General features: G+C 43.7%; 5 protein-coding genes across 40 annotated transcripts in view; 4 read left to right on the top strand and 1 right to left on the bottom strand.

The window, feature by feature from the left end:
• Window positions 1-17,000, top strand: part of LOC147999217 (disks large homolog 5-like) — an 18,285-nt gene extending 1,285 nt beyond the window's left edge. For 2 of the 24 annotated variants that reach the window (XM_087596196.1, XM_087596197.1), the window contains exons 3-9: window positions 375-444; window positions 5,153-5,251; window positions 11,788-11,926; window positions 12,958-13,117; window positions 14,326-14,469; window positions 15,102-15,264; window positions 15,979-17,000. In XM_087596196.1, coding sequence (XP_087452322.1) covers window positions 5,171-5,251; window positions 11,788-11,926; window positions 12,958-13,117; window positions 14,326-14,469; window positions 15,102-15,264; window positions 15,979-16,008 — 717 coding nt within the window. In that variant the 5' untranslated portion in view covers window positions 375-444; window positions 5,153-5,170 and the 3' untranslated portion in view covers window positions 16,009-17,000. Of the gene's footprint in view, window positions 1-374; window positions 445-5,152; window positions 5,252-9,627; window positions 10,207-11,787; window positions 11,927-12,957; window positions 13,118-14,325; window positions 14,470-15,101; window positions 15,265-15,978 lie in introns of those variants that run through there. The other 22 variants (XM_087596211.1, XM_087596216.1, XM_087596199.1 and 19 more) reach the window with 21 other exon arrangements.
• A 7,657-nt stretch (window positions 17,001-24,657) lies between these two features.
• Window positions 24,658-124,940, bottom strand: LOC147999213 (disks large homolog 5-like). Of its 4 annotated transcripts, none has more exons than XM_087596317.1 (6): window positions 124,784-124,940; window positions 123,594-123,753; window positions 82,887-83,030; window positions 25,864-26,030; window positions 25,047-25,152; window positions 24,658-24,928 (listed from the first exon to the last, which is right to left on the bottom strand). In XM_087596317.1, exons 1-5 carry the CDS (start codon window positions 124,908-124,910, stop codon window positions 25,088-25,090), a joined length of 663 nt encoding a protein of 220 aa, XP_087452443.1. In that variant the 5' UTR covers window positions 124,911-124,940; the 3' UTR covers window positions 24,658-24,928; window positions 25,047-25,087. The 4 variants fall into 4 exon arrangements, with proteins under 4 accessions (XP_087452443.1, XP_087452445.1, XP_087452444.1 ...); XM_087596319.1 differs by lacking the exons at window positions 82,887-83,030; window positions 123,594-123,753; window positions 124,784-124,940 and adding exons at window positions 26,664-26,807; window positions 27,273-27,432; window positions 27,661-27,759; XM_087596318.1 differs by lacking the exons at window positions 24,658-24,928; window positions 25,047-25,152; window positions 25,864-26,030; window positions 123,594-123,753; window positions 124,784-124,940 and adding exons at window positions 80,858-81,139; window positions 81,263-81,368; window positions 82,087-82,253; window positions 83,499-83,658; window positions 84,692-84,848.
• On the top strand, window positions 36,241-52,149 carry LOC147999216 (disks large homolog 5-like). The gene is made up of 7 exons (XM_087596426.1): window positions 36,241-36,431; window positions 37,658-37,724; window positions 47,402-47,507; window positions 48,574-48,733; window positions 49,995-50,138; window positions 50,769-50,931; window positions 51,648-52,149. Exons 3-7 carry the CDS (start codon window positions 47,426-47,428, stop codon window positions 51,675-51,677), a joined length of 579 nt encoding a protein of 192 aa, XP_087452552.1. The 5' UTR covers window positions 36,241-36,431; window positions 37,658-37,724; window positions 47,402-47,425; the 3' UTR covers window positions 51,678-52,149.
• On the top strand, window positions 58,850-63,153 carry LOC147999215 (disks large homolog 5-like). The gene is made up of 5 exons (XM_087596450.1): window positions 58,850-58,980; window positions 60,024-60,183; window positions 61,378-61,521; window positions 62,154-62,316; window positions 62,661-63,153. The coding sequence occupies exons 1-5, from the start codon at window positions 58,899-58,901 to the stop codon at window positions 62,688-62,690; spliced, it is 579 nt and encodes a 192-aa protein (XP_087452576.1). The 5' UTR covers window positions 58,850-58,898; the 3' UTR covers window positions 62,691-63,153.
• LOC147999214 (disks large homolog 5-like) lies at window positions 92,384-112,725 on the top strand. Of its 10 annotated transcripts, none has more exons than XM_087596391.1 (8): window positions 92,454-92,670; window positions 93,174-93,241; window positions 93,896-93,962; window positions 108,083-108,144; window positions 109,205-109,364; window positions 110,567-110,710; window positions 111,343-111,505; window positions 112,220-112,719. In XM_087596391.1, the coding sequence occupies exons 5-8, from the start codon at window positions 109,354-109,356 to the stop codon at window positions 112,247-112,249; spliced, it is 348 nt and encodes a 115-aa protein (XP_087452517.1). In that variant the 5' UTR covers window positions 92,454-92,670; window positions 93,174-93,241; window positions 93,896-93,962; window positions 108,083-108,144; window positions 109,205-109,353; the 3' UTR covers window positions 112,250-112,719. The 10 variants fall into 10 exon arrangements, with proteins under 10 accessions (XP_087452516.1, XP_087452517.1, XP_087452515.1 ...); XM_087596394.1 differs by lacking the exon at window positions 93,174-93,241 and adding an exon at window positions 99,141-99,298 and having other exon boundaries at window positions 92,512-92,670; window positions 112,220-112,717; XM_087596396.1 differs by lacking the exon at window positions 93,174-93,241 and adding an exon at window positions 99,141-99,298 and having other exon boundaries at window positions 92,512-92,670; window positions 93,878-93,962; window positions 112,220-112,711.
• Window positions 124,941-143,477: the final 18,537 nt, after the last annotated feature.

The following is a 143,477-nucleotide window of genomic DNA, read 5'->3' as shown; positions in this document are numbered from 1 at the left end:
TTGAATATCCTACAGGCACTTTCGCTCAGGATGAGTTGCCTTTAGAATGGATATAAATTAAATAAAACTTTAACCAAACATTAACAAATTATGAGGAACAAATTTTTTTAATTATTCAGCAAGGCATACAAAGACCTGTTACACTGTGGGGATATGATTGTGCTGCTATTGTTTTCCCATTAAGGAAAGATAAAGTGGAATATTTAATGCAGATGTCTGAGGTTTTTCAATTAGCCATGATTTCTTACACTGGAAATATTGAATTTCATCCTCCCCATAGTAAATTGTGGGATTGCTTTAAAAAACCAAAAAAAATTTGATAAATACACTAATTTCTGTTGATCCATTACCATCAGCCTTTACTGTGTTTACAGATGGTTCTAACACCAAGATGGCTTATTGGACCAAAGATTAATTTTGGGGACAAGAATCTTTTTTTGGTCAGTACAACAAAATGAATTATTAGCGGTAATTAATGTATTCCAGGATTTTACTCATGATGTAAAAATATTATAGCTGAGTCCGCTTATGTTGTAGGAGTAGTACAGAATATTGCGACTGCTGTTGTTTCTACATCTAAGCCTATATTAAATGTTATTCTCACATATTAAAGGACTATTGTTATTATGAAACTCTAGAATATTCATTACACATACTAGATCACATTCAAAATTTCCAGAATCTTTAACACTTGGCAATCATATGGTAGATCAATTAGTGGCATTTGCTACCCCAGAAGAACACAGTCATAATCATGCCAATACAGGATATTTACATATTAAATATAAGCTTCCCTATTCTTAAGCCAAACAAATTATTGCTAATTGTCCTATGTGTTAGTCTTCACGTATAAAATGTGTTCCATCTCAAATTAATCCCAGAAGGATGCAACTTAATACATCGTGTCAGATCGATATAACCCATATTTCTGAGTTTGGTCGCCTTTCACATATACATGTAAGCATAGATAATTTTTCAAAATTTGTGTGGGCTACACCATTGCCAGGAGTACGCACTGCTCATGTTATACAGCATCTATTGGAAACTTTTGCTGTTATGGGACTGCCTTCTAAAATTAAAATTGATAATGGACCAACATATATTTCTTATCAATATAAACAATTTTGTCAATGATATCATATTGTACATATTACTGGTACAGAACACAATAAACAAGGACAAGCTTTTGTTGAAAGAATTCACCATACCCTGAAATGACAAATTATAAAATTAAAAAGGGGGAAAAGAGATGGCCTTATGCAACCTGAATGGAGTTTGCAGACCAGTCCCAGGGCTATATTGGCACAAGCATTATACGTTATTAATTTTCTTAATTTACCACAAGGTGAAGTTATATCAAAAGCCGATAGACACTTTGTTGAACTTCCCCCAAGAAGGCATGGAACAGACAGTATGGATAAAAATTGCCCGGGATGCTGAATGGCAGGAAGGGACATCATTGTATATAGGGGAGAGGGTTTTTGTCTCATTACAGGATGCGAGACTATTCTGGTTACCCGGGAGATGGATCCAAGCACAGAATAATAAGAACTGCTCCCTACCCTCAAAGGAATCCAGTTAAACCAGCTACATTTTCTCCTGATGGATGTTCTCAGGAGATGAGGAGGTGTCCTCCATTACTGAGGCCCTGGCTTCTCTTAGTGTCCACAAACAACAATGGATAAGGATCCGTGCAGTGACAACCCTATTACCTATGTGGGGTCAGGTGAAGCGATTAAGCACTGAAAGTTATAATTTTGTCTCCTTCAGGAAAGTCCTTTACTGCTGAGCACTTATTCTTAGCAATGTGTGTTTTACTCATGGTTTCTTCTGCTGCGAACAATGCCAGTTATCGGGCTTATATTGCTTATCCTGATGAAATCCTACTACTTGACTGTTAGTAAATATATGGATAATGACACAGAACATGATTGGAAGTTAATTCAAGCCTATTTAGAGGGTAATGAAAGTGCTTCAAAAGTAATTAATGCCTTGAAATATGATGTTTGAATGTCTTCTGGTAAACAGCTGGAAGATACTACCCCTATGGAAATAGCGAAATTATTGGCTGATCAATTGACAGGATTAGATCCCAAGGCTTGGCTTCAAAGGATTTTCCATAGCATGGGAGGAACTAGTTTTGCCATAATCTTATGTACATTATGTATTATGTTGCTTTATTTTTACATGACTAAACCCCTACAAGGACCTTTAGCTATGTTATGTAAAGTGTTACTTTAAAACAAAAGAAAAAAGAAGGAATTGTTAAGACATAGAGATGCAGCTCCCAGGCAGGGTCAAGAAAGGCCTGGTGACAGATTCAAGTAGGGGCTGGAATGCCGCCCTGGAGAAGAAAATGTTTTTCTCACTTGGCCTTAAATTATGTTCTGCTGTGTCCCGTTTCTGTGGAAGTCGTTCTAACGCTCTCTTGGTAATGGTGAGTATATTTTGATTATAATAAGAGAGGTTATTTGTTATATGAATATTTTTAGAAGAAGCTTTTGTTTATTCGTCTTTCTTTGTTTAATCTTCCCTCATTGTTCCTCGTATCCTGGGAATAATAATCTTATGGTATCTTGACACAATGAAAATTGTAGTGATGCATATTCTTAGCTTAATAAGGATTAATAAAGCTTGCAACTGCATGCAGTTTCTTATGCCTTTGCTCTGCACCCCCTGTGTCCTGGGGGTATGTGACCATACCCAGGGCCCCAACTCACTACACATTGACAATGGGTCACCCCACAAAATAGAGAAGCATCTACCTTAGTCAAAAATGGACATTTTATTGAATGCACACACTAACACTGATTGATCACATCCATAGCTAAGATACTAGGGGCAGGTCCGTGGCCCAGAATACATTCCTCTAAACCTATAAAGCAAAGAAAGAAAGAAAGAAAGAAAGAAAGAAAGAAAGAAAGAAAGAAAGAAAGAAAGAGAGAGAGAGAAAGAAAGAAAGAAGGAAAGAAAGAAAGAAAGAAAGGAAGGAAGGAAGGAAGGAAGGAAGGAAGGAAGAAGAAAAAACACAAAAAACTTAAGCTTCTCATAGGAACTTCGCAGGAAGTGTTGTCTGGCGGTCAGTTCTGATTAGGCCATTTTAGATGAAACAGTGCACAGTGACCCTTAATGTGATGGGCCCTATATAAAGCTTTTTGCAATATTGGAATTTTAACAAACCTCATCCAGAACATACAGCAGAGGCAAGGATGTGATCACCATGTCCTTGCTCTCTATCAGGTTATTTTTATGTGTCCTTGATTGTCAGGCATAGAACAGCAACAATCTGAAATAGCTGGTAGACATGGAACAAAGTGGCTAAAACTATAGTTGTGGGTTGCACACCTCAACTGTCAAAGGCTAATGCTGTCCTAGAGACCTCGGAGGCCCCTCTTGTAAGACTGTCTATTGGAAATGGAAGCACTGACTTCAAAGTGAACCGGGCCAGCCAGGGAGAGGGCAACATGGGATACGTGAGACCCTGTCTAAAACCAGCACAGAAACCAACCCTTCATTCAAAGCATCATCTATTAATTCTTTCTTATTTACCACTTTCTCCCTACCAGCCTTTCAGTCTGGAATGGTAGAAAAGGACTGGGAATGTTCCTTCTATTCTAAGGACCTTGATCTCTCTTTCCTTAGGTCCACATTAAGAACACATGCAAATGGGTATCACCATCTGAACAACTTAGTATCATCTACTCAGTATATCTAGCCTAATACTGTGCTGTGACAATCTCAAGCTTCCCTGAGTTTCGCTGACCTAGCAAGAAGTATGAAGTACTGAGGCCACACCCCAGTGATCCTTTCAAGGGGTTAGAAGAAAGCCGTGAGAGATACTCCACTTCTTTGTCCTTAGATTAAATCACATTGACACAATGTGGGTGGACTATTTAACCAGACATGTTTCTCCCAACCCCACCTTTCTGAGTTCAGACCATGGCAGAATTCATGCCCCACCACCCTAGATATTGAGTTTAGTGATATGTAATTATTATTTAAACCTATGTATTAAATTTTGTCATTTTGTTAATTTTTGTGGTTTTCACAGTCTTCTTTGATTAACTTTCCTAGTTTTATTAATTTATCCCCTGTGTTCTCTGGTATTTTGTCCTTCCCTTCAAACTAAAGTAATCCTTTTAGGATCCTCTACAGAGCTGTCTTACTGGTTATACATATTTTGTTAAATTTATTTTAGTGTACATTAGTCAGCACAGTAGCTGGGCAGCTGCCTGCCCTCCATGGTATCAGATCTACTTTCCAAACAATAACGCTCAACTCTTACTGGCTGTGTAGCATCTTGGCTGCTCTTTGTTCCACTTGGACAGCCCTCAGGACCAGGCTCTCCTCTCCCTTAACCATGGCTGCTGTCCTCTTCCTCTCTCCTCTCCATCACACACGTTCTTCCTTTATTCTATGGCAGCTTCTTCTTCCTTCTTCCCTCCTCATGATCCTCTCTAGCAAAGCCCTCAAAGCTCACCTCCCCCATCTCTCTGCTGTTGGCTGTTGGCTTCTTTATAATCACAGTTAACTGGGAACAGGGTCAATTATTTGGGGTTAACCAGTCTTGAGTTCTCCAAATTAGCATTAAAATACAAGCAGCATTAGGCCAATCCACCACAGGGATTTTTGTTTGTTTGTTTGGTTGGTTTGGTTTAATTTTCATTTACCTTTTTACTTATTTTATTTTTGGCTATTTTTTATTAATTGGTTATTTTATTTATTTACATTTCAACTGTTGTCCTGCTTTCCAGCCTCCCCTCATCAAACCTTACATCCCGTTTCTGCTCAGCTTTGCCTATGTGACAGTGCTCCTGCACCCACACATATCCATCCCCACCTCACACCTCTAGGATCTGCCTTTGGTGGGGCAACAGGACTCACCTAGAACCATAGAGCATCCTTGCATACACTTTGGCTGGCAGTTTGGCCCCTGGGAGCTCGGGGATTAGGGAAAGAGGATCTGGTCAGATATTAAAGCCAATGATTGCTGCATTCTCTTCTTTTTCTGGTTATAGGTGAAATTATGTTTGTGTGCTTCTCTTTTTTTAAATTATTGAGAGAAGATTAATTTCTTGGTTTTTCTTGGGTATAGTTTAGTTCATTGTCTTGAAGTTTTCCTCCTATTAGCCTCTGTTGTGCTTTCTTACAGAAAAGAATTCTGAAATCCATGACCTTCAGGAATTGTGATATTCATGGAAATTCAATTCCTTTGCAGATGCTCCAGTTGTTGTGGCCAATTGCTAGAAAGGTCAGCTTAAGCTTGCAGGACCCCCACCATCCCTCCCCCTGCCTCAACAGAAAGCTCAAAAGACACTGCCCAGAACTTACTCCACATTCCCCAGAACCACTTTCTTTGTCCATCATTTCTTTGAGACGAAAGGTCAGACACCTTCACCCTAGTCTCTCCACAATCGACATCCCCCCTCCCAAAACACTTCTAAGACTGGAAAACATGTCTTAGGATGTATCTGCCAGACTCGTAGTGAGAGAAACTAGGGCACTGGTTGTCACTACAACATTGGTGACATAGCAGAGGACGCCAAGAACTCTCTAGGAGACAATAGAATGTCCAAGAAGGGACAGCTGATGTCATGGGGAACAGACTTTGCCTTCCTGCTAATGTTCTCCCTGTACTGAGCATAAGCAGAGGTGCCCTTTCCAGGAGACTTTCCCGGGGCAGAGCCACTGAGCATCTCCTGCTTCCAAAGCCAAATTTTCCTCAAGGCTTGATTATAAAAACCTTAGTAATTCCTATGCATCTAAATGAATGTTTCCTTCCAAATCCTGCCCAAAAATGTCTCATCCTAACTCAAATTATCCTCCTTCACCAATATTAGCCATTAAAAATTCCTGAGAAATAATACCAGTTTGAATATGCAGTCAAAATGTTCTCCTGTCTTATTATGTACAGGTGCTTGAAATCACATCAAGAAATAGCCTGCATGGAAGGTTGCAACATGGGTGTGTGTTAGGGGAACACCCATGAAGCCTTGTGCTTAGCATTCAATGGTTGCCACAAAATTCCTTAGGAGGAAGACTTGAAATCATTATGGTGCTAGAAACAGTGTGGAGGCCAGTTGGCAGAGGAAAGTGAAACATTAGAGCCACCAGTGAAGGCTCCTGTTGGGCCCTACCTTGGTGTTTCCCTCCCCCCTCGCTGAGCCTTTCAGCCTGCTCTAGCAAGAAATTGTTTACACCTTTGACAGCTGCTCTTAGCACCTGATTTGGGCTGGGATTTTCCATGGCACCCTTTCTCCCCACTGAGCTTTCCTGCTTCTTGTTTTTAAGAAGCTGTTTATGCCCCTGAGTGGGCTGGAACTTTCACCACACAGACTTGTCCTATTATCCTGGTTGGGGATTTTCACCTGCCTTGTTGTTTTTCCACAGCTTTTGCCTCTGGTATATAAGGAGATCTCAGTAAAGCCTTGGTGGCACTGGCTAAAAAGGGGTGACCCGTGTACGTGTTTTCTTTCAACCCCACAAACCTACACCCGATATTCACACACTGTTGGCGCAGGCACTGACAATAGGTATCACAATAGAAACTAGTAACTAGATTTAACCAAACTATCCCATTAATGCTGTATTTCCTGGTATTTTTTTTTTTTTTTTGCTCTCCTAGAGCCTGGAAGAGGCTTGGGGTTTTCTAATCCTACTCATAATTTATTATCCTTCCCAACACTATGTGCTTTGTTCTGTTAATGCTAACAGCGCCATCCAATACCTAGGATATTTTCTACTGACATGTGTGACGTGAGACAAAACAATCCATGTCATCCCTCACCTGAATAAACTTCCTTTGAGGACAGTGTAGTTGGAGGGTCCTTCTTTCCTCTCCAAGATCAAGAAACATTTCCAGTCTTCAGACAAGTGTGTCAGCCATTGTCCAGTGACTGTCTTGAGATGTCCACATTGTCAGCTGAGTGTCGTCATCCAGCCTGCCCTGTAATTGTTGTAGACGATTAATAGGGTTCCAGCCCTAGGATTTAATTCAGTGCTACAGTACTTGCCGAATACACTCAAAGCCCTAGCTGCCACCCTAGTCCTGTGTGCTCAAGAGAAAGAAAATAAAGAACCACATTGTCTATCAAGTTTCTCCTCCAATAGAAGGAGAATCTGCATCGGTCTTTTAAGTAACTCTAAGCCCCAGCTTCCCCACAGCTCCCTCCATCGATTGCACTATTGGTGCATTTTCAGTAATGCTCACTTTATTTTTGGTGTGCAAAGAATATGCACCATGTCAGTAAAGTGTGTGTGTGTGTGTGTGTGTGTGAGTGTGTGTTCATCCATGAACTCACTATAAATTATTATTAAATGACCCAGAAGACCGTGTAGAAACCTGTCGATATGCATGCAGAATTATGTTACTATCATTCTATGGCACCTTACAGGGAACACTGAAATAGTGGGCTGCTTTAATAGAGCCTAAAACCAGGCTATGCATGGTTTTCAGTGAGATTGTGATGTGCAACACCACAACAGAGATCCGCAGAAGCTTCATTTATTCCATGCTGCTGTTACCAAGAGGAGGCAAAGCCTCATCCCATAGAGAGTCTGGTAGGATCTGATGAAGGGCAATAAACTCAGGGTTGAAATCAAGCCTTTAGAAACAAAGAGAAAAATACAAAGTCAAGGAACGCAAGAGCTGTCTTTTTCTTTTCTTCCTCTTTTTTTTTTTTGAGAAGATCCACAAGAGAGACAACCACTTCCTCAAACTAACAATGCACAAGAGAGACAATACATGAATTAAAAATCAGAAATGAAATGAGGGACATAACAATAGACACCGAGCAAATTCCAAAATCATTAGTTATTACTCCCGTGGACTTTACGCCAGAAAACTGGAATATTTATTCGATATTGTTGATTTTGTAGACAGATAACAATTACCAAAGTTAAATCCAGATCTGGGAAGGTATCTGAAAAATACCCCTAAGAAAATAGATACACTCATTAAAGGTTGCATACATTATATATTATATTGCTTTCTTTTTGCATGATTAAACCCCTTCAAGGACATTTAGCTATGTTATAGAAAGTGTTACTTTTAAAACAAAAGGACAAAGAGAGAAATTGTGGAGTCACTGAGAGACACTTCCCAGACAGGATCAAGGAAAGACGGCTGAGAGATGCAAGCAGGTGGCTGGAATGCTGCCCTTGAGAAGAAAATGTTTTTCTCACTTTACCTTACACTATGCTGTACTGTGTCCCTTTTTTGTGGAAGCGGCTCTCATGCTCTCTGGGTTATGACAAGTATATTGTGATGCTAGGAAGAGGGGTGATTTGCTATACAGATATATTAGGGAGAAGCCTTTGCTCAGTCTCACATCTTTGCCTAGTCTTGCCTTAGTCGTTCCTGGTATCATGGGAATAACGATCTTATTATATCTTGCCAAAAGGGAAAGTGAGGTAATCCATATTCATGCCTATATAAGGGTTAATAAACTTGCAGCTGCATGCAGTTGCATCTGCCTTTGCTCTGCATCCCCTGTGTCCTGGTTATTTGTGACCATACCTGGGCCCCCAACACACTAGATGTTGACAAGCATCACCCTTCTCAGTGTCAGGTTTATTTTCTTTCTTTTTTGAAATCTATGATGTGGAGGCGTATTACAGCAACAATAGAAATAGCAGGCGGGCATGTATGAAAATTGCTGTGTTTAAGCTAGGTGTGGGGACAAGTCCTCAAAAGGAGCTGTTAAGATGGGAAACAAATAATGCATTTGTTGCTGGAATTGAGATGCCTCAGCTGTGTTGCTCTGCCTGCTCAGTGTCCATTCACCCTCACTCTGTTTCTACAGAGGAACTCAAGGTTTGCCCCAGCCGCCTGTGAGCTGTGATATGGGCAGAGAAAGGCCAGGACACAGTGGTGATTTCCCACTCCTCAGTTATGCTGAATTTTCCACTACTGTACTTGTAGTACAGTGTGGTCAGTTATTATTGATATTTGTCATTTCTTACAGAGGGCAATTATGATTGACTACACCCAATTCTATAAAAAACAAAACTCAGGAAACCTGGCGCTTGGCAGCAATGAATCAAGAAATATCTAGGATGGGGGGCATGAATTCTGCCAAGCAATGACCTCAGATAGGTGGGGTTGTGAGGAAGATGTATGGTTGAATAGCACACTAGATTCACGTTGTATCATCTTGATTTAATCTAAGGACACTGAAGTGCAGTATCTCTGATGGCTTTCTTCTAACCCCTTGAAAGGTTCACTGGGGTTTGACCTCAGTTCTTCATTCTTCTTGCTGGGGCAGCAACACTGAGGGAAGCTTGAGATTGCCATAGGCACAGTATTAGGCTAGAAATGCTGAGTAGGTGATACTAAGTTGTTCAGATGGTGATACCCATTTCATTTGTTCTTAACGTGGACCTAAGGAAAGACAGATCAAGGTCCTTAGAATACAAAGATCATTTCCTGTTCTTTTCTACCTTTCCTTAATGAAAGACTGGTTGGCAGAGAATGGTAAAAATTCAAGAATTGGTAGATGATGCTTTGAATGAAGGGTGGGTTTCTGTGCTGGTTTTAGACAGGGTCTCAATTACCCCATCTTGTTCTCTACGTTGCTCGTCAGGTTCACTTTGAGCTCAAATAAAGCTGCTTCCACTTTCCAACAGGTAGTCTTACAAAGGGGCCTCCAAGGACTGTGAGGACAGCATTAGCCAATGAGAATTGAGGTGTGTAACCCACAACTATAGCTTTATCTGAAAGACCCTCAGACAGAGGAGACTCTCACACCAGTCCTTAGGACAATCACCACCCCATGAACACACAGGACTCAGTCTTGATGTAAAAACAAGAGGTTTACTTTGGGACACCAATGCACTGGGGCTCGACACGGTCCTCACGCTGGAGGGATGTGAGGAACCTCGAACTACAGAAATGTACAGCTTAAACAGTCATTTACATTCACACAGTTTCATTAGCTCAGCTATTTCGGTGTCAAGGATAACTAGGCAGATGTTTCTCGGCCTGGAATTCCTGGGATAAGGCCATAACCACATCAATGCAGCTATTTCAGTACCAAGGACGTCTGACTTGATATATGTTTTCTTATCCTGGGGTTCCCAGGACAAGGACCAAGGATATATGTCTTGGCAGGTGTTTCTCTTCGGGAGTTCCCAGGACAAGGCTATAGCTATGTCAGCCTATAGCACAGCTGCATTCAGTACCAAGGACATCTCACTTCTATAGTGGTCAGTCAGCTTCCCAGAGATGTTTCCTGTCTTCTAATTGCCCTGCAGTAAATATGTTCTATACCCTCTGTTCTTATGGTCAGGCAGCTTCCTAGAGAGTGGGTGGGAATGTGCTTTCTGTACTTTCTGGTCTAATGTCTAATGTCAAGGGGCTAAGCGAGGGCCAGCTTAAAAGATTCTCATTCTTAAGAAATGGCTGTACTGATATATAAATGGGGATCTTTCATATCCACTTTCTTCCAAGTCTACCAGCCATCTCAGATTGTTGCTGTAATATGCCTGTCAATCAAGGACACAGAAAAATAACTTGATACACAGCAAGGACATGGCAATCATATCCTGTGTTGTTATGTATGTTCTGGATGAGGTTTGTTAAAATGACAATATTGCACAAAGCTTTATATAGGACCCATCAAATTAAGGGTCACAATGCACCGTCATAGCTAAAATGGCCTGGTCAGAAGTGACCACTGGATCTCTCTTCTGTAACTTCACATGAGAGGCTCGTGCTTTTTGTGTTTTTTATTTTTCTGTTTTTTTTCTTATTTATTTATTTATTTATTGCTTTATATGTTGTCAGGAAGATAGTTCAAGTCATGGATCTGCCCCCAAAATCTGAGCTTTGCTACTAATACTGTAAACAGTATTAGTGTATGCATTCAATAAAATAACTTGGTTTTTTTTTTTTAGTACAATAGATGCTTTTGTGTTTTGTGGGGTGATCCATGAAACAGGAGTGAAGATGCTTGTTTCTTGCTCTGTACACTGAGTTATGTCTCTAGGCTTGTCCTACTCCATTGGCTGCACCCCCTTACACACACACATCTGCTGACTATTTTATTTTTTCAGATGACCTTACACGTTATAGCTTAGAGAGGCCTGTAAGCAATCCTGCTTTGGTAACTTAAGTGCAAAGAGGAGAGCCCCACACTCAGCCTGAGGGTGCATTCACTGGTAGATCCAATATTTCAGTTTCCTCTGCTAACAGATCACCACATTGTTGCCAGGACAATAATGAATGCAATTCTTTCTCCTAAGGAATCTGGTGGCAACTGTCAAATGTTAAGCACAAAGCTTCAGGTTGTACCTATAACACACACCCACATCGAAACCTATCCTACAGGCTATTTCTGGGTGTGATTTCATGCACCTGCACATGATGAGACAGGAGACCTCTTTGGCTACTTATAGGAACTGGTGTGATTTCTCAGTAATCTTTAATGGGTAATATTGCTGACTGAGGAGAATTTGAGGTAGGATGAAACATTTCTGTGCAGGGATTGGGGAGGAAGCACTCATTTAGATACATAGCAATGACTTAGGTTTTTCCAATCAAGCCTAGAGTCAAATTTGGCTTTGGAAGCATGTGGTGCTCAGTGGCTATGCCACAGGGAAGTCTCCTGAAAAGGGCACATCAGCTTTTGCTCAGTACAGGGAGAACATTAGCAGGGAGGCAAAGTCTGTTCTCCGTGACATCAGCCGTCCCTTCGTGGACATTCTATTGTCTCCTAGAGAGACCTTGGAATCCCTGTGATGTCACCAGTATCGTTGTGACAACCAATTCCCTACTTTTTCTCTTAGTGTCCAAAGGATATATCCACAGACATGTTTGCCCGTCTTTGTAGGCGCTTTGGGAGAGTTGATGTTGATAGAGAAGAGTCTAGAGTGAAGCAAACGAAACCTAAAGGTAATGATGGACACAGGACATGGGGAATGTGGAGTAAGTTCTGGGCAGTGTATGTTGAGCTTCCTGTCAGGGGTGAGTGTGGGGGCCTTCCGCTGGCCTTTTTAGTAATGGGCCACAACCACTGGAACATCTCCACAGATATTGAATTCCATGATTATCACAATTCCTGAAAGTCAAGGTTTTCACATCATTAGTTTCTCCATAACCACATGGAGGATATGGCAGTGCCTATGCTATTATTGGGTGAACTTCTAGTCTTTACTTTTACACTGCATTCGGTATGTTAAATTGATATAATAACACCATAAGTAGTCGTGGAGGGTATAACTTTTCTGAATTAAACAGGGCATCAATGTACTTCACTTTCATTGCTTCTTTAAATTCAGTGACTATCTGACAGTAGTAAGAGGGAGAGAACTGTGCTCCTGGCATGACCTTATATTCTTAGAACTCCTTTGACTACCTCTGGCTGACGGGGCCAATCTTACCTTCATATATTAGAGGTTCTGTGTGGCAGATATTTTTCTACAGTAGCCAAACTATATGGAGCAGGTAGAGAAAGAGCCTGTAACCTATTGGCACTTCTGGGGCATTTGTCATTTCAGTAGGGGGAATTAATAAGTCTGTTGACCATGTCCTCCCCCTACATGACTTTTTAATGCAAAGTTATTGGACTAGAGTAACAGTGTAGGATATGTGAGTATCCCTGATCGATCAAGTCATTGTGGATGCTGAATTGATGATCTGACTTCTGAAACCAGAGGGGTGAGGGTCCTGAAACCAGGTTGTAGCCTGCGTACCTGATAATAATCCTGGAGAAGGCATCTCTCTGGTACTTGTAAGCCTGTGTGGGCGGGCATAGGGAACACCTGGCTGCTTATATCTCTTGGTCTCTATATAGTAGTGGGGGAACTGTGATCCACTTAGGATGCCTCTTACGCAGACCAAACTCCTTGCAGTGACACTGGCTTCCAACCATGTTCTCCTGTTTGGACCTCACTGTGGTCTGTGTATGCTCTATGCATTCGCCCCATGCGGGTTCACTTTTGTTCTTCTACCTACAGAGGCCTGCAGACAGATGTCATCCCCTGAAAATATCCTAAACAAGGTGCAGGCCAACGAGGAAGAGGAGAGGCTGAATAGAGAACTGGAGCTAACTACCAAGGAGAGAAATGAGCTGACAGAACGCCTCCTTTATGTGACAGGTGGATCCATGAGCACGAGGTATGCATTGCTCCAAACAAACGACCTTGTTCTAAACCTCATCTCCCATAGAGAGGAGATTCAGAACCTGACCCTTAGTGAGGAGTGAGTTTGGAAATGGACTCTCTGATTCCGCCTGTTGATAATCTGAACTTGTGATCTGAGTGAAGAATTCAGGGATAAAGTCACTGGAGCATGAGTTCCCAGTGTACAATTGGAAAGCCCTTGACAGGTGGCAGCTTTGCAAGGTTCTAGGTGCTGTGAGTTTGTGGACAGTGTTTGTACTTGCTAGGAAGGTGACTGAACGCTATCATCTCATGGCAGCACCCTTAGGTAACAGGTCCCACATTGTTGATCTCCATGCTTAACTAGAAGGCCTGAGGCTCAGGCCTGTTCCTTCTTGTCTGTGTGCCTTAAACACTGAGACAGTAATGGTGCATACATGTCTACTGATTCTCATTGTGCTCTTTCCATATTTGTCTCTCTTTCTCATTCTCTGAGTCTGTTTACTTTTCTTTTCTTGTGGGTGTGTCCCAGTTTGTGTGTCTGTGTGTGCACAGGTCTGCATGCATATGCACAACTTTTATATGTTTCTATGTCCCTGCACACTTGGAATTTAGGGGTCTGTTTTTTGACCTCAGGATATACCTGTATAATAGTTTCATGGAGGTGTAAGTGCTTTATTTTGGAAGCCCCACTTTCAACAGTACAGTTCTTTGCCTGTGTGGTCACATTTGTCTATACATTTGTATGCCTTGGGCAGATTATAAGTTTGTGGCAATATCTGGTCTCATCTCCAGAATTATGTGTACTGTCTGCCTCTAGAATATTAGTTATTCGGCTTGTAGCATTCCACTTGTCAAAACAGGAAAATTGAAATCAGAGGATTCTGGATGTGTTTGTGTGTGTGTGTGTGTTTGTGTGTGTGTGTATGGGTTTGTGTGTGTGTGTGGTTGGGTAAGCTCTGTGGCCTAGGCTCTTGACAGCATAACAGGTTTGAATGCAGATCCAGACCTCCTGATTGAAAAAAGTGAGCCAGGGAACCCTTTATCTGGGTGCTTAGCTTCTGTTGTCCTGGGCACACAATTCCAAGTTTCTGAAGCTGAAGAAGATCCAAATATGTAGAATTCAGAAAGTGTCCTTCCAGGGCTGGGGTAGTACAGGACACAGCCTGAGTTCATATAATCCTAAACCTCAATGTTCATTGGGTTCTATCTTCCTGGGGCCAGCCCCTACTTCAGGCCAAATCCATTTTATGAAAACTTGAAGATAAAGGAGAAAGAGGTCATGTCATTACTGCACAACTTAGACACAAAGAACATTGAACATCGTGAGAAATTTCAGGAGCTCAAGAAGGAGATTAGCTTCTATCGGTAAGTACTGGTCAGAAGGGCCCATCACTTGTGGAATGGCCATGTCTGCCTCTCTTTGTTCTGGACCGGAAAGTCTGCAGCTCTGGGCCCATCTCTTCTGCTGTTTAAATATCACTGTGCCGTGGGTCTTTTGGACTCAGTTTCAGTTCCATAAGAGACTGTGACTTCTCAGCCCAGTGTCTATGCATCTTTAGAAGGCTCTGGATAGAACTACACTGATTCAGGCATCAGAGTGTTATTAGGCCAACCTGCGGCTCTGGGGTCATACCAGGTTTAACAAAGCTCAATGTGTGGACCACATGGTTAGCATGACCTCCCTTGGTTCTACTGTCCTCTTGTGGTTGTTTACTGCCTACTAATTGATGCTGTCCCAATGCATTGGGCTCTCATGGGTAGTTGTAGATCCCTTGTTCTTTTGGACAGACATGGACTCTTATTGGTGCTTGGGTCACAGAAACAATTTATTCTTCCCTGGATTGGCCGTTTGCTGTTTGTGCAGCAGCCTTACATGTATGGAGATGTATTCTTTGAAGTCTTTATGGGTATCTGTGTCCTGGTGGAGTTTGTGGGATTTGGCAGTTGGAATGGGAGGAAGAGGCTTCAGGATCTTACTATGCAAAGTGTATTTCCAGCAACCTGCACAGCCGGCTCCTGATGGACCAGGCATGTATGAAGAAGAAGTTGGTCACATTGAAGCAGGAGAGCAAGGAGGTACAGCGATATTTGTTTGAGTTGAACCCGAAGGATGAAGACGAACAGGAGAAGGCCAGCAACCTCCAGACCCAGCAAAATGTGGTAGGAACAAGCAGCTGAGTCAGATTAACAATGTCTGATACCATTTGCCTATTGGATGCATCTTTGCTTCCCCTATCATCTTTCTAATCTCCCCACACCCAATCAGTCACCCTCCTCATGTGATAGAGTTATTCATTGCTCTGTTTATGCACAAGTATTCTGGGAAGTTAACCACTCTTCAGAAACTGAATTATGGGCAAGTACACTTCTCTGCCCTTTTTGAAACTGCAGTCCAGAAATGGTGACAAAGGAATAACATATCACATGACTGCATCTCCCTATCACAGATTGGATGCTATGAAGAGTTTTGAATGAGTTTTTGGTCGTGTGACAAAGGTCATACAGGGGTCATGTGATGGTTGGAAGCACCTTGTAGGGATAAGAACCAAGTGCAAATGGCAAATGAGTCCTGGTCATTGGCTTTGATCTGGGTATCATGTGGCCTTCTCCTTTCTTTCTGCACCCCAATGAGGTCTCTCCCCATTTCCCCATTCTTGGTTTGCACTGGTAGAGTCTGAGGAGCAGCTTGTTCTCCCACGGTACTGTGAGGGTTGCTGGTGATGTTCCCAGCCTGCAGAGATATCAGCAATGATTTCAGTGAAAAGATCAGTGCTGTCTGTCCAATGCAGCTGAGGGAACAGAAGGCAGCAACTTGACAGCTGGTATGCATGTCCCCACCAAATCAGTGTCTTAATAGCTGCCTTCTCCTCCCAGGTCTCAGAAACTGCAGGAGACATGGCATAGGACGGATCCCAGGAAGACAGCCCCCTGAGGAATGAGTTTCTCTCTCAGGAGTTCCCTGTGACGACAATCCTCCCAGTCAAAGACTTTTTGGGGGAATATTCTTCTTCTCAGATAATTTCCTCAATGTATAGAGACCCTAAATTTATGTATCCGTATGCCAGCCTGTCTCATTGAGGTATTTCTCCTTTCTCATACCGACAACACCATTTGAGAGACAACTGAGGGGACTGCCTTGACATCTCACGTCCTAGAGGAGAAACAGCACTACAACTGTGTTTCTAAATGTTCATTAAGAAAATGCTGTTAAGAAATGTTTTTGGTTATGATTTTCATTGAAGTTTTCTTTTTGTTATTTCATAGTTATATATTCTTGTTACTGTTTTTCATTTTTTATACCATTTTAGTTGTTCATTTTATGCCTGTTTTTTGTAAATTGTATTCCTTATGAATAAAAATTGATTTGTAACTCTTGACACTTAACACCATCTTATTCAAGGGTCCTTTCCCCTCCTGTAGACTTAGAACTGACAGCTGGATATGGATCTTTGCATGATCTAGTGAATTCAAAGCCACCAAGGGGTACACAGGGTGATAGTGTCTTTTGTGTGGATAATGTGACTTATTTTATGGACACACACTTTATGATGTAATCACTGCCATACTGTATCCATGCTGTCATGTGTTCTGCTCATCCTAGTCTATATCAGTCTACAACACCCATTCCTTATTGACTGTGTGCACCAGATATTGAGTAACACACACTCATGCATGTAGAGCTGCAGAAAAAATGACAACTTTCACAAAGGAATATAGAATAATCCTAATCGAGAACCATGTGCCTCAGTTTTTCTTACAATACAGCATTATTATTAAACCACAAAGATAATGACCATCAACTCATTTTGGGAAATAGGTTTTTATAGGTGCTGTTTCACTTGATCATTCATATGCTGTGTTTTTTATTGTTGCTGATTATATTTATTTTTATCATTTAACTCAATGGATCTTTTTTTTTCAAATGTATGTCTGGGCCACTCCTGAGTGCATTTCCCTCATGATCCAAAAGAGGGAATAGCATTCCCCATTGTAGATGATTGTTAGGGACCATGTGGTTCTTCTGAGAGAGCAGCAGATGCTCTAACCTGGGAGTCATCACCACAGCTCCTGTAGGTAGCTTTTGTCCTTCCAGGGCATGTGCTGTACTAGGTGGACACGATCACCTCCCATTTAGGAGAGAGATCTCAGGAGATGTGTATGTACAGGTGGTTGAGCAGTGCCTGCTCAATGTGGTAGGCTGCTAGGCAACCAACTGAACCCCAGCCCTGCTCCACCTGCATTCTTCGAGGCAGAGTTTCTATAGCCCAGGATGGTCTAGAATGCATCATCTGCCTATGTCTTTTTTCCACTAATGCTAGGATGAGGAGCATATGTCCTCCACACCCTTCTTTCCAAACAATGAACATGCTCATGGTCTGGTTATCACATGGCCATGAGGGAGGTAAATAACACTCAGCCAAAACAGAGGCGCATTCCACAGTCACACAGACAGCCTGGACAGATCTGACACGATCAGCACCAGGTTTGACTGCCACTACTTGAAGCAAGGTCCTCCAGTGTTAGGACAACCATTCAAACAGCAAAGAATGAACCTGTTCCCAGCATCCGAGGAGTAGGAGACCCAGGAACCCATGTGTCAATGTGGCCATTTGGAAAATGGAAGTGGGGAGGCAGGGAAGCAGCCAGAACTGGACACAGTTGCAGGGACCCAGGCAAAGAGGGAATATTGGGGCAGAGTCCATGAGATGTCAGTAGGCAACAGGCCAGCTGGGACTAGTGTGGGTACAGGGCTTCTAGTGTGGGTATGAGAGGAGCAAAAGTAGCAATGGTCAGATTCTGATGCAGCATAAAGATGGGAAGGAGCTTAGACCGTCTCAGTGTCGTATAGGGACATTATAGACACTGATGGGCAGTATGGGGATTGCAGGGTCCCTTATAGTGGTCTCTGCAGGTGTCAGGGCTCTGTCAGACCTATGACTATCAGGCAGGCTCTGAGTGCAAGTGAGAGTCACGGGACAGGCCCTGTGTACAGCCTGGTTTGGGGACATTTCCAGGTGCCCCATGGACTGCAAAATAAAGGCAAAGGACACAGGGAAGCCAGCAGTTCCCATGCACAGGACATAAATACTTGTAGACCTTTCTAGAATTTCCATAGACCATCTATCACTAGTCCTCACTATAGAAGGCACCAGCATTCTGCCCTCTACTTCAATTGGTGAGACAGCTAGTCTAACTCCAGCAGTAAGGCCTCAGGGAAGACAGTAAGAACTCACAGGTGACCTCTTTTACTATTGAAACAGGCTCTTCCTATGGAGCCCAGAGTGACTGTAGGGTCCTAATTCTCCTGCCTCACAGTGACTGTAAATTCAAATCTACCTTCAAGAGCAATTGATTAATAGCACAGGGGGGAAGATCAGATTAAGGCTATCTAAAGGCCCCAGGGTGGTAGGATTACCAGGGTCCTAGTAATTTTCTCCAGCCTTAATTACAACCTGAGTCAGTCCTGCTGTATGGGATATCACCTGCTGCCCAGTGATATCACAACTTGGAATTCTTTGTCAAATATAAGCTGTTATGGGAATGAAGTAGCCACACAATAAACACTGGTCTGGATACTCCTAGGTCAAGAATCCCCTGTTGGAAATGCCTTGGACCGCACCATTTTACATTCTGGATCCTTCTGGCTTTTTAGCAGATTTATAAATACAAAAAAGAAAAATGGGCATAGTAATTTAAGCCTATGATCCCAGTCATGGGAAACTGAGTCAGGGTGATGGAAGACTGTAAGTTCCAGAGCAACCTGTGTTTCAAGAAAAAAAAAAGGCATGGTGAAGATTCCACTCAAGTAGAAACCAAAAGGCTTTCACATGGGGCCTGCATTCCACTGGTCAGCACTCCCATCGTCACAGCCACAGGGAGACACTGGGGAATTTTTCCCACTGTCTCTCTTTGGGATGCAGTCCACCCCATGATTCTATGTGAGGAATGCCCCAAAGGTTGCATCATGTGAGGGACCTAGATAGTTCCAGGATTGGGAGAATTCAGGAGTTTATTATTAGGGATGATCTACAGCTTTGGCAAAGCTTTTCCCTCCACATGGCAGCCCCAGGTTTGGCCCCAACAGTAAAAATAAAATCCCCCCAAAATAATGCCAACAAAATATCACGAAGCCTAAATGTCTGACCAGTCTCCTCAAAAGTGCACAGGAACCTGACTCCACATTTAGGACCCACTATGGCCTCTGTGACCTGTGAGAAGGGATCTAATATGGGAATTAGTACAGTATGACTTATCCTTATGGATATCTTTGGTGACAAGCACCACCTGACCCCTGAAAACCCATCTACCTGGGAGGCTCAGCACTCATGTCACCAAAAAAGCCCAGATCCTAGGGCCAGCATGGGCAGTAGGTGAAGAAAGTTTGTCCCTCGTGAACATCAGTTGCTGCTCCTGGCCTGACTCTATCCTCAGGAGACAATGTTGCCCCAGAAAGTGTGGGTGTCAATGGCTATTCCCAGGCCAAGGCTGGGATACTGCTGGTCATCCCCGCAGTGACACCTCACCCCTGCATTGTGTGGTCATCCCCGCAGTGACACCTCACCCCTGCAGTGTGTGGTCATCCCCGCAGTGACACCTCACCCCTGCAGTGTGTGGTCATCCCTGCAGTGACACCTCACCCCTGCAGTGTGTGGTCATCCCCGCAGTGACACCTCTCCCCTGCATTGTGTGGTCATCCCCGCAGTGACACCTCACCCCTGCACTGTGTGGTCATCCTCGCAGTGACACCTCACCCCTGCAGTGTGTGGTCATCCCTGCAGTGACATCTCACCCCTGCAGTGTGTGGTCATCCCCACAGTGACATCTCACCCCTGCAGTGTGTGGTCATCCCTGCAGTGATACCTCACCCCTGCAGTGTGTGGTCATCCCCGCAGTGACACCTCACTCCTGCACTGTGTGGTCATCCCTGCAGTGACTCCTCACCCCTGCAGTGTGTGGTCATCCCTGCAGTGACTCCTCACCCCTGCACTGTGTGGTCATCCCTGCAGTGATGCCTCACCCCTGCAGTGCAGACCTTTGGGCCTGTGGCCTTCAGGATCCGGATTATCTGTTAAACTCAGTTCATAATCAGAATGTTTTGTGTTCAGCCTCTGCCTGGACTGTACTCCAAGAAGAGTTCAAGGTTTTCTGTGGCAACATCTAGCGATCAAGCCTGAGCAAAAGGATTCTCACATCACCCTGCAGGCAGATTCCCATAGTCATTTCTAGTCCATTTAAGCTGCTGCTGAAGATGCCTTGAAGGCATAGCCACAGCGACCCTGTGTGTTCAGAGGTGATGTTTTCCTTCAGGAACCTGATGCTGAGTTTTCTAACCCAGCAGGCGGTCCCTGCATCAGGCTGGAGTCTTGAGTTTCTGTGTTGTCCTGATACCACCTGCTGTGTTCTCCTGGGGCAGAATGGATCTCAGAAGGTCTGGGCCAGTCTCACTGGTTGAGGATTCTTGCAAGGCCTCATCTCCAATTCCTGAGGGAAGGTGTAGGTTAGGAGAATGCCTGGATTTGAAATTCAATGTTTTCAGATTTCAGGATTGGATGAGGGGTACTCAGCATGTGCATGTGTCCATGTCTCTGTATGCATGCACATGCAGGCCAGGGATGGACACCAGCAAACTTCCTCAGTCACCCTACCCCTCTCACACAAAGGAGCTCTCACACAGAAGCTGTGGCTCACAGATGAGGTTGCTCAGGCTTAGAGTCCCAGAGATTCTTCTGCTGTGCTTCAAAACTTTGAGAGAGAGAGAGAGAGAGAGAGAGAGAGAGAGAGAGAGAGAGAGATTGATTCTACCAGCTTGTACAACCATGCATGCACATATGGATGCCAGAGGGAAATATCCGGTGTCTTCCTTTTCGAACAGGGTCCTAATCAACTATCAGGTCTCTATATCTTAATATCTAGCAGGGGTCCCAGCGTGAGCATAGCCAGGGCATACACATGCTTGGCTGTCAGTCAGGCAAGAGGCAGAGATCTTGTTCTATTTTTCATGGTTAATGCTCTTAGCACCCTTGAGGGCCTGGCGGAAAGCTGCCTGGAGACTGCTGGATCTGATGCTGGCCTAGACAGCCAGGGCTATTGATGATGGATGTCCAAAGTGGCCCTCATTCTTGGCAAACTTCTCTCTTCTAGTCTAAATGTGCTTGGGTGTTTAATGCAAGGACTGGGTTGTAGTTTTCCTGTTCTATCCAGCTGCCCCCTTGTTTTCTTCAGCGGGTCACCTGCCCTAGTGAGGAAAGAGAAGTGTGTGAGCCACAGCACCACCCTCCCATGCTTCTGCTTGCTGATCTGTGGTATCTGTTGATGAAGAACCGTTCCTGTGGCAGTCCTGTTGATGTTTGTGAGTTTTGAGGATTTACGCCAGTGTAGTAATGTGCATAGTCACCCTGGGAAACCCCACAGGAAGTTGGTCCCCAGGTTTCAGCACACAGAAGCACAGGCCAGAAGAGATGCCCAGGTATTGAAGGAGGTCCAGTAGATGTGCTGTTAGTTTCCTGTGTCTGATGCATGATTGTCCCTTGCTTAATAAAATGTATACACAAAACTCTTTAAGTGTCCCACTGACCTCTGAGAAAGAACATCAGTGGGAAGATGGCTTTGAACTCTTAACTCCCTGTTCCTTTCCTCATAACAGGTTTCTGTAGCAACCAAAGGAGAGAAGCCACCTGAGGGAAGGAAGTCCAAGAAGTGCCTAGGAGCAGAAGTAGGGTCTGGCTGTAGAGGGGACAAGTGGCTGGGTATAGGGACTCTAGGATCAGAAAAGAGGCTGTCTGGCATCTCCCACAGCAACGAAGACAGTCACGAATAGTCATGCTCAAAGGCCAGTCTGATCCAGACTGTCCCTCATTTCCCAGGCGATTATAGATGGTGTCAGGTAGCAGTTGAAAACTGGCCATCAGGGCATGATTCAAGTGTTTATTAAGGTATCATGGGATCAAGAGTATATGAGGGAATAGCCATATGTACACAGAACGACTTGCAGATCCAGAGAGCAGGGAGGGAATAGTCAGGAGCTCCTGCTTGCTGCTGCCTTAGGGGTTCTACAGAAATCCCAGTGGCACTTGGGAAGTGGAGGCAATATCAATTAGGGATTGTGGCCACATGGGGAGATTGAGACCAGCCATGTGCTGTGGCATCAGAACACTGACCAGCGATGACAAAATGAAACTTAAAACACTGGTTGCTCAGCTTTGATACTGCTGACTGCTGACGTGGCCAGGGGCCATCCTGTTCACCAAAGGCTCAGCCAACAGTTGTCTCTCCACTCAATAAAAGTCAAAGAGTGGCCCAGCTCCAAAACCAAATGTGTGCCCACATTGCAATGGCTCCGGTACTGTTTCACCTCAGCTGCGGAGATCTCAGGATCCATGAGTGTCCAGCACGAACACACCCAAAAGAGACAGTCTTAGGGGTCTTAGGCAGCACTGAGGGTGGTGAGCCTCTGCCTCACGGCTCAAAGGCCCTGACCTTGGCATTGTTTGGGCACAAGAGAGCAAAGTGCTGGGGACAGACAACCTGCAGTCTACCATGCTGGAAGGGCATGACTAACACTGATTGATCACATCCATGTGACTACTGAAGCTTTTCCTGCTCTCTGTAGTGGTGACCTTACAGAAACCATGCACACCCGGTTTAGACTGTATTAAAGTAGCCACCATTTCAGGGTTCCCTGCAAGGTGCCATGGGACAGTAGTAGCATGAGTCTGCATGTATCTCGACAGTTTTCACTAGGGACTACACACACACACACACACACACACACACACACACAAACACACACATACACACACAATTACTGACATGGTGCACATTCTTTGCACACAGAAGAAAGTGAGTAGTAGTGAAAACACACCAATCATGGAATTGATGGAGGGAGCTGTGGGGAAGCTGGGGTTTAGAGTTACTTAAAGGCCCTATGCAGGCTCTCCTTTTGTTGGATGAGAAACTTCAACTGCAATGTGGTTCTTTATTTTCTTTCTCTAAAGCACAGAGGGCTAGGGTGGATCTCAGGGCTTTGAGCATGTTCGGCAAGTGCAGTCACACTGAATTAAATCCTAGGGCTGGAACCCTATTAATCTTCTACAGAATTATAGAGCAGCCTGGATGAAGACTCTCAGCTGAAAATGTGGACAACTCAAGACAGGTACTGGACAATGGCTGTCAGACTTGACTGAAGACTGGAAATGTTTTGCTATCTCACAGGAAAAGAAGGCCCCTCCCACTACACTGTACTCTAAGGACATTTTATTCAGGATAGGATGACATGAACTATTGTCTCATGTCACAGATGTCAGCACAAAGTATCCAAGGTATTGTATGCCAATGGTAGCATCAACAGAACAAAGCACACAGTGTCATGAAGACATAAATTATGAGTTTGTGTAGCAAGACCCAGGCCTCTTCCAGGTTCTTAGATAGTAACTGAGAACCTCAAATACGGTAGTGATGTGATAGTGTGGTGTAAATCTAGTTACAACTAGTTTTGACACAGATGACACTTTTTGTGTCATGGTCAGCTTATAGTGAATGACTAGACCTAAGCATGAGAATAACCAAATACTACATTGCGTCTCTAGCTGCTGAGCTTCTAAAAGCCCTGGGGTGACAGCAAGCTTTTGTGGACATACTGGATTATTCCTTCTGTACTTTAACTCTCTGAGTCACCTCCACTCTCAGCAAGTTAGATGAATTCCACAAATTGGAAATCAGTCACCTGGAAAAAATACATTCTCAATACGATCCCAGATTGGCCATGGAAAAAGGGTAGCTTGAACTGTCCCACCTCGGTTGGGCTTGCACAGGCCTGCTCTCCAAAAGAAACCTGTGTTCACAGCTGCAGGCTACATTCACTATGGATGCTCTTGAGGTTCCTTCCTAAACTGCTTAGATTACAATAATTTTCTTGCTAACAATCAAAAAACTGATTATGCCAAGCTGGCCTACAAGAAGCTAGTTTCTATTCTGTATTTTATCAGATGTGCAGAATACATATGGTCATCATTGATAACAGGTGAATGATCTGCTCTAATATGGACACTAAGTGATGCTGGAGGATGATCCTGACCCACAATGAGCATTGGGGACACCAGAGCCCTGTAGGGATGCCTGGCAACCTAACACGTTGAGCACGCACAGCTCAGTAAGTTCCCTGTGAACACACATCTCCTGAGATCTCTCTATTTAATCATAGGTGATCCTGTCCACCTAATACAGCACCTCATGTGGAATAACAAAAGCCACCTGCAGGAGATGTGGTGATGACTCACAGGGTAGAGCACCTGCTGCTCTCTCAGAAGAACCACATGGACCCTAACAATTGGGTAAAGTGTGTCAGTGATTACATCATAAAGTGTGTGTCCGAGGAACAGCCACATTCTCCACACAAAAGACACTGTCACACTGAGTACCCCTTGGTGACTTTGAATTCACTTATTAGCCCAGGATCCATGGAACATGCAGAGATCCATGTGTAGCTGTCAGTTCTAAGTCCACAGGAGGGGACAGAACCCTTGAGTAAGAATGATGGTCTTAAGAGTCAAGAGATAGAATTCAATTTTTATTCATAACAAATACATTTTTACAACAAAACAGGATTAAAATGAATAAAAATATTTAAAAATATTTGAAAGTAAAAATAGTAACAAGAACATATAAATATGAAACAACAAAAAGAAAACTTCAATTAAAATCATAACAAAAATATTTCTAAAAGCATATTCTTAAGGAACATTTAGAAGCACAGATGTATTGCTGTTTCTCCTCTAGCACACATAATGAAAGGCGGTCCCCCAAGTTGTCTCTCAAGTGCTGTTTTCTGAGAAGAAAGTAAGACTTCAATCAGTCTGGCTGGCTTAGTGGTATATAAATTTAGGGTCTCTAAGAAATGACAAATTAACTCAGAGGATGAATACTCATCCAAAAAATGTTGTTACCATTCAGGATGTTGGTCATCAGGGACTCCTGAGAAAGCAACTTATTCTTCAGGAAGCTCTCTTACTGCTGTGTGTCCAATTCCAGCTCTCTTGCACTTTCTGAGACCTGGGAGAGGAAGGCAGTTTTTCAGACACTGATTTGGTGGGGAAATGCAAGCCAGCTGTCAGAATACTGCCTTCTACCACCTCAGTTCTATTGGACAGTCGACATGGACATTTTAAGTGATATCATTGTTGCTAACTCTGTGGGCAGGGCAAAATCTCCAGAGAGCCTCACAGTAATGTGGGCTGACAATATGGGACCCAGACATATACCAGTGCAAAACAAGAACAGGGCAATGGCAAGAGACCTCATCAGGTTGCAGGAAGAAAGGAGATGTCCATATGTCACCAAGGATAAAGCCAATGACAAGTACTAATTTGACATTTGCACTTGGTTCTTATCCCAAAGGTGCTTCCTACACAAGAGATCACATGACCACAGAGTGTCATTTGTCAAAGAACCAAGAACTTGTTCAAAACTCTACATAGGATCCAATGTATCACATGGATATGCAATAATATGATATGTTATTCATCTGTCACCATTTCTAGACTGCAGCTTCAAAAAGAGCAGCAAAATATGCTTGCACAATAATTCAGTTTCTGAAAAGTGGTTAACTTCCCAGAATACTTGTGCATAGGCAGAGCAATGAACAATTCCATTACATGAGGTGGTTGGCTGGTTGTGAGTGTAAATTAGAAAGGTGGTAAGAGAAGCAAAGATGTATCAATGTGGCAAATTTTATCAGATATTGTTAAGCTAACAGGTCCCTACCTGATAATGCTGGTTCTGGCCGTTGATGGTCTTTATCTTTCTTGTTAAAGTCAACCAAATATTTCTGGTTCAGTGCACAATCAAGATGTACCTCCTTGCTCTCCTGCTTCAGTGGGACCAACTTCTTCCTACATGTGTTCTCCATCAGGAGCTGGCTGAGCAGGTTTCTGGAAATACAGTCTGCATAGTAAGATTATGCTGGCCCTTTCTCCCATTCCTACTCCCAAGTCCCACTAACTCTACCAGGTCCCAGATACCCATGAAGACTTAATAAAATGCATCTTGATACATATAAGGCTGCTGCACAAAACATAAAGAGTTAATTCGGGGAAGAATAAATTGTTTGCTTGGCCTGATACCAATTAGTGTCCACACCTCTGAGAAAGAACATGGATCCACAACTATCCATGAAAGCCCAATGCATGGGGGCAACATGAATTAGTACTGGGCCAACACCCTCAAAAGAGGTCAGTAGAACCAAGAGAAGGTCATGCTAACCATGTGGTCCACGCACTGAGTGTTGTAAAACCTGGTGTGACACCATAGGTCCAGGTCAGCCTAATAAACTTCTGCTGACTTCAATCAGTGCTGTTCTCTCTAGAGCCTTTTGAAGATGCCTAGAAAATCCTGGGATGAGGAACAGTCTTTTATGGAACTGAAAACTGAGTCCTAATGACCCTGGAACACTGATGGGTAAATAGCACAAGAGATAGAACCAGAGCTGAAGACCGTCCAATCCAGAACAAAGAAAGTCAGAAATGGCCATTCCACAAGTGATAGCCTTTCTGACCAGGACTTACCTAGAGAAGGTAATCTCCTTCTTCAGCTTATGGTTGTTCTCATGGACCTCAGTGTTCTCCATCTCTAAGTTGTGCAGAATTGACATGACAGCCTCCTCCATTCTCTCCAGGTCTTCATAATATGGATTTGGCCTGAAGTGTGGCCTGGCCCCAAATGATAGAATACAATGAACATCGGCATTTAGGAATATATGAACTCAGGGTGAGTCCTAAATTACCCCAGGCTGCTGCCTGGATCTTCCAGCACTCAGTCACCTGCCTAGCAAGTACAGAGACTCACCATAAACTCACTGCAATTACAATCTTGCAAAGCCACCAGCTGTCAAGGGCTTTGCAAATGCACACTGGGAACTCACTCTCCCTGACTTTATCCCTGAATTCTTCATTCAGACCACAAGTTCTGCTTTTAAATAAATGGAAGCAGATGAGTCCATTTTCAATCTCACTCCTCAGGAAGGGTCAGGTTCTGAATCTCCACTATATGGGAGGTGAGGTTTAGCACAGGGTGGTTAGGGAGGCACAGCTTTCTAGAACCCAAAACCTTAATAGGATAAGAAGGTGACCTTGCAGACCCAGGAATGAAACAAGAGCATTTGGAGCGATTCATACCTGTTCTTCATGGATCTCTCTGTCAGAAACCTCAGGCAATCTCTCAGGTCATTTCTCTCTTCGGTAATGAGCTGCAGCTCTTTAATCAGCCTCTCCTTTTCCTTCTTGGCCTGATTCTCGCTTAGGGCAGTTTCAGGGGATGATGTTTCTCTCCCAGCGTCTGTAGGTAGAAGAACACAAGTGAACCTGCATGGGGAGAATGCATAGAGTGTTCATAGACCTCAGTGAGGCCTAAACAGGAGAATAAGCCAGGAACCCAGTGTCACTGCTAGGCGATTGGTCTATGCTTAAGAGGCCTCCTCAGTGGATCTCAGTTCTCCCACTACTCTATAGATACCAAGAGACATAAGCAGCCAGGTGTTCCCTATGCCGGACATCACGTGCTTACATGTACCACGGAGATGGCTTCTCCAGGATTATCATCAGCTGAACAGGGTACAGCTTGGTTTCAGGACCCTCACTCCTTTGGCTTCAGAACTCAGATGATAAATTCACCATCCAGAAAACTTGAGTGATTGGAGACACTCAGATGCCCTACCCTGATACTCTAAGCCAACAACTTTGGATTTAAAACGCATTTCCGGGGAGGATATGTTCAACAGACTTATCAGTGTCCCTATGTGAAATACCAAATGCCCCAGAAGTGCGAATAGGTTACAGCTGATTCTTGGTCTACACATTCCAAATAGTTTTGGTATTTTAGAAACATGTTTGTAACACACACTCTAATATATAAAGCTAACGATGACCCTGCCAGTTAGAAGAAATCAGAGAAGGTCTAAGAACATAAGGTTATTTCCTTGGAGCACAATCTCTCCCTGTTACTACTGTCAGATACCCACTGTATTTAAAGAAGCAATGATAGTGAAATACATTGCTGCCCTGTCTAAACTCAGAAAAGGTGGACCCTCCATGGCTACTGATGGTGTTATTATATCAATGTAACAGAACAAATGAACTGAAAAGTAAAGACCAGAAGTCCACAGTATAATAGCATTGGCCTTACCATATCCTCCCAGTGGGGATGGGGAAACTAAAGTTCTGAAATCCTGACTTTCAGGAATTGTGATATTCATGGAAATTCAATTCCTTTTCAGATGCTCCAGTTGTGGCCCATTGCTAGAAAGGTCAGCGTAAGCCTGCAGCCACCCTGGCAGGAAGCTCAAAATACACTGCCCAGAACTTACTCCACATTCCCCAGAAGTGCTGTCTCATTACTTTGAGACGAAAGGCCAGACTCCTTCACTCTAGTCTCTCCAGAATCGACGTTCCCCCTCCCAAAACGCTTGCGAAGACAGGAAAACATGTCTTAGCTTGTAACCGCCAGACTCCGACTGAGAGAAACTAGGGCACTGGTTGTCACTACAACACTGGTGACATCACAGAGGATGCCAGAACTCTCTAGGAGACAATAGAATGTCCAAGAAGGGACAGCAGATGTCATGGGGAGCAGACTTTGCCTCCCTGGTAATGTTGTCCCTGTACTGAGCATAAGCTGAGGTGGCCTTTCCAGGAGACTTTCCTGGGGCAGAACCACTGAGCATCTCCTGCTTCCAAAGCCAAATTTTCCTCAAGGCTTGATTATAAAAAACCTTAGTAATTCCTATGCATCTAAATGAATGTTTCCTTTCAAACCTTTCCCAAAAAATGTCTCATCCTAACTCAAATTGTCCACATTCACCAATGTAAGCCATTAAACCTTCCTGAGATTTCACACCAGTTTGAATATGCAGTCAAAAGTCCTCTTGTCTCATTATGTACAGGTGCTTTATATCACATCAAGAAATAGTCTGCATGGTAGGTTACAACATGGGTGTGTATTAGGGGAACACTCATGAAGTCATGTGCTTAGCAATCAACAATTGCCAGAAAATTCCTTAGGAGAAAGAGTTGAAGTCTTTAAGGTGCTAGGAAAAGTGTGGAGACCAGTTGGCAGAGGAAAATGCAATATTGGAGACACCAGTGAAGGGAACCTCATGCTGCTTGTGGGGTTCTGCTCTCTGCACCAATGTCGCTAAAGGAGCACTGATCACAGGCCTGAGTAAGATGTACCATGAGCTTCTATCAGAAAAATAAAATAAACAAGAGATATAGAGGGTGCACAGAGATGTCTAAAATGAGGCTATAAACATCATTAAGTGGATAGAGCAAGGTCCCAGCACCTGTACACTGGGAAATGGCCACCACACCAAACACAAAAGTAGTAACACATTTATCATAGAAAAACACATTTATAATAGTAAAAAATGAATACTTTATAGAATGCACCCACTAACACTGATTGATCACATCCGTAGTTCAAATTTTGGGGGCAAATTCATGGCCTTAACTACCTTTGTCTCAACTTATATAGCAAAAAATAAGAAAGAACGAGAAAAGACAAAGTCAAAACTAAAAGCTCAAGCTTCTCATATGAGGATTGCAGGAAGTGTTATATGGGAGTCAGTTCTGATTAGGCCATTTTAGATAGAACAGTGCATAGTGACCCTTAATGTGATGGGCCCTATATAAAGCTTTTTGCAATATTGGAATTTTAACAAACCTCATCCAGTATGTACGGAAGAGGCAAAGATGTGATCACCATGTCCTTACTCTGTATCAGGTTATTTTTCTGCATCCTTGATTGTCAGGCATAGAACAGCAACAATCTGAAATAGCTGGTAGACATGGAAAAACATGGCTAAAACTATAGTTGTGGGTTACACACCTCAACTGTGAAAGGCTAATGCTGTGTGCACAGTCCTTGGAGGCCACTCTTTTAAGCCTAATTATTACAAACTGAAAGGAGGTTTATCTGAGCTCAAGGTGATCCTGGCCAGCCAGGTAGAGGGCAACATGTGATACTTGAGACCCTGTTTTAAACCAGCACAGAAATCCACACTTCATTCAAAGCATCATCTACGAATTCTCGATTATTTACCATTCTCTCCCTACCAGTCGTTCTGTTTGGAATGGTAGAAAACAACTGGAACTGATCTTTCTATTTTAAGGACCTTGATCTCTCTTTTTTTAGGTCCACATTAAGAGTGCATACAAATGGACATCACCATCTGAACATCTTAGTATTATCTACTCTGTATATATAGCATAATACTGTGCCTATGACAGTCTTAAGCTTCCTTGAGTGTAGTTGCCCCATCAAGAAGTGTGAAGTTCTGAGTTCAAACCCCAGTGATGCTTTAAAGGGACTAGAAGAAAGCCATCAGAGATACTCCACTTCTTTGTCCTTAGATTAAATCAAGTTGACACAATGTGAACCTGGTGGGCTATTTAACCATGCATCTTTCTCCCAACCCCTCTTTTCTGAGTTCAGTCCATGGCAGAATTCATTCCCCACCACCATAGATATTTCTTTGTATATTTCTACAAGAGCCAGGTTTCTTTTTTTTTAATAGAATTAGTTGTAGGCAATCAACTGCTGCCCTATGTGAGAAATGATTAGTATCTATTGCAACTTACCACACTGTATTTGTGTATACAAGTACATTATTGGAAATCCAGCATTACTGAGGGATTGGAAACCAGTGCTGTGGCCTTGCCTTTCTGTGCCTCTTCCTGGCTCACAGGCAGCTGGGGGCAGACCTTGAGTTCCTCTTCAGGGACAGAGTGATGTTGAATGGGCACTGAGCAGGCAGAGAAACACAGCTGAGGCAGCTCCTTACAGTTATTAAACACATCATCTCCTTCCGATCTTAAGGGCTACTGCTGAGGTCTTGCCCCCATACCTACCTTAATAGCATTGAATTTGTTACACAGCAGCCAGCTCTTTCCTATTGCTCTGTAATACGCCTCCACATCATGGATGCCAAGAAAAACACTAACAAAGAACAAAAAACTCTGACGTTGAACTGTGTGGTGCTGGTCACATACCCTGTTATGTTCTGTATGTTATGAGGTTTGTTAATCTTAACAAGTTCCCCAAGTGTATTCTTCACATAGGACCCAATAGATTCAAGGAAAATAGGAACAATTATGTGTAAAATGGCCTGAGTCAGGGCCCAAAGACCGAAGCATTTCCAACACTTGTGCACCAGCCCATGTGGATTTTGCAATGAGCGGGGCCTAGCAATGTCCAGTACACAGTTGTGAGCTGTTGCTCTGGTTGAACTGTATTGGTGTGTGCATTAATAAACTACACCTATTTAAATGAATTCAGTGTCCTGTGGTTTGAATCCAGACCCCTTGACACCAGGTCTTCCCTTCTGCAGCACTCGGGAAAAAGGCTAAGTTTAGGAAAGGTGACGTCTTGTCATAAGTTATGTGACAAGAGGGATGGTGAATGATCCCTTGTGATAAGAATCAAGGTTTCCTCTGTGGTATTTAGGTATATACTGGCCCTGTGCAACAGCTTCAAGAACCCATTTCTGATTTTCCTTGGGATTCCCGTGATGATGCACTCAGACAGGATTGGAAACAACCAAAACGGTGGTCAGACTTGATTTATAAAATGTAGGTAACATTGCAAACTTATGTTGTAGGATATTTGATCATATTGTCATCCCCAATATTGTGTTATTTACTTAGAAAAATACCTTCTGGCTGTGTAGTTCAGTACTAGCACCAATATTTAACCCTAGAGCTATTTTTGTTTGTTTGTTTGTTTTTTGTTTTTGTTTTTGGATGAACAAGTACTTTCCTATTTTGTGGCCCAGCCCTAGCTCTTACTTCTTTGCACAGTCATAGAGAGACCTCAAACATATACTCAGACAAAGCCAGGGGAGTGTATAAAAGGGCCTAAGGCAATACCACATAATGACATTGAAAGTGTGCTCTCTTCTTCATGCACGCCTCCAGCTCTCCTGACATCTACATGAATTATAACTCCTAATGCAGTGTAAATGATGTCTGCGCTATTGCTGAAGGAATCATGAGAATAACAACTGTAAACATTCCACCATGGATAGAATTTGTGGAAAGAGGCAACTGGCAGCCAATGAGAGGGCTCTACAGTTAAAGGGGCTTGCTGTCAAGTCTGATGAGCTTGACTCAATCCCCAGGACCCACGTGGTAAAAAGGAGAGAACCAAGGGACAAGCTGTCCTCTGGCTTCCACTCATGTGCTTACATGTGTGTGAGTATATATGTATATGTCTGTATGTACGTGTGGATATGAATGTGTGTATGCATGTATGTGTATACGTGTATATGTATATGTGTGTATATGTCTGTCTATATGTGTGTATAGGTGTATTTGTATGTGTGTATGTGTATTGTATGTGTGTGTATGTGTGTATGTATATGTGTATGTGTGTATGCATGTATGTGTGTATGTGTGTATGTGTGTGTATGTATGTGTGTATGCATGTAGGTGTGTATATATCTGTGCATGAGCATGAATGTGTATAGTCATGTATATGCATGTGTTTTCAGGTACGTGTATTCGTGTTTATGTACGAATGTATGTGTGTATGTGTATGTATGGACACACAAACACACACAATGTTAAAACATAAAAAGCTCCTTGGAGTATTCACCGTGCCTGGATAAGTGGTGACCATGTGGGGGAAACACATGTCCATGTAAGCACACCTGTTCACGTGCGCTGAGCAATGCCCAGCCTGGTCTTGAGCTCACTACCTGCCCAACGATGAGTTTCTGCCCACCTGGTCTTCTCAGAGCCAGGCGACGATTGTTCCTGCCATTCCAGTTCTGTTCCAGTTTCTCATGCCACAAACATTCTAGCTTGAATCGCACCTACTGACGCAGGAACCTAACAGCCTCCAACCCAGTGAAGTAAGTAAACTTCTTCCTGACATCCTCAGGCTTGGTGTCCCCCATGAGTCACAGGGAGGAAGGATGGCATGCACCAAGGAGAAGGGCCATGGGCAAGGAAGACAGGATCATAAGTCAGTCATCCCTGACACCAGCAAAGTGTGTGCTTCAGAGCTGGCTCTGCTCACTCTTGTCCCAGTGGCAGGACTTAAGAGTGGTGCATACCTGTCACCCAGCACTCAGAGACGTCTGAGGCATGAGAACCAGGAGTTCATGGCCATCGTAACTAATGGTGAGATCAAAGCCAGCCTGGGCAGCATGAGACTCAGTCTCAAAGCAGGCAAGGAGGAACTTGCTATATTTGAGCAAGGAAGCTGCCATCCTCCTGGGTTCTAAACATTCACTGCAATACAGAAAGATGCTAGGGCTAGTGTGGCAGAAAGTAGGAGACAGAGAAGCCAGGTTAACCCTCACTAATCTTCTCATGCTGTGTGAGCTATGAGTAGATGGTGCCCTATACACTGTGGACAGGATGGTCTCTCAGACAGTTCAGAAAGCCATGGAGGACTCCAGCAATTCTCCACTTGGGTGTCACTTGAGTCTTATATGTGTGTGTTTACAAGCCAAAACATAATATCCATAGGTGACTGTGTGAACTCAACATGGTCCAGCCATGTGCTGGAATATTATTCAGCCTTACATAGGATTCAGATTCTGATCCTTGAACAGGAATGAGAATGGTAGCCATTCTCCTAAGTCAGACCTCCAGGCAGTGCAAAGACAAACTAACACTGTATGACACCACTGAGGGCTGCAGTGTCACCAGTTATATAAAGACAGAAAGCAGGAAGGTTTACAGAGCCCCAGGGGTGACATGGAGGGGGGAGGTTGGAGGGTAGGTGTGTAAGTGGGACTGAGCCTCAGAGGAATCAGACATGGCTGCAGAATATGCATGTGGCTGCCTCCCATACCTGTGGGTGCTGCCTCCTCAGAAAGGCAAATACAGCAAAAGAAAGGACCAGAGGGGACAGGCTCTGACCTCCTGTAGACACACACAAATGACGTGACAGAATGTGCACACTGCTGCCTTGCTGCAGGAGCAGTTGAGCTTCCAGAAGGGTTGAAAGAGGCTGGAAGGGCTGAGCATGGCACTGAGTTCAAGGACATAGCTTTAGGTCCTGGGGAACCTACGGTGCCCAGGCCCCATCCTGCTGATACTGTGGGACACAGCTGACATTCAGGGTGATGGCTGGGCTGGGCTGGGGAATAGGTGTCCACTCTCACCTGCTCCAGCTTGAAGGTGTGCTGGATGAAGTAGGACTGCAACTACTTGTTGGATTCATTGATGCAAATCTGCTGGAAGCTATTCTGTTCAAAGTCCTCAAATCTGAAAATGGCCAAGACACCAATGGGCAAGCACTGGGAGACAAGGTGTGGTTATAGCCGGGGTCTCCTGGAAAGACTAGCCCTCCTGAGAGGAGTTGCAGCAGAGGGGGTGTGTTTTCCTGACCTGTTTGGTACCCAGTGTTTTTTACCAAGGGTTCCTTTGTTACTTCTTGATGGAACCAGGCCTGCACATATGCAGGAAGCATTGGGGTGGAACCTAGGGCTTGGTGCCCACATGCTGGCATCGCTGAGGGTGAAGCCTAGCCTACCACACTTCCAGACACCGAGTGCAGATGCCTGGGTTCCTATAGAATGGCGGTTCTTACCCTTCCTAACACTGTGACTCTTTATTTCAGTTCCTCATGTCGTTGTCGTCCGAACATAAACTTATTGGAGAGCTACTTCATGAGTGTAACTTTGTTACTGTGAGGAACTGTAATGTAAATGTCTGGTGTGCAGGAGCTCTGATGTAGAACCCACAGATTGAGAGCAGCTGCTGTAGAGGATGAGAGTCCCCTGCCAGCCCTGGTGTTTGCAGAGATCCCCTGGGTTCCTAGTCTCCATGGCTTTCCCAAGGACAGGGTTTATTCTTGGCCGTCTCAGGGCCTGGGACCTCACAGAAACAGCCTCTCCCATATCCTTACTGTTGAGAGTGTGGTTGGTCCTCAGCACAGTCCAGTCAAACAAGGCGCGGTATAGACACTTGGCCAGGGGTCTCCTGCAGTTATGGCCTCTGGACAGAGGGGTTTCTTACCTGGGGTGGGGCAACCGTGCCAGGTACAGGCAGTGATGCTCAGAGTCAAGACCTAGTTTTGTCTTATTTTCATAGACAAAGTTGCCCAGGCTGGCCTCGAACTTGCCGTGTAGCCAAGGATAATTAAACAACTGATCCTACTGCCTCTACCCCCCATGGCCTGGCATTGCAGATGAGTGTCACCAGAGCTGGCTTGTCACAGCTGCTATACGGCTCTAAGTCAGGGGCCTCATGTGCAGGAGTTTTATGACTGTGCCATCCCAACCCCGCAACCAGGGTTTTCACCTTTCTCCTGCTGAAGTCTGCTTAATCCTACCCTGGCCCCAGGACACAGCAGCTGTGGGAGACTCAAAGTCTGGGGCTTCAGCACAGCATGGGTACACAGCATGGCATGCAGCCTACACGGCTGTGAAAAAGCCAAGGAAGTGCTTCTCAGCTCACCCCCTGTAGGAGTGTCTAGCCCATCCTTCTCTCCATGGACGCAGACATCTGCTTCCAACTGCCCGACATGTCCCTCTGGTTTTGACTTTCCTGGATGCCATGTCAATGCCACCACACAGAGTGCTGCCTCTACTGGGGACACTCACACAACCTCTCTGGGGGACATCTGAGCCAAGCAGGGATTGGGTGCACTGCAGAGAGGTCAAGTCATGTCGTGAAGTACGTTGTCCCACAAAGGCTCACTGTTCAGGGAGTTGACTGGAAAAGTAAGCTTATGCCCCTGGGCAGGGTCCCCATAGGGAGTGTCCTACACCCTGCCATCAGGTCTATTCCTGGTGCCATGCAAATTCAATTTGCAAGACCCAATGCTCTGGAAATGTGAAGAGCTAACGGAAATGTACCAGGAAGTGCACACCATAGCAAAGGGAGAGGATGGCACAGAGACCTATGCTATGGGTTAAAGGGCACGGAAAGGCCACCTTGAGCACAGGGGTCAGTCACCTCTTTCACAAACAAGGCAAAGGTCAATGCTCTCAGCTCTGGGAGCCTAAAGGGCTCTGTGGCTCCTAAGCCCTGCAGCTGCAGCCAGAAGCAGCACTGAACAGGATGTAAATGCTGAGTATGGCGATGTCAATAAAACTTTATTTACAAAACCAAATTGGTGGTAGTGGTGGTAGTGGTGGTGGTGGTGGTGGTGGTGGTGGTGGTGGTGGTGGTGGTGGTGGTGTCGGCGGACTGGTTCATTTCAAAGCATGCTGGAGTGGCATGGCCACTGAGCATCGGGAAACACAGAAAGGAATGCGACCGGACGCAGGGCTCCCAACACCCTAGACGTCGACCTATGGCACTGGAACAGGGTCCCTGAAGGTAAGTCTGGACAGTCAGATAAGGTAAGTACAATTTATTACAAGGAAATGGGACAAGATAAATCTTCTCTTCATCTCGCTATGCTTAAGCATCTTTAAGAGTGCAGGGAATTCATGTCTATCAGTCTGGTTTAGAAAAGTGTTTAGAGACAGCAAGAGTACACTCCATGGTTCCCTTACGAGGGTTCCAGGGATTCTGATATCTGGGTCAAAGTGAAAGTTAAGGAGAAAAAGGCTGTCAGGCAGGGCAAAAAGATTCCAATTTCTGGTCTCTTTGGGCTGTAATTTTTACTGTGTTCAAGGCCATGAATGCAGACAGGGTAATAACGAATACAGAACAAGAAGCTAGAGCTTCATTAAGACAAAACGAAAGTAAAAGTTTTGCCCTCTGCACCACTGCCTGAAGCAGGTTTTTCTAAGTCTTTTCCGAGGATGGCATGTTGACCATTAGATTCACAAGATGATAATGACGAATTCACCTGCTTTTTCTTTTCCTATAATTAGGCCAGCATTGATTCAAGGTGTGGCCCAACCGACTTATTATAAAGGATGATACTGGTTGGTTGAAAAAGGTAGTAGCTTTCTATGAACCATATATTAAGTTTTTATGTATATTAAAATTAACATTGGAAAGAACAATGGTAGGAGAGGTAGCTGGAGGACAACTGCTGCAAATGCTTGCTTTTGAAAATGCTAATTAAGAGTACAGGAGAGCATTATTACCTATAAAGGAGGCTGGGGATATTAATGCTTATATGAAGGCATGCAAGGGTATCTTTTCTGAAAATGGAAAGATGCATATTTGGCACGTATTGATCCAGATAGAGTTATTAAATTATATGTTTAAATACTCTTGAATATCCTACAGGCACTTTCGCTCAGGATGAGTTGCCTTTAGAATGGGTTTATATTAAATAAAACTTTAACCAAACATTAACAATTAATGAGGAACAAATTTCTTTAATTATTCAGCAAGGCATACAAAGACCTGTTACTCTGTGGGGATATGATTGTGCTGCTATTGTTTTCCCATTAAGCAAAGATAAAGGGGAATATTTAATGCAGATGTCTGAGGTTTTTCAATTAGCCATGATTTCTTACACTGGAAATGTTGAATTTCATCCTCTCCATAGTAAATTGTGGGATTGCTTTAAAAAACAAAAAAAAATTTGATAAATACACTAATTTCTGTTGATCCATTACCATCAGCCCTTACTGTGTTTACAGATGGCTCTAACACCAAGATGGCTTATTGGACCAAAGATTAATTTTGGGGACAAGAATCTTCTTTTGGGTCAGTACAACAAAATGAATTATTAGCGGTAATTAATGTATTCCAGGATTTTACTCATGATGTAAAAATATTATAGCTGAGTCCGCTTATGTTGTAGGAGTAGTACAGAATATTGCGACTGCTGTTGTTTCTACATCTAAGCCTATATTAAATGTTATTCTCACATATTAAAGGACTATTGTTATTATGAAACTCTAGAATATTCATTACACATACTAGATCACATTCAAAATTTCCAGAATCTTTAACACTTGGCAATCATATGGTAGATCAATTAGTGGCATTTGCTACCCCAGAAGAACACAGTCATAATCATGCCAATACAGGATATTTACATATTAAATATAAGATCCCCTATTCTCAAGCCAAACAAATTATTGCTAATTGCCTATGTGTCAGTCTTCACGTATAAAATGTATTCCATCTCAAATTAATCCCAGAAGGATGCAACTTAATACATCGTGTCAGATCGATATAACCCATATTTCTGAGTTTGGTCGCCTTTCACATATAGATGTAAGCATAGATAATTTTTCAAAATTTGTGTGGGCTACACCATTGCCAGGAGTACGCACTGCTCATGTTATACAGCATCTATTGGAAACTTTTGCTGTTATGGGACTGCCTTCTAAAATTAAAATTGATAATGGACAACATATATTTCTTATCAATATAAACAATTTTGTCAACGATATCATATTGTACATATTACTGGTACAGAACACAATACACAAGGACAAGCTTTTGTTGAAAGAATTCACCATACCCTGAAATGACAAATTATAAAATTAAAAAGGGGGAAAAGAGATGGCCTTATGCAACCTGAATGGAGTTTGCAGACCAGTCCCAGGGCTATATTGGCACAAGCATTATACGTTATTAATTTTCTTAATTTACCACAAGGTGAAGTTATATCAAGAGCCAATAGACACTTTGTTGAACTTCCCCCAAGAAGGCATGGAAAAGACAGTATGGATAAAAATTGCGTGGGATGCTGAATGGCAGGAAAGGACATCATTGTATATAGGGGAGAGGGTTTTGTCTCATTACAGGATGGGAGACTATTCTGGTTACCCGGGAGATGGATCCAAGCACAGAATAATAAGAACTGCTCCCTACCCTCAAAGGAATCCAGTTAAACCAGCTACATTTTCTCCTGATGGATGTTCTCAGGAGATGAGGAGGTGTCCTCCATTACTGAGGCCCTGGCTTCTCTTAGTGTCCACAAACAACAATGGATAAGGATCCGTGTAGTGACAACCCTATTACCTATGTGGGGTCAGGTGAAGCGATTAAGCACTGAAAGGAATAATTTTGTCTCCTTCAGGAAAGTCCTTTACGGCTGAGCACTTATTCTTAGCAATGTGTGTTTTACTCATGGTTTCTTCTGCTGCGGACAATGCCAGTTATCGGGCTTATATTGCTTATCATGATGAAATCCTACTACTTTTCTGTTAGTAAATATATGGATAATGACACAGAACATGATTGGAAGTTAATTCAAGCCTATTTAGAGGGTAATGAAAGTGCTTCAAAAGTAATTAATGCCTTGAAATATGATGTTCGAATGTCTTTTGGTAAACAGCTAGAAGATATGGAATAGCGAAATTATTGGCTGATCAATTGACAGGATTAGATCCCAAGGCTTGGCTTCAAAGGATTTTCCATAGCATGGGAGGAGCTAGTTTTGCCATAATCTTATGTACATTATGTATTATGTTGCTTTATTTTTACATGACTAAACCCCTACAAGGACCTTTAGCTATGTTATGTAAAGTGTTACTTTAAAACAAAAGAAAAAAGAAGGAATTGTTAAGACATAGAGATGCAGCTCCCAGGCAGGGTCAAGAAAGGCCTGGTGCCAGATTCAAGTAGGGGCTGGAATGCCGCCCTGGAGAAGAAAATGTTTTTCTCACTTGGCCTTAAATTATGTTCTGCTGTGTCCCGTTTTGTGGAAGTGGTTCTAACGCTCTCTTGGTAATGGTGAGTATATTTTGATTATAATAAGAGAGGTTATTTGTTATATGAATATTTTTAGAAGGAGCTTTCGTTTATTCGTCTTTCTTTGTTTAATCTTCCCTCATTGTTCCTGGTATCCTGGGAATAATGATCTTATGGTATCTTGACACAATGAAAATTGTAGTAATGCATATTCTTAGCTTAATAAGGATTAATAAAGCTTACAACTGCGTGCAGTTTCTTTTGCCTTTGCTCTGCACCCCCTGTGTCCTGGGGGTATGCGACCATACCCAGGGCCCCAACTCACTACACATTGACAATGGGTCACCGCACAAAACACAGAAGCATCTACCTTAGTCAAAAATGGACATTTTATTGAATGCACACACTAACACTGATTGATCACATCCATAGCTAAGATACTAGGGGCAGATCCGTGGCCCCAAATACATTCCTCTAAACCTATAAAGAAAGAAAGAAGGAAAGAAAGAAAGAAAGAAAGAAAGGAAGGAAGAAAGAAAGAAAGAAAGAAAGAAGGAAAGGAAAAAAGAAAGAAAGGAAGGAAGGAAGGAAGGAAGAAGAAAAAACACAAAAAACTTAAGCTTCTCATAGGAACTTCGCAGGAAGTGTTGTCTGGCGGTCAGTTCTGATTAGGCCATTTTAGATGAAACAGTGCATAGTGACCCTTAATGTGATGGGCCCTATATAAAGCTTTTTGCAATATTGGAATTTTAACAAACCTCATCCAGAACATACAGCAGAGGCAAGGATGTGATCACCATGTCCTTGCTCTCTATCAGGTTATTTTTATGTGTCCTTGATTGTCAGGCATAGAACAGCAACAATCTGAAATAGCTGGTAGACATGGAACAAAGTGGCTAAAACTATAGTTGTGGGTTACACACCTCAACTGTCAAAGGCTAATGCTGTCCTCAGGACCTCGGAGGCCCCTCTTGTAAGACTATCTATTGGAAAGTGGAAGCAGGTTTATCTGAGTTCAAAGTGAACCGGGCCAGCCAGGAAGAGGGCAACATGGGATACTTGAGACCCTGTCTAAAACCAGCACAAAAACCAACCCTTCATTCAAAGCATCATCTATTAATTCTTTATTATTAACCACTTTCTCCCTACCAGCCTTTCAGTCTGGAATGGTAGAAAAGGACTGGGAATGTTCCTTCTATTCTAAGGACCTTGATCTCTCCTTCCTTATGTCCACATTAAGAACACATGCAAATGGATATCACCATCTGAACAACTTAGTATCATCTACTCAGTATATCTAGCCTAAGACTGTGCTGTGACAATCTCAAGCTTCCTTGAGTTTCGCTGAACTAGCAAGAAGTATGAAGTACTGAGGCCACACCCCAGTAATCCTTTCAAGGGGTTAGAAGAAAGCCATGAGAGATGCTCCACTTCTTCGTCCTTAGATTAAATCACATTGACACAATGTGGGTGGACTATTTAACCAGACATGTTTCTCCCAACCCCACCTTTCTGAGTTCAGACCATGGCAGAATTCATGCCCCACCACCCTAGATATTGAGTTTTGTGATATGTAATTATTATTTAAACCTATGTATTAAATTTTGTCATTTTGTTAATTTTTGTGGTTTTCCCAGTCTTCTTTGATTAACTTTCCTAGTTTTATTAATTTATCCCCTGTGTTCTCTGGTATTTTGTCCTTCCCTTCAAACTAAAGTATTCCTTTTAGGATCCTCTACAGAGCTGTCTTACTGGTTACTCATATTTTGTTAAATTTATTTTTAGTATGCATTCGTCAGCACAGTAGCTGGGCAGCTGCCTGCCCTCCATGGTATCAGATCTACTTTCCAAACAATAACGCTCAACTCTTACAGGCTGTGTAGCATCTTGACTGTTTTTGTTCCACTTGGACAGCCCTCAGGACCAGGCTCTCCTCTCCCTTAACCATGGCTGCTGTCCTCTTCCTCTCTCCTCTCCATCACACACGTTCTTCCTTTATTCTCTGGCAGCTTCTTCTTCCTTCTTCCCTCCTCATGATCCTCTCTAGCAAAGCCCTCAAAGCTCCCCTCCCCCATCTCTCTGCTGTGCAGCTGTTGGCTGTTGGCTTCTTTATAATCACAGTTAACTGGGAACAGGGTCAGTTATTTGGGGTAAACCAGTCCTGAGTTCCACAAATTAGCATTAAAATAAAAGCAGAATTAGGCCAATCCACTACAGGGATTTTTGTTTGTTTGTTTGGTTGGTTTGGTTTAATTTTCATTTACCTTTTTACTTGTTATTTTATTTTTGGCTATTTTTTATTAATCGGTTATTTTATTTATTTACATTTCAACTGTTGTCCTGCTTTCTAGACTCCCCTCATCAAACCTTACATTCCATTTCTGCTCAGCTTTGCCTATGTGACAGTGCTCCTGCACCCACACATATCCATCCCCACCTCACACCTCTAGGATCTGCCTTTGGTGGGGCTACAGGCCTCACCTTGAACCATAGAGCATCCTTGCATACAGTTTGGCTGGCAGTTTGGCCCCTGGGAGCTTGGGGATTAGGGAAAGAAGATCTGTTCAGATATTAAAGCCAATGATTGCTGCATTCTCTTCTTTTTCTGGTTATAGGTGAAATTATGTTTGTGTGCTTCTCTTTTTTTAAATTATTGAGAGAAGATTAATTTCTTGGTTTTTCTTGGGTATAGTTTAGTTCATTGTCTTGGAGTTTTCCTCCTATTAGCCTCTGTTGTGCTTTCTTACAGAAAAGAATTCTTTAAATTTGGTTTTGTCATGAAATATCCTGGTTCCTCCTTTTATGGTGATTGATGATTATGCTGGATATAGGAGCCTGTGCCTGTATTACATCTGCCCAAGATTTTCTGACTTTTAGAATCTCTGTTGAGAAGTCTGGTGTAATTCAGATACGTCTCAATTTATTTGTTACTAGATATTTATACCTTACCCCTTTTAATGTTCTTTCTTGAACTGTGCATTTAGCGTTTTAATTATTATGTGAATGGAGGAATTTTTCTGGTACAAGTAGTTTGATGTTCTGTAGGCTTGTTGTACCTTTATTGCCTTTTCTTTCTTTACCTTATGAAAGTTTGCTGCTATGATTTGTTGAAGGTGTTTACTGGATCTATGAACTAGAAATCTTAATTCTCTTCTCTATCTATTATCCTTAGGTTTCAACATTTAATTGTGTCCTGAAATTCATGGATGTTTTGGATTCAATAAACCATACATGTTTATCTGAGATGGGTGTTTTGTGCTTTGTGGGATGACCTCCTTGACCCCAGGCTGCATGAAGAATCTCAGCTGACAATGGGGACATAAATCATGAGTTTGTGTAGCAAGACCCAGGCCTCTTCCAGGTTCTTAGATATTAACTGAGAACCTCAAATACAGTAGTAATGTGATAGTGTGGTGTGAATCTAGTTACTCTTCTCTATTTTGATATAGATGACTCTTTTTGTGTCATGGTCAGCTTATAATGACTAGAAGACCTAAGCTTGAGAATAACCAAAGACTACATTGCTTCTCTAGCAGCTGAGCTTTTAAAAGCCCTGGTGTGACAGCAACTTTTGGTGGACATTCTGGATTATTCCTTCTGTACTTTAACTCTCTGTGTCACTTCCACCATCAGTAAGTTAGTTCAATTCCATAAATTGAAAATCCATCACCTGGAAGAAATACTCTTTTTTTTTAAAGATTTATTTATTTATTTATCATATACAAGTACACCGTGACTGTCTTCAGACACACCAGAAGAGGGCATCAGATCTCATTAGAGATGGTTGTGAGCCACCATGTGGTTGCTGGGATTTGAACTCAGGACCTCTGGAAGAGCTGTCAGTGCTCTTAACCACTAAGCCATCTCTTTAGCCCAAGAAATACTTTCTGAATATGATCTGAGATTGGCCATGGAAAAGGGTAGCTTGAACTGTCCCACCTAGGTTCTGGACCTGCACAGGCCTGCTCTCCAAAAGAAACCTGTGTTCACAGCTGTTGGCTGGCTAAGAAAGATTTCACGAGACGTGATACACAGCCCTCGGACTTCTGCTTCAGTCATCTGCACAATTTTTCCCGGACGATATCCTCATACCTCCAGCAGGCGGGTGATGAAGCTGTCCACTCTCAGCTCCCCTTCAGCCATCTTGTGGGCACCAGACTCTCCTCCCTGCAGCAGGAACAAGGGCTTCTCCATGGTGGCTGCAGCAGCAGTGGTGGTTTGGCATTCTCACCTAGGAGGCCCTATGCCTTTCTACCCCAGTTCCAACTCACCTCAGGCCCGGGCCTTCCCCCCATCCACTTCCCACGGAGCAGGGAGAGCAGCACCCACTAGAAATAAAAGGGAAGCCCTTGGTCCTGCCAAGACTGAACCCCCAGTGAAGGGATTGTTGGGGGGAGGGTGGTAATGGTGGGAGGATGGGGAGGGGAACACCCGTAGAGAAGGGGAGGGGGAGGTGTTAGGGGGATGTTTGCCTGGAAACCCAGAAAGGTAATAACAATTGAAATGTAAATAAGATATACCCAATTTAATAAAGATGGAGAAAAAAATAGAAAGAAAAGGCACACATTTAAAACAGAAGAATATGGACCCTAATTTTAAACCACAGCTCTGTCAATTTACTATACCTTAAGGAAGCTCAGAAAAGCAGGCCAAACAATTAATATTTTCTCGGTTTAAGTAAATAATAATGTCCGTTTCTTGCTATTGTGGAGGGAATTAAATAGATAATATGTAATCATGGAAGTTTTGAAGTACCATCCATTTTTCTGTTCATTAAATCAATCTTACTCATTTCATTGATGAAATATGTATGTTTTCCGTTTCACAGTTATATGTATAATAAAACCAGTATAAAAACCTTCAGAATATTCAGTTATTATAGATAATTGTCATTTCTTACAGAGGGCAACTATGATTGACTACACCCAATTCTATAAAAAACAAAACTCAGGAAACCTGGCCCTTGGCAGCAATGAATCAAGAAATATCTCGGATGGTGGGGCATGAATTCTGCCAAGCAATGACCTCAGATAGGTGGGGTTGTGAGGAAGATGTGTGGTGGAATAGCCCAATAGATTCACGTTGTATCATCTTGATTTAATCGAAGGACAAAGAAGTGCAGTATCTCTGGTGGCTTTCTTCTAACCCCTTAAAAGGTTCACTGGGGTTTGACCTCAGTTCTTCATTCTTCTTGCTGGGGCAGCAACACTCAGGGAAGCTTGAGATTGCCATAGGCACAGTATTAGGCTAGAAATGCTGAGTAGGTGATACTAAGTTATTCAGATGGTGATACCCATTTCATTTGTTCTTAACGTGGACCTAAGGAAAGACAGATCGAGGTCCTTAGAATACAAAGATCATTTCCAGTTCTTTTCTACCTTTCCTGAATGAAAGACTGGTTGGCAGAGAATGGTAAAAATTCAAGAATTGGTAGATGATGCTTTGAATGGAGGGTGGGTTTCTGTGCTGGTTTTAGACAGGTTCTCAATTACCCCATCTTGTTCTCTACGTTGCTCGTCAGGTTCACTTTGAGCTCAAATAAAGCTGCTTCCACTTTCCAACAGGTAGTCTTACAAAGGGGCCTCCAAGGACTGTGAGGACAGCATTAGCCAATGAGAGCTGAGGTGTGTAACCCACAACTATAGCTTTATCTGAAAGACCCTCAGACAGAGGAGACTCTCGCTCCAGTCCTGAGGACAATCACCGTCCCATGAACACACAGGACTCAGTCTTGATGTAAAAACAAGAGGTTTACTTTGGGATACCAATGCACTGGGGCTGGACACGGTCCTCACGCAGGAGGGATGTAAGGAGCCTCAAACAACAGAAATATACAGCTTAAAATGTCAGTTAAGATTACACAGTTTCCTTAGCTCAGCTATTTCGTGCCAAGGATAACTAGGCAGATGTTTCTCGTCCTGGAATTCCTGGGATAAGGCCGTAACCACATCAATGCAGCTATTTCAGTATGAAGGACGTCTGACTTGATATATGTTTTCTTATCCTGGGGTTCCCAGGACAAGGACCAAGGATATCTGTCTTGGCAGGTGTTTCTCTTCTGGAGTTCCCAGGACAAGGCTATAGCTATGTCAGCCTATAGCACAGCTGCATTCAGTACCAAGGATATCTCACTTCTATAGTGGTCAGTCAGCTTCCCAGAGATGTTTCCTGTCTTCTAATTGCCCTGCAGTAAATATGTTCTGTACCCTCTGTTCTTATGGTCCGGCAGCTTCCTAGAGAGTGGGTGGGAATGTGCTTTCTGTACTTTCTGGTCTATTGTCTAATGTGTAGGGGCTAAGCGAGGGCCAGCTTAAAAGATTCTCATTCGTAAGAAATGGCTGTACTGATATCAAACGGGGATCTTTCATATCCACTTTCTTCCAAGTCTACCAGCCATCTCAGATTGTTGCTGTAATATGCCTGACAATCAAGGACATAGAAAAATAACTTTATACACAGCAAGGACATGGCAATCATATCCTGTGTTGTTATGTATGTTCTGGATGAGGTTGGTTAAAATGACAATATTGCACAAAGCTTTATATAGGACCCATCAAATTAAGGTTCACTATGCACTGTCATAGCTAAAATGGCCTGGTCAGAAGTGACCACTGGATCACTCTTCTGTAACTTCACATGAAAGGCTTGTGCTTTTTTTGTTTTTTTATTTTTCTGTTTTTTCTTATTTATTTATTTATTTATTTATTTATTTATTTATTTATTGTTTTATATGTTGTCAGGAAGATAGTTCAAGTCATGGATCTGCCCCCAAAATCTGAGCTTTGCTACCAATACTGTAAACAGTATTAGTGTATGCATTCAATAAAATAACTTGTTTTTTTTTTTAGTAGGATAGATGCGTTTGTGTTTTGTGGGGTGATCCATGAAACAGGAGTGAAGATGCTTGTTTCTTACTCTGTCCACTGAGTTATGTCTCTAGGCTTGTCCAACTCCTTTGGCTGTACCCCCCCCACACACACATTGCTGACTATTTTATTTTTCAGATGAAATCAGACGTTATAGCTTAGAGAGGCCTGTAAGCAATCCTGCTTTTGTAACTTAGGTGCAGAGAGGAGAGCCCCACACTCAGCCTGAGGGTGCATTCACTGGTGGATCCAATATTTCAGTTTCCTCTGCTAACAGATCACCACATTGTTGCCAGGACCATAATGAATGCAATTCTTTCTCCTAAGGAATCCGGTGGCAACTGTTAAATGTTAAGCACAAAGCTTCAGGTTGTACCTATAACACACACCCACATCGCAACCTATCCTACAGGCTATTTCTGGGTGTGATTTCATGCACCTGCACATGATGAGACAGGAGACCTCTTTGGCTACTTATAGGAACTGGTGTGATTTCTCAGTAATCTTTAATGGGTAATATTGCTGACTGAGGAGAATTTGAGGTAGGATGAAACATTTCTGTGCAGGGATTGGGGAGGAAGCACTCATTTAGATATATAGCAATGACTTAGGTTTTTCCAATCAAGCCTAGAGCCAAATTTGGCTTTGGAAGCATGTGGTGCTCAGTGGCTATGCCACAGGGAAGTCTCCTGAAAAGGGCACATCAGTCTTTGCTCAGTACAGGGAGAACATTAGCAGGGAGGCAAAGTCTGTTCTCCGTGACATCAGCCGGCCCTTCGTGGACATTCTATTGTCTCCTAGAGAGACCTTGGAATCCCTGTGATGTCACCAGTATCGTTGTGACAACCAATTCCCTACTTTTTCTCTTAGTGTCCAAAGGATATATCCACAGGCATGTTTGCCCGTCTTCTCAGGCGCTTTGGGAGAGTTGATGTTGATAGAGAAGAGTCTAGAGTGAAGCAAACGAAACCTAAAGGTAATGATGGACACAGGACATGGGGAATGTGGAGTAAGTTCTGGGCAGTGTATGTTGATCTTCCTCTCAGGGGTGAGTGTGGGGGCCTTCAGCTGGCCTTTATAGCAATGGGCCACAACCACTGGAACATCTCCACAGATATTGAATTCCATGATTATCACAATTCCTGAAAGTCAAGGTTTTCACATTAATAGTTTCTCCAAAACCACATGGAGGATATGGCAATGCCTATGCTATTATTGGGTGAACTTCTAGTCTTTACTTTTACAGTACATTCGGTATGTTAAATTGATATAATAACACCATAAGTAGTCATGGAGGGTATAACTTTTCTGAATTAAACAGGGCATCAATGTACTTCACTTTCATTGCTTCTTTAAATTCAGTGACTATCTGACAGTAGTAAGAGGGAGAGAACTGTGCTCCTGGCATGACCTTATATTCTTAGAACTCCTTTGACTACCTCTGGCTGACGGGGCCAATCTTACCTTCATATATTAGAGGTTCTGTGTGGCAGATATTTTTCTACAGTAGCCAAACTATATGGAGCAGGTAGAGAAAGAGCCTGTAACCTATTGGCACTTCTGGGGCATTTGTCATTTCAGTAGGGGGAATTAATAAATCTGTTGACCATGTCCTCCCCCTACATGACTTTTTAATGCAAAGTTATTGGACTAGAGTAACAGTGTAGGATATCTGAGTATCCCTGATCAATCAATTCATTGTGGATGCTGAATTGATGATCTGACTTCTGAAACCAGAGGGGTGAGGGTCCTGAAACCAGGTTGTTGCCTGCGTACCTGATAATAATCCTGGAGAAGGCATCTCTCTGGTACTTGTAAGCCTGTGTGGGCGGGCATAGGGAACACCTGGCTGCTTACATCTCTTGGTCTCTATATAGTAGTGGGGGAACTGTGATCCACTTAGGATGCCTCTTACACATAGACCAAACTCCTTGCAGTGACACTGGCTTCCAAGCATGTTCTCCTGTTTGGACCTCACTGTGGTCTGTGTATGCTCTATGCATTCACCCCATGCAGGTTCACTTGTGTTCTTCTACCTACAGCGGCCTGCAGACAGACGTCATCCCCTGAAAATGTCCTAAACAAGGTGCAGGCCAACGAGGAAGAGGAGAGGCTGAATAGAGAACTGGAGCTAACTACCAAGGAGAGAAATGAGCTGACAGATCGCCTCCTTTATGTGACAGGTGGATCCATGAGCAAGAGGTATGCATTGCTCCAAACAAACGACCTTGTTCTAAACCTCATCTCCCATAGAGAGGAGATTCAGAACCTGACCCTTACTGAGGAGTGAGATTGAAAATGGACTCTCTGATTCTGCCTGTTGAAAATCTGAACTTGCAATCTGAGTGAAGATTTCAGGGATAAAGTCACTGGAGCATGAGTTCCCAGTGTACAATTGGAAAGCCCTTGACAGGTGGTAGTTTTGCAAGGTTCTGGGTGCTGTGAGTTTGTGGAGAGTGTTTGTGCTTGCTAGGAATGTGACTGAACGCTATCATCTCCTGGCAGCAGCCTTAGGTGACAGGTCCCACAGTGTTCATATCAATGCTTAAGTAGAAGGCCTGAGGCTCTGGCCTGCTCCTTCTTGTCTCTGTGCCTTACACTCTGAGACAGTAATGGTGCATGCATTTCTACTGATTCTCATTGTGCTCTTTCCATATTTGTCTCTCTTTCTCATACTCTGAGTCTGTTTACTTTTCTTTTCTTTTTCTTTCTTTTTTTTTTTTTGGTTCTTTTTTTCGGAGCTGGAGACCTTACTTTTCTTTTCTTGTGGGTGTGCCCTAGCTTGTGTGTCTGTGTGTGCACAGCTCTGCATGCATATGCACAACCTTTATATGTTTCTCTATCCCTCCACCTTTGGAATTTAGGGGTCTGTTTTTTGACCTCAGGATTTACCTTTATAATAGTTTCATGGAGGTGTAAGTGCTTTATTTTGGAAGCCCCACTTTCAACAGCACAGTTCTTTGCCTGTGTAGTCACATTTGTCTATACATTTGTATGCCTTGGGCAGATTATAAGTTTGTGGCAATATCTGGTCTCATCTCCAGAATTATGTGTACTGTCTGCCTCTAGAATATTAGTTATTCGGCTTGTAGCATTCCACTTGTCAAAACAGGAAAAATGAAATCAGAGGTTTCTGGATGTGTGTGTGTGTGTGTGTGTGTGTGTGTGTGTGTGTGTGTGTGTGTGGTTGGGTAAGCTCTGTGGCCTAGGCTCTTGACAGCATAACAGGTTTGAATGCAGATCCAGCCCTCCTGATTGAAAAAAGTGAGCCAGGGAACCCTTTATCTGGGTGCTTAGCTTCTGTTGTCCTGGGCACACAATTCCAAGTTTCTGAAGCTGAAGAAGATCCAAATATGTAGAATTCAGAAAGTGTCCTTCCAGGGCTGGGGTAGTACAAGACATAGCCTGAGTTCATATAATCCTAAACCTCGATGTTCATTGGGTTCTATCTTCCTGGGGCCAGCCCCTACTTCAGGCCAAATCCATTTTATGAAAACTTGAAGATAAAGGAGAAACAGGTCATGTCATTACTGCACAACTTAGACACAAAGAACATTGAACATCGTGAGAAATTTCAGGAGCTCAAGAAGGAGATTAACTTCTATCGGTAAGTACTGGTCAAAAGGGCCCATCACTTGTGGAATATCCATTGCTGCCTCTCTTTGTTCTGGACTGGAGAGCCTGCAGCTCTGGGTCCATGTCTTCTGCTGTTTAAATATCACTGTGCCGTGGGTCTTTTGGACTCAGTTTCAGTTCCATAAGAGACTGTGACTTCTCACCACAGTGTCTATGCATCTTTAGAAGGCTCTGGATAGAACTATACTGATTCAGGCATCAGAGTGTTATTAGGCCGACCTGGGCCTCTGGGGTCATACCAGGTTTAACAAAGCTCAATGTGGGGACCACATGGTTAGCATGACCTCCCTTGGTTCTACTGTCCTCTTGTGGTTGTTTACTGCCTACTAATTGATGTTGCCCAGATGCATTGGGCTTTCATGGATAGTTGTAGATTCCTTGTTCTTTTGGAGAGACATGGACTGTTAGGTGCTTGGGTCACAGAAACAATTTATTCTTCCCTGGATTGGCCGTTTCCTGTTTGTGGAGCAGCCTTACATGTATGGAGATGTATTCTATGAAGTCTTTATGGGTATCTGGGTCCTGGTGGAGTTTGTGGGATTTGGCAGTTGGAATGGGAGGAAGAGGCTTCAGGATCTTACTATGCAGAGTGTGTTTCCAGCAACCTGCACAGCCGGCTCCTGATGGACCAGGCATGTATGAAGAAGAAGTTGGTCACATTGAAGCAGGAGAGCAAGGAGTTAGAGCGATATTTGTTTGAGTGGAACCCGAATGCTGAAGACGAACAGGAGAAGACCAGCAACCTCCAGACCCAGCAAAATTTGGTAGGAACAAGCAGCTGAGTCAGATTAACAATGTCTGATACCATTTGCCTATTGGATACATCTTTGCTTCCCCTATCATCTTTCTAATCTCCCCACACCCAATCAGTCACCCACCTCATGTGATAGAGTTATTCATTGCTCTGTCTATGCACAAGTATTCTGGGATGTTAACCACTTTTCAGAAACTGAATTATGGGCAAGTACACTTCTCTGCCCTTTTTGAAACTGCAGTCCAGAAATGGTGACAGAGGAATAACATATCACATGACTGCATCTCCCTGTCATAGATTGGATGCTATGAAGAGTTTTGAACGAGTTCTTGGTCGTGTGACAAAGGTCATACAGGGGTCATGTGATGGTTGGAAGCACCTTGTAGGGATAAGAACCAAGTGCAAATGGCAAATGAGTCCTGGTCATTGGCTTTGATCTCAGTATCATGTGGCCTTCTACTTTCTTCCTGCAACCCAGTTAGGTCTCTTCTCCTTTCCCCGTTCTTGGTTTTCACTGGTAGAAGTTTGAGGAGCAGCTTGTTCTCCCACAGTACTGTGAGAGTTGTTGGTGACTTTCCCCAGGCTGCAGAGATATCAGCAATGATTTCAGTGAAAAGATCAGTGCTGTCTGTCCAATGCAGCTGAAGGGACAGAAGGCAGCAACTTGACAGCTGGTATGCGTGTCCCCACCAAATCAGTGTCTTAATAGCTGCCTTCTCCTCCCAGGTCTCAGGAACTGCAGGAGACATGGAATAGGACAGATCCCAAGAAGACAGCCCCCTGAAGAGTGAGTTTCTCTGTCAGGAGTTCCCTGCTGACGACAATCCTCTACAGTCAAAGACTTTTTTGGGGAGAATAGTCTTCTTCTCAGTTAATTTCCTCATTGTATAGAGACCCTAAATTTATGTATCCGTATGCCAGCCTGTCTCATTGAGGTCTTTCTCCTCTCTCATACCGACGACACCATTTGAGAGACATCTGAGGGGACTGCCTTGACATCTCCCTAGAGGAGAAACAGCACTACAACTGTGTTTCTAAATGTTCATTAAGAAAATGCTGTTAAGAAATATTTTTGGTTATGATTTTCATTGAAGTTTTCTTTTTGTTATTTCATAGTTATATATTCTTGTTACTGTTTTTCATTTTTTATACCATTTTAGTTGTTCATTTTATGCCTGTTTTTTGTAAATTGTATTCCTTATGAATAAAAATTGATTTGTAACTCTTGACTCTTAAGACCATCTTATTCAAGGGTCCTTTCCCCTCTTGTAGACTTAGAACTGACAGCTGGATATGGATCTTTGCATGGTCCAGGCAGCATGAGTAAATAGGGAATTTAAAGCCACCAAGCTGTACACAGGGTGATAGTGTCTTTTGTGTGGATAATGTGACTTTTTTTATGGACACACACTTTATGATGTAATCACTGACATACTGTATCCATGCTGTCATGTGTTCTGCTCATCCTAATCTATATCAGTCTACAACACCCATTCCTTATTGACTGTTTGCCCAGATATTGAGTAACACACACTCATACCTGTAGAGCTGCAGAAAAAATGACAACTTTCACAAAGGAATATAGAATAATCCTAATCGAGAACCATGTGCCTCGGTTTTTCTTACAATACAGCATTAGTATTAAACCACAAAGATAATGACCATCAACGTCATTTTGGGAAATAGGTTTTTATAGGTGCTGTTTCATTTGATCATTCATATGCTGTGTTTTTTATTGTTGCTGATTATATTTATTTTTATCATGTAACTCAATGGATCTTTTTTTTTCAAATGTATGTCTGGGCCACTCCTGAGTGCATTTCCCTCATGATCCAAAAGAGGGAATAGCATTCCCCATTGTAGATGATTGTTAGGGTCCATGTGGTTCTTCTGAGAGAGCAGCAGATGCTCTAACCTGTGAGCCATCACCACAGCTCCTGTAGGTAGCTTTTGTCCTTCCAGGGCATGTGCTGTACTAGGTGGACGCCATCATCTCCCATTAAGGAGAGAGATCTCAGGAGATTTGTATGTACAGGTGGTTGAGGGGTGCCTGCTCAATGTGGTAGCCTGCTAGGCATCCACACCGGGCTCTGGTGCCTCCACTGCTCATTGTGCATTCAGCATCATCCTCCAGCATCACTCAGTTTCAATTCCAAACAGAGCTTTCACTTACTATCGATGATCATATAGATTATGCACATCTGATAAAATACAGAAGAGACTAGCCTCCTTCTACAGGCCAACTTGGCATAATGAATTCTTTTGATAGAAAGCAAGATAATTATCTTAATCTATGCAGTTTAGGGAGGTCCTCAAGAGCATCCATAGTGAATGCAGACTGCAGCTGTGACCACATGTTTCTTTTGCAGAGCAGGTCTGTGCAAGCCCAGAACTTAGGTGGGATAGTTCATGTTTCACCTTTTACATGGAAATCTGTGATCGTATTGAGAAAGTATATTTTCCACGTGACTCATTTACAATTTATGGAATTAAACTGACTTACTGAGAGTGGAGGTGACTCAGAGAGATAAAGTGCAGAAGACTTATCCAGTATGTCTGCAAACAGATGCTGTCTCATTAGGGCTTTTCAATGCTCAGCAGCTGGAGAAGCAAGGGAGAGGCATTGGTGACTGTCAAGCTTAGGTCCTCTAGTCATTATAAGCTGAGCATGACACAAAAAGGGTCATAGGTATCACACTAGAACCTAGTAACTAGATTTAACCAACCTATCACATTAATGCTGTGTTTGGTGGGATTTTTTGCCCTCTTAGGACCTGGAAGAGGCTTGGGGTTTTCTAATCCTACTCATAATTTATTAATCTTCCCAACACTATGGGCTTTGTTCTGTTAATGCTAACAGCGCCATCCAATACCTAGGATATTTTCTACTGACATGTGTGACGTGAGACAAAACAGTCCCTGTCATCCCTCACCTGAATAAACTTCCTTAGAGTTCAGTGTAGTTGGAGGGTCCTTCTTTCCTCTCCAAGATCGAGAAACATTTCCAGTCTTCAGACAAGTGTGTCAGCCATTGTCCAGTGACTGTCCTGAGATGTCCACATTGTCAGCTGAGTGTCGTCATCCAGCCTGCCCTGTAATTGTTGTAGATGATTAATGGGGTTCCAGCCCTAGGATTTCATTCAGTGCTACAGTACTTGCCAAACACACTCAAAGCCCTAGCTGCCACCCTAGTCCTGTGTGCTCTAGAGAAAGAAAATAAAGAACCACATTGTCTCTCAAGTTTCTCCTCCAATAGAAGGAGAATCTGCATCGGTCTTTTAAGTAACTCTAAGCCCCAACTTCCCCACTGCTCCCTGCATCGATTCCATTATTGGTGCATTTTCAGTAACGCTCACTTTATTTTTGGTGTGCAAAGAATTTGCACCATGTAAGTAAAGTGTGTGTGTGTGTGTTTGTGTGTGTGTGTTTTCATCCATGAACTCACTATAAATTATTATCAAATGACCCAGAAGACCGTGGAGAAACCTGTCGATGTGCATGCAGAATTATGTTACTACCGTTCCATGGCACCTTGCAGGGAACACTGAAATAGTGGGCCGCTTTAATAGAGCCTAAAACCAGGCTATGCATGGTTTTCGGTGAGATTGTGATGTGCAACACCACAACAGAGATCAGCAGAAGCTTCATTTATTCCATGCTGCTGTTACCAAGAGGAGGCAAAACCTCATCCCATAGAGAGTCTGGTGGGATCTGATGAAGGGCAATAAACTCAGGGTTGAAAACAAGCCTTTAGAAACAAAGAGAAAAATGCAAAGTCAAGGAAAGCAAGAGCTGTCTTTTTCTTTTCTTCCTCTTTTTTTTTTTTTGAGAAGATCCACAAGAGAGACAACCCCTTCCTCAAACTAACAATGCAGAAGAGAGACAATACATGAATTAAAAATCAGAAATGAAATGAGGGACATAAGAATAGAAACCGAGCAAATTCCAAAATCATTAGTTCTTACTCCCGAGGACTTTACGCCAGAACACTGGAATATTTATTCGATATTGTTGATTTTGTAGACAGATAACAATTACCAAAGTTAAATCCAGATCTGGGAAGGTATCTGAAAAATACCCCTAAGAAAATAGATACACTCATTAAAGGTTGCATACATTATATATTATATTGCTTTCTTTTTGCATGATTAAACCCCTTCAAGGACATTTAGCTATGTTATAGAAAGTGTTACATTTAAAACAAAAGGACAAAGAGAGAAATTGAGGAGTCACTGAGAGACACTTCCCAGACAGGATCAAGGAAAGACGGCTGAGAGATGCAAGCAGGGGCTGGAACGCTGCCCTTGAGAAGAAAATGTTTTTCTCACTTTACCTTACACTATGCTGTACTGTGTCTGTTTTTTGTGGAAGCGGCTCTCATGCTCTCTGGGTTATGACAAGTATATTGTGATGCTAGGAAGAGGGGTGATTTGCTATACAGATATTTTAAGGAGAAGCCTTTGCTTAGTCTCACTTCTTTGCCTAGTCTTGCCTCAGTCGTTCCTGGTATCATGGGAATAACGATCTTATTATATCTTGCCAAAAGGGAAAGTTAGGTAATCCATATTCATGCCTATATAAGGGTTAATAAACTTGCAGCTGCATGCAGTTGCATCTGCCTTTGCTCTGCATCCTCTGTGTCCTGGTTATTTGTGACCGTACCTGGGCCCCCAATGCACTAGATGTTGACAAGCTTCACCCTTCTCAGTGTCAGGTTTATTTTCTTTCTTTTTTGAAATCTATGATGTGGAGGCGTATTACAGCAACAATATGAAATAGCAGGCGGGCATGTATGAAAATTGCTGTGTTTAAGCTAGGTGTGGGGACAAGTCCTCAAAAGGAGCTGTTAAGATGGGAAACACATAATGCATTTGTTGCTGGAATTGAGTTGCCTCAGCTGTGTTGCTCTGCCTGCTCAGTGTCCATTCAACGTCACTCTGTTTCTACAGAGGAACTCAAGGTTTGCCCCAGCCGCCTGTGAGCTGTGATATGGGCAGAGAAAGGCCAGGACACAGGGGTGATTTCCCACTCCTCAGTTATGCTGAATTTTCCACTACTGTACTTGTATACACAAGTACAGTGTGGTCAGTTATTATAGATATTTGTCATTTCTTACAGAGGGCAACTATGATTGACTACACCCAATTCTATAAAAAACAAAACTCAGGAAACCTGGCCCTTGGCAGCAATGAATCAAGAAATATCTAGGATGGTGGGGCATGAATTCTGCCAAGCAATGAACTCAGATAGGTGGGGTTGTGAGGAAGATGTGTGGTTGAATAGCCCAATAGATTCACGTTGTATCATCTTGATTTAATCTAAGGACAAAGAAGTGCAGTATCTCTGATGGCTTTCTTCTAACCCCTTGAAAGGTTCACTGGGGTTTGACCTCAGTTCTTCATTCTTCTTGCTAGGGCAGCAACACTCAGGGAAGCTTGAGACTGCCATAGGCACAGTATTAGGCTAGAAATGCTGAGTAGGTAATATTAAGTTATTCAGATGGTGATACCCATTTCATTTGTTCTTAACGTGGACCTAAGGAAAGACAGATCGAGGTCCTTAGAATACAAAGATCATTTCCAGTTCTTTTCTACCTTTCCTGAATGAAAGACTGGTTGGCAGAGAATGGTAAAAATTCAAGAATTGGTAGATGATGCTTTGAATGGAGGGTGGGTTTCAGTGCTGGTTTTAGACAGGGTCTCAATTACCCCATCTTGTTCTCTACGTTGCTCGTCAGGTTCACTTTGAGCTCAAATAAAGCTGCTTCCACTTTCCAACAGGTAGTCTTACAAAGGGGCCTCCAAGGACTGTGAGGACAGCATTAGCCAATGAGAGCTGAGGTGTGTAACCCACAACTATAGCTTTATCTGAAAGACCCTCAGAGAGAGGAGACTCTCGCTCCAGTCCTGAGGACAATCACCACCCCATGAACACACAGGACTCAGTCTTGATGTAAAAACAAGAGGTTTACTTTGGGACACCAATGCACTGGGGCTCGACACGGTCCTCACGCAGGAGGGATGTGAGGAGGCTCAAACAACAGAAATATACAGCTTAAATAGTCAGTTAAGATTACACAATTTCATTACCTCAGGTATTTCGGTGCCAAGGTTAACTAGGCAGATGTTTCTCATCCTGGAATTCCTGGGATAAGGTCTTAACCACATCAATGCAGGTATTTCAGTATGAAGGACGTCTGACTTGATATATGTTTTCTTATCCTGGGGTTCCCAGGACAAGGACCAAGGATATCTGTCTTGGCAGGTGTTTCTCTTCTGGAGTTCCCAGGACAAGGCTATAGCTATGTCAGCCTATAGCACAGCTGCATTCAGTACCAAGGACATCTCACTTCTATAGTGGTCAGTCAGCTTCCCAGAGATGTTTCCTGTCTTGTAATTGCCCTGCAGTAAATATGTTCTATACCCTCTGTTCTTATGGTCAGGCAGCTTCCTAGGGAGTGGGTGGGAATGTGCTTTCTGTACTTTCTGTTCTATTGTCTAATGTGTAGGGGCTAAGCGAGGGCCAGCTTAAAAGATTCTCATTCGTAAGAAATGGCTGTACTGATATCAAACGGGGATCTTTCATATCCACTTTCTTCCAAGTCTACCAGCCATCTCAGATTGTTGCTGTAATATGCCTGACAATCAAGGACACAGAAAAATAACTTGATACACAGCAAGGACATGGCAATCATATCCTGTGTCGTTATGTATGTTCTGGATGAGGTTTGTTAAAATGACAATATTGCACAAAGCTGTATATAGGACCCATCAAATTAAGGGTCACTATGCACTGTCATAGCTAAAATGGCCTGGTCAGAAGTGACCACTGGATCACTCTTCTGTAACTTCACATGAGAGGCTTGTGCTTTTTGTGTTTTTTATTTTTCTGTTTTTTTCTTATTTATTTATTTATTTATTTATTTATTTATTTATTTATTGTTTTATATGTTGTCAGGAAGATAGTTCAAGTCATGGATCTGCCCCCAAAATCTGAGCTTTGCTACTAATACTGTAAACAGTATTAGTGTATGCATTCAATAAAATAACTGTATTTTTTTTTTTTAGTAGGATAGATGCGTTTGAGTTTTGTGGGGTAATCCATGAAACAGGAGTAAAGATGCTTGTTTCTTACTCTGTCCACTGAGTTATGTCTCTAGGCTTGTCCTACTCCTTTGGCTGCATCCCCCCCCCCACATCTGCTGACTATTTTATTTTTCAGATGAAATCACACGTTATAGCTTAGAGAGGACTGTAAGCAATTCTACTTTGGTAACTTAAGTGCAAAGAGGAGAGCCCCACACTCAGCCTGAGGGTGCATTCACTGGTGGATCCAATATTTCAGTTTCCTCTGCTAACAGATCACCACATTGTTGCCAGGACCATAATGAATGCAATTCTATCTCCTAAGGAATCTGGTGGCAACTGTCAAATGTTAAGCACAAAGCTTCAGGTTGTACCTATAACACACACCCACATTGCAACCTACCCTACAGGCTATTTCTGGGTGTGATTTCATGCACCTGCACATGATGAGACAGGAGACCTCTTTGGCTACTTATAGGAACTGGTGTGATTTCTCAGTAATCTTTAATGGGTAATATTGCTGACTGAGGAGAATTTGAGGTAGGATGAAACATTTCTGTGCAGGGATTGGGGAGGAAGCACTCATTTAGATACATAGCAATGACTTAGGTTTTTCCAATCAAGCCTAGAGCCAAATTTGGCTTTGGAAGCATGTGGTGCTCAGTGGCTATGCCACAAGGAAGTCCCCTGAAAAGGGTCCATCAGCTTTTGCTCAGTACAGGGAGAACATTAGCAAGGAGGCAAAGTCTGTTCTCCGTGACATCAGCCGTCCCTTCGTGGACATTCTATTGTCTCCTAGAGAGACCTTGGAATCCCTGTGATGTCACCAGTACCGTTGTGACAACCAATTCCCTACTTTTTCTCTTAGTGTCCAAAGGATATATCCACAGACATGTTTGCCCGTCTTTGTAGGCGCTTTGGGAGAGTTGATGTTGATAGAGAAGAGTCTAGAGTGAAGCAAACGAAACCTAAAGGTAATGATGGACACAGGACATGGGGAATGTGGAGTAAGTTCTGGGCAGTGTATGTTGAGCTTCCTGTCAGGGGTGTGTGTGGGGGTCTTCCGCTGGCCTTTTTAGTAATGGGCCACAACCACTGGAACATCTCCACAGATATTGAATTCCATGATTATCACAATTCCTGAAAGTCAAGGTTTTCACATCATTAGTTTCTCCATAACCACATGGAGGATATGGCAGTGCCTATGCTATTATTGGGTGAACTTCTAGTCTTTACTTTTACACTGCATTCGGTATGTTAAATTGATATAATAACACCATAAGTAGTCGTGGAGGGTATAACTTTTCTGAATTAAACAGGGCATCAATGTACTTCACTTTCATTGCTTCTTTAAATTCAGTGACTATCTGACAGTAGTAAGAGGGAGAGAACTGTGCTCCTGGCCATGACCTTATATTCTTAGAACTCCTTTGACTACCTCTGGCTGACGGGGCCAATCTTACCTTCATATATTAGAGGTTCTGTGTGGCAGATATTTTTCTACAGTAGCCAACTATACGGAGCAGGTAGAGAAAGAGCTTGTAACCTATTGGCACTTCTGGGGCATTTGTCATTTCTGTAGGGGGAATTAATAAGTCTGTTGACCATGTCCTCCCCCTATATGACTTTTTAATGCAAAGTCATTGGACTAGCGTAACAGTGTAGGATATCTGAGTATCCCTGATCAATCAAGTCATTGTGGATGCTGAATTGATGATCTGACTTCTGAAACCAGGTTGTAGCCTGCGTACCTGATAATAATCCTGGAGAATGCATCTTTCTGGTACTTGTAAGCCTGTGTGGTTGGGCATAGGGAACACCTGGCTGCTCACATCTCTTGGTCTGTATATAGTAGTGGGGTAACTGTGATCCACTTAGGATGCCTCTTACACATAGACCAAACTCCTTGCAGTGACACTGGCTTCCAAGCATGTTCTCCTGTTTGGGCGACACTGTGGTCTGTGTATGCTCTATGCATTCGCCCCATGCGGGTTCACTTGTATTCTTCTACTTACAGAGGCCTGCAGACAGACGTCATCCCCTGAAAATGTCCAAAACAAGGTGCAGGCAAATGAGGAAGAGGAGAGGCTGAATAGAGAACTGGAGCTAACTACCAAGGAGAGAAATGAGCTGACAGATCGCCTCCTTTATGTGACAGGTGGATCCATGAGCAAGAGGTATGCATTGCTCCAAGAAAAGGACCTTGTTCTAAACCTCATCTCCCATAGAGAGGAGATGCAGAACCTGACCCTTACTGAGGAGTGAGTTTGGAAATGGACCCTCTGATTCCACCTGTTGAAAATCTGAACTTGTGATCTGAGTGAAGATTTCAGGGATAAAGTCACTTGGGCATGAGTTCCCAGTGTACAATTGGAAAGCCCTTGACAGGTGGTAGCTTTGCAAGGTTCTAGGTGCTGTGAGTTTATGGAGAGTGTTTGTACTTGCTAGGAAGGTGACTGAATGCTATCATCTCATGGCAGCACCCTTAGGTGACAGGTCCCACAGTGTTCATATCAATGCTTAACTAGAAGTCCTGAGGCTCAGGCCTGTTCCTTCTTGTCTCTGTGCCTTAAATTCCGAGACAGTAATGGTGCATACATTTCTACTGATTCTCATTGTGCTCTTTCCATATTTGTCTCTCTTTCTCATTCTCTGAGTCTGTTTACTTTCCTTTTCTTGTGGGTGTGTCCCAGTTTGTGTGTCTGTGTGTGCACAGGTCTGCATGCATATGCACAACTTTTATATGTTTCTGTGTCCCTCCACCCTTGGAATTTAGGGGTCTGTTTTTTGACCTCAGGATTTACCTGTATAATAGTTTCATGGAGGTGTGAGTGCTTTATTTTGGAAGCCCCACTTTCAACAGCACAGTTCTTTGCCTGTGTGGTCACATTTGTCTATACATTTGTATGCCTTGGGCAGATTATAAGTTTGTGGCAATATCTGGTCTCATCTCCAGAATTATGTGTACTGTCTGCCTCTAGAATATTAGTTATTCGGCTTGTAGCATTCCACTTGTCAAAACAGGAAAAATGAAATCAGAGGTTTCTGGAAGTGTGTGTGTGTGTGTGTGTGTGTGTGTGTGTGTGTGTGTGTGGTTGGGTAAGCTCTATGGCCTAGGCTCTTGACAGCATAACAGGTTTGAATGCAGATCCAGCCCTCCTGATTGAAAAAAGTGAGCCAGGGAACCCTTTATCTGGGTGCTTAGCTTCTGTTATCCTGGGCACACAATTCCAAGTTTCTGAAGCTGAAGAAGATCCAAATATGTAGAATTCAGAAAGTGTCCTTCCAGGGCTGGGGTAGTACAGGACGCAGCCTGAGTTCATATAATCCTAAACCTCGATGTTCATTGGGTTCTATCTTCCTGGGGCCAGCCCGTACTTCAGGCCAAATCCATTTTATGAAAACTTGAAGATAAAGGAGAAACAGGTCATGTCATTACTGCACAACTTAGACACAAAGAACATTGAACATCGTGAGAAATTTCAGGAGCTCAAGAAGGAGATTAACTTCTATCGGTAAGTACTGGTCAGAAGGGCCCATCACTTGTGGAATATCCATTGCTGCTTCTCTTTGTTCTGGACTGGAGAGCCTGCAGCTCTGGGTCCATGTCTTCTGCTGTTTAAATATCACTGTGCCGTGGGTCTTTTGGACTCAGTTTCAGTTCCATAAGAGACTGTGACTTCTCACCACAGTGTCAATGCATCTTTAGAAGGCTCTGGATAGATCTATACTGATTCAGGCATCAGAGTGTTATTAGGCCGACCTGGGCCTCTGGGGTCATACCAGGTTTAACAAAGCTGAATGTGTGGACCACATGGTTAGCATGACCTCCCTTGGTTCTACTGTCCTCTTGTGGTTGTTTACTGCCTACTAATTGATGTTGCCCCGATGCATTGGGCTTTCATGGATAGTTGTAGATCCCTTGTTCTTTTGGAGAGACATGGACTCTTATTGGTGCTTGGGTCACAGAAACAATTTATTCTTCCCTGGATTGGCCGTTTGCTGTTTGTGCAGCAGCCTTACATGTATGGAGATGTATTCTACGAAGTCTTTATGGGAATCTGGGTCCTGGTGGAGTTTGTGGGATTTGGCAGTTGGAATGGGAGGAAGAGGCTTCAGGATCTTACTATGCAGAGTGTGTTTCCAGCAACCTGCACAGCCGGCTCCTGATGGACCAGGCATGTATGAAGAAGAAGTTGGTCACATTGAAGCAGGAGTGCAAGGAGTTACAGCGATATTTGTTTGAGTTGAACCCGAATGATGAAGACGAACAGGAGAAGACCAGCAACCTCCAGACCCAGCAAAATGTGGTAGGAACAAGCAGCTGAGTCAGATTAACAATGTCTGATACCATTTGCCTATTGGATACATCTTTGCTTCCCCTATCACCTTTCTAATCTCCCCACACCCAGTCAGTCACCCACCTCATGTGATAGAGTTATTCATTGCTCTGTCTATGCACAAGTATTCTGGGATGTTAACCACTCTTCAGAAACTGAATTATGGGCAATTATACTTCTCTGCCCTTTTTGAAACTGCAATCCAGAAATGGTGACAGAGGAATAACATATCACATGACTGAAGGCAGCAACTTGACAGCTGGTATGCATGTCCCCACCACATCCGTGTCTTAATAGCTGCCTTCTTCTCCCAGGTCTCAGGAACTGCAGGAGACATGGAATAGGACGGATCCCAGGAAGACAGCCCCCTGTAGAATGAGTTTCTCTCTCAGGAGTTCCCTGTGACGACAATCCTCACAGTCAAAGACTTTTTGTGGGTGAATATTCTTCTTCTCAGATAATTTCCTCAATGTATAGAGACCCTACATTTATGTATCCGTATGCCAGCCTGTCTGGTTGAGGTCTTTCTCCTCTCTCATACCGACAACACCATTTGAGAGACAACTGAGGGGACTGCCTTGACATCTCACGTCCTAGAGGAGAAACAGCACTACAACTGTGTTTCTAAATGTTCATTAAGAAAATGCTGTTAAGAAATGTTTTTGGTTATGATTTTCATTGAAGTTTTCTTTTTGTTATTTCATAGTTATATATTCTTGTTACTGTTTTTCATTTTATACCATTTTAGGTATTCATTTTATTCCTGTTTTTTGTAAATTGTACTCCTTATGAATAAAAATTGATTTGAAACTCTTGACTCTTAAGACCATCTTATTCAAGGGTCCTTTCCCCTCCTGTAGACTTAGAACTGACAGCTGGATATGGATCTTTGCATGGACCAGGCAGCATGGGTAAACAGGGAATTCAAAGCCACCAAGGGGTACACAAAGTGATAGTGTCTTTTGTGTGGATAATGTGACTTTTTTTATGGACACACACTTTATGATGTAATCACTGACATACTGTATCCATGCTGTCATGTATTCTTCTCATCCTAACTATATCAGTCTACAACACACATTCCTTATTGACTGTGTGCACCAGATATTGAGTAACACACACTCATGCCTGTAGAGCTGCAGAAAAAATGACAACTTTCACAAAGGAATATAGAATAATCCTAATTGAGAACCATGTGCCTCAGTTTTTCTTACAATACAGCATTAGTATTAAACCACAAAGATAATGACCATTAACGTCATTTTGGGAAATAGGTTTTTATAGGTGCTGTTTCACTTGATCATTCATATGCTGTGTTTTTTATTGTTGCTGATTATATTTATTTTTATCATTTAACTCAATGGATCTTTTTTTTTCAAATGTATGTCTGGTCCACTCCTCAGTGCATTTCCCTCATGATCCAAAAGAGGGAATAGCATTCCCCACTGTAGATGATTGTTAGGGACCACGTGGTTCTTCTGAGAGAGCAGCAGATTCCCTAACCTGGGAGTCATCACCACAGCTCCTGCAGGTGGCTTTTGTCCTTCCAGGGCATGTGCTATACTAGATGGACGCCATCATCTCCCATTAAGGAGAGAGATCTCAGGAGATGTGTATGTACAGGTGGTTGAGCGGTGCCTGCTCAATGTGGTAGGCTGCTAGGCATCCACACCGGGCTCTGGTGCCTCCACTGCTCATTGTGCATTCAGGATCATCCTCCAGCATCACTCAGTTTCAATTCCAAACAGATCTTTCACTTACTATCGATGATTATATACATTAAGCACATCTGATAAAATACTGAAGAGACTAGCCTCCTTCTACAGGCCAACTTGGCATAATGAATTCTTTTGATAGAAAGCAAGATAATTATCTTAATCTATGCAGGTCAGGGAGGACCTCAAGAGCATCCATAGTGAATGCAGACTGCAGCTGTGACCACATGTTTCTTTTGCATAGCACGTCTGTGCAAGCCCAGAGCTTAGGTGGGACAGTTCATGTTTCACCTTTTACATGGAAATCTGTGATTGTATTGAGAAAGTATATATTCCACGGGACTCATTTCCAATTTATGGAATTAAACTGACTTACTGAGAGTGGAGGTGACTCAGAGCGATAAAGTGAAGAAGAATAATCCAGTATGTCTGCAAACAGATGCTGTCTCATTAGGGCTTTTCAATGCTCAGCAGCTGGAGAAGCAAGGGAGAGGCATTGGTGACTCTCAAGCTTAGGTCCTCTAGTCATTATAAGCTGACCATGACACAAAAAGGGTCATAGGTATCACACTAGAACCTAGTAACTAGATTTAACCAACCTATCACATTAATGCTATGTTTGGTGCTATTTTTTGCCCTCTTAGGACCTGGAAGAGGCTTGGGGTTTTCTAATCCTACTCATAATGTATTATCCTTCCCAACACTATGGGCTTTGTTCTGTTAATGCTAACAGCGCCATCCAATACCTAGGATATTTTCTACTGACATGTGTGACATGAGACAAAACAGTCCCTGTCATCCCTCACCTGAATAAACTTCCTTAGAGGAAAGTGTAGGTGGAGGGTCCTTCTTTCCTCTCCAAGATCGAGAAACATTTCCAGTCTTCAGACAAGTGTGTCAGCCATTGTCCACTGACTTTCTTGAGATGTCCACAATGTCAGCTGAGTGAGGGCAGGGCAGGGCAGGGCAAGGGATTGGGGCAGGGCAGGGTAGGGCAGGGGATTGTGGCAGGGCAGGGGAGGGCAGAGCACTGGGGCAGGGTATTGGGGCAGGGCAGGGGTTTGGGGCAGGGCAGGGGTTTGGGGCAGGGCACAGCAGGGCATTGGGGCAGGGCAGGGCAGGGCATTGGGCAGGGCATTGGGCCGGGCAGGGCAGGGCATTGGGGCAGTGCATTGGAGCAGGGCAGGGCAGGGCAGGGCAGGGCAGGGCAGGGCAGGGGATTGGGGCAGAGTCCATGAGATGTTAGTAGGCAACAGGCCAGCTGGGGCTAGTGTGGGTACAGGGCTTCTATGTGGGTGTGAGAGGAGTAAATTAGGAATGGTCAGATTCTGATGCAGCATATAGGCGGGAAGCAGCTTAGACCATCTCAGTGCCATATATGGACATTGTAGACACTGATGGGCAATGTCGGGATAGTAGGGTCCCATATAGTGCTCTCTGCAGGTGTCAGGAGAGCATACAGTGGCTCTGTCAGACTTATGACAATCAGGCAGGCACTGGGTGCAAGTGAGAATCATGGGACAAGCCCTGTGTGCAGCCTGGTTTTGGGACATTCCCAGGTGCCCCATGGACTGCAAATTAAAGGCAAAGGACACAGGGAAGCCAGCAATTCCCATGCACAGGACATAAATACCTGTAGATCTTTCTAGAATTTCCATAGACTATCTGTCACTCGTCCTCATTATAGAAGGCACCAACATTCTGCCCTCTACTTCAACTTGGTGAGACAGCTATTCTAACTCCAGCAGGAAGGCCTCAGGGAAGACAGTAAGAACTCACAAGTGACCCCTTTTACTATTGAAACAGGGTCTTCCTATGGAGCCCAGAGTGGCTGTAGGATACTAATGCTCCTGCCTCACAGTGACTAGAATTCCAATCCACCCTCAAGAGCAGTTGATTCATCAATAGATCAGACTAAGGACATGTGAGGCTCCAGGGTGCTAGGATTACCAGGGTCCTAGTAAGTTTCTCCAGCCTAAATTACAACCTGAGTCAGTGCTGCTATTTGGGACACCGCCTGATGCCCAGTGACATCACACCTTGGAACTCTTTGTCAAGCATAAGCTGTTATGGGAATGAAGTACCCACACAATAAAAACTGGTCTGGATACTCCTAGGTCAAGAATCCCCTGTTGGAAATGCCTTGGACCGCAAAATTTTAAATGCTAGATCCTTCTGGCTTTTAGAAGATTTATAAATACAAAAAAAGAAAGATGGGCATAGTAATTTAAGCCAGTGATCCTAGTCATGGGAAACTGAGTCAGAGTGATGGAAGACTGTAAGTTCCAGGGCAACCTGTGTTTCAAGAAAAAAAAAAAAGGCATGGTGAATATTCCACTCAAGTAGAAAACAAAAGGGTTTCACATGGGCCCTGCCATCTACTGGTCAGCACTCTCATCACCACAGCCACAGGGAGACACTGGGGAACATTTCCCACTGTCTCTCTTTGGGATGCATTCCACCCCATGATTCTATGTGAGGAATCCCCCAAAGGTTGCATCATGTGAGGGACCTAGAAAGTTCCAGGATTGGGAGAATTTAGGAGTTTATAATTAGGGATGATCTACAGCTGTGGCAAAGCCTTTTACCAGCACATGGCAGCCCTAGGTTTGTCCCCAACAGTAAAAATAAAATCCCCCAAAATAATTCAAACAAAATGTCCTGAAGCCTGCGCCCTGACCAGTCTCCTCAAAAGTGCGCAGGAACCTGGGTCCACATTTAGGACCCAGCACGGCCTCTGTGACCCGTGAGAAGGGATCTAATATGGGAATTAGTACAGTATGACTTATCCTTGTGGATACCTTTGGTGACAATAACCACCTGACCCCTGAAAACCCATCTACCTGGGGGGCTCAGCACTCATGTCACCCAAAAAGCCCAGATCCTAGGGCCAGCATGGGCAGGTGGTGAAGAAAGTTTGTCTCTCGTGAACATCAGTTGCTGCTCCTGACCTGACTCTATCCTCAGGAGACAATGTCACCCCAGAAAGTGTGGGTGTCAATGGCTCTTCCCAGGCCAAGACTGGGATACTGCTTAAGTTCCACAATGCACAGCAGTGCTCACTCTAGAGCTAAATGTTCTACAGCTGAAAGGGGTGGGTGCTCTGCTGGCCACGCCCCTCCCCTGCAGTATTTAGTGCACTCAGAGTGGTGCTTCAGATGTGAGGGACTTCTTGAGGCTACTCCCATGGAGAATGGCAGATTCATCAGAACGGGGCACAGGGTGAGTTCAGAGCACAGCTGGGAGGAATTTAGGGATGCCAAGCCATGACTAAGACCAGATCCTGGGCTGACAGGCAGTTGAGCTGGAGAACTGGCATCCAAAGTGTGACTGCCTGAATTCCTCTTAGACCAAAAGCCCTGGATCTGAGCTACTTTGGTGCGTGCTCCTAAGTGGGGTCCCAGACACAGCTCAGAATTGGGGCTGTGCATGGACTTTGGTGCTGGCAGCAGGTGGCTTAGCCATAAAGTGCCGAGCTTTCCCATCTGTGCCCACTCAAACTCCTCTGTTTCATTTTAGGTGTGTTTGGTATAGTTTTGAGACAGGGTATCTTGTAGCAGCCCAACTCGCTTTGAGCAACAATGTAACATAAAAATAACCTTGAATTCAAAATCCTCCAACCCCTCTGTCCCAAGTCCTGGAATTAAGACCTCCAGCTGTGACCATTTTACTGCAGCATAGGATCCATCTGTATTAGAGTGAGCTTTGGAAATACTGGAGCTCCGACTGTTCCTTAGAATTCAGGTTTCCTTAATTCTTAGCAGGAGTTTTGTGATGATGGGGATGACAGAGTCAGGAGTTACACTGGGAGAGGTAACAGTCCTGGCAGCCCTGAGTGCTCAGTGAAAGTCAAGACAGAAGCCTGCTGATTAGCACCTGAGTGAAAGTGGGAGGATTCAGAGTTCAAGAACAGACTCAGTTACATTCCTAAGACCATATTGCAACATTTTTGTTTCATTTTTGGCTTGTTTTCTTTGAGACAAGGTGTTAATTTATAGCCCTGGCTCTCCTGGAACTCACAATGCCTCTGCCTCCCAACGGACGGAATTAAAGGCATGTGCCAACATGCACTGCCACTAATTAGTTTTTAATTAAACATGCTGGCACAATCCAGTAATCCCAGTGCTTAAGAGGCCGAGGCAGGCAGATATCTGGCTTCCTGACAAGTCTGATCTACAGAGAGCATGTCAGAATAGCCAGGGCCAAACAGAGAAACCCTGTCTCAAAAAACAAACAACAAAATGAATTTGTTTTAAAGAAGAGAGGAACGATTTAACAGAGAATTAGAGGCCAAGATCCAAATGATATTGGGTAGTACAGAGCCTAGCTTCTGAGATGAAACTGGACACTATGGGGTTAGGGTGGGGATTCTCATCTTGGACTGGGAGACAGAGGGTGACTTCAGGCATGGAAGGTTCAGTCAGTCATTAGTCAGGATTCTCAATCAAGAGGGTGTTGTAAGTTCCAAAATGTGTGAGCAGTGTTCTGCATGAGAGTAGAAGAACCCGCCTACCTATACAAAACAGCCAATGAAGAGTAATCACAAGCATATGTCTGGAGGTCCATGGAGAGGTTAACATCCACCTTAGTGTGGATTCTTCAGAGCACAGGTGGAGAGGAGTAGAAGAGCTGATGGTGGCTGAGGCAGGAGAGGAGTTCGGGTGTGAATTTGAGCCAGTAAAGGAGCTTGTAGGTCGGGCAGAGCAATGAGAGGTCTAACAGCATAGCTGTTGAGATCCTTCAGATTAATTTGTCTTAAGAGCCTCATGCCATAGCCAGGGACAGGAGTAGATCTGACTATTGGGTGGCTGGGCTCATATAGCCCAACAGGTTTGTCCTTGCATCTGTGGGATTCCAAGTCTCTCCCTTTAGACACAGCCATGGAGAAGGTGTAGCAGTGAAGGTGCAGATGGCTTTGCAATGCTTGGCTTATGGTGTTGAGTACTTCATGCTCCACAGAGCTAGGAAATGTCCTAGAAGCCAGGGAGGCTGAGCATGAGGAAGACAGGTCTCTGGGAGAGAGAAATGATAACCAAAGTCACTAAGAACTTCCTGAATCACAGTGTCTGTTAACCATATATTTTATTTACTTATTTTTATGGGCCTGAGTGCTTCACCTAATAAATGCTTGTGCACCATGTGGTATGTGTGGTGCCCGTGAAGTCCAGACTGATTCCCTAGAATTGCAATTACAGGTTAATAGGAGCCACCATGTGGACACTGGGAACTGAACCTCGGTCTTCTGCTCTTAGCCACTAAACCAACCATCTCTTCAGCACCACCCCCCAATTGTATAGTCATTAAGATTTAACCATTTGGCCTTCAGTATTTGAATTAATACAGATGTGACAAGAGTTATAGTTAACATGGTGGTTCAGGTATAGACAGGCAGGCATCTCATTGTATACAAAATATGAATCCTTCCTTCCTTCCTTCCTTTCTATCTTTCTTTCTTTCTTTCTTTCTTTCTTTCTTTCTTTCTTTCTTTCTTTCTTTCTCTTTTTGATTTACTCTTGGAGACAGTGTTGTTTTTTGTGTAGCTGACCTGGAATTAGCTCTGTAGAGGAAGCTGGCCTAGAATTCAGAAATCTGTCTGCCTCTGCCTCCCAAGTGTTAGGATCAAAGGCCTGTGCCACACCACCACACATCCTTCTGTTTAAAGGAAAAATGTAGTCTTACAGGTCAGCATGAGTTTAGCCCCGGTATAGACATTTTCCTAGGCCTTAGGAGCTGTAGAGTTCATGAAGGATTTGCTGCCTTCCCCTTTAGCCTGGCTAACTATGAGAGCTGCACACCCATGGGTGTTTGCTTCACAAGAGTCTGGAGGATGAGGGTCACAGGCTGAGGTAACTGTGTAGAGCAAAGGATGCTTGGTGAAGGTCAAGTGGGTAAAATGCTGAAATGCTGAGAGAAGAGGCCTATGGTAGGCGCCTCCTACACCTGAGACTTCCAACCCCGAAAAGCAGGGGGTAGAGAGTGAGGATGCACAGTGCACACAGGTCAGGAAAAAGCCATGTTCCCGAAGCCTCCATGAGTGGTGGACAGGCTCTAGGGCACCATGAGGGACCTCAGGAGCTTCTGCACTTTGTAGAATTACAGGGTTATATGTTTCACATGCCCATGATTTGCCCCCTGCAGCAGGGAGAAGCCAACACCAGAAACCTCCAGCTCCCAGCCCTGCTTTTGCCATGTAGGTTTATCCAGAAAGAGGTTGGAAGTCCCTGGACCTGGAGTCTCAGTTGGTTGTGAGCCACCTGACCCTGGTGCTGGAGACTGAACCCAAGTCTTCTGCAAGAGCAGCAAAGACCTGTGCGCTGCCTGGCCCAGCCAGGGCTGTGAAATGGGATTTATTTTCATGCTGAACAAGCCCAACAACAGTTTAGGTCCCTAGAAGCCACGTAAACCTGGATGCAGTAGTGTCTGTCATCCTGCCCTTCCTACTGGGAAATATGAACCTAAAGTGGACAGTCTCTAGGATTAGGGGGAAGGGCTAGCCTAGCAATCACAGCCATGGATGAGAGGTAGGTGAGGACCTGTGCTCAGGTTGTCCCTGACCTTTACACAGGCACACACACACCTGTACTCACAGAAACGCCATACAGACATACGTGAAAAAGGAAATAAAAACAAACAACATTGAAAATACAGTATACTGGGGCTGGAGGGATGGCTCAGTGGTTAAGACCACTGACTGCTCTTCCAGAGGATCTGAGTTCAATCCCCAGCAACCACACATTGTGTCTCATAACCATTTCTACTCTCATATACTACCCTTTACTGTTGTGTCTGAAAACAGGGACAGCGTACTCAGATGGACAAAATAATTAGTTTTTTAAAATCCTTTTCTTAAAAAAAAAAAAAAACTCTTCTGTGACACATGATCATTGTGTGATTCCAAATGTCGCTAAGTCAGTAAAGTCCTATTGCTACATGGTGCACCAGTTGTGTCAGCCTTGGTAGTAGAATGGCACAGTTGAAAATTTGCTGGTCACAGTGACCAGGCAGCCTAGAAAGCTAACCATGTGCAGAGAAGGCTGTGCTGTGTCCTAGTCCTCTACCCACACTGCCCCTCATCCCTACGAACATAGCCCAAAGAACAGATGAGGAATGTTCCAGGATTCTTTCCTCTTTGATTGCCTTACTAACCTAGCCCTGTGCTACATGTAACCTTGTCACATCCTCTGTCCCATCCCTAAGCCCTCATACCTGTCAGATAAGACAGGGATCTTGCTTTGGGGGGAAGCTCTGGTCCCTCTCTGTCCTAACAGGCTCTGAGCCATCGCTGAAAGAGAGTCCTCTGAGGACTGAGGGACATCCATAGCCAGTGCTCTGACTTCCAGGAAGGTTTGAGGAAGGGGGTCCTCTTCTTGTGGTGCCTCTAGTAGGAGCAGCCCACACTTGGGCCCAGCTCCCACTGTCAGAAAAAGGAGGGTGGCTCTGGTCTTTGCACAGCTCTCTAGCTGAATGAACAGTGCATCTCTCCTCTCTCTCTTGCAGGAAGTCTCCAGTCTCTGGTGCAGGTGCTGTTCCCAAGACAAAGGAAAGGAAAGTGCTAAGTGAGGGTTCCCGGGATCCTTTAAAACATTATCTGCATTGTCTTCATTAATGTTTCTGTTTAATTTTTTATTCCATGTGTATTGATCTCCTTGTAGGGGTGTGCATGCCAAAGCATGAGTGTTGAAGGTGGAGGAAAAGCCATGGGAGTCACTTTATCCTACTGTGCGGGGTCCCAGGCTCTGAACTGGGTCATTGAGCTTCTTTACAAAGAGCTTTCATGCTGAATTTCTTGCTGACTCTGATTTCAGGGAGAGCATCTCATACAGCCCAGACTGGCCAGTAAACTACTGATCATCCTACCTCAAGCATTACCATCTAGTTCATGAAAGGTTGAGTTATTGACATGAGGAACTGGGGATGGGCAGAGGTGCATGACTGAGGCTATCTCTGCTCAGTGGCATGCCTTTGGGGACAGATAGTTTTCATCACTGAGGTGTCATTTGAGTGCAGTGCTCCTCTGGAGAGAAGGAGTCTCTTTTGCCAGGGCATCAGGCTCTCCAGACAGGACTTGAAGGTGGAGGTCTGGAGGCCAGGCCTGCATTCCTCTTCAGAAGCTGCATTTACCACTCTGGACAGTGCTATAGCACAGGGTCACATATCCAGTTCCACCCTGAGACCTGCTGAGTCACATGCAGTTTGTGCTGAGAAGCAAACTGGGTGTCCTGCAAGGGCAGTGTGTGCCTCTCAACCACTTACTCATGCTTTCCTTAATTGTACACTCGAAGTGGGGCGGGCATGACACATGTGGGGGTCAAACACAAATCAAGGGAGTTTTTTTCTCTTTTTGTATCAGAGAGGGCCTAAGGATCGAACTCAAGCCCTCAGGATTGACAGTGATGCCTGGACCTGGTGAGTTCAGGGTAGGGGATGAGGGTTTAGTCCTAGGGATGGAGCCCAGGACCTCACATACGCTAGGCAAGTGCCTAATCACTGAGCTACATCCCCAGCAGATGTTGGTTGCAAGAGAACTTGGGCCCTCACCATGCCAAAGGAGCACTCTATCACTTAGTGGCCCCAGCCTGGTAGTCTTGTTTGTAACCTCTGCTGTGTTTGCATGCTGCCTGAGCTTATTAATATAGCCACATCCTCAGGGTGACAAAAACTTCATGGAGACTCCCACTGTCAGATACCTGAAGACAGGTTTCAAAGAGAACAGGTAACCAGTGCAGAAGTCTCACAGTGTTCATGTGAAGTACATGGAATATAAGTCCTAGATGACAGAATGCTCAGAACACTGGTGTCCCCACTGTTGGAAATAACCAGGACCACAGATCCCAGTCTTTCATCACACCTGAAGACCCCTAGCTGGCATGGTGGCACATACTTCTCATCCCAGCACTTGGGAGGCTTAGTCAGGAGAATCTCCTGAGAACAGGAGTAGGAGGACAGCCTGGCCAACCCATCAGGTGTTACCTGCAGGTCTAGTTCCAGACATAATCCTAGCATGCAGTCATCCCCGGCCATGCAGGGAAAGCATCATGGCACACCAGGAAGCCAGTGAGGCCCATGTTGCTTGACTGGGCAGCTACTTGTTAGCCATAAGGACTAGGGCTCAGAGTGCCCAGAGGCTGTGAGACTGAGGGTTTCAAGGACCCAGCAGCAGGCCAGATGGTCTCAGCCTGGACTCGATACTGAAGAAGGAAGGAGCCCTGAGTCCTGGGCCAAAGCTGTTAGTAGCCCCATGACCTGGGCTGCTGGTGGCTGCTGGGGTCAGGAGCAGTGTCTTGGTGGGTCCTGCTGTGGTGAGAGAGAGCAGCAGAACTTCTGGAGGACAGAGAGGGAGCAAAATAGAACAGGAATCCAGTGTAGAGATCTTAGAGTGTTTGTGTGAAGCAGAGCTAGGAAGTGGGTTGCAGGGGCAGGGGAGCAGCAGGCTGTTCCTGTAGAGATGAGTCCAGCAGCATGGGGTGGGAGAGTATCTCAGGGGAGTGGCTCCTGTCCTTCCAGGACAGTCTCCATCAGAGACTGAAGGGCTGGGCCTGAGAGGCTAGGGGAATTAGGGATGAGGGAGAGACTGGAGAGATGTGGGAAACGGATGCACCTAGGAGTGAAGCAGGGCCCCCAATGTGGGATGGCTGAGGCCCAACAGAGTTGTGTGTTGCTGATCCTACATTAGGCCAGGCCAGAGGGCCCAAGCTCCAGCAGCCAGAAAGGAAGCCAAAGTGTCTGAGGAGGTCTGCATCAGATTGTTGCATCTCATGAGGGTCCCACCAGTGGCCAAGGCAGGATTTGTTGAAAGCAAGGTTGTGTGTATAATTGTTCTCACCTCAGAAGGGAATAGGTGGCCATGGCTCTCACAGGTACTGAGGGTGCAGGGACAGGAGACCTATGGACTGACCTTACTGCCACAGGGCGGCTGAAGGCTCTTGCTGCCTTCAGTTAGTTGTTATATTAACCTGGTAGCTTCATTTCTTGAGAAGCTTGGGTGGATGAGGTGTAGCAGATCAAGGTCCAGCTGTGAGGAGGGATCCAGAGTGTTCCATGGTTGGCAAACAGGTTCTGAGATCTGGCCTGTGCACTCAGGCCAGTGTAACTGTTTGTCTTAGCTGCAGGCTCAAGAGGGTTGAACTGTCCCAGGATCAAACACCACATGTGCCCTGTGTTTTCCAAGCTTTCTCATGGTTGCAAGCGCTGGGCGATCTCACATGGACTTTTCCATCATTCCCTGAGCTCTAGGTGACTCGGATGGATCATGGAGATATCTCTAAGCCTAAGCCAGCACAGCAGTGACATCATGGCAGTGTCCTCTAGGGTTCCAGGACTGGATCTTTTTTTTTTTTTCTCTCTCTGCTGATACAAGGAATAAGACATCCTATAAAACAAGGCCAAGCCTTCCTAGAGTTGAGCCCAGAACACACAAGACTCCCCCAGGGATGGGCCCATCCAAGAAGGTGTGGGATGTTTTGTGGCTTAGGTTGTTTCACGGTGAGTAGGAAGTGTCTAAGACGCATACATGTAGCTGCTTGGGAGCTGCGGAGGTCATGGGACGCCCTAGATCTGATTCTGCAGATGACTGTGAACATCCATGTGCTGGAAACTGAACTCTGGTCCTCAATCACTGAGCCATCCCACTGGCCCCTGGCTGTCCCTTCCTAGAATGTTTCTGTATTTCCTCCTACTTGATGCCTTGATGCTGGCTCCTAGCCCAATGGCCTTATATACAAGATGAATTCTATAAATGTCTTATAAACACTAAGTATCCTGTGAAGGGTACTAATGCCCTGTTCATAACAGGAAGGCTGAGGAATCCAGTCTGCAACAAAGAGAAGGCTGGGTGCTTTTCCTGTCATTCAGCATGAAGGGCCAGTCATGTTTTCATTGTAGCGTCCTGGTTATGCTATGGGTCTTCCTGGTGCAGCAGTCCTGTTCTGTGACAAACGATGTGTCTCCTGCAGGAGGAAGAGTGGTCGAGTCACAGTACCTGCAATATGACAATTAAACGAAAAAGGTGATGAAGTCCTTGACTCCCAGAACCACAGGAAGTGGGTTAGGTGGAGGGCAAGTAGGGAGACAGCTGAATCCTGAAGGAAACTGTTGGGACCTTTGCCAGGTGCCTCTGTGACATCCAGACTTGGACACAGGGATGAGTCTGGGTAGTCTAACATCAGCATATATCAGTCTCCATGGTCTACGGCCCCTGCACCTCCTCACTGCTCCTCTGGCTTTGGAGACCTCAATTTTGCCAAGCCTTTTCTTCAGGACCATCCCCTGGATCATCCAGGTGGCTCCTAAGAGACAGGCAGTGACAGCAGACATTTGGTATGGATCACAGGCGAAATTGTCATGGGGCTTTGTGCCATCCTACCCAGAATGCTGTGAAAGGCCCCACTTTGGTGGTGTTCACTTCTGGAATGCCCTGTGTGATAGTTTCAGCTGTGAATAACAAGGCTAGCAGTTTCTACTGCTGCCCACACAGGGCTCCAGCACCCTGAAAGCTGCAGTGCTCACCTAGAAGGGAAGCACATTCAGGACAGGGAGAGCCCTGAGGAGCTCAGTCAACTTCCTGGTCATCCCTGCAGAGACACCTCACCCCTGCAGTGTGGTCATCCCCGCAGTGACACCTCACCCCTGCAGTGTGTGGTCATCCCCGCAGTGACACCTCACCCCTGCAGTGTGTGGTCATCCCCGCAGTGACTCCTCACCCCTGCAGTGTGTGGTCATCCCTGCAGTGATGCCTCACCCCTGCAGTGTGTGGTCATCCGCGCAGTGACACCTCACCCCTGCAGTGTGTGGTCATCCGCGCAGTGACACCTCACCCCTGCAGTGTGTGGTCATCCCTGCAGTGACTCCTCACCCCTGCAGTGTGTGGTCATCCCTGCAGTGACGCCTCACCCCTGCAGTGTGTGGTCATCCCTGCAGTGACTCCTCACCCCTGCAGTGTGTGGTCATCCCTGCAGTGACATCTCACCCCTGCAGTGTGTGGTCATTCCTGCATTGATGCCTCACCCCTGCAGTGTGTGGTCATCCGCGCAGTGACACCTCACCCCTGCAGTGTGTGGTCATTCCTGCAGTGACACCTCACCCCTGCACTGTGTGGTCATCCCTGCAGTGATGCCTCACCCCTGCAGTGCAGACCTTTGGACCTGTGGCCTTCAGGTTCCGGATTATCTGTTAAACTCAGTTCATAATCAGAATGTTTTGTGTTCAGCCTCTGCCTGGACTGTACTCCAAGAAGAGTTCAAGGGTTTCTGTGGCAACATCTAGCGATCAAGCCTTAGCAAAAGGATTCCCAAATCACCCTGCAGGCAGATTCCCAGAGTCATCCCTAGTCCATTTAAGCTGCTGCTGAAGATGCCTTGAAGGCATAGCCACAGCGACCCCGTGTGTTCAGAGGTGATGTTTTCATTCAGGAACCTGATGCTGAGTCTTCTCCTAACCCAGCAGGTGGTCCCTGCATCAGGCTGGAGTCTTGAGTTTCTGTGTTGTCCTGATAACACCTGCTGTGTTCTCCTGGGGCAGAATGGATCTCAGAAGGTCTGGGCCAGTCTCACTGGTTGAGGATTCCTGCAAGGCCTCATCTCCAATTCCTGAGGGAAGGTGTAGGTTAGGAGAACGCCTGGATTTGAAATTCAGTGTTTTCAGATTTCAGGATTGGATGAGGGGAACTCAGCGTGTGCATGTATCCATGTGTCTGTATGCATGCACATGCAGGCCAGGGATGGACACCAGCAACCTTCCTCAGTCACCCTATGCCTCTCACACAAAGGAGCTCTCACACAGAAGCTGTGGCTCACAGATGAGGTTGCTCAGGCTTAGAGTCCCAGAGATTCTTCTGCTGTGCTTCAAAACTTTGAGAGAGAGAGAGAGAGAGAGAGAGAGAGAGAGAGAGAGAGAGAGAGAGAGAGAGACAGAGAGAGAGAGAGACAGAGAGAGACAGAGAGAGACAGAGAGAGACAGAGAGAGAGTGTGAGAGAGAGAGAGAGAGAGAGACAGACAGAGAGAGACAGAGAGAGAGAGAGAGAGAGAGAGAGAGAGAGAGAGATTCTACCAGCTTGTACAACCATGCATGCACATATGGATGCCAGAGGGAAATATCCTGTATCTTCCTTTTCGAACAGGGTCCTAATCAACTATCAGGTCTCTATATCTTAATATCTAGCAGGGGTCCCAGCGTGAGCATAGCCAGGGCATACACATGCTTGGCTGTCAGGCAGGCAAGAGGCAGATATCTTGTTCTATTTTTCATGGTTAATGCTCTTAGTGCCCTTGAGGGCCTGGCGGACACCTGCCTGGAGACGGCTGGATCTGATGCTGGCCTAGACAGCCAGGGCTATTGATGATGGATGTCCAAAGTGGCCCTCATTCTTGGCAAACTACTCTCCTCTAGTCTAAATGTGCTTGGGTGTTTAATGCAAGGACTGGGTTGTAGTTTTCCTCTTCCATCCTGCTGCCTCCTTGTTTTCTTCAGTGGGTCACCTGCCCTAGTGAGGAAAGAGAAGTGTGTGAACCACAGCACCACCTGCCCATGCTTCTGCTTGCTGGTCTGTGGTATCTGTTGATGGAGAACCGTTCCTGTGGCGGTCAGTCCTGTTGCTGTTTGTGAGTTTTGAGGATTTACGTCAGTGTAGTAATGTGCACAGTCATCCTGGGAAACCCCACAGGAAGTTGGTCCCCAGGTTTCAGCACACAGAAGCACAGGCCAGAAGAGATGCCCATGTGTTGAAGGAGGTCCGGTAGATGTGCTGTTAGTTTCCTGTGCCTGATGCATGATTGTCCCTTGCTTAATAAAATGTATACACAAAACTCTTTAAGTGTCCCACTGACCTCTGAGAAAGAACATCAAAGGGAAGATGGCTCTGAACTCTTAACTCCCTGTTCCTGTCCTCATAACAGGTTTCTGTAGCAGCCAAAGGAGAGAAGCCACCTGAGGGAAGGAAGTCCAAGACAGTGCCTAGGAGCAGAAGTAGGGTCTGGCTGTAGAGGGGACAAGTGGCTGGGTATAGGGACTCTAGGATCAGAAAAGAGGCTGCCTGGCATCTCCCACAGCAACAAAGACAGTCACGCATAGTCATGCTCAAAGGCCAGTCTGATCCAGACTGTCCCTCATTTCCCAGGCGATTATAGATTGTGTCAGGTAGCAGTTGAAAACTGGCCATCAGGGCATGATTCAAGTGTTTATTAAGGTATCATGGCATCAAGAGTATATGAGGACATAGCCATATGTACACAGAACGACATGCAGATGCAGAGAGCAGGGAGGGAATAGCCAGGAGCTCCTGCTTGCTGCTGCCTTAGGGGTTCTACAGAAATCCCAGTGGCACTTGGGAAGTGGAGGCAATATCAATTAGGGATTGTGGCCACATGGGGAGATTGAGACCAGCCATGTGCTGTGGCATCAGAACACTGACCAGCGATGACAAAATGGAACATAAAACACTGGTTGCTCAGCTTTGATACTGCTGACTGCTGATGTGGCCAGGGGACATCCGGTTCACCAAAGGCTCAGCCAACAGTTGTCTCTCCACTCACCAAATGTCAAAGAGTGGCCCAGCTCCACAACCAAATGTGTGCCCACATTGCAATGGCTCCGGTACTGTTTCACCTCAGCTGCGGAGATCTCAGGATCCATGAGTGTCCAGCACACACACACCCGAAAGAGACAGTCTTAGGGGTCGTAGGCAGAACTGAGGGTGGTAAGCCTCTGCCTCACGGCTCAATGGCCCTGACCTTGGCATTGTTTGGGCACAAGAGAGCAAAGTGATGGGGACAGACAACCTGCAGTCTACCACGCAGGAAGGGCATGACTAACACTGATTGATCACATCCATGTGACTACTGAAGCTTTTCCTGCTCTCTGTAGTGGTGACCTTACAGAAACCATGCACACCCGGTTTAGACTGTATTAAAGTAGCACACCATTTCAGGGTTCCCTGCAAGGTACCATGGGACAGTAGTAGCATGAGTCTGCATGTATCTCGACAGTTTTCACTAGGGACCAAACACACACACACACACACACACACACACACACACACACACACACACACACCCTTTACTGACATGGTGCACATTCTTTGCACACAGAAGAAAGTGAGTAGTACTGAAAACACACCAATCATGGAATTGATGGAGGGAGTTGTGGGGAAGCTGGGGCTTAGAGTTACTTAAAGGCCCTATGCAGGCTCTCCTTTTGTTGGAGGAGAAACTTCAAGTGCAATGTGGTTCTTTATTTTCTTTCTCTAAAGCACAGAGGGCTAGGGTGGATCACAGGGCTTTGAGCATGTTCGGCAAGTACAGTCACAGTGAATTAAATAATAGGGCTGGAACCCTATTAATCTTCTACAGAATTACAGAGCTGCCTGGATGAAGACTCTCAGCTGAAAAGGTGGACATCTCAAGACAGGCACTGGACAATGGCTGACAGACTTGACTGAAGACTGGAAATGTTTTGGTATCTCATAGGAAAAGAAGGCCCCTCCCACTACACTGTACTCTAAGGACAGTTTATTCAGGTTAGGATGACATGAACTATTGTCTTAGGTCACAGATGTCAGCACAAAGTATCCAAGGTATTGTATGCCAATAGTAGCATCAACAGAACAAAGCACACAGTGTCATGAAGACATAAATTATGAGTTTGTGTAGCAAGACCCAGGCCTCTTCCAGGTTCTTAGATAGTAACTGAGAACCTCAAATATGGTGGTGATGTGATAGTGTGGGGTGAATCTAGTTACAACTAGTTTGTATTGTGACACAAATGACACTTTTTGTGTCATGGTCAGCTTTTAATGAATGACTAGACCTAAGCATGAGAGTAACCAAATACTACATTGCTTCTCTAGCTGCTGAGCTTTTAAAAGCCCTGGGGTGACAGCAAGCTTTTGTGGACATACTGCATTGGTCCTTCTGTACTTTAACTCTCTGAGTCACCTCCACTCTCAGCAAGTTAGATCAATTCCACAAATTGGAAATCAGTCACCTGGAAAAAATACATTCTCAATACGATCCCAGATTGGCCATGGAAAAAGGGTAGCTTGAACTGTCCCACCTAGGTTGGGCTTGCACAGGCCTGCTCTCCAAAAGAAACCTGTGTTCACAGCTGCAAGCTACACTCACTATGGATGCTCTGGAGGTTCCTTCCTAAACTGCTTAGATTAAAATAATTTTCTTGCTAACAATCAAAAAACTGATTATGCCAATCTGGCCTACAAGAAGCTAGTTTCTATTCTGTATTTTATCAGATGTGCAGAATACATATGGTCATCACTGATAATAGGTGAAAGATCTGCTCTAATATGAAAACTAAGTGATGCTGGAGGATGATCCTGACACACAATGAGCAGTGGGAACACCAGAGCTCTGTAGGGATGCCTGACAACCTAACACGTTGAGCACGCACGCCTCAGTAAGTTCCCTGTGAACACACATCTCCTGAGATCTCTCTATTTAATTGGAGGTGATCCTGTCCACCTAATACAGCACCTCATGTGGAATAACAAAAGCCACCTGCAGGAGCTGTGGTGATGACTCACAGGGTAGAGCATCTGCTGCTCTCTCAGAAGAACCACATGGACCCTAACAATTGGGTAAAGTGTGTCAGTGATTACATCATAAAGTGTGTGTCCGAGACACAGCCACATTATCCACACAAAAGACACTGTCACACTGGGTACACCTTGGTGACTTTGAATTCACTTATTAGCCCAGGCTCCATGGAACATGCAGAGATCCATCTGTAGCTGTAAGTTCTAGGTCCACAGGAAGGGACAGAACCCTTGAGTAAGAAAGATAGTCTTAAGAGTCAAGACATAGAATTCAATTTTTATTCATAACAAATACATTTTTACAACAAAACAGGATTAAAATGAATAAAAATATTTAAAAATATTTGAAAGTAAAAATAGTAACAAGAACATATAAATATGAAACAACAAAAAGAAAACTTCAATTAAAATCATAACAAAAATATTTCTAAACAGCATATTCTTAACGAACATTTAGAAGCACAGACGTATTGCTGTTTCTCCTCTAGCACAAATAATGAAAGGCGGTCCCCCAAGTTGTCTCTCAAGTGCTGTTTTCTGAAGAAGAAAGTGAGTAAGACCTCAATCAGTCAGGATGGCTTAGTGGTATATAAATTTAGGGTCTCTAATAAATGACAAATTAACTCTGAGGAAGAATACTCATCCAAAAAATGTTGTTACCATTCAGGATGTTGGTCATCAGGGACTCCTGAGAAAGCAACTTATTCTTCAGGAAGCTCTCTTACTGGGGTGTGTCCAATTCCAGCTCTCTTGCACTTTCTGAGACCTGGGAGAGGAAGGCAGTTTTTCAGACACTGATTTGGTCGGGAAATGCAAGCCAGCTGTCAGAATGCTGCCTTCTACCACCTCAGTTCTATTGGACAGTCGACATGGACCTTTTAACTGATATCATTGTTGCTAACTCTGTGGGCAGGGCAAAATCTCCAGCAAGCCTCACAGTAATGTGGGCTGCCAATCTGGGACCCAGACTTATACCAGTGCAAACCAAGAACAGGGCAATGGGAAGAGACCTCATCGGGTTGCAGGAAGAAAGGAGATGTCCATATGTCACCAAGGTTAAAGCCAATGACAAGTACTAATTTGACATTTGCACTTGGTTCTTATCCCAAAGGTGCTTCCTACACAAGAGGTCACATGACAACAGAGTGTCAATTGTTCAAGAACCAAGAAATTGTTCAAAACTCTACATAGGATCCAATCTATCACATGGATATGCAATTTTAGATATGTTATTCATCTGTCACCATTTCTAGACTGCAGCTTCAAAAAGAGCAGCAAAATATGCTTGCACAATAATTCAGTTTCTGAAAAGTGGTTAACTTCCCAGAATACATGTGCATAGGCAGAGCAATGAACAATTCCATTACATGAGGTGGTTGGCTGGTTGTGAGTGTAAATTAGAAAGGTGGTAAGAGAAGCAAAGATGTATCAAATTGGCAAATTTTATCAGATATTGTTAAGCTAACACATCTGCTCATCCCTACCTGATAATGCTGGTTCTGGCCATTGATGGTCTTTATCTTTCTTGTTGCAGTCAACCAAATATTTCTGGTTCAGTGCACAATCAAGATGTACCTCCTTGCTCTCCTGCTTCAGGGGGACCAACTTCTTCCTACATGTGTTCTCCATCAGGAGCTGGCTAAGCAGGTTTCTGGAAATACAGTATGCATAGTAAGATCATGCTGGCCCTTCCTCCCATTCCTACTCCCAAGTCCCACTAACTCTACCAGATCCCAGATACCCATGAAGACTTAATAAAATGCATCTTGATACATATAAGGCTGCTGCACAAACCATAAAGAGTTAATTCGGGGAAGAATAAATTGTTTGCTTGGCCTGACACCAATTAGTGTCCACACCTCTGAGAAAGAACATGGATCTACAACTATCCATGAAAGCCCAATGCATGGGGCCAACATCAATTAGTAGTGGGCTAACACCCTCAAAGGAGGTCAGTAGAACCAAGAGAAGGTCATGCTAACCATGTGGTCCACGCACTGAATTTTATAAAACCTGGTGTGACACCATAGGTCCAGGTCAGCCTAATAACCTTCTGCTGACTTCAATCAGTACTGTTCTATCTAGAGCCTTCTGAAGATGCCTAGACAATCCTGGGATGAGTAACAGTCTTTTATGGAACTGAAAACTGAGTCCTAATGACCCTGGAACACTGATGGGTAAATAGCACAAGAGATAGAACCAGAGCTGAAGACCGTCCAATCCAGAACAAAGAAAGTCAGAAATGGCCATTCCACAAGTGATAGCCTTTCTGACCAGGACTTACCTAGAGAAGGTAATCTCCTTCTTCAGCTTATGGTTGTTCTCATGGACCTCAGTGTTCTCCATCTCTAAGTTGTGCAGAATTGACATGACCGCCTCCTCCATTCTCTCCAGGTCTTCATAATATGGATTTGGCCTGAAGTGTGGCCTGGCCCCAAATGATAGAATACAATGAACATCGGCATTTAGGAATATATGAACTCAGGGTGGGTCCTATATTACTCCAGGCTGCTGCCTGGATCTTCCAGCACTCAGTCCCCTGCCTAGCAAGTACAGAGACTCACCATAAACTCACTGCAATTACAATCTTGCAAAGCCACCAGCTGTCAAGGGCTTTGCAAATGCACACTGGGAACTCACTCTCCCTGACTTTATCCCTGAATTCTTCATTCAGACCACAAGTTCTGCTTTTAAATAAGTGGAAGCAGATGAGTCCATTTTCAATCTCACTCCTGAGGAAGGGTAAGGTTCTGAATCTCCACTATATGGGAGGTGAGGTTTAGCACAGGGTGGTTAGGGAGGCACAGCTTTCTAGAACCCAAAACCTTAACAGGATAAGAAAAAGGTGACCTTGCAGACCCAGGAATGAAACAAGAGCATTTGGTGTGATTCATACCTGTTCTTCATGGATCTCTCTGTCAGAAACCTCAGGCGATCTCTCAGGTCATTTCTCTCCTAGGTAATGAGCTGCAGCTCTTTAATCAGCCTCTCCTTTTCCTTCATGGCCTGATTCTTGCTTAGGTCAGTGCCATGGGAAGATGTTTCTATCCCAGCATCTGTAGGTAGAAGAACACAAGTGAACCTGCATGGGGAGAATGCATAGAGTGTACATAGATCACAGTGAGGCCTAAACAGGAGAACAAGCCTGGAACCCAGTGTCACTGCTAGGCGATTGGTCTATGCTTAAGAGACCTCCTCAGGGGATCTCAGTTCTCGAACTACTCTATAGAGACCAAGAGATGTAAGCAGCCAGGTGTTCCCTATGCTGGACATCACGTGCTTACATGTACTACGGAGATGGCTTCTCCAGGATTATTATCAGCTGAACAGGGTACAGCTTGGTTTCAGGACCCTCACCCCTGTGGCTTCAGAACTCAGATGATAAATTCACCATCCACAAAACTTGAGTGATTGGAGACACTCAGATGTCCTACCCTGATACTCTAAAGCAACAACTTTGGATTTAAAACGCATTTCCAGGGAGGATATGTTCAACAGACTTATCAGTGTCCCTATGTGAAATACCAAATGCCCCAGAAGTGCGAATAGGTTACAGGCTGAATCTTGGTCTACACATTCCAAATAGTTTTGGTATTGTAGAAAAATTTTTGTAACATACAACCTCTAATATATAAAGCAAACGATGACCCTGCCAGTTAGAAGAAATCGGAGAAGGTCTAAGAACATAAGATTATTGCCTGAAGCACAATCTCTCCCTGTTACTACTGTCAGATACCCACTGTATTTAAAGAAGCAATGATAGTGAAATACATTGCTGCCCTGTCTAAACTCAGAAAAGGTGGACCCTCCATGACCACTGATGGTGTTATTATATCAATGTAACAGAGCAAATGAACTGAAAAGTAAAGACCAGAAGTCCACAGTATAATAGCATTGGCCTTACCATATCCTCCCAGTGGGGATGGGGAAACTAAAGTTCTGAAATCCTTGACTTTAGGGAATTGTGCTATTCGTGGAAATTCAATTCCTTTTCAGATGCTCCAGTTGCTGTGGCCCATTGCTAGAAAGGTCAGCTTAAGCCTGCAGCCACCCTGGCAGGAAGCTCAAAATACACTGCCCAGAACTTACTCCACATTCCCCAGAAGTGCTGTCTTTGTCCATCATTACTTTGAGACGAAAGGCCAGACTCCTTCACTCTAGTCTCTCCAGAATCGACGTTCCCCCTCCCAAAAAGCTTGCGAAGACGGGAAAACATGTCTTAGCTTGTAACCGCCAGACTCAGACTGAGAGAAACTAGGGCACTGGTTGTCACTACAACACTGGTGACATCACAGAGGATGCCAGAACTCTCTAGGAGACAATAGAATGTCCAAGAAGGGACAACTGATGTCATGGGGAGCAGACTTTGCCTTCCTGCTAATGTTCTCCCTGTACTGAGCATAAGCAGAGGTGCCCTTTCCAGGAGACTTTCCTGGGGAGAGCCACTGAGCATCTCCTGCTTCCAAAGCCAAATTTTCCTCAAGGCTTGATTATTAAAAACCTTAGTAATTCCTATGCATCTAAATGAATGTTTCCTTTCAAATCTTTCCCAAAAAATGTCTCATCCTAACTCAAATTGTCCTCATTCACCAATGTAAGCCATTAAACCTTCCTGAGATTTCACACCAGCTTGAATATGCACTCAAAAGTTCTCCTGTCTCATTATGTACAGGTGCTTTATATCACATCAAGAAATAGTCTGCATGGTAGGTTACAACATGGGTGTGTGTTAGGGGAACACTCATGAAGTCATGTGCTTAGCAATCGACAATTGCCAGAAAATTCCTTAGGAGAAAGAGTTGAAGTCTTTAAGGTGCTAGGAAATGTGTGGAGACCAGTTGGCAGAGGAAAGTGCAATATTGGAGCCACCAATGACGGGAACCTCATGCTGCTTGTGGGGTTCTCCTCTCTGCACCAATGTCACCAAAGGAGCACTGCTCACAGGCCTGAGTAAGATGTACCATGAGCTTCTATCAGAAAAATAAAATACACAAGAGATATAGAGGGTGCACAGAAACGTCTAAAATGAGGCTATAAACATCATTAAGTGGATAGAGCAAGGTCCCAGCACCTGTACACTGGGAAATGGCCACCCCACCAAACACAAAAGCATCTATCATGGTAAAAAATGAATACTTTATAGAATGCACCCACTAACACTGATTGATCACATCCGTAGTTCAAATTTTGGGGGCAAATTCATGGCCTTAACTATCTTTGTCTCAACTTATATAGCAAAAAATAAGAAAGAATGAGAAAAGAAAAAGTCAAAACTAAAAGCTCAAGCTTCTCATATGAGGATTGCAGGAAGTGTTATATGGGAGTCAGTTCTGATTAGGCCATTTTAGATAGAACAGTGCATAGTGACCCTTAATGTGATGGGCCCTATATAAAGCTTTTTGCAATATTGGAATTTTAACAAACCTCATCCAGAACGTACGGAAGAGGCACCATGTGATCACCATGTGGTCACCATGTCCTTACTCTGTATCAGGTTATCTTTCTGCATCCTTGATTGTCAGGCATATAACAGCAACAATCTGAAATAGCTGACAGACATGGAAAAACATGGCTAAAACTATAGTTGTGGGTTACACACCTCAACTGTGAAAGGCTAATGCTGTCTGCACAGTCCTTGGAGGCCACTCTTATAAGCCTATTCATTGCAAAGTGAAAGGAGGTTTATCAAGGCTCAAAGTGATCCTGGCCAGCCAGGTAGAGGGCAACATGTGATACTTGAGACCCTGTTTTAAACCAGCACAGAAATCCACACTTCATTCAAAGCATCATCTACGAATTCTCGATTATTTACCATTCTCTCCCTACCAGTCGTTCTGTTTGGAATGGTAGAAAACAACTGGAACTGATCTTTCTATTTTAAGGACCTTGATCTCTCTTTTTTTAGGTCCACATTAAGAGTGCATACAAATGGACATCACCATCTGAACATCTTAGTATTATCTACTCTGTATATATAGCATAATACTGTGCCTATGAAAATCTTAAGCTTCCTTGAGTGTAGTTGCCCCATCAAGAAGTGTGAAGTTCTGAGTTCAAACCCCAGTGATGCTTTAAAGGTACTAGAACAAAGCAATCAGAGATACTCCACTTCTTTGTCCTTAGATTAAATCAAGTTGACACAATGTGAACCTGGTGGGCTATTTAACCATGCATCTTTCTCCCAACCCCACTTCCACGAGCTCAGTCCATGGCAGAATTCATCCCCCACCATCCTAGGTATTTCTTTGTATATTTCTACAAGAGCCAGGTTTCTTTTTTTTAATAGAATTAGTTGTAGTCAATCAAGTGCTGCCCTATGTGAGAAATGATTAGTATCTATTGCAACTTACCACAGTGTATTTGTGTATACAAGTACATTATTGGAAATCCAGCACTACTGAGGGATTGGAAACCAGTTCTGTGGCCTTGCCTTTCTGTGCCTCTTCCTGGCTCACAGGCAGCAGGGGGCAGACCTTGAGTTCCTCTTCAGGGACAGAGTGATGTTGAATGGGCACTGAGCAAGCAGAGAAACACAGCTGAGGCAGCTCCTTTCAGTTATCAAACACATCATCTCCTTCCCATCTTAAGGGCTACTGCTGAGGTCTTGCCCCCATACCTACCTTAATAGCAGCGAATTTGTTACACAGCAGCCAGCTCTTTCCTATTGTTCTGTAATACGCCTCCACATCATGAATGCCAAGAAAAACACTAACAAAGAACAAAAAACTCTGACGTTGAACTGTGTGGTGCTGGTCACATACCCTGTTATGTTCTGTATGTTATGAGGTTTGTTAATCTTAACAAGTTCCCCAAGTGTATTCTTCACATAGGACCCAATAGATTCAAGGAAAATAGGAACAATTATGTGTAAAATGTCCTGAGTCAGGGCCATAGACAGCAGCATTTCCAGCACTTGTGCATGAGCCCATGTGGATCTTGCAATGAGCGGGGCCTAGCAATGTCCAGTACACAGTTGTGAGCTGTTGCTCTGGTTGAACTGTATTGGTGTGTGCATTGATAAACTACACCTATTTAAATGAATTCAGTGTCCTGTGGTGTGAATCCAGACCCCTTGAAACCAGGTCTTCCCTTCTGCAGCACTCGGGAAAAAGGCTAAGTTTAGGAAAGGTGACGTCTTGTCATAAGTTATGTGACAAGAGGGATGGTGAATGATCCCTTGAGATAAGAATCAAGGTTTCCTCTGTGGTATTTAGGTCTATACTGGCCCTGTGCAACAGCTTCAAGAACCCATTTCTGATTTTCCTTGGGATTCCTGTGATGATGCACTCAGACATGATTGGAAACAACCAAAACGGTGGTCAGACTTGATTTATAAAATGTAGGTAACATTGCAAACTTAAGTTGTAGGATATTTGATCATATTGTCATCCCCAATATTGTGTTATTTACTTAGAAAAATACCTTCTGGCTGTGTAGTTCAGTACTAGCACCAATATTTAACCCTAGAGCTATTTTTGTTTGTTTCTTTGTTTGTTTTTTGTTTTTGTTTTTGGATGAACAAGTACTTTCCTATTTTGTGGCCCAGCCCTAGCTCTTACTTCTTTGCACAGTCATAGAGAGACCTAAAACATATACTCAGACAAAGTCAGGGGAGTGTATAAAAGGGCCTAAGGCAATACCACATAATGACATTGAAAGTGGGCTCTCTTCTTGATCCACGCCTCCAGCTCTCCTGACATCTACATGAATTATAACTCCTAATGCAGTGTAAATGATGTCTGTGCTATTGCTGAAGGAATCATGAGAATAACAACTCTAAACATCCCACCATGGATAGAATTTGTGGAAAGAGGCAACTGGCAGCCAATGAGAGGGCTCTACAGTTAAAGGGGCTTGCTGTCAAGTCTGATGAGCTTGACTCAATCCCCAGGACCCACGTGGTAAAAAGGAGAGAAACAAGGGCCAAGCTGTCCTCTGGCTTCCACTCATGTGCTTACATGTATGTGAGTATATATGTATATGTCTGTATGCACGTGTGGTTATGAATGTGTGTATGCATGTATGTGTTAACGTGTATATGTATATGTGTGTATATGTCTGTCTATATGTGTGTATAGGTGTATTTGTATGTGTGTATATGTATTGTATGTGTGTGTATGTGTGTATGTATATGTGTATGTGTGTATGCATGTATGTGTGTATGTGTGTATGTGTGTGTATGTGTGTGTGTGCATGTGTGTATGCATGTAGGTGTGTATATATGTGTGTGTGAGCATGAATGTGTATAGTCATGTATATGCATGTGTTTTCATGTACGTGTATTCGTGTATATGTACGAATGTATGTGTGTATATGTATGTATGGACACACAAACACACACAATGTTAAAACATAAAAAGCTCCTTGGAGTATTCACCGTGCCTGGATAAGTGGTGACCATGTGGGGGAAACACATGTCCATGTACACATACCTGTTCACATGCGCTGAGCAATGCCCAGCCTGGTCTTGAGCTCACTACCTGCCCAACGATGAGTTTCTGCCCACATGGTCTTCTCAGAGCCAGGTGACAATTGTTCCTGCCATGCCAGTTCTGTTCCCGTTTCTCATGCCACAAACCTTCTAGCTTGAATCTCACCTACTGATGCAGGAACCTAACAGCCTCCAACCCAGTGAAGTAAGTAAACTTCTTCCTGACATTCTCAGGCTTGGTGTCCCCATGAGTCACAGGGAGGAAGGATGGCATGCACCAAGGAGAAGGGCCATGGGCAAGGAGGAAAGGATCATAAGTCAGTCATCACTGACACCAGCAAAGTGTGTGCTTCAGAGCTGGCTCTGCTCACTCTTGTCCCAGTGGCAGGACTTAAGAGTGGTGCATACCTGTCACCCAGCACTCAGAGACGTCTGAGGCATGAGAACCAGGAGTTCATGGCCATTTTAACTAATGGTGAGATCAGAGACAGCCTGGGCTGCATGAGACTCAGTCTCAAAGCAGGCAAGGAGGAACTTGCTATATTTGAGCAAGGAAGCTGCCATCCTCCTGGGTTCTAAACATTCACTGCAATACAGAAAGATGCTAGGGCTAGTGTGGCAGAAAGTAGGAGACAGAGAAGCCAGGTTAACCCTCCCTAATCTTCTCATGCTGTGTGAGCTATGAGTAGATGGTGCCCTATACACTGTGGACAGGATGGTCTCTCAGACAGTTCAGAAAGCCATGGAGGACTCCAGCAATTCTCCACTTGGGTGTCACTTGAGTCTTATATGTGTGTGTTTACAAGCCAAAATATAAGATCCATAGGTGACTGTGTGAATTCAACATGGCCCAGCCATGTGCTGGAATATTATTCACCCTTACATAGGATTCAGATTCTGACCCTTGAACAGGAATGAGAATGGTAGCCATTCTCCTAAGTCAGACCTCCAGGCAGTGCAAAGACAAACTAACACTGTATGACACCACTGACTGAGGGCTGGAGTGTCACCAGTTATATAAAGACAGAAAGCAGGAAGGTTTACAGAGCCCCAGGGGTGACATGGAGTGGGGAGGTTGGAGGGTAGGTGTGTAAGTGGGACTGAGGCTCAGAGGAATCAGACATGGCTGCAGAATATGCATGTGGCTGCCTCCCATACCTGTGGGTCCTGCCTCCTCAGAAAGGCAAATACAGCAAAAGAAATGAACAGAGGCAACAGACTCTGACCTCCTGTAGACACACACACAAATGACGTGACAGAATGTGCACACTGCTGCCTTGCTGCAGGAGCAGTTGAGCATCCAGAAGGGTTGAAAGAGGCTGGAAGGGCTGAGCATGGCACTGAGTTCAAGGACATAGCTTTAGGTCCTGGGGAACGTACGGTGCCCAAGCCCCATCCTGCTGATACTGAGGGACACAGCTGACATTCAGGGTGATGGCTGGGCTGGGCTGGGGAATAGGTGTCCACTCTCACCTGCTCCAGCTTGAAGGTGCTCTGGATGAAGTAGAACTGCAACTACTTGTTGGATTCATTGATGCAAATCTGCTGGAAGCTATTCTGTTCAAAGTCCTCAAATCTGAATATGGCCAAGACACCAATGGGCAAGCACTGGGAGACAAGGTGTGGTTATAGCCGGGGTCTCCTGGAAAGACTAGCCGTCCTGAGAGGAGTTGCAGCAGAGGGGGTGTGTTTTCCTGACCAGTTTGGTACCCAGTGTTTTTTTGCCAAGGGTTCCTTTATTACTTCTTGATGGAACCAGGCCTGCACATATCCAGTAAGCATTGGGGTGGAACCTAGGCTTGGTGCCCACATGCTGGCATCGTTGAGGGTGAAGTCTAGCCTATCACACTTCCAGCAACGAGTGCAGATGCCTGGGTTCCTATATAATGGCGGTTCTTACCCTTCCTAACACTGTGACTCTTTATTTCAGTTCCTCATGTCGTTGTCATCCCAACATAAACTTATTGGAGAGCTACTTCATGAGTGTAACTTTGTTACTGTGAGGAACTGTAATGTAAATGTCTGGTGTGCAGGAGCGCTGATGTAGAACCCACAGATTGAGAGCAGCTGCTGTAGAGGATCAGAGTCCTCTGCCAGCCCTGGTGTTTGCAGAGATCCCGTGGGTTCCCAGTCTCCATGGCTTTTCCCAAGGACAGGGTTTATTCTTGGCTGTCTCAGGGCCCGGAATCTCACAGAAACAGCCTCTCCCATGTCCTTCCTGTTGAGGAGAGCGTGGTTGGTCCTCAGCACAGTCCAGTCAAACAGGGCGCTGTATAGACACTTGGCCAGGGGTCTCCTGCAGTTATGGCCTCTGGACAGAGGGGTTTCTTACCTGGGTGGGGCAACTGTGCCAGGTACAGACTGTGATGCTCAGAGTCAAGACCTCATTTTGTCTTATTTTCATAGACAAAGTTGCCCAGGCTGGCCTCGAACCTGCCGTGTAGCAAAGGATAATTAAACAACTGATCCTACTGCCTCTACCCCCCATGGGCTGAGATTGCAGATGAGTGTCACCAGAGCTGGCTTGTCACAGCTGCTATACGGCTCTAAGTCAGGGGCCTCATGCGCAGGTGTGTTATGACTGTGCCATCCCCACCCTGCAACCAGGGTTTTCACCTTTCTCCTGCTGAAGTCTGCTTAATCCTACTCTGGCCCTAGGACACAGCAGCTGTGGGAGACTCAAAGCCTGGGGCTTCAGCTCAGCATGGGTACACAGCATGGCATGCAGGATGTATGGTTGTGAAAAAGCCAAGGAAGTGCTTCTCAGCTCACCCCCTGCAGGAGTGTCTAGTCCATCCTTCTCCCCAAGGACGCAGACATCTGCTTCCAACTGCCCGACATGCCTCTCTGGTTTTGACTTTCCTGGATGCCATGTCAATGCCACCACACAGAGTGCTGCCTCTACTGGGGACACTCACACAACCTCTCTGGGGGACATCTGAGCCAAGCAGGGATTGGGTGCACTGCAGAGAGGTCAAGTCATGTCGTGAAGTACCTTGTCCCACAAAGGCTCACTGTTCAGGGAGTTGACTGGAAAAGTAAGCTTATGCCCCTGGGCAGGGTCCCCATAGGGAGTGTCCCACACCCTACTATCAGGTCTATTCCTGGTGCCATGCAAATTCAATTTGCAAGACCCAATGCTCTGGAAATGTCAAGAGCTAACGGAAATGTACCAGGAAGTGCACACCACAGCAAAGGGAGAGGATGGCACAGAGACCTATGCTATGGGTTAAGGGGCACGGAAAGGCCACCTCGAGCACAGGGGTCAGTCACCTCTTTCACAAACAAGGCAAAAGGTCAATGCTCTCAGCTCTGGGAGTCTAAAGGGCTCTGTGGCTCCTAAGCCCTGCAGCTGCAGCCAGAAGCAGCACTGAACAGGATGTAAATGCTGAGTATGGCGATGTCAATAAAACTTTATTTACAAAACCAAATTGGTGGTGGTGCTGCTGCTGGTGGTGGTGGTGGTAGTGGTGGTGGTGGTGGTGGTGGTGGTGGTGGTTGCGGACTGGTTCATTTCAAAGCATGCTGGAGTGGCATGGCCACTGAGCATCGGGAAACACAGAAAGGAATGCGACCGGACACAGGGCTCCCAACACCCTAGACGTCGACCTATGGCACTGGAACAGGGTCCCTGAAGGTAAGTCTGGACAGTCAGATAAGGTAAGTACATTTTATTACAAGGAAATGGGACAAGATAAATCTTCTCTTCATCTCGCTATGCTTAAGCATCTTTAAGAGTGCAGGGAATTCATGTCTATCAGTCTGGTTTAAAAAGTGTTTAGAGACAGCAAGAGTAAACTCCATGGTTCCCTGACGAGGGTTCCAGGGATTCTGATATCTGGGTCAAAGTGAAAGTTAAGGTGAAAAAGGCTGTTAGGCAGGGCAAAAAGATTCCAATTTCTGGTCTCTTTGGGCTGTAATTTTTACTGTGTTCAAGGCCATGAATGCAGACAGGGTAATAACGAATACAGAACAAGAAGCTAGAGCTTCATTAAGACAAAACGAAAGTAAAAGTTTTGCACTCTGCACCACTGCCTGAAGCAGGTTTTTCTAAGTCTTTTCCCGAGGATAGCATGTTGACCTTTAGATTCACAGGATGATGATGACAAATTCACCTGCTTTTTCTTTTCCTATAATTAGGCCAGCATCGATTCAAGGTGTGGCCCAACCGACTTATTATAAAGGATGATACTGGTTGGTTGAAAAAGGTAGTAGCTTTCTATGAACCATGTATTAAGTTTTTATGTATATTAAAATTAACATTGGAAAGAACAATGGTAGGAGAGGAAGCTGGAGGACAACTGCTGCAAATGCTTGCTTTTGAAAATGCTAATGAAGAGTACAGGAGAGCATTATTACCTATAAAGGAGGCTGGGGATATTAATGCTTATATGAAGGCATGCAAGGGTATCTTTTCTGAAAATGGAAAGATGCATATTTGGCATGTATTGATCCAGATAGAGTTATTAAATTATATGTTTAAATACTCTTGAATATCCTACCGGCACTTTCAGTCAGGATGAGTTGCCTTTAGAATGGGTTTATATTAAATAAAACTTTAACCATACATTAACAAATTATGAGGAACAAATTTCTTTAAGTATTCAGCAAGGCATACAAAGATCTGTTACTCTGTGGGGATATGATTGTGCTGCTATTGTTTTCCCATTTAGCAAAGATAAAGTGGAATATTTAATGCAGATGTCTGAGGTTTTTCAATTAGCCATGATTTCTTACACTGGAAATATTGAATTTCATCCTCCCTATAGTAAATTGTGGGATTGCTTTAAAAAACAAAAAAAAATTTGATAAATACACTAATTTTGTTGATCCATTACCATCAGCCTTTACTGTGTTTACAGATGGCTCTAACACCAAGATGGCTTATTGGACCAAAGATTAATTTTGGGAACAAGAATCTTCTTTTGGGTCAGTACAACAAAATGAATTATTAGCGGTAATTAATGTATTCCAGGATTTTACTCATGATGTAAAAATATTATAGCTGAGTCCGCTTATGTTGTAGGAGTAGTACAGAATATTGCGACTGCTGTTGTTTCTACATCTAAGCCGATATTAAATGTTATTCTCACATATTAAAGGACTATTGTTATTATGAAACTCTAGAATATTCATTACACATACTAGATCACATTCAAAATTTCCAGAATCTTTAACACTTGGCAATCATATGGTAGATCAATTAGTGGCATTTGCTACCCCAGAAGAACACAGTCATAATCATGCCAATACAGGATATTTACATATTAAATATAAGCTTCCCTATTCTTAAGCCAAACAAATTATTGCTAATTGTCCTATGTGTTAGTCTTCACGTATAAAATGTGTTCCATCTCAAATTAATCCCAGAAGGATGCATATTAATACATCGTGTCAGATCGATATAACCCATATTTCTGAGTTTGGTCGCCTTTCACATATACATGTAAGCATAGATAATTTTTCAAAATTTGTGTGGGCTACACCATTGCCAGGAGTACGCACTGCTCATGTTATACAGCATCTATTGGAAACTTTTGCTGTTATGGGACTGCCTTCTAAAATTAAAATTGATAATGGACCAACATATATTTCTTATCAATATAAACAATTTTGTCAACGATATCATATTGTACATATTACTGGTACAGAACACAATAAACAAGGACAAGCTTTTGTTGAAAGAATTCACCATACCCTGAAATGACAAATTATAAAATTAAAAAGGGGGAAAAGAGATGGCCTTATGCAACCTGAATGGAGTTTGCAGACCAGTCCCAGGGCTATATTGGCACAAGCATTATACGTTATTAATTTTCTTAATTTACCACAAGGTGAAGTTATATCAAAAGCCGATAGACACTTTGTTGAACTTCCCCCAAGAAGGCATGGAACAGACAGTATGGATAAAAATTGCCCGGGATGCTGAATGGCAGGAAGGGACATCATTGTATATAGGGGAGAGGGTTTTTGTCTCATTACAGGATGGGAGACTATTCTGGTTACCCGGGAGATGGATCCAAGCACAGAATAATAAGAACTGCTCCCTACCCTCAAAGGAATCCAGTTAAACCAGCTACATTTTCTCCTGATGGATGTTCTCAGGAGATGAGGAGGTGTCCTCCATTACTGAGGCCCTGGCTTCTCTTAGTGTCCACAAACAACAATGGATAAGGATCCGTGCAGTGACAACCCTATTACCTATGTGGGGTCAGGTGAAGCGATTAAGCACTGAAAGGAATAATTTTGTCTCCTTCAGGAAAGTCCTTTACTGCTGAGCACTTATTCATAGCAATGTGTGTTTTACTCATGGTTTCTTCTGCTGCGAACAATGCCAGTTATCGGGCTTATATTGCTTATCCTGATGAAATCCTACTACTTGACTGTTAGTAAATATATGGATAATGACACAGAACATGATTGGAAGTTAATTCAAGCCTATTTAGAGGGTAATGAAAGTGCTTCAAAAGTAATTAATGCCTTGAAATATGATGTTTGAATGTCTTCTGGTAAACAGCTGGAAGATACTACTCCTATGGAAATAGCGAAATTATTGGCTGATCAATTGACAGGATTAGATCCCAAGGCTTGGCTTCAAAGGATTTTCCATAGCATGAGAGGAGCTAGTTTTGCCATAATCTTATGTACATTATGTATTATGTTGCTTTATTTTTACATGACTAAACCCCTACAAGGACCTTTAGCTATGTTATGTAAAGTGTTACTTTAAAACAAAAGAAAAAAGAAGGAATTGTTAAGACATAGAGATGCAGCTCCCAGGCAGGGTCAAGAAAGGCCTGGTGACAGATTCAAGTAGGGGCTGGAATGCCGCCCTGGAGAAGAAAATGTTTTTCTCACTTGGCCTTAAAATATGTTCTGCTGTGTCCCGTTTCTATGGAAGTGGTTCTAACGCTCTCTTGGTAATGGTGAGTATATTTTGATTATAATAAGAGAGGTTATTTGTTATATGAATATTTTTAGAAGAAGCTTTCATTTATTCGTCTTTCTTTGTTTAATCTTCCCTCATTGTTCCTGGTATCCTGGGAATAATGATCTTATGGTATCTTGACACAATGAAAATTGTAGTAATGCATATTCTTAGCTTAATAAGGATTAATAAAGCTCGCAACTGCATGCAGTTTCTTATGCCTTTGCTCTGCACCCCCTGTGTCCTGGGGGTATGTGACCATACCCAGGGCCCCAACTCACTACACATTGAAAATGGGTCACCCCACAAAACAGAGAAGCATCTACCTTAGTCAAAAATGGACATTTTATTGAATGCATACACTAACACTGATTGATCACATCCATAGCTAAGATACTAGGGGCAGGTCCGTGGCCCAAAATACATTCCTCTAAACCTATAAAGCAAAGAAAGAAAGAAAGAAAGAAAGAAAGAAAGAAAGAAAGAAAGAAAGAAAGAAAGAAAGAAAGAGAGAGAGAGAGAAAGAAAGAAGGAAAGAAAGAAAGAAAGAAAGAAGGAAAGAAAGAAAGGAAGGAAGGAAGGAAGGAAGGAAGGAAGGAAGGAAGGAAGGAAGAAGAAAAAACACAAAAAACTTAAGCTTCTCATAGGAACTTCGCAGGAAGTGTTGTCTGGCGGTCAGTTCTGATTAGGCCATTTTAGATGAAACAGTGCATAGTGACCCTTAATGTGACGGGCCCTATATAAAGCTTTTTGGAATATTGGAATTTTAACAAACCTCATCCAGAACATACAGCAGAGGCAAGGATGTGATCACCATGTCCTTGCTCTCTATCAGGTTATTTTTCTGTGTCCTTGATTGTCAGGCATAGAACAGCAACAATCTGAAATAGCTGGTAGACATGGAACAAAGTGGCTAAAACTATAGATGTGGGTTGCACACCTCAACAGTCAATGGCTAATGCTGTCCTAGAGACCTCGGAGGCCCCTCTTGTAAGACTGTCTATTGGAAATGGAAGCACTGACTTCAAAGTGAACCGGGCCAGCCAGGGAGAGGGCAACATGGGATACGTGAGACCCTGTCTAAAACCAGCACAAAAACCAACCCTTCATTCAAAGCATCATCTATTAATTCTTTATTATTTACCACTTTCTCCCTACCAGCCTTTCAGTCTGGAATGGTAGAAAAGGACTGGGAATGTTCCTTCTATTCTAAGGACCTTGATCTCTCTTTCCTTAGGTCCACATTAAGAACACATGCAAATGGGTATCACCATCTGAACAACTTAGTATCATCTACTCAGTATATCTAGCCTAACACTGTGCTGTGACAATCTCAAGCTTCCCTGAGTTTCGCTGACCCAGCAAGAAGTATGAAGTACTGAGGCCACACCCCAGTGATCCTTTCAAGGGGTTAGAAGAAAGCCATGAGAGATGCTCCACTTCTTTGTCCTTAGATTAAATCACATTGACACAATGTGGGTGGACTATTTAACCAGACATGTTTCTCCCAACCCCACCTTTCTGAGTTCAGACCATGGCAGAATTCATGCCCCACCACCCTAGATATTGAGTTTAGTGATATGTAATTATTATTTAAACCTATGCATTAAATTTTGTCATTTTGTTAATTTTTGTGGTTTTCACAGTCTTCTTTGATTAACTTTCCTAGTTTTATTAATTTATCCCTGTGTTCTCTGGTATTTTGTCCTTCCCTTCAAACTAAAGTATTCCTTTTAGGATCCTCTACAGAGCTGTCTTACTGGTTATACATATTTTGTTAAATTTATTTTAGTGTGCATTAGTAAGCACAGTAGCTGTGCAGCTGCCTGCCCTCCATGGTACGAGATCTATTTTCCAAACAATAACGCTCAACTCTTACTGACTGTGTAGCATCTTGGCTGCTCTTTGTTGCACTTGGACAGCCCTCAGGACCAGGCTCTCCTCTCCCTTAACCATGGCTGCTGTCCTCTTCCTCTCTCCTCTCCATCACACACGTTCTTCCTTTATTCTATGGCAGCTTCTTCTTCCTTCTTCCGTCCTCATGATCCTCTCTAGCAAAGCCCTCAAAGCTCACCTCCCCTATCTCTCTGCTGTGCAGCTGTTGGCTGTTGGCTTCTTTATAATCACAGTTAACTGGGAACAGGGTCAGTTATTTGGGGTTAACCAGTCCTGAGTTCCACAAACTAGCATTAAAATACAAGCAGAATTAGGCCAATCCACTTCAGGGATTTTTGTTTGTTTGGTTGGTTGGTTTGGTTTAATTTTCATTTACCTTTTTACTTGTTATTTTATTTTTGGCTATTTTTTATTAATCGGTTATTTTATTTATTTACATTTCAACTATTGTCCTGCTTTCCACACTCCCCTCATCAAATTTACATCCCATTTCTGCTCAGCTTTGCCTATGTGACAGTGCTCCCCCACCCACACATATCCATTCCCACCTCACACCTCTAGGATCTGCCTTTGGTGGGGCTACAGGCCTCACCTTGAACCATAGAGCATCCTTGCATACACTTTGGCTGGCAGTTTGGCCCCTGGGAGCTTGGGGATTAGGGAAAGAAGATCTGGTCAGATATTAAAGCCAATGATTGCTGCATTCTCTTCTTTTTCTGGTTATAGGTGAAATTATGTTTGTGTGCTTCTCTTTTTTTAAATTATTGAGAGAAGATTAATTTCTTGGTTTTTCTTGGGTATAGTTCAGTTTATTGTCTTGGAGTTTTCGTCCTGTTAGCCTCTGTTGTGCTTTCTTACAGAAAAGAATTGTTTAAATTTGGTTTTGTCATGAAATATCCTGGTTCCTCCTTTTATGGTGATTGAGGATTATGCTGGATATAGGAGCCTGTGTCTGCAGTACATCTGCCCAAGATTTTCTGACTTTTAGAATCTCTGTTGAGAAGTCTGGTGTAATTCAGATACATCTGAATTTATTTGTTACTAGATATTTATACCTTACCCCTTTTAATGTTCTTTCTTGATCTGTGCATTTAGCGTTTTAATTATTATGTGAATGGAGGAATTTTTCTGGTACAATTAGTTTGATGTTCTGTAGGCTTGTTGTACCTTTATGGCCTTTTCTTTCTTTACCTTATGGAAGTTTGCTGCTATGATTTGTTGAAGGTGTTTACTGGATCTATGAACTAGAAATCTTAATTCTCTTCTCTATCTATTATCCTTAGGTTTCAACATTTAATTGTGTCCTGAAATTCATGGATGTTTTGGATTCAATAAACCATACATGTTTATCTGAGATGGGTGTTTTGTGCTTTGTGGGATGACCTCCTTGACCCCAGGCTGCATGAAGAATCTCAGTTGACAATGGGGACATAAATTATGAGTATGTGTAGCAAGACCCAGGCCTCTTCCAGGTTCTTAGATATTAACTGAGAACCTCAAATACAGTAGTGATGTGATAGTGTGGTGTGAATCTAGTTACTATTCTCTATTTTGATATAGATGACTCTTTTTGTGTCATGGTCAGCTTATAATGACTAGAAGACCTAAGCTTGAGAATAACCAAAGACTACATTGCTTCTCTAGCAGCTGAGCTTTTAAAAGTCCTGGTGTGACAGCAACTGTTGGTGGACATTCTGGATTATTCCTTCTGTACTTTAACTCTCTGTGTCACTTCCACCATGAGTAAGTTAGTTCAATTCCATAAATTGGAAATCCATCACCTGGAAGAAATACTCTTTTTTTTTAAGATTTATTTATTTATTTATTTATTTATTATATACAAGTACACCGTGACTGTCTTTAGACACACCAGAAGAGGGCATCAGATCTCATTAGTGATGGTTGTGAGCCATCATGTGGTTGCTGGGATTTGAACTCAGGACCTCTGGAAGAGCAGTCAGTGCTCTTAACCACTAAGCCATCTCTTTAGCCCAAGAAATACTTTCTGAATATGATCTGAGATTGGCCATGGAAAAAGGGTAGCTTGAACTGTCCCACCTGGGTTCTGGGCCTGCACAGGCCTGCTCTCCAAAAGAAACCTGTGTTCACAGCTGTTGGCTGGCTAAGAAAGATTTCACGAGACGTGATACACAGCCCTTGGACTTCTGCTTCAGTCATCTGCACAATTTTTCCCGGACGATATCCTCATACCTCCAGCAGGCGGGTGATGAAGCTGTCCACTCTCAGCTCCCCTTCAGCCATCTTGTGGGCACCAGACTCTCCTCCCTGCAGCAGGAACAAGGGCTTCTCCATGGTGGCTGCAGCAGCAGTGGTGGTTTGGCATTCTCACCTAGGAGGCCCTATGCCTTTCTACCCCAGTTCCAACTCAGCTCAGGCCCGGGCCTTCCCCCATCCACTTCCCACGGAGCAGGGAGAGCAGCACCCACTAGAAATAAAAGGGAAGCCCTTGGTCCTGCCAAGACTGAACCCCCAGTGAAAGGGATTGTTGGGGGGAGGGTGGTAATGGGAGGAGGATGGGGAGGGGACACCAATAGAGAAGGGGAGGGGGAGGGGTAAGGGGGATGTTTGCCTGGAAACCCAGAAAGGTAATAACAATTGAAATATAAATAAGAAATACCCAATTTAATAAAGATGGAGAAAAAAAGAGAAAAGTGTCACACATTTAAAACAGAAGAATATGGACCCTAATTTTAAAGGACAGTTCTGTCAATTAACTAAACCTTTAAGGAAGCTCAGAAAATCAGGCCAAACAATATTTTCTCGGTTTATGTATCTGTAATGTCGCATAAATAATAATGTCCGTTTCTTGCTGTTGTGGAGGGAATTAAATAGATAATATGTAATCATGGAAATTTTGAAGTACCATCCATTTTTCTGTTCATTAAATCACTCTTCCTCATTTCATTGATCAAGTATGTATGTTTTCTTTTCATAGTTACATGTATAATAAAACCAGCATAAAAACCTTCAGAATTGTATAAGCTTTCACTTTTAACAAATTAAATTAGTTGTTCTTTGTATTTCTGCTGAACATTTAAATGTTCTTTATATGTCCCAATGCAAGTTTATTAGGTACCTATAAACTTTAAACTCTGTTCCTGAGAGCATGAGTACTATTTAATCATATAGTAACTACACTCAGGCTGTCTTTGTATTAGAACCAATTATATCAGACTCTAAGAAAAATTACTATTGCGTAAAAGTTTGTGTGTGTATGAGTGTGAGTGTCTGTGTGTGTGTGTGAGTGTGTGTGTGTGTGTGTGTGTGTGTGTGTGTGTGTGTGTGTGTGTGCAGTACATGACCAAACAACTTTCAGGAGCCATTTCTCTCCTTCTGTCATGTGGGTCCCAGGATGTAACCCAGATGTTTGACTTTGGCAATAAATAATATTACCCACTAAATAAATAAATAAACAAACAAAAAACAAGCCACCAATCCACTTTAAAAGTAAAGGCCAGAAGTTCACAGAATAGTAGCATTGGCCTTACCATATCCTTTCTTTGGGGATAGGAAAATTAATGTTCTGAAATCCATGACTTTCAGGAATTGTGATATTCATTGAAATTCAATTCCTTTGCAGATGCTCCAGTTGTTGTGGCCAATTGCTAGAAAGGTCAGCTTAAGCTTGCAGGACGCCCACCATCCCTCCCCCCACCCCACCTCCACAGAAAGCTCAAAAGACACTGCCCAGAACTTACTCCACATTCCCAGAACCACTTTCTTTGTCCATCATTTCCTTGAGACGAAAGGTCAGACTCCTTCACCCTAGTCTCTCCACAATTGACATTCGCCCCTCCCAAAACACTTCTAAGACTGGAAAACATGTCTTAGGATGTATCTGCCAGACTCGGACTGAGAGAAACTAGGGCACTGGTTGTCACTACAACATTGGTGACATAGCAGAGGATGCCAGAACTCTCTAGGAGACAATAGAATGTCCAAGAAGGGACAGCAGATGTCATGGGGAGAGGACTTTGCCTCCCTGCTAATGTTCTCCCTGTACTGAGCATAAGCTGAGGTGCCCTTTCCAGGAGACTTTCCCGGGGCAGAGCCACTGAACACCTCCTGCTTCCAAAGCCAAATTTTCCTCTAGGCTTGATTATAAAAACCTTAGTAATTCCTATGCATCTAAATGAATGTTTCCTTCCAAATCCTGCCCAAAAATGTCTCATCCTAACTCAAATTATCCTTCTTCACCAATATTAGCCATTAAAAATTCCTGAGAAATAATACCAGTTTGAATATGCACTCAAAATGTTCTCCTGTCTTATTATGTACAGGTGCTTGAAATCACATCAAGAAATAGCCTGCATGGAAGGTTGCAACATGGGTGTGTGTTAGGGGAACACTCATGAAGCCTTGTGCTTAGCATTCAACGGTTGCCACAAAATTCCTTAGGAGGAAGACTTGAAATCATTATGGTGCTAGAAACAGTGTGGAGGCCAGTTGGCAGAGGAAAGTGAAACATTAGAGCCACCATTGAAGGCTCCTGTTGGGCCCTACCTTGGTGTTTCCCTCCCCCCTCGCTGAGCCTTTCAGCCTGCTATAGCAAGAAATTGTTTACACCTTTGACAGCTGCTCTTAGCCCCTGATTTGGGGCTGGGATTTTCCATGGCACCCTTCCTCCCCACTGAGCTTTCCTGCTTCTTGTTTTTAAGAAGCTGTTTATGCCCCTGATTGGGCTGGAACTTTCACCACACAGACTTGTCCTAATTTCCTGGTTGGGGATTTTCACCTGCCTTGTTGTTTTTCCATGGCTTTTGCCTCTGGTATATAAGGAGATCTCAGTAAAGCCTTGGTGGCACTCGCTAAAAAGGGGTGACCCGTGTACGTGTTTTCTTTCAACCCCACAAACCTACACCTGATATTCACACACTGTCGGCGCAGGCACTGACAATAGGTATCACAATAGAAACTAGTAACTAGATTTAACCAAACTATCACATTAATGCCGTATTTCGTGGTATTTTTTTTTTTTTTTTGCTCTCCTAGAACCTGGAAGAGGCTTGGGGTTTTCTAATCCTACTCATAATTTATTATCCTTCCCAACACTATGTGCTTTGTTCTGTTAATGCTAACAGCAGCATCCAATACCTAGGATATTTTCTACTGACATGTGTGACGTGAGACAAAACAGTCCCTGTCATCCCTCACCTGAATAAACTTTCTTAGAGGACAGTGTAGTTGGAGGGTCCTTCTTTCCTCTCCAAGATCGAGAAACATTTCCAGTCTTCAGACAAGTGTGTCAGCCATTGTCCAGTGACTGTCTTGAGATGTCCACATTGTCAGCTGAGTGTCGTCATCCAGCCTGCCCTGTAATTGTTGTAGATGATTAATAGGGTTCCAGCCCTAGGATTTAATTCAGTGCTACAGTACTTGCCAAACATGCTCAAAGCCCTAGCTGCCACCCTAGTCCTGTGTGCTCTAGAGAAAGAAAATAAAGAACCACATTGTCTATCAAGTTTCTCCTCCAATAGAAGGAGAATCTGCATCCAGTCTTTTAAGTAACTCTAAGCCCCAGCTTCCCCACAGCTCCCTCCATCGATTGCACTATTGCTGCATTTTCAGTAATTCTCACTTTATTTTTGGTGTGCAAAGAATATGCACCATGTAAGTAAAGTGTGTGTGTGTGTGTTTGTGTGTGTGTGTGTTCATCCATGAACTCACTATAAATTATTATCAAATGACCCAGAAGACCGTGGAGAAACCTGTCGATGTGCATGCAGAATTATGTTACTACCGTTCCATGGCACCTTGCAGGTAACACTGAAATAGTGGGCTGCTTTAATAGAGCCTAAAACCAGGCTATGCATGGTTTTCGGTGAGATTGTGATGTGCAACACCACAACAGAGATCAGCAGAAGCTTCATTTTTTCCATGCTGCTGTTACCAAGTGAGGCAAAGCCTCATCCCATAGAGAGTCTGGTAGGATCTGATGAAAGGAGTAAACTCAGGGTTGAAATCAAGCCTTTAGAAACAAAGAGAAAAATACAAAGTCAAGGAAAGCAAGAGCTGTCTTTTTCTTTTCTTCCTCTTTTTTTTTTTTGAGAAGATCCACAAGAGAGACAACCCCTTCCTCAAACTAACAATGCACAAGAGAGACAATACATGAATTAAAAATCAGAAATGAAATGAGGGACATAAGAATAGACACCGAGCAAATTCCAAAATCATTAGTTCTTACTCCCGAGGACTTTACGCCAGAAAACTGGAATATTCATTCGATATTGTTGATTTTGTAGACAGATAACAATTATCAAAGTTAAATCCAGATCTGGGAAGGTATCTGAATAATACCCCTAAGAAAATAGATACACTCATTAAAGGTTGCATACATTATATATTATATTGCTTTCTTTTTGCATGATTAAACCCCTTCAAGGACAATTAGCTATGTTATAGAAAGTGTTACTTTTAAAACAAAAGGACAAAGAGAGAAATTGAGGAATCATTGAGATACACTTCCCAGACAGGATCAAGGAAAGACGGCTGAGAGATGCAAGCAGGGGCTGGAACGCTGCCCTTGAGAAGAAAATGTTTTTCTCACTTTACCTTACACTATGCTGTACTGTGTCCGTTTTTTGTGGAAGCAGCTCTCATGGTCTCTGGGGTATGACAAGTAGATTGTGATACTAGCAAGAGGGGTGACTTGCTATACAGATATTTTAAGGAGAAGCCTTTGCTTAGTCTCACTTCTTTGCCTAGTCTTGCCTCAGTAGTTCCTGATATCATGGGAATAACGATCTTATTATATCTTGCCAAAAGGGAAAGTGAGGTAATCCATATTCATGCCTATATAAGGGTTAATAAACTTGCAGCTGCATGCAGTTGCATCTGCCTTTGCTTTGCATCCCCTGTGTCCTGGTTATTTGTGACCATACCTGGGCCCCCAACACACTAGATGTTGACAAGCATCACCCTTCTCACTGTCAGGTTTATTTTCTTTCTTTTTTGAAATCTATGATGTGGAGGCGTATTACAGCAACAATATGAAATAGCAGGCAGGCATGTATGAAAATTGCTGTGTTTAAGCTAGGTGTGGGGACAAGTCCTCAAAAGGAGGTGTTAAGATGGGAAACACATAATGCATTTGTTGCTGGAATTGAGTTGCCTCAGCTGTGTTGCTCTGCCTGCTCAGTGTCCATTCAACATCACTCTGTTTCTACAGAGGAACTCAAGGTTTGCCCCAGCCGCCTGTGAGCTGTGATATGGGCAGAGAAAGGCCAGGACACAGTGGTGATTTCCCACTCCTCAGTTATGCTGAATTTTCCACCACTGTACTTGTATACACAAGTCCAGTGTGGTCAGTTATTATAGATATTTGTCATTTCTTACAGAGGGCAACTATGATTGACTACACCCAATTCTACAAAAAACAAAATTCAGGAAACCTGGCCCTTGGCAGCAATGAATCAAGAAATATCTAGGATGGTGGGGCATGAATTCTGCCAAGCAATGAACTCAGATAGGTGGGGTTGTGAGGAAGATGTATGGTTGAATATCCCAATAGATTCACGTTGTATCATCTTGATTTAATCTAAGGACAAAGAAGTGCAGTATCTCTGATGGCTTTCTTCTAACCCCTTGAAAGGTTAAGTGGGGTTTGACCTCAGTTCTTCATTCTTCTTGCTGGGGCAGCAACACTCAGGGAAGCTTGAGATTGCCATAGGCACAGTATTAGGCTAGAAATGCTGAGTAGGTGATACTAAGTTGTTCAGATGGTGATACCCATTTCATTTGTTCTTAACGTGGACCTAAGGAAAGACAGATCAAGGTCCTTAGAATAAAAAGATCATTTCCACTTTTTTTCTACCTTTCCTGAATGAAAGACTGGTTGGCAGAGAATGGTAAAAATTCAAGAATTGGTAGATGATGCTTTGAATGAAGGGTGGGTTTCTGTGCTGGTTTTAGACAGGTTCTCAATTACCCCATCTTGTTCTCTACGTTGCTCGTCAGGTTCACTTTGAGCTCAAATAAAGCTGCTTCTACTTTCCAACAGGTAGTCTTACAAAGGGGCCTCCAAGGACTGTGAGGACAGCATTAGCCAATGAGAATTGAGGTGTGTAACCCACAACTATAGCTTTATCTGAAAGACCCTCAGACAGAGGAGACTCTCGCTCCAGTCCTGAGGACAATCACCACCCCATGAACACACAGGACTCAGTCTTGATGTAAAAACAAGAGGTTTACTTTGGGATACCAATGCACTGCGGCTCGACACGGTCCTCACGAGGAGGGATGTGAGGAGCCTCAAACAACAGAAATGTACAGCTTAAACAGTCATTTATGATCACACAGTTTCATTAGCTCAGCTATTTCAGTGCCAAGGATAACTAGGCAGATGTTTCTCGTCCTGGGATAAGGCCGTAACCACATCAATGTAGCTATTTCAGTAGGAAGGATGTCTGACTTGATATATGTTTTCTTATCCTGGGGTTCCCAGGACAAGGACCAAGGATATCTGTCTTGGCAGGTGTTTCTGTTCTGGGGTTCCCAGGACAAGGCTATAGCGATGTCAGCCTATAGCACAGCTGCATTCAGTACCAAGGACATCTCACTTCTATAGTGATCAGTCAGCTTCCCAGAGATGTTTCCTGTCTTGTAATTGCCCTGCAGTAAATATGTTCTATACCCTCTGTTCTTATGGTCGGGCAGCTTCCTAGAGAGTGGGTGGGAATGTGCTTTCTGTACTTTCTGGTCTATTGTCTAACGTCTAGGGGCTAAGCGAGGGCAAGCTTAAAAGATTCTCATGCTTAAGAAATGGCTGTACTGATATCAAACGGGGATCTTTCATATCCACTTTCTTCCAAGTCTACCAGCCATCTCAGATTGGTGGTGTAATATGCCTGACAATCAGGACACAGAAAAATAACTTGATACACAGCAAGGACATGGCAATCATATCCTGTGTCGTTATGTATGTTCTGGATGAGGTTTGTTAAAATGACAATATTGCACAAAGCTTAATATAGGACCCATCAAATTAAGGGTCACTATGCACTGTCATAGCTAAAATGGCCTGGTCAGAAGTGACCACTGGATCACTCTTCTGTAACTTCACATGAGAGGCTTGTGCTTTTTGTGTTTTTTATTTTTGTGGTTTTTTTTTCTTATTTATTTATTTATTTATTGATTGATTGATTGATTGATTTATATGTTGTCAGGAAGATAGTTCAAGTCATGGATCTGCCCCCAAAATTAGAGCTTTGCTACTAATACTGTAAACAGTATTAGTGTATGCATTCAATAAAATAACTGGCTTTTTTTTTTAGTACGATACATGCTTTTGTGTTTTGTGGGGTGATCCATGAAACAGGAGTGAAGATGCTTGTTTCTTACTCTGTCCACTGAGTTATGTCTCTAGGCTTCTCCTGCTCCTTTGGCTGCATCCCCCCCCCCCCACATCTGCTGACTATTTTATTTTTCAGATGAAATCACACGTTATAGCTTAGAGAGGCCTGTAAGCAATCCTGCTTTGGTAACTTAAGTGCAAAGAGGAGAGCCCCACACTCAGTCTGAGGGTGCATTCACTGGTGGATCCAATATTTCAGTTTCCTCTGCTAACAGATCACCACATTGTTGCCAGGACCATAATGAATGCAATTCTTTCTCCTAAAGAATCTGGTGGCAACTGTCAAATGTTAAGCACAAAGCTTCAGGTTGTACCTATAACACACACCCACATTGCCACCTATCCTATAGGCTATTTCTGGGTGTGATTTCATGCACCTGCACATGATGAGACAGGAGAACTCTTTGGCTACTTATAGGAACTGGTGTGATTTCTCAGTAATCTTTAATGGGTAATATTGCTGACTGAGGAGAATTTGAGGTAGGATGAAACACTTCTGTGCAGGGATTGGGGAGGAAGCACTCATTTAGATACATAGCAATGACTTAGGTTTTTCCAATCAAGCCTAGAGCCAAATTTGGCTTTGGAAGCATGTGGTGCTCAGTGGCTATGACACAGGGAAGTCCCCTGAAAAGGGTCCATCAGCTTTTGCTCAGTACAGGGAGAACATTAGCAGGGAGGCAAAGTCTGTTATCCATGACATCAGCCGTCCCTTCGTGGACATTCTATTGTCTCCTAGAGAGACCTTGGAATCCCTGTGATGTCACCAGTATCGTTGTGACAACCAATTCCCTACTTTTTCTCTTAGTGTCCAAAGGATATATCCACAGACATGTTTTCCCGTCTTTGTAGGTGCTTTGGGAGAGTTGATGTTGATAGAGAAGAGTCTAGAGTGAAGCAAACGAAACCTAAAGGTAATGATGGACACATGGGGAATGTGGAGTAAGTTCTGGGCAGTGTATGTTGATCTTCCTCTCAGGGGTGAGTGTGGGGGCCTTCAGCTGGCCTTTATAGCAATGGGCCACAACCACTGGAACATCTCCACAGATATTGAATTCCATGATTATCACAATTCCTGAAAGTCAAGGTTTTCACATCATTAGTTTCTCCATAACCACATGGAGGATATGGCAATGCCTATGCTATTATTGGGTGAACTTCTAGTCTTTACTTTTACAGTGCATTCGGTATGTTAAATTGATATTATAACACCACCAGGAGTCATGGAGGGTATAACTTTTCTGAATTAAACAGGGCATCAATGTACTTCACTTTCATTGCTTCTTTCAATTCAGTGACTATCTGACAGTAGTAAGAGGGAGAGAACTGTGCTCCTGGCCATGACCTTATATTCTTAGAACTCCTCTGACTACCTCTGGCTGACGGGGCCAATCTTACCTTCATATATTAGAGGTTCTGTGTGGCAGATATTTTTCTACAGTAGCCAAACTATATGGAGCAGGTAGAGAAAGAGCCTGTAACCTATTGGCACTTCTGGGGCATTTGTCATTTCAGTAGGGGGAATTAATAAGTCTGTTGACCATGTCCTCCCCCTACATGACTTTTTAATGCAAAGTTATTGGAATAGAGTAACAGTGTAGGATATCTGAGTTTCCCTGATCAATCAAGTCATTGTGGATGCTGAATTGATGATCTGACTTCTGAAACCAGAGGGGTGAGGGTCCTGAAACCAGGTTGTAGCCTGCGTACCTGATAATAATCCTGGAGAAGGCATCTCTCTGGTACTTGTAAGCCTGTGTGGGCGGGCATAGGGAACACCTGGCTGCTTACATCTCTTGGTCTCTATATAGTAGTGGGGGAACTGTGATCCACTTAGGATGCTTCTTACACAGACCAAACTTCTTGCAGTGACACTGGCTTCCAAGCATGTTCTCCTGTTTAGACCTCACTGTGGTCTGTGTATGCTCTATGCATTCACCCCATGCGGGTTCACTTGTGTTCTTCTACCTACAGAGGCCTGCAGACAGACGTCATCCCCTGAAAATATCCTAAACAAGGTGCAGGACAACGAGGAAGAGGAGAGGCTGAATAGAGAACTGGAGCTAACTACCAAGGAGAGAAATGAGCTGACAGATCGCCTCCTTTATGTGACAGGTGGATCCATGAACAAGAGGTATGCATTGCTCCAAACAAAGGACCTTGTTCTAAACCTCATCTCCCATAGAGAGGAGATTCAGAACCTGACCCTTACTGAGGAGTGAGTTTGGACATGGACTCTCTGATTCTGCCTGTTGAAAATCTGAACTTGTGATCTGAGTGAAGAATTCAGGGATAAAGTCACTGGAGCATGAGTTCCCAGTGTACAATTGGAAAGCCCTTGACAAGTGGCAGCTTTGCAAGGTTCTAGGTGCTGTGAGTTTGTGGACAGTGTTTGTACTTGCTAGGAATGTGACTGAACGCTATCATCTCATGGCAGCACCCTTAGGTAACAGGTCCCACATTGTTCATCTCCATGCTTAACTAGAAGGCCTGAGGCTCTGGCCTGTTCCTTCTTGTCTGTGTGCCTTAAACACTGAGACAGTAATGGTGCATACATTTCTAATGATTCTCATTGTGCTCTTTCCATATTTGTCTCTCTTTCTCATTCTCTGAGTCTGTTTAATTTTCTTTTCTTGTGGGTGTGTCCCAGTTTGTGTGTCTGTGTGTGCACAGGTCTGCATGCATATGCACAACTTTTATATGTTTCTGTGTCCCTCCACCCTTGGAATTTAGGGGTCTGTTTTTTGACCTCAGGATATACCTGTATAATAGTTTCATGGAGGTGTAAGTACTTTATTTTGGAAGCCCCACTTTCAACAGTACAGTTCTTTGCCTGTGTGGTCACATTTGTCTATACATTTGTATGCCTTGAGCAGATTATAAGTTTGTGGCAATATCTGGTCTCATCTCCAGAATTATGTGTACTGTCTGCCTCTAGAATATTAGTTATTCGGCTTGTAGCATTCCACTTGTCAAAACAGGAAAAATGAAATCAGAGGTTTCTGGATGTGTGTGTGTGTGTGTGTGTGTGTGTGTGTGTGTGTGTGTGTGTGTGTGTATGGTTTGGTAAGCTCTGTGGCCTAGGCTCTTGACAGCATAACAGGTTTGAATGCAGATCCAGCCCTCCTGATTGAAAAAAGTGAGCCAGGGAACCCTTTATCTGGGTGCTTAGCTTCTGTTGTCCTGGGCACACAATTCCAAGTTTCTGAAGCTGAAGAATTCAAATATGTAGAATTCAGAAAGTGTCCTTCCAGGACTGGGGTAGTACAGGACACAGCCTGAGTTCATATAATCCTAAACCTCGATGTTCATTGGGTTCTATCTTCCTGGGGCCAGCCCCTACTTCAGGCCAAATCCATTTTATGAAAACTTGAAGATAAAGGAGAAAGAGGTCATGTCATTACTGCACAACTTAGACACAAAGAACATTGAACATCGTGAGAAATTTCAGGAGCTGAAGAAGGAGATTAACTTCTATCGGTAAGTACTGGTCAGAAGGGCCCATCACTTGTGGAATATCCATTGCTGCCTCTCTTTGTTCTGGACTGGAGAGCCTGCAGCTCTGGGTCCATGTCTTCTGCTGTTTAAATATCACTGTGCTGTGGGTCTTTTGGACTCAGTTTCAGTTCTTTAAGACACTGTGACTTCTCACCACAGTGTCTATGCATCTTTACAAGGCTCTGGATAGAACTACACTGATTCAGGCATCAGAGTGTTATTAGGCCAACCTGCGGCTCTGGGGTCTTACCAGGTTTAACAAAGCTCAATGTGTGGACCACATGGTTTGCATGACCTCCCTTGGTCATACTGTCCTCTTGTGGTTATTTGCTGCCTACTAATTGATGCTGTCCCGATGCATTGGGCTCTCATGGGTAGTTGTAGATCCCTTGTTCTTTTGGACAGACATGGACTCTTATTGGTGCTTGGGTCACAGAAACAATTTATTCTTCCCTGGATTGGCCATTTGCTGTTTGTGCAGCAGCCTTACATGTATGGAGATGTATTCTATGAAGTCTTTATGGGTATCTGGGTCCTGGTGGACTTTGAGGGATTTGGCAGTTGGAATGGGAGGAAGAGGCTTCAGGATCTTACTATGCAGAGTGTGTTTCCAGCAACCTGCACAGCCGGCTCCTGATGGACCAGGCATGTATGAAGAAGAAGTTGGTCACATTGAAGCAGGAGAGCAAGGAGTTACAGCGATATTTGTTTGAGTTGAACCCGAATGATGAAGATGAACAGGAGAAGGCCAGCAACCTCCAGACCCAGCAAAATGTGGTAGGAACAAGCAGCTGAGTCAGATTAACAATGTCTGATACCATTTGCCTATTGGATACATCTTTGCTTCCCCTATCATCTTTCTAATCTCCCCACACCCAATCAGTCACCCACCTCATGTGATAGAGTTATTCATTGCTCTGTGTATGCACAAGTATTCTGGGATGTTAACCACTCTTCAGAAACTGAGTTATTGGCAATTATACTTCTCTGCCCTTTTTGAAACTGCAGTCCAGAAATGGTGACAGAGGAATAACATATCATATGACTGCATCTCCCTATCACAGATTGGATGCTATGAAGAGTTTTGAACGAGTTCTTGGTCGTGTGACAAAGGTCATACAGGGGTCATGTTATGGTTGGAAGCACCTTGTAGGGATAAGAACCAAGTGCAAATTGCAAATGAGTCCTGGTCATTGGCTTTGATCTGGGTATCATGTGGCCTTCTCCTTTCTTCCTGCACCCCAATTAGGTCTCTCCCCATTTCCCCATTCTTGGTTTGCACTGGTAGAGTCTGAGGAGCAGCTTGTTCTCCCACAGTACTGTGAGGGTTGCTGGTGATGTTCCCAGCCTGCAGAGATATCAGCAATGATTTCAGTGAAAAGATCAGTGCTGTCTGTCCAATGCAGCTGAGGGGACAGAAGGCAGCAACTTGACAGCTGGTATGCATGTCCCCACCAAATCAGTGTCTTAATAGCTGCCTTCTCCTCCCAGGTCTCAGGAACTGCAGGAGACATGGCATAGGACGGATCCCAGGAAGACAGCCCCCTGAAGAGTGAGTTTCTTCCTCAGGAGTTCCCTGTGACGACAATCCTCACAGTCAAAGACTTTTTGGGGGAATATTCTTCTTCTCAGATAATTTCCTCAATGTATAGAGACCCTAAATTTATGTATCCGTATGCCAGACTGTCTGGTTGAGGTCCTTCTCCTTTCTCATACGGACAACACCATTTGAGAGACATCTGAGGGGACTGCCTTGACGTCTTGTCCTAGAGGAGAAACAGCACTACAACTGTGTTTCTAAATGTTCATTAAGAAAATGCTGTTAAGAAATGTTTTTGGTTATGATTTTCATTGAAGTTTTCTTTTTGTTATTTCATACTTATATATTCTTGTTACTGTTTTTCATTTTTTATACCATTTTAGTTGTTCATTTTATGCCTGTTTTTTGTAAATTGTATTCCTTATGAATAAAAATTGATTTGTAACTCTTGACTCTTAAGACCATCTTATTCAAGGGTCCTTTCCCCTCCTGTAGACTTAGAACTGACAGCTAGATATGGATCTTTGCATGGTCCAGGCAGCATGGGTAAATAGGGAATTCAAAGCCACCAAGGTGTACACAGGGTGATAGTGTCTTTTGTGTGGATAATGTGAATTTTTTATGGACACACACTTTATGATGTAATCACTGACATACTGTATCCATGCTGTCATGTGTTCTGCTCATCCTAGTCTATATCAGTCTACAACACACATTCCTTATTGACTGTGTGCACCAGATATTGAGTAACACACACTCATGCCTGTAGAGCTGCAGAAAAAAATGACAACTTTCACAAAGGAATATAGAATAATCCTAATGGAGAACCATGTGCCTCAGTTTTTCTTACAATACAGCATTAGTATTAAACCACAAAGATAATGACCATCAACGTCATTTTGGGAAATAGGTTTTTATAGGTGCTGTTTCACTTGATCATTCATATGCTGTGTTTTTTATTGTTGCTGATTATATTTATTTTTATCATTTAACTCAATGGATCTTTTTTTTTTTTTCAAATGTATGTCTGGGCCACTCCTGAGTGCATTTCCCTCATGATCCAAAAGAGGGAATAGCATTCCCCATTGTAGATGATTGTTAGGGACCATGTGGCTCTTCTGAGAGAGCAGCAGATGCTCTAACCTGGGAGTCATCACCACAGCTCCTGTAGGTAGCTTTTGTCCTTCCAGGGCATGTGCTGTACTAGGTGGACACGATCACCTCCCATTTAGGAGAGAGATCTCAGGAGATGTGTATGTACAGGTGGTTGAGCAGTGCCTGCTCAATGTGGTAGGCTGCTAGGCAACCAACTGAACCCCAGCCCTGCTCCACCTGCATTCTTCGAGGCAGAGTTTCTATAGCCCAGGATGGTCTAGAATGCATCATCTACCTATGTCTTTTTTCCACTAATGCTAGGATGAGGAGCATATGTCCTCCACACCCTTCTTTCCAAACAATGAACATGCTCATGGTCTGGTTATCACATGGCCATGAGGGAGGTAAATAACACTCAGCCAAAACAGAGGCGTATTCCACAGTCACACAGACAGCCTGGACAGATCTGACACGATCAGCACCAGGTTTGACTGCCACTACTTGAAGCAAGGTCCTCCAGTGTTAGGACAACCATTCAAACAGCAAAGAAGGAACCTGTTCCCAGCATCCGAGGAGTGGGAGACCCAGAAACCCATGTGTCAATTTGGCCATTTGGAAAATGGAAGTGGGGAGGCAGGGAAGCAGCCAGAACTGGACACAGTTGAAGGGACCCAGGCAAAGAGGGAATATTGGGGCAGAGTCCATGAGATGTCAGTAGGCAACAGGCCAGCTGGGACTAGTGTGGGTACAGGGCTTCTAGTGTGGGTATGAGAGGAGCAAAAGTAGCAATGGTCAGATTCTGATGCAGCATAAAGATTGGAAGGAGCTTAGACCGTCTCAGTGTCGTATAGGGACATTATAGACACTGATGGGCAGTGTGGGGATTGCAGGGTCCCTTATAGTGGTCTCTGCAGGTGTCAGGGCTCTGTCAGACCTATGACTATCAGGCAGGCTCTGAGCGCAAGTGAGAGTCACGGGACAGGCCCTGTGTACAGCCTGGTTTGGGGACATTTCCAGGTGCCCCATGGACTGCAAAATAAAGGCAAAGGACACAGGGAAGCCAGCAGTTCCCATGCACACGACATAAATACTTGTAGACCTTTCTAGAATTTCCATAGACCATCTGTCACTAGTCCTCACTATAGAAGGCACCAGCATTCTGCCCTCTACTTCAATTGGTGAGACAGCTAGTCTAACTCCAGCAGTAAGGCCTCAGGGAAGACAGTAAGAACTCACAGGTGACCTCTTTTACTATTGAAACAGGCTCTTCCTATGGAGCCCAGAGTGACTGTAGGGTCCTAATTCTCCTGCCTCACAGTGACTGTAAATTCAAATCTACCTTCAAGAGCAATTGATTAATAGCACAGGGGGGAAGATCAGATTAAGGCTATCTAAAGGCCCCAGGGTGGTAGGATTACCAGGGTCCTAGTAATTTTCTCCAGCCTTAATTACAACCTGAGTCAGTCCTGCTGTATGGGATATCACCTGCTGCCCAGTGATATCACAACTTGGAATTCTTTGTCAAATATAAGCTGTTATGGGAATGAAGTAGCCACACAATAAACACTGGTCTGGATACTCCTAGGTCAAGAATCCCCTGTTGGAAATGCCTTGGACCGCACCATTTTACATTCTGGATCCTTCTGGCTTTTTAGCAGATTTATAAATACAAAAAAGAAAAATGGGCATAGTAATTTAAGCCTATGATCCCAGTCATGGGAAACTGAGTCAGGGTGATGGAAGACTGTAAGTTCCAGGGCAACCTGTGTTTCTAGAAAAAAAAAAAAGGCATGGTGAAGATTCCACTCAAGTAGAAACCAAAAGGCTTTCACATGGGGCCTGCATTCCACTGGTCAGCACTCCCATCGTCACAGCCACAGGGAGACACTGGGGAATTTTTCCCACTGTCTCTCTTTGGGATGCAGTCCACCCCATGATTCTATGTGAGGAATGCCCCAAAGGTTGCATCATGTGAGGGACCTAGATAGTTCCAGGATTGGGAGAATTCAGGAGTTTATTATTAGGGATGATCTACAGCTTTGGCAAAGCTTTTACCTCCACATGGCAGCCCCAGGTTTGGCCCCAACAGTAAAAATAAAATCCCCCCCAAAATAATGCCAACAAAATATCACGAAGCCTAAATGTCTGACCAGTCTCCTCAAAAGTGCACAGGAACCTGACTCCACATTTAGGACCCACTATGGCCTCTGTGACCTGTGAGAAGGGATCTAATATGGGAATTAGTACAGTATGACTTATCCTTATGGATATCTTTGGTGACAATCACCACCTGACCCCTGAAAACCCATCTACCTGGGCGGCTCAGCACTCATGTCACCAAAAAAGCCCAGATCCTAGGGCCAGCATGGGCAGGAGGTGAAGAAAGTTTGTCCTTCTTGAACATCAGTTGCTGCTCCTGGCCTGACTCTATCCTCAGGAGACAGTGTTGCCCCAGAAAGTGTGGGTGTCAATGGCTATTCCCAGGCCAAGGCTGGGATACTGCTGGTCATCCCCGCAGTGACACCTCACCCCTGCATTGTGTGGTCATCCCCGCAGTGACACCTCACCCCTGCAGTGTGTGGTCATCCCCGCAGTGACACCTCACCCTTGCAGTGTGTGGTCATCCCTGCAGTGACACCTCACCACTGCAGTGTGTGGTCATCCCCGCAGTGACACCTCACCCCTGCAGTGTGTGGTCATCCCTGCAGTGACACCTCACCCCTGCACTGTGTGGTCATCCTCGCAGTGACACCTCACCCCTGCAGTGTGTGGTCATCCCTGCAGTGACATCTCACCCCTGCAGTGTGTGGTCATCCCCACAGTGACATCTCACCCCTGCAGTGTGTGGTCATCCCTGCAGTGATACCTCACCCCTGCACTGTGTGGTCATCCCTGCAGTGACACCTCACCCCTGCAGTGTGTGGTCATCCCCGCAGTGACACCTCACCCCTGCACTGTGTGGTCATCCCTGCAGTGACTCCTCACCCCTGCAGTGTGTGGTCATCCCTGCAGTGACTCCTCACCCCTGCACTGTGTGGTCATCCCTGCAGTGATGCCTCACCCCTACAGTGCAGACCTTTGGGCCTGTGGCCTTCAGGATCCGGATTATCTGTTAAACTCAGTTCATAATCAGAATGTTTTGTGTTCAGCCTCTGCCTGGACTGTACTCCAAGAAGAGTTCAAGGTTTTCTGTGGCAACATCTAGCGATCAAGCCTGAGCAAAAGGATTCTCACATCACCCTGCAGGCAGGTTCCCATAGTCAATTCTAGTCCATTTAAGCTGCTGCTGAAGATGCCTTGAAGGCATAGCCACAGCCACCCTGTGTGTTCAGAGGTGATGTTTTCCTTCAGGAACCTGATGCTGAGTCTTCTAACCCAGCAGGCGGTCCCTGCATCAGGCTGGAGTCTTGAGTTTCTGTGTTGTCCTGATACCACCTGCTGTGTTCTCCTGGGGCAGAATGGATCTCAGAAGGTCTGGGCCAGTCTCACTGGTTGAGGATTCTTGCAAGGCCTCATCTCCAATTCCTGAGGGAAGGTGTAGGTTAGGAGAATGCCTGGATTTGAAATTCAATGTTTTCAGATTTCAGGATTGGATGAGGGGTACTCAGCATGTGCATGTGTCCATGTCTCTGTATGCATGCACATGCAGGCCAGGGATGGACACCAGCAAACTTCCTCAGTCACCCTACCCCTCTCACACAAAGGAGCTCTCACACAGAAGCTGTGGCTCACAGATGAGGTTGCTCAGGCTTAGAGTCCCAGAGATTCTTCTGCTGTGCTTCAAAACTTTGAGAGAGAGAGAGAGAGAGAGAGAGAGAGAGAGAGAGAGAGAGAGAGAGAGATTGATTCTACCAGCTTGTACAACCATGCATGCACATATGGATGCCAGAGGGAAATATCCGGTGTCTTCCTTTTCGAACAGGGTCCTAATCAACTATCAGGTCTCTATATCTTAATATCTAGAAGGGGTCCCAGCATGAGCATAGCCAGGGCATACACATGCTTGGCTGTCAGTCAGGCAAGAGGCAGAGATCTTGTTCTATTTTTCATGGTTAATGCTCTTAGCACCCTTGAGGGCCTGGCGGAAAGCTGCCTGGAGACTGCTGGATCTGATGCTGGCCTAGACAGCCAGGGGTATTGATGATGGATGTCCAAAGTGGCCCTCATTCTTGGCAAACTTCTCTCTTCTAGTCTAAATGTGCTTGGGTGTTTAATGCAAGGACTGGGTTGTAGTTTTCCTGTTCTATCCTGCTGCCCCATTGTTTTCTTCAGCGGGTCACCTGCCCTAGTGAGGAAAGAGAAGTGTGTGAGCCACAGCACCACCCTCCCATGCTTCTGCTTGCTGATCTGTGGTATCTGTTGATGTAGAACCGTTCCTGTGGCAGTCCTGTTGATGTTTGTGAGTTTTGAGGATTTACGCCAGTGTAGTAATGTGCATAGTCACCCTGGAAAACCCCACAGGAAGTTGGTCCCCAGGTTTCAGCACACAGAAGCACAGGCCATAAGAGATGCCCAGGTGTTGAAGGAGGTCCAGTAGATGTGCTGTTAGTTTCCTGTGTCTGATGCATGATTGTCCCTTGCTTAATAAAATGTATACACAAAACTCTTTAAGTGTCCCACTGACCTCTGAGAAAGAACATCAGTGGGAAGATGGCTTTGAACTCTTAACTCCCTGTTCCTTTCCTCATAACAGGTTTCTGTAGCAACCAAAGGAGAGAAGCCACCTGAGGGAAGGAAGTCCAAGACAGTGCCTAGGAGCAGAAGTAGGGTCTGGCTGTAGAGGGGACAAGTGGCTGGGTATAGGGACTCTAGGATCAGAAAAGAGGTTGCCTGGCATCTCCCACAGCAACGAAGACAGTCAAGCATAGTCATGCTCAAAAGACAGTCTGATCCAGACTGTCCCTCATTTCCCAGGCGATTATAGATGGTGTCAGGTAGCAGTTGAAAACTGGCCATCAGGGCATGATTCAAGTGTTTATTAAGGTATCATGGCATCAAGAGTATATGAGGGAATAGCCATATGTACACAGAACGACTTGCAGATCCAGAGAGCAGGGAGGGAATAGTCAGGAGCTCCTGCTTGCTGCTGCCTTAGGGGTTCTACAGAAATCCCAGTGGCACTTGGGAAGTGGAGGCAATATCAATTAGGGATTGTGGCCACATGGGGAGATTGAGACCAGCCATGTGCTGTGGCATCAGAACACTGACCAGCGATGACAAAATGAAACATAAAACACTGGTTGCTCAGCTTTGATACTGCTGACTGCTGATGTGGCCAGGGGCCATCCGGTTCACCACAGGCTCAGCCAACAGTTGTCTCTCCACTCAATAAAAGTCAAAGAGTGGCCCAGCTCCAAAACCAAATGTGTGCCCACATTGCAATGGCTCCGGTACTGTTTCACCTCAGCTGCGGAGATCTCAGGATCCATGAGTGTCCAGCACGCACACACCCAAAAGAGACAGTCTTAGCGGTCTTAGGCAGCACTGAGGGTGGTGAGCCTCTGCCTCACGGCTCAACGGCCCTGACCTTGGCATTGTTTGGGCACAAGAGAGCAAAGTGCTGGGGACAGACAACCTGCAGTCTACCATGCTGGAAGGGCATGACTAACACTGATTGATCACATCCATGTGACTACTGAAGCTTTTCCTGCTCTCTGTAGTGGTGACCTTACAGAAACCATGCACACCCGGTTTAGACTGTATTAAAGTAGCCACCATTTCAGGGTTCCCTGCAAGGTGCCATGGGACAGTAGTAGCATGAGTCTGCATGTATCTCGACAGTTTTCACTAGGGACTACACACACACACACACACACACACACACACACACACACACACACAAACACACACATACACACACACTTACTGACATGGTGCACATTCTTTGCACACAGAAGAAAGTGAGTAGTAGTGAAAACACACCAATCATGGAATTGATGGAGGGAGTTGTGGGCAGAAGCTGGGGTTTAGAGTTACTTAAAGGCCCTATGCAGGCTCTCCTTTTGTTGGATGAGAAACTTCAACTGCAATGTGGTTCTTTATTTTCTTTCTCTAAAGCACGGAGGGCTAGGGTGGATCTCAGGGCTTTGAGCATGTTCGGCAAGTGCAGTCACACTGAATTAAATCCTAGGGCTGGAACCCTATTAATCTTCTACAGAATTATAGAGCAGCCTGGATGAAGACTCTCAGCTGAAAATGTGGACAACTCAAGACAGGTACTGGACAATGGCTGTCAGACTTGACTGAAGACTGGAAATGTTTTGCTATCTCACAGGAAAAGAAGGCCCCTCCCACTACACTGTACTCTAAGGACATTTTATTCAGGATAGGATGACATGAACTATTGTCTCATGTCACAGATGTCAGCACAAAGTATCCAAGGTATTGTATGCCAATGGTAGCATCAACAGAACAAAGCACACAGTGTCATGAAGACATAAATTATGAGTTTGTGTAGCAAGACCCAGGCCTCTTCCAGGTTCTTAGATAGTAACTGAGAACCTCAAATACGGTAGTGATGTGATAGTGTGGTGTAAATCTAGTTACAACTAGTTTTGACACAGATGACACTTTTTGTGTCATGGTCAGCTTTTAATGAATGACTAGACCTAAGCATGAGAGTAACCAAATACTACATTGCTTCTCTAGCTGCTGAGCTTCTAAAAGCCCTGGGGTGACAGCAAGCTTTTGTGGACATACTGGATTGGTCCTTCTGTACTTTAACTCTCTGAGTCACCTGCACTCTCAGCAAGTTAGATGAATTCCACAAATTGGAAATCAGTCACCTGGAAAAAATACATTCTCAATATGATCCCAGATTGGCCATGGAAAAAGGGTAGCTTGAACTGTCCCACCTCGGTTGGGCTTGCACAGGCCTGCTCTCCAACAGAAACCTGTGTTCACAGCTGCAGGCTACATTCACTATGGATGCTCTTGAGGTTCCTTCCTAAACTGCTTAGATTACAATAATTTTCTTGCTAACAATCAAAAAACTGATTATGCCAAGCTGGCCTACAAGAAGCTAGTTTCTATTCTGTATTTTATCAGATGTGCAGAATACATATGGTCATCATTGATAACAGGTGAATGATCTGCTCTAATATGGACACTAAGTGATGCTGGAGGACAATCCTGACCCACAATGAGCAGTGGGGACACCAGAGCCCTGTAGGGATGCCTGGCAACCTAACACGTTGAGCACGCACAGCTCAGTAAGTTCCCTGTGAACACACATCTCCTGAGATCTCTCTATTTAATCATAGGTGATCCTGTCCACCTAATACAGCACCTCATGTGGAATAACAAAAGCCACCTACAGGAGATGTGGTGATGACTCGCAGGGTAGAGCACCTGCTGCTCTCTCAGAAGAACCACATGGACCCTAACAATTGGGTAAAGCATGTCAGTGATTACATCATAAAGTGTGTGTCCGAGGAACAGCCACATTCTCCACACAAAAGACACTGTCACACTGAGTACCCCTTGGTGACTTTGAATTCACTTATTAGCCCAGGATCCATGGAACATGCAGAGATCCATGTGTAGCTGTCAGTTCTAAGTCCACAGGAGGGGAGAGAACCCTTGAGTAAGAATGATGGTCTTAAGAGTCAAGAGATAGAATTCAATTTTTATTCATAACAAATACATTTTTACAACAAAACAGGATTAAAATGAATAAAAATATTTAAAAATATTTGAAAGTAAAAATAGTAACAAGAACATATAAATATGAAACAACAAAAAGAAAACTTCAATTAAAATCATGACAAAAATATTTCTAAAAGCATATTCTTAAGGAACATTTAGAAGCACAGATGTATTGCTGTTTCTCCTCTAGCCCACATAATGAAAGGCGGTCCCCCAAGTTGTCTCTCAAGTGCTGTTTTCTGAGAAGAAAGTAAGACTTCAATCAGTCAGGCTGGCTTAGTGGTATATAAATTTAGCGTCTCTAAGAAATGACAAATTAACTCAGAGGATGAATACTCATCCAAAAAATGTTGTTACCATTCAGGATGTTGGTCATCAGGGACTCCTGAGAAAGCAACTTATTCTTCAGGAAGCTCTCTTATTGCTGTGTGTCCAATTCCAGCTCTCTTGCACTTTCTGAGACCTGGGAGAGGAAGGCAGTTTTTCAGACACTGATTTGGTGGGGAAATGCAAGCCAGCTGTCAGAATGCTGCCTTCTACCACCTCAGTTCTATTGGACAGTCGACATGGACATTTTAAGTGATATCATTGTTGCTAACTCTGTGGGCAGGGCAAAATCTCCAGAGAGCCTCACAGTAATGTGGGCTGACAATATGGGACCCAGACTTATACCAGTGCAAAACAAGAACAGGGCAATGGCAAGAGACCTCATCAGGTTGCAGGAAGAAAGGAGATGTCCATATGTCACCAAGGATAAAGCCAATGACAAGTACTAATTTGACATTTGCACTTGGTTCTTATCCCAAAGGTGCTTCCTACACAAGAGATCACATGACCACAGTGTGTCATTTGTCAAAGAACCAAGAACTTGTTCAAAACTCTACATAGGATCCAATGTATCACATGGATATGCAATAATATGATATGTTATTCATCTGTCACCATTTCTAGACTGCAGCTTCAAAACGAGCAGCAAAATATGCTTGCACAATAATTCAGTTTCTGAAAAGTGGTTAACTTCCCAGAATACTTGTGCATAGGCAGAGCAATGAACAATTCCATTACATGAGGTGGTTGGCTGGTTGTGAGTGTAAATTAGAAAGGTGGTAAGAGAAGCAAAGATGTATCAAATTGGCAAATTTTATCAGATATTGTTAAGCTAACAGGTCCCTACCTGATAATGCTGGTTCTGTCCGTTGATGGTCTTTATCTTTCTTGTTAAAGTCAACCAAATATTTCTGGTTCAGTGCACAATCAAGATGTACCTCCTTGCTCTCCTGCTTCAGTGGGACCAACTTCTTCCTACATGTGTTCTCCATCAGGAGCTGGCTGAGCAGGTTTCTGGAAATACAGTCTGCATAGTAAGATCATGCTGGCCCTTTCTCCCATTCCTACTCCCAAGTCCCACTAACTCTACCAGGTCCCAGATACCCATGAAGACTTAATAAAATGCATCTTGATACATATAAGGCTGCTGCACAGAACATAAAGAGTTAATTCGGGGAAGAATAAATTGTTTGCTTGGCCTGACACCAATTAGTGTCCACACCTCTGAGAAAGAACATGGATCCACAACTATCCATGAAAGCCCAATGCATGGGGGCAACATGAATTAGTACTGGGCCAACACCCTCAAAAGAGGTCAGTAGAACCAAGAGAAGGTCATGCTAACCATGTGGTCCACGCACTGAGTGTTGTAAAACCTGGTGTGACACCATAGGTCCAGGTCAGCCTAATAAACTTCTGCTGAATTCAATCAGTGCTGTTCTCTCTAGAGCCTTTTGAAGATGCCTCGACAATCCTGGGATGAGGAACAGTCTTTTATGGAACTGAAAACTGAGTCCTAATGACCCTGGAACACTGATGGGTAAATAGCACAAGAGATAGAACCAGAGCTGAAGACCGTCCAATCCAGAACAAAGAAAGTCAGAAATGGCCATTCCACAAGTGATAGCCTTTCTGACCAGGACTTACCTAGAGAAGGTAATCTCCTTCTTCAGCCTATGGTTGTTCTCATGGACCTCAGTGTTCTCCATCTCTAAGTTGTGCAGAATTGACATGACCGCCTCCTCCATTCTCTCCAGGTCTTCATAATATGGATTTGGCCTGAAGTGTGACCTGGCCCCAAATGATAGAATACAATGAACATCGGCATTTAGGAATATATGAACTCAGGGTGGGTCCTAAATTACCCCAGGCTGCTGCCTGGATCTTCCAGCACTCAGTCACCTGCCTAGCAAGTACAGAGACTCACCATAAACTCACTGCAATTACAATCTTGCAAAGCCACCAGCTGTCAAGGGCTTTGCAAATGCACACTGGGAACTCACTCTCCCTGACTTTATCCCTGAATTCTTCATTCAGACCACAAGTTCTGCTTTTAAATAAATGGAAGCAGATGAGTCCATTTTCAATCTCACTCCTCAGGAAGGGTCAGGTTCTGAATCTCCACTATATGGGAGGTGAGGTTTAGCACAGGGTGGTTAGGGAGGCACAGCTTTCTAGAACCCAAAACCTTAATAGGATAAGAAGGTGACCTTGCAGACCCAGGAATGAAACAAGAGCATTTGGAGCGATTCATACCTGTTCTTCATGGATCTCTCTGTCAGAAACCTCAGGCGATCTCTCAGGTCATTTCTCTCCTCGGTAATGAGCTGCAGCTCTTTAATCAGCCTCTCCTTTTCCTTCTTGGCCTGATTCTCGCTTAGTTCAGTGCCAGGGGATGATGTTTCTCTCCCAGCGTCTGTAGGTAGAAGAACACAAGTGAACCTGCATGGGGAGAATGCATAGAGTGTTCATAGACCTCAGTGAGGCCTAAACAGGAGAATAAGCCAGGAACCCAGTGTCACTGCTAGGCGATTGGTCTATGCTTAAGAGGCCTCCTCAGTGGATCTCAGTTCTCCCACTACTCTATAGATACCAAGAGACATAAGCAGCCAGGTGTTCCCTATGCCGGACATCACGTGCTTACATGTACCACGGAGATGGCTTCTCCAGGATTATCATCAGCTGAACAGGGTACAGCTTGGTTTCAGGACCCTCACTCCTGTGGCTTCAGAACTCAGATGATAAATTCACCATCCAGAAAACTTGAGTGATTGGAGACACTCAGATGCCCTACCCTGATACTCTAAGCCAACAACTTTGGATTTAAAACGCATTTCCGGGGAGGATATGTTCAACAGACTTATCAGTGTCCCTATGTGAAATACCAAATGCCCCAGAAGTGCGAATAGGTTACAGGCTGAATCTTGGTCTACACGATCCAAATAGTTTTGGTATTTTAGAAACATGTTTGTAACACACACTCTAATATATAAAGCTAACGATGACCCTGCCAGTTAGAAGAAATCAGAGAAGGTCTAAGAACATAAGGTTATTGCCTGGAGCACAATCTCTCCCTGTTACTACTGTCAGATACCCACTGTATTTAAAGAAGCAATGATAGTGAAATACATTGCTGCCCTGTCTAAACTCAGAAAAGGTGGACCCTCCATGACTACTGATGAGGTTATTATATCAATGTAACATAACAAATGAACTGAAAAGTAAAGACCAGAAGTCCACAGTATAATAGCATTGGCCTTACCATATCCTCCCAGTGGGGATGGGGAAACTAAAGTTCTGAAATCCTGACTTTCAGGAATTGTGATATTCATGGAAATTCAATTCCTTTTCAGATGCTCCAGTTGTTGTGGCCCATTGCTAGAAAGGTCAGCGTAAGCCTGCAGCCACCCTGGCAGGAAGCTCAAAATACACTACCCAGAACTTACTCCACATTCCCCAGAAGTGCTGTCTTTGTCCATCATTACTTTGAGACGAAAGGCCAGACTCCTTCACTCTAGTCTCTCCAGAATCGACGTTCCCCCTCCCAAAACGCTTGCGAAGACAGGAAAACATGTCTTAGCTTGTAACCGCCAGACTCAGACTGAGAGAAACTAGGGCACTGGTCGTCACTACAACACTGGTGACATCGCAGAGGATTCCAGAACTCTCTAGGAGACAATAGAATGTCCAAGAAGGGACAGCTGATGTCATGGGGAGCAGACTTTGCCTCCCTGCTAATGTTCTCCCTGTACTGAGCATAAGCAGAGGTGCCCTTTCCAGGAGACTTTCCTGGGGCAGAGCCACTGAGCATCTCCTGCTTCCAAAGCCAAATTTTCCTCAAGGCTTGATTATAAAAACCTTAGTAATTACTATGCATCTAAATGAATGTTTCCTTCCATATCTTGCCCCAAAATGTCTCATCCTAACTCAAATTGTCCACATTCACCAATGTTAGCCATTAAACCTTTCTGAGATTTCACACCAGCTTGAATATGCAGTCAAAAGTTCTCCTGTCTCATTATGTACAGGTGCTTTATATCACATCAAGAAATAGTCTGCATGGTAGGTTACAACATGCGTGTGTATTAGGGGAACACTCATGAAGTCATGTGCTTAGCAATCGACAATTGCCAGAAAATTCCTTAGGAGAAAGAGTTGAAGTCTTTAAGGTGCTAGGAAAAGTGTGGAGACCAGTTGGCAGAGGAAAATGCAATATTGGAGACACCAGTGAAGGGAACCTCATGCTGCTTGTGGGGTTCTGCTCTCTGCACCAATGTCGCTAAAGGAGCACTGATCACAGGCCTGAGTAAGATGTACCATGAGCTTCTATCAGAAAAATAAAATAAACAAGAGATATAGAGGGTACACAGAAATGTCTAAAATGAGGCTATAAACATCATTAAGTGGATAGAGCAAGGTCCCAGCACCTGTACACTGGGAAATGGCCACCACACCAAACACAAAAGTAGTAACACATTTATCATAGTAAAACACATTTATAATAGTAAAAAATGAATACTTTATAGAATGCACCCACTAACACTGATTGATCACATCCGTAGTTCAAATTTTGGGGGCAAATTCATGGCCTTAACTACCTTTGTCTCAACTTATATAGCAAAAAATAAGAAAGAACGAGAAAAGACAAAGTCAAAACTAAAAGCTCAAGCTTCTCATATGAGGATTGCAGGAAGTGTTATATGGGAGTCAGTTCTGATTAGGCCATTTTAGATAGAACAGTGCATAGTGACCCTTAATGTGATGGGCCCTATATAAAGCTTTTTGCAATATTGGAATTTTAACAAACCTCATCCAGTATGTACGGAAGAGGCAAAGATGTGATCACCATGTCCTTACTCTGTATCAGGTTATTTTTCTGCATCCTTGATTGTCAGGCATAGAACAGCAACAATCTGAAATAGCTGGTAGACATGGAAAAACATGGCTAAAACTATAGTTGTGGGTTACACACCTCAACGGTGAAAGGCTAATGCTGTCTGCACAGTCCGTGGAGGCCACTCTTTTAAGCCTATTTATTGCAAAGTGAAAGGAGGTTTATCTGAGCTCAAAGTGATCCTGGCCAGCCAGGTAGAGGGCAACATGTGATACTTGAGACCCTGTTTTAAACCAGCACAGAAATCCACACTTCATTCAAGGCATCATCTACGAATTCTCGATTATTTACCATTCTCTCCCTACCAGTCGTTCTGCTTGGAATGGTAGAAAACAACTGGAACTGATCTTTCTATTTTAAGGACCTTGATCTCTCTTTTTTTAGGTCCACATTAAGAGTGCATACAAATGGACATCACCATCTGAACATCTTAGTATTATCTACTCTGTATATATAGCATAATACTGTGCCTATGACAGTCTCAAGCTTCCTTGAGTGTAGTTGCCCCATCAAGAAGTGTGAAGTTCTGAGTTCAAACCCCAGTGATGCTTTAAAGGGACTAGAAGAAAGCCATCAGAGATACTCCACTTCTTTGTCCTTAGATTAAATCAAGTTGACACAATGTGAACCTGGTGGGCTATTTAACCAGCATCTTTCTCCCAACCCCACTTCCACGAGTTCAGTCCATGGCAGAATTCATCCCCCACCATCCTAGGTATTTCTTTGTATATTTCTACAAGAGCCAGGTTTCTTTTTTTTAATAGAATTAGTTGTAGTCAATCAACTGCTGCCCTATGTGAGAAATGATTAGTATCTATTGCAACTTACCACAGTGTATTTGTGTATACAAGTACATTATTGGAAATCCAGCATTACTGAGGGATTGGAAACCAGTGCTGTGGCCTGGCCTTTCTGTGCCTCTTCCTGGCTCACAGGCAGCAGGGGGCAGACCTTGAGTTCCTCTTCAGGGACAGAGTGATGTTGAATGGGCACTGAGCAGGCAGAGAAACACAGCTGAGGCAGCTCCTTTCAGTTATCAAACACATCATCTCCTTCCCATCTTAAGGGCTACTGCTGAGGTCTTGCCCCCATACCTACCTTAATAGCAGCGAATTTGTTACACAGCAGCCAGCTCTTTCCTATTGTTCTGTAATACGCCTCCACATCATGGATGCCAAGAAAAACACTAACAAAGAAAAAAAAAACTCTGACGTTGAACTGTGTGGTGCTGGTCACATACCCTGTTATGTTTTGTATGTTATGAGGTTTGTTAATCTTAACAAGTTCCCCAAGTGTATTCTTCACATAGGACCCAATAGATTCAAGGAAAATAGGAACAATTATGTGTAAAATGGCCTGAGTCAGGGCCATAGACCGAAGCATTTCCAACACTTGTGCATGAGCCCATGTGTATTTTGCAATGAGCTGGGCCTAGCAATGTCCAGTACACAGTTGTGAGCTGTTGCTCTGGTTGAACTGCATTGGTGTGTGCATTAATAAACTACACCTATTTAAATGAATTCAGTGTTCCTGTGGTTTGAATCCAGACCCCTTGACACCAGATCTTCCCTTCTGCAGCACTTGGGAAAAAGGCTAAGTTTAGGAAAGGTGACGTCTTGTCATAAGTTATGTGACAAGAGGGATGGTGAATGATCCCTTGTGATAAGAATCAAGGTTTCCTCTGTGGTATTTAGGTCTATACTGGCCCTGTGCAACAGGTTCAAGAACCCATTTCTAATTTTCCTTGGGATTCCCGAGATGATGCACTCAGACATGATTGGAAACAACCAAAACGGTGGTCAGACTTGATTTATAGAATGTAGGTAATATTGCAAACTTATGTTGTAGGATATTTGATCATATTGTCATCCCCAATATTGTGTTATTTACTTAGAAAAATACCTTCTGGCTGTGTAGTTCAGTACTAGCACAAATATTTAACCCTAGAGCTATTTTTGTTTGTTTGATTGTTTGTTTTTTGTTTTTGTTTTTGGATGAACAAGTACTTTCCTATTTTGTGGCCCAGCCCTATCTCTTACTTCTTTGCACAGTCATAGAGAACCCTCAAACATATACTCAGACAAAGCCAGGGGAGTGTATGAAAGGGCCTAAGGCAATACCACATAATGACATTGAAAGTGGGCTCTCTTCTTGATCCACGTCTCCAGCTCTCCTGACATCTACATGAATTATAACTCCTAATGCAGTGTAAATGATGTCTGCGCTATTGCTGAAGGAATCATGAGAATAACAACTCTAAACATCCCACCATGGATAGAATTTGTGGAAAGAGGTGACTGGCAGCCAACAAGAGGGCTCTACAGTTAAAGGGGCTTGCTGTCAAGTCTGATGAGCTTGACTCAATCCCCAGGACCCACGTGGTAAAAAGGAGAGAAACAAGGGCCAAGCTGTCCTCTGGCTTCCACTCATGTGCTTACATGTATGTGAGTATATATGTATATGTCTGTATGTACGTGTGGATATGAATGTGTGTATGCATGTATGTGTATACGTGTATATGTATATGTGTATATGTCTGTCTATATGTGTGTATAGGTGTATTTGTATGTGTGTATATGTATTGTATGTGTGTGTATGTGTGTATGTATATGTGTATGTGTGTATGCATGTATGTGTGTATGTGTGTATGCATGTAGGTGTGTATATATGTGTGTGTGAGCATGAATGTGTATAGTCATGTATATGCATGTGTTTTCATGTACATGTATTCGTGTATATGTACGAATGTATGTGTGTATATGTATGTATGGACACACAAACACACACAATGTTAAAACATAAAAAGCTCCTTGGAGTATTCACCGTGCCTGGATAAGTGGTGACCATGTGGGGGAAACACATGTCCATGTAAGCACACCTGTTCACATGTGCTGAGCAATGCCCAGCCTGGTCTTGAGCTCACTACCTGCCCAACGATGAGTTTCTGCCCACCCGGTCTTCTCAGAGCCAGGCGACGATTTTTCCTGCCGTTCCAGTTCTGTTCCAGTTTCTCATGCCACAAACCTTCTAGCTTGAATCTCACCTACTGACGCAGGAACCTAACAGCCTCCAACCCAGTGAAGTAAGTAAACTTCTTCCTGACATCCTCAGGCTTGGTGTCCCCATGAGTCACAGGGAGGAAGGATGGCATGCACCAAGGAGAAGGGCCATGGGCAAGGAAGACAGGATCATAAGTCAGTCATCCCTGACACCAGCAAAGTGTGTGCTTCAGAGCTGGCTCTGCTCACTCTTGTCCCAGTGGCAGGACTTAAGAGTGGTGCATACCTGTCACCCAGCACTCAGAGAAGTCTGAGGCCCAAGAACCAGGAGTTCATGGCCATCTTAACTAATGGTGAGATCAAAGCCAGCCTGGGCTGCATGAGACTCAGTCTCAAAGCAGGCAAGGAGGAACTTGGTATATTTGATCAAGGAAGCTGGAATCCTCCTGGGTTCTAAACATTCACTGCAATACAGAAAGATGCTAGGGCTAGTGTGGCAGAAAGTAGGAGACAGAGAAGCCAGGTTAACCCTCCCTAATCTTCTCATGCTGTGTGAGCTATGAGTAGATGGTGCCCTATACACTGTGGACAGGATGGCCACTCAGACAGTTCAGAAAGCCATGGAGGACTCCAGCAATTCCCCACTTGAGTGTCACTTGAGTCTTATATGTGTGTGTTTACAAGTCAAAATATAAGATCCATAGGTGACTGTGTAAATTCAACATGGCACAGCCATGTGCTGGAATATTATTCAGCCTTACATAGGATTCAGATTCTGACCCTTGAACAGGAATGAGAATGGTAGCCATTCTCCTAAGTCAGACCTCCAGGCAGTGCAAAGACAAACTAACACTGTATGACACCACTGATGGCTGCAGTGTCACCAATTATATAAAGACAGAAAGCAGGAAGGTTTACAGAGCCCCAGGGGTGACATGGAGTGGGGAGGTTGGAGGGTAGGTGTGTAAGTGGGACTGAGCCTCAGAGGAATCAGACATGGCTGCAGAATATGCATGTGGCTGCCTCCCATACCTGTGGGTGCTGCCTCCTCAGAAAGGCAAATACAGCAAAAGAAAGGAACAGAGGAGACAGGCTCTGACCTCCTGTAGACACACACAAATGATGTGACAGAATGTGCACACTGCTGCCTTGCTGCAGGAGCAATTGAGCTTCCAGAAGGGTTGAAAGAGGCTGGAAGGGCTGAGCATGGCACTGAGTTCAAGGACATAGCTTTAGGTCCTGGGGAACCTATGGTGCCCAGGCCCCATCCCGCTGATACTGAGGGACACAGCTCACATTCAGGGTGATGGCTGGGCTGGGCTGGCGAATAGGTGTCCACTCTCACCTGCTCCAGCTTGAAGGTGTGCTGGGTGAAGTAGGACTGCAACTGCTTGTTGGATTCATTGATGCAAATCTGCTGGAAGCTATTCTGTTCAAAGTCCTCAAATCTGAATATGGCCAAGACACCAATGGGCAAGCACTGGGAGACGAGGTTTGGTTATAGCCGGGGCCTCCTGGGAAGACCAGCCCTCCTGAGAGGAGTTGCAGAAGAGGGGGTGTGTTTTCCTGACCAGTTTGGTACCCAGTGTTTTTTTGCCAAGGGTTCCTTTATTACTTCTTGATGGAACCAGGCCTGCACATATCCAGTAAGCATTGGGGTGGAACCTGGGCTTGGTGCCCACATGCTGGCATCGCTGAGGGTGAAGTCTAGCCTATCACACTTCCAGACACCGAGTGCAGATGCCTGGGTTCCTATAGAATGGCGGTTCTTACCCTTCCTAATCCTGTGTCTCTTTATTTCAGTTCCTCATGTTGTGATCCCAACCATAAACTTATTGGAGAGCTACTTCATGAGTGTAACTTTGTTACTGTGAGGAACTGTAGTGTAAATGTCTGGTGTGCAGGAGCGCTGATGTAGAACCCACAGATTGAGAGCAGCTGCTGTAGAGGATCAGAGTCCCATGCCAGCCCTGGTGTTTGCAAAGATCCCCTGGGTTCCTAGTCTCCATGGCTTTCCCAAGGACAGAGTTTATTCTTGGCCGTCTCAGGGCCCGGGACCTCACAGAAACAGCCTCTCCCATGTCCTTCCTGTTGAGGAGAGCGTGGTTGGTCCTCAGCACAGACCAGTCAAACAGGGCGCTGTATAGACACTTCGCCAGGGGTCTCCTGCAGTTATGGCCTCTGGACAGAGGGGTTTCTTACCTGGGGTGGGGCAACCATGCCAGGTACAGGCAGTGATGCTCATAGTCAAGACCTAGTTTTGTCTTATTTTCATAGACAAAGTTGCCCAGGCTGGCCTCGAACTTGCTGTGTAGCCAAGGATAATTAAACAACTGATCCTACTGCCTCTACCCCCCATGGCCTGGCATTGCAGATGAGTGTCACCAGAGCTGGCTTGTCACAGCTGCTATATGGCTCTAAGTCATGGGCCTCATGTGCAGGAGTGTTATGACTGTGCCATCCCCACCCTGCAACCAGGGTTTTCACCTTTCTCCTGCTGAAGTCTGCTTAATCCTACCCTGGACCTAGGACACAGCAGCTGTGGGAGACTCAAAGCCTGGGGCTTCAGCACAGCATGGGTACACAGCATGGCATGCAGCCTACACGGCTGTGAAAAAGCCAAGTAAGTGCTTCTCAGCTCACCCCCTGTAGGAGTGTCTAGTCCATCCTTCTCTCCATGGACGCAGACATCTGCTTCCAACTGCCCGACATGTCCCTCTGGTTTTGACTTTCCTGGATGCCCTGTCAATGCCACCACACAGAGTGCTGCCTCTACTGGGGACACTCACACAACCTCTCTGGGGGACATCTGAGCCAAGCAGGGATTGGGTGCACTGCAGAGAGGTCAAGTCATGTCGTGAAGTACCTTGTCCCACAAAGGCTCACTGTTCAGGGAGTTGACTGGAAAAGTAAGCTTATGCCCCTGGGCAGGGTCCCCATAGGGAGTGTCCCACACCCTGCTATCAGGTCTATTCCTGGTGCCATGCAAATTCAATTTGCAAGACCCAATGCTCTGGAAATGTCAAGAGCTAACAGAAATGTACCAGGAAGTGCACACCACAGCAAAGGGAGAGGATGGCACAGAGACCTATGCTATGGGTTAAGGGGCACGGAAAGGCCACCTCGAGCACAGGGGTCAGTCACCTCTTTCACAAACAAGGCAAATGGTCAATGCTCTCAGCTCTGGGAGCCTAAAGGGCTCTGTGGCTCCTAAGCCCTGCAGCTGCAGCCAGAAGCAGCACTGAACAGGATGTAAATGCTGAGGATGGCGATGTCAATAAAACTTTATTTACAAAACCAAATTGGTGGTGGTGCTGGTGGTGGTGGTGGTGCTGGTGGTGGTGGTGGTGGTGGTGGTGGTGGTGGTGGTGGTGGTCGCGGATTGGTTCATTTCAAAGCATGCTGGAGTGGCATGGCCACTGAGCATCCGGAAACACAGAAAGGAATGCGACCGGACGCAGGGCTCCCAACACCCTAGACGTCGACCTATGGCACTGGAACAGGGTCCCTGAAGGTAAGTCTGGACAGTCAGATAAGGTAAGTACATTTTATTACAAGGAAATGGGACAAGATAAATCTTCTCTTCATCTCGCTATGCTTAAGCATCTTTAAGAGTGCAGGGAATTCATGTCTCTCAGTCTGGTTTAGAAAAGTGTTTAGAGACAGCAAGAGTAAACTCCATGGTTCCCTGACGAGGGTTCCAGGGATTCTGATATCTGGGTCAAAGTGAAAGTTAAGGTGAAAAAGGCTGTCAGGCAGGGCAAAAAGATTCCAATTTCTGGTCTCTTTGGGCTGTAATTTTTACTGTGTTCAAGGCCATGAATGCAGACAGGGTAATAACGAATACAGAACAAGAAGCTAGAGCTTCATTAAGACAAAACGAAAGTAAAAGTTTTGCCCTCTGCACCACTGCCTGAAGCAGGTTTTTCTAAGTCCTTTCCCGAGGATGGCATGCTGACCATTAGATTCACACAATGATGATGACGAATTCACCTGCTTTTTCTTTTCCTATCATTAGGCCAGCATCGATTCAAGGTGTGGCCCAACCGACTTATTATAAAGGATGATACTGGTTGGTTGAAAAAGGTAGTAGCTTTCTATGAACCATATATTAAGTTTTTATGTATATTAAAATTAACATTGGAAAGAACAGTGGTAGGAGTGGAAGCTAGAGGACAACTGCTGCAAATGCTTGCTTTTGAAAATGCTAATGAGGAGTACAGGAGAGCATTATTACCTATAAAGGAGACGGGGGATATTAATGCTTATATGAAGGCATGCAAGGGTATCTTTTCTGAAAATGGAAAGATGCATATTTGGCACGTATTGATCCAGATAGAGTTATTAAATTATATGTTTAAATACTCTTGAATATCCTACAGGCACTTTCGCTCAGGATGAGTTGCCTTTAGAGTGGGTTTATATTAAATAAAACTTTAACCAAACATTAACAAAATATGAGGAACAAATTTCTTTATATTCAGCAAGGCATACAAAGACCTGTTACTCTGTGGGGATATGATTGTGCTGCTCTTGTTCTCCCATTAAGCAAAGATAAAGTGGAATATTTAATGCAGATGTCTGAGGTTTTTCAATTAGCCATGATTTCTTACACTGGAAATATTGAATTTCATCCTCCCCATAGTAAATTGTGGGATTGCTTTATAAAACAAAAAAAAATTGATAAATACACTAATTTCTGTTGATCCATTACCATCACACTTTACTGTGTTTACAGATGGCTCTAAGACCAAGATGGCTTATTGGACCAAAGATTAATTTTGGGGACAAGAATCTTCTTTTGGGTCAGTACAACAAAATGAATTATTAGCGGTAATTAATGTATTCCAGGATTCTACTCATGACATAAAAATATTATAGCTGAGTCCGCTTATGTTGTAGGAGTAGTACAGAATATTGCGACTGCTGTTGTTTCTACATCTAAGCCTATATTAAATGTTATTCTCACATATTAAAGGACTATTGTTATTATGAAACTCTAGAATATTCATTACACATACTAGATCACATTCAAAATTTCCAGAATCTTTAACACTTGGCAATCATATGGTAGATCAATTAGTGGCATTTGCTACCCCAGAAGAACACAGTCATAATCATGCCAATACAGGATATTTACATATTAAATATAAGCTTCCCTATTCTCAAGCCAAACGAATTATTGCTAATTGTCCTATGTGTCAGTCTTCACGTATAAAATGTGTTCCATCTCAAATTAATCCCAGAAGGATGCAACTTAATACATCGTGTCAGATCGATATAACCCATATTTCTGAGTTTGGTCGCCTTTCACATATACATGTAAGCATAGATAATTTTTCAAAATTTGTGTGGGCTACACCATTGCCAGGAGTACGCACTGCTCATGTTATACAGCATCTATTGGAAACTTTTGCTGTTATGGGACTGCCTTCTAAAATTAAAATTGATAATGGACCAACATATATTTCTTATCAATATAAACAATTTTGTCAACGATATCATATTGTACATATTACTGGTATAGAACACAATACACAAGGACAAGCTTTTGTTGAAAAAATTCACCATACCCTGAAATGACAAATTATAAAATTAAAAAGGGGGGAAAGAGATGGCCTTATGCAACCTGAATGGAGTTTGCAGACCAGTCCCAGAGCTCTATTGGCACAAGCATTATACGTTATTAATTTTCTTAATTTACCACAAGGTGAAGTTATATCAAGAGCAGATAGACACTTTGTTGAACTTCCCCCCAGAAGGCATGGAACAGACAGTATGGATAAAAATTGCCCGGGATGCTGAATGGCAGGAAGGGACATCATTGTATATAGGGGAGAGGGTTTTGTCTCATTACAGGATGGGAGACTATTCTGGTTACCCGGGAGATGGATCCAAGCACAGAATAATAAGAACTGCTCCCTACCCTCAAAGGAATCCAGTTAAACCAGCTACATTTTCTCCTGATGGATGTTCTCAGGAGATGAGGAGGTGTCCTCCATTACTGAGGCCCTGGCTTCTCTTAGTGTCCACAAACAACAATGGATAAGGATCCGTGCAGTGACAACCCTATTACCTATGTGGGGTCAGGTGAAGTGATTAAGCACTGAAAGGAATAATTTTGTCTCCTTCAGGAAAGTCCTTTACTACTGAGCACTTATTCTTAGCAATGTGTGTTTTACTCATGGTTTCTTCTGCTGCGGCCAATGCCAGTTATCGGGCTTATATTGCTTATCATGATGAAATCCTACTACTTTTGTGTTAGTAAATATATGGATAATGACACAGAACATGACTGGAAGTTAATTCAAGCCTATTTAGAAGGTAATGAAAGTGCTTCAAAAGTAATTAATGCCTTGAAATATGATGTTCGAATGTCTTTCGGTAAACAGCTAGAAGATACTACCCCTATGGAAATAGCTAAATTATTGGCTGATCAATTGACAGGATTAGATCCCAAGGCTTGGCTTCAAAGGATTTTCCATAGCATGGGAGGAGCTAGTTTTGCCATAATCTTATGTACATTATGTATTATGTTGCTTTATTTTTACCTGACTAAACCACTACAAGGAACTTTAGCTATGTTATGTAAAGTGTTACGTTAAAACAAAGAAAAAAGAAGGAATTGTTAAGACATAGAGATGCAGCTCCCAGGCAGGGTCAAGAAAGGCCTGGTGACAGATTCAAGTAGGGGCTGGAATGCCGCCCTGGAGAACAAAATGTTTTTCTCACTTGGCCTTAAATTATGTTCTTCTGTGTCCCGTTTCTGTGGAAGTGGTTCTAAATCTCTCTTGGTAATGGTGAGTATATTTTGATTATAATAAGAGAGGTGATTTGTTATATGAATATTTTTAGAAGAAGCTTTTGTTTATTCGTCTTTCTTTGTTTAATCTTCCCTCATTGTTCCTGGTATCCTGGGAATAATGATCTTATGGTATCTTGACACAATGAAAATTGTAGTAATGCATATTCTTAGCTTAATAAGGATTAATAAAGCTTGCAACTGCGTGCAGTTTCTTCTGCCTTTGCTCTGCACCCCCTGTGTCCTGGGGTATGCGACCATACCCAGGGCCCCAACTCACTACACATTGACAATGGGTCACCCCACAAAACACAGAAGCATCTACCTTAGTCAAAAATGGACATTTTATTGAATGCATACACTAACACTGATTGATCACATCCATAGCTAAGATACTAGGGACAGATCCGTGGCCCAAAATACATTCCTCTAAACCTATAAAGCGAAAGAAAGAAAGAAAGAAAGAAAGAAAGAAAGAAAGAAAGAAAGAAAGAAAGAAAGAAGGAAAGAAAGGAAGGAAGGAAGAAGAAAAAACACAAAAAACTTAAGCTTCTCATAGGAACTTCGCAGGAAGTGTTGTCTGGCGGTCAGTTCTGATTAGGCCATTTTAGATGAAACAGTGCATAGTGACCCTTAATGTGATGGGCCCTATATAAAGCTTTTTGGAATATTGGAATTTTAACAAACCTCATCCAGAACATACAGCAGAGGCAAGGATGTGATCACCATGTCCTTGCTCTCTATCAGGTTATTTTTCTGTGTCCTTGATTGTCAGGCATAGAACAGCAACAATCTGAAATAGCTGGTAGGCGTGGAACAAAGTGGCTAAAACTATAGTTGTGGGTTGCACACCTCAACTGTCAATGGCTAATGCTGTCCTAGAGACCTCGGAGGCCCCTCTTGTAAGACTGTCTATTGGAAATGGAAGCACTGACTTCAAAGTGAACCTGGCCAGCCAGGGAGAGGGCAACATGGATACGTGAGACCCTGTCTAAAACCAGCACAAAAACCAACCCTTCATTCAAAGCATCATCTATTAATTCTTTATTATTTACCACTTTCTCCCTACCAGCCTTTCAGTCTGGAATGGTAGAAAAGGACTGGGAATGTTCCTTCTATTCTAAGGACCTTGATCTCTCTTTCCTTAGGTCCACATTAAGAACACATGCAAATGGATATCACCATCTGAACAACTTAGTATCATCTACTCAGTATATCTAGCCTAATACTGTGCTATGACAATCTCAAGCTTCCTTGAGTTTCGCTGACCTAGCAAGAAGTATGAAGTACTGAGGCCACACCCCAGTGATCCTTTCAAGGGGTTAGAAGAAAGCTGTGAGAGATACTCTACTTCTTTGTCCTTAGATTAAATCACATTGACACAATGTGGGTGGACTATTTAACCCGACATGTTTCTCCCAACCCCACCTTTCTGAGTTCAGACCATGGCAGAATTCATGCCCCACCACCCTAGATATTGAGTTTAGTGATATGTAATTATTATTTAAACCTATGTATTAAATTTTGTCATTTTGTTAATTTTTGTGGTTTTCACAGTCTTCTTTGATTAACTTTCCTAGTTTTATTAATTTATCCCCTGTGTTCTCTGGTATTTTGTCCTTCCCTTCAAACTAAATTACTCCTTTTAGGATCCTCTACAGAGCTGTCTTACTGGTTATACATATTTTGTTAAATTTATTTTAGTGTACATTAGTCAGCACAGTAGCTGTGCAGCTGCCTGCCCTCCATGGTATCAGATCTACTTTCCAAACAATAACGCTCAACTCTTACTGGCTGTGTAGCATCTTGGCTGCTCTTAGTTCCACTTGGACAACCCTCAGGACCAGGCTCTCCTCTCCCTTAACCATGGCTGCTGTCCTCTTCCTCTCTCCTCTCCATCACACACGTTCTTCCTTTATTCTTTGGCAGCTTCTTCTTCCTTCTTCCCTCCTCATGATCTTCTCTACCAAAGCCCTCAAAGCTCCCCTCCCCCATCTCTCTGCTGTGCAGCTGTTGGCTGTTGGCTTCTTTATAATCACAGTTAACTGGGAACAGGGTCAGTTATTTGGGGTTAACCAGTCCTGAGTTCCACAAATTAGCATTAAAATGCAAGCAGCATTAGGCCAATACACTACAGGGATTTTTGTTTGTTTGTTTGGTTGGTTTGGTTTAATTTTCATTTACCTTTTCACTTGTTATTTTATTTTTGACTATTTTTTATTAATCGGTTATTTTATTTATTTACATTTCAACTGTTGTCCTGCTTTCAAGACTCCCCTCATCAAATTTACATCCCATTTCTGCTCAGCTTTGCCTATGTGACAGTGCTCCCCCACCCACACATATCCATCCCCACCTCACTCCTCTAGGATCTGCATTTGGTGGGGCTACAGGCCTCACCTTGAACCATAGAGCATCCTTGCATACACTTTGGCTGGCAGTTTGGCCCCTGGGAGCTTGGGGATTAGGGAAAGAAGATCTGTTCAGATATTAAAGCCAATGATTGCTGCATTCTCTTCTTTTTCTGGTTATATGTGAAATTATGTTTGTGTGCTTCTCTTTTTTTAAACTATTGAGAGAAGATTAATTTCTTGGTTTTTCTTGGGTATAGTTTAGTTCATTGTCTTGGAGTTTTCCTCCTATTAGCCTCTGTTGTGCTTTCTTAGAGAAAAGAATTGTTTAAATTTGGTTTGGTCATGAAATATCCTGGTTCCTCCTTTTATGGTGATTGAGGATTATGCTGGATATAGGAGCCTGTGTCTGCATTACATCTGCCCAAGATTTTCTGACTTTTAGAATCTCTGTTGAGAAGTCTGGTGTAATTCAGATACGTCTGAATTTATTTGTTATTAGATATTTATACCTTACCCCTTTTAATGTTCTTTCTTGATCTGTGCATTAGGGTTTTAATTATTATGTGAATGGAGGAATTTTTCTGGTACAATTAGTTTGATGTTCTGTAGGCTTGTTGTACCTTTATGGCCTTTTCTTTCTTTACCTTATGGAAGTTTGCTGCTATGATTTGTTGAAGGTGTTTACTGGATCTATGAACTAGAAATCTTAATTCTCTTCTATATCTATTATCCTTAGGTTTCAACATTTAATTGTGTCCTGAAATTCATGGATGTTTTGGATTCAATAAACCATACATGTTTATCTGAGATGGGTGTTTTGTGCTTTGTGGGATGACCTCCTTGACCCCAGGCTGCATGAAGAATCTTAGCTGACAATGGGGACATAAATTATAAGTATGTGTAGCAAGACCCAGGCCTCTTCCAGGTTCTTAGATATTAACTGAGAACCTCAAATACAGTAGTAATGTGATAGTGTGGTGTGAATCTAGTTACTATTCTCTATTTTGATATAGATGACTCTTTTTGTGTCATGGTCAGCTTATAATGACTAGAAGACCTAAGCTTGAGAATAACCAAAGACTACATTGCTTCTCTAGCAGCTGAGCTTTTAAAAGTCCTGGTGTGACAGCAACTGTTGGTGGAGATTCTGGATTATTCCTTCTGTACTTTAACTCTCTGTGTCACTTCCACCATCAGTAAGTTAGTTCAATTCCATAAATTGGAAATCCATCACCTGGAAGAAATACTCTTTTTTTAATGATTTATTTATTTATTTATTTATTTATCATATACAAGTACACCGTGACTGTCTTCAGACACACCAGAAGAGGGCATCATATCTCATTACAGATGGTTGTGAGCCACCATGTGGTTGCTGGGATTTGAACTCAGGACCTCTGGAAGAGCTGTCAGTGCTCTTAACCACGAAGCCATCTCTTTAGCCCAAGAAATACTTTCTGAATATGATCTGAGATTGGCCATGGAAAAAGGGTAGCTTGAACTGTCCCAACTAGGTTCTGGGCCTGCACAGGCCTGCTCTCCAAAAGAAACCTGTGTTCACAGCTGTTGGCTGGCTAAGAAAGATTTCACGAGACGTGATACACAGCCCTCGGACTTCTGCTTCAGTCATCTGCACAATTTTTCCTGGACGATATCCTCATACCTCCAGCAGGCGGGTGATGAAGCTGTCCACTCTCAGCTCCCCTTCAGCCATCTTGTGGCCACCAGACTCTCCTCCCTGCAGCAGAAACAAGGGCTTCTCCATGGTGGCTGCAGCAGCAGTGGCAGCTTGACATTCTCACCTAGGAGGCCCTATGCCTTTCTACCCCAGTTCCAACTCACCTCAGGCCCGGGCCTTCCCCCCATCCACTTCCCACGGAGCAGGGAGAGCAGCACCAACTAGAAATAAAAGGGAAGCCCTTTGTCCTTCCAAGAGTGAACCCCCAGTGAAGGGGCTTGTTGGGGGGGAGGGTGGCAATGGGAGGAGGATGGGGAGGGGACACCAATAGAGAAGGGGAGGGGGAGGGGTTAGGGGGATGTGTGCCTGGAAACCCAGAAAGGTAATAACAATTGAAATGTAAATAAGAAATACCCAATTTAATAAAGATGGAGAAAAAAAGAGAAAAGTGTCACACATTTAAAACAGAAGAATATGGACCCTAATTTTAAACCACAGCTCTGTCAATTAACTAAGCCTTTAAAAAGCTCAGATAATCAGGCCAAACAATATTTTCTCGGTTTATGTATCTGTAATGTCGCATAAATAATAATGTCCGTTTCTTGCTATTGTGGAGGGAATTAAATAGATAATATGTAATCATGGAAATTTTGAAGTACCATCCATTTTTCTGTTCATTAAATCACTCTTCCTCATTTCATTGATCAAGTATGTATGTTTTCTTTTCATAGTTACATGTATAATAAAACCAGTATAAAAACCTTCAGAATTGTATAAGCTTTCACTTTTAACAAATTAAATTAGTTGTTCTTTGTATTTCTGCTGAACATTTAAATGTTCTTTATATGTCCCAATGCGAGTTTATTAGGTACCTATAAACTTTAAACTCTTTGCCTAAGAGCATGAGTACTATTTAATTATATAGTAACTACACTCAGGCTGTCTTTGTATTAGAACCAATTATATCAGACTCTAAGAAAAATTACTATTGCTTTAAAGTTTGTGTGTGTATGAGTGAGAGTATGAGTGTGTGTGTGTGTGTGTGTGTGTGTGTGTGTGTGTGTGTGCAGCACATGACCAAACAACTTTCAGGAGCCATTTCTCTCCTTCTGTCATGTGGGTCCGAGGATGTAACCCAGATGTTTGACTTTGGCAATAAATAATATTACCAACTAAATAAATAAACAAACAAAAAACAAGCCACAAATCAACTTTAAAAGTAAAGGCCAGGACACACCCGCGGATCCCGGCCCGCAGCAGCTCTCTGCCCGCAGACCCTGTGAGAGAGAGACCCAACCGCCTGGTCAGGTGGGCACTCCTGAGGCTGCAGAGCGGAAGAGACCACCAACACTGCTCACCCCTGCCCACATCCCTGGCCCAAGAGGAAACTGTATAAGGCCTCTGGGCTCCCGTGGGGGAGGGCCCAGGAGCGGCAGGACCCCTGCCTGAGACACCTCCGGAACCTGAAAGAAACAGACCGGATAAACAGTTCTCTGCACCCAAATCCCGTGGGAGGGAGAGCTAAACCTTCAGAGAGGCAGACAAGCCTGGGAAACCAGAAGAGACTGCTCCCTGCACACACATCTCGGACGCCAGAGGAAAAAGCCAAAGACCATCTGGAACCCTGGTGCACTGAAGCTCCCGGAAGGGGCGGCACAGGTCTTCCTGGTTGCTGCCGCTGCAGAGAGCCCCTGGGCAGCACCCCACGAGCGAACTTGAGCCTCGAGACCACAGGTAAGACCAAATTTTCTGCTGCAAGAAAGCTGCCTGGTGAACTCAAGACACAGGCCCACAGGAACAGCTGAAGACCTGTAGTGAGGAAAAACTACACGCCAGAAAGCAGAACACTCTGTCCCCATAACTGACTGAAAGAGAGGAAAACAGGTCTACAGCACTCCTGTCACACAGGCTTATAGGACAGTCTAGCCACTGTCAGAAATAGCAGAAAAAGTAACACTAGAGATAATCTGATGGCGAGAGGCAAGGGCAGGAACCCAAGCAACAGAAACCAAGACTACATGCCATCATCGGAGCCCAATTCCCCCACCAAAACAAACATGGAATTTCCAAACACACCAGAAAAGCAAGATCTAGTTTCAAAATCATATTTGATCCTGATGCTGGAGGAATTCAAGAAAGACATGAACACACTTAGGGAAACACAGGAAAACATTAATAAACAAGTAGAAGCCTACAGAGAGGAATCGCAAAAATCCCTGAAAGAATTCCAGGAAAACACAATCAAACAGTTGAAGGAATTAAAAATGGAAATAGAAGCAATCAAGAAAGAACACATGGAAACAACCCTGGATATGGAAAACCAAAAGAAGAGACAAGGAGCTGTAGATACAAGCTTCACCAACAGAATACAAGAGATGGAAGAGAGAATCTCAGGAGCAGAAGATTCCATAGAAATCATCGACTCAACTGTCAAAGATAATGTAAAGCAGAAAAAGCTACTGGTCCAAACCATACAGGAAATCCAGGACTCAATGAGAAGATCAAACCTAAGGATAATAGGTATAGAAGAGAGTGAAGACTCCCAGCTCAAAGGACCAGTAAATATCTTCAACAAAATCATAGAAGAAAACTTCCCTAACCTAAAAAAAGAGATACCCATAGACATACAAGAAGCCTACAGAACTCCAAATAGATTGGACCAGAAAAGAAACACCTCCCGTCACATAATTGTCAAAACACCAAACGCACAAAATAAAGAAAGAATATTAAAAGCAGTAAGGGAAAAAGGTCAAGTAACATATAAAGGGAGACCTATCAGAATCACACCAGACTTCTCGCCAGAAACTATGAAGGCCAGAAGATCCTGGACTGATGTCATACACACCCTAAGAGAACACAAATGCCAGCCCAGGTTACTGTATCCTGCAAAACTCTCAATTAACATAGATGGAGAAACCAAGATATTCCATGACAAAACCAAATTTACACAATATCTTTCTACAAAACCAGCACTACAAAGGATAATAAATGGTAAAGCCCAACATAAGGAGGCAAGCTATACCCTAGAAGAAGCAAGAAACTAATCGTCTTGGCAACAAACAAAGAGAATGAAAGCACACAAACATAACCTCACATCCAAATATGAATATAACGGGAAGCAATAATCACTATTTCTTAATATCTCTCAACATCAATGGCCTCAACTCCCCAATAAAAGACATAGATTAACAAACTGGATACGCAACGAGGACCCTGCATTCTGCTGCCTACAGGAAACACACCTCAGAGACAAAGACAGACACTACCTCAGAGTGAAAGGCTGGAAAACAACTTTCCAAGCAAATGGTCAGAAGAAGCAAGCTGGAGTAGCCATTCTAATATCAAATAAAATCAATTTCCAATTAAAAGTCATCAAAAAAGATAAGGAAGGACACTTCATATTCATCAAAGGA

The sequence above is a fragment of the Rattus norvegicus genome, chromosome 19 (assembly GCF_021556685.1).
Source record: "Rattus norvegicus strain SHRSP/BbbUtx chromosome 19, alternate assembly SHRSP_T2T, whole genome shotgun sequence".
Classification (NCBI taxonomy): Eukaryota; Metazoa; Chordata; class Mammalia; order Rodentia; family Muridae; genus Rattus; species Rattus norvegicus.
Note: the sequence above shows the minus strand (reverse complement) of the source record. Positions and strands in the feature narration are given on the sequence as shown.

Bases quoted from the DNA above. Each gene is read 5' to 3' on its own strand.
- LOC147999215 (XM_087596450.1), top strand. From the start codon at position 58,899: ATGTTTGCCCGTCTTTGTAGGCGCTTTGGGAGAGTTGATGTTGATAGA. The intron at 60,184-61,377 runs GTATGCATTGCT...TCCTGGGGCCAG, and splicing joins GGTGGATCCATGAGCAAGAG to CCCGTACTTCAGGCCAAATC. The intron at 62,317-62,660 runs GTAGGAACAAGC...TTCTTCTCCCAG, and splicing joins TCCAGACCCAGCAAAATGTG to GTCTCAGGAACTGCAGGAGA.
- LOC147999216 (XM_087596426.1), top strand. From the start codon at position 47,426: ATGTTTGCCCGTCTTCTCAGGCGCTTTGGGAGAGTTGATGTTGATAGA. The intron at 47,508-48,573 runs GTAATGATGGAC...TTCTACCTACAG, and splicing joins GAAGCAAACGAAACCTAAAG to CGGCCTGCAGACAGACGTCA. The intron at 50,932-51,647 runs GTAGGAACAAGC...TTCTCCTCCCAG, and splicing joins TCCAGACCCAGCAAAATTTG to GTCTCAGGAACTGCAGGAGA.
- LOC147999213 (XM_087596317.1), bottom strand. From the start codon at position 124,910: ATGTTTTCCTGTCTTCGCAAGCGTTTTGGGAGGGGGAACGTCGATTCT. The intron at 123,754-124,783 runs GTAAGTTCTGGG...TTCTACCTACAG, and splicing joins GCACTTCTGGGGAATGTGGA to ACGCTGGGAGAGAAACATCA. The intron at 26,031-82,886 runs GTAAGTCCTGGT...CTGTATTTCCAG, and splicing joins AAGGAGATTACCTTCTCTAG to AAACCTGCTCAGCCAGCTCC.
- LOC147999214 (XM_087596387.1), top strand. From the start codon at position 108,063: ATGTTTTCCCGTCTTTGTAGGTGCTTTGGGAGAGTTGATGTTGATAGA. The intron at 109,365-110,566 runs GTATGCATTGCT...TCCTGGGGCCAG, and splicing joins GGTGGATCCATGAACAAGAG to CCCCTACTTCAGGCCAAATC. The intron at 110,711-111,342 runs GTAAGTACTGGT...GTGTGTTTCCAG, and splicing joins AAGGAGATTAACTTCTATCG to CAACCTGCACAGCCGGCTCC.